Below are 144,179 nucleotides of genomic sequence, written 5' to 3'. Positions count from 1 at the left end.
AGGGTTGATTTCCTTTAGGAAATTAAATTCATGAGCCACAATCCTCAAAGATCTAATTCTTTTTTTTTTTAAGATTAAAAAAAATATTTATTGAATTTGTTACAGTATTGCTTCTCTTTTATGTTTTGGCTTTTTGGCTGTAAGACATGTGGGGTCTTAGCTCCCTGACCAGTGATCAAACCTGCAACCCCCTGTGTTGGAAGGCAAGGTCCTAACCACTGAGCCACAAGGGAAGTCCCTAAAGATCTAATTCTTACAAATGTTTTTTTGCCTCCAATCTGAGTTTGGAAAGAAAGGAACAGTGTGAAAATTTATGTTTCTCTTGACCAGGTACCACAGATAGAAATCTGGGAGAGCTAACTTTGGGAAGAATTCTCATCCTTTGCTGGCTTCTGCCAGTTTTCCTAGGATCCCATCTGCAGGCTCTAGAGTGAGTGGGATGTTCCAGCAGTTCTCATCCTGGCCATCAGAAACTGTGGAGGAGGAAAACTAATTTCACCTCTACCTTTTTATGCTTATTGCTTGTCTGAGACCGCTTTTATCTAGGGTACCTGAAAAACTTATGTAGATTTAAAGTTTTCCGTGGTTGCCACTATAATTCAAGATTATCCTTGGTAGGGTTAACCTGATCAGCCTTCAAACAAAATTTATTCACCTGAGGCTTCACACAGGGCTCAATCTAGTTTAAATTGAAACCAATCTGACCCCATACCTAGTCCAATTTTAAAATCAGACCTAGTCTAACTCTTGTCAGTTTCCAAACCCTGTCTGGAAGAGGAAATGCTCAAAAAAGTCTAAAAGTTCATTACACAGAAGCCAGGGAGCCAGGATGCTAATGTGTGGTATGTTACCCTCCACCTCCAGGCAGCAGGAAAGTAATGAACCCCAGGGTCTCAATGGGCACCTTTGCCTTTCCCTAGCTGCTCCTTGTGCTTGGAGGCCATCAGGAGTCTCCTTTGGTTCCCTTTTCTGACACTAGAACTGTTGAAAGATAAAGGAGGCATATTACAAACTTTTAAGATTTTATTTGAGCAAAAATTGTGAGTTGAGCAACATCCAATCTAGCAGATAGGAATTCTGAGGAGCTGTACCGAATGAAATTTTCAGATAGAAGGGAGTGAGAACAGGGGAAGTTATAGTAGGCAAAAAAAATTAGGTTGGTTATTGCAAGGTTACTTTTCTTTAGGGATGGAAGGGTCTACCAAGCATATTACCTAACTAGTGCTAATCAGGTGGTTCCTGATTGACTGGTTTAAGAGTTCATTTCTGAGAGAGCTGAAAATGTAATTAAGTTTATATAGATTTAAAACAAAAAATTATTATGTCAAAGTATAGTTATCAATATTTGAAATAACCTAATTTGTTTTGTGGGGCTTCCCAGGTGGTGAAGTGGTAAAGAATCTACCTACCAATGCAGGAGATGGGGGTTCAATCCCTGGGTCACAAAGATCCCCTGGAGAAGGAAATGGCAACCCACTCTGGTGTGCTTGCCTGGGAAATCCCATGGACTGAGGAGCCTGGCAGGTTTGGACATGACTTAGCCACTAAGCAACAACAGTTTATTCTATAGTGTTTTTGTAAGTTGGTCTTTTGTTGTTGTTGTTCAGTCGCTCAGCAGCCAGGTCTAATATTTTATAATAATTTTAAGTGATGTTAAGTATGAGTGATGTTTCCAGATTCCGTAATGACTCTATTGTGATATGAAAATTCATGATTTCCATTGACTGTTGAGCCACAGGTTGTGTTAATGCTACTGTGATTTGTCACTATTCACAATTGAAGAGATGACTAAACCTCATGTAGGAGCTAGTGAACATAAAGGTGTAATTTTTTTGCCATTCAAGTTCACAGACTTCCTAATTTCTGTCCATAGGTCCATTTGAGGGTCCATCAACCCCACGTTATGAACGCAGGCAGAGGGTGACAGAGCTTCCATGATGGATGCCTGGCTTCTTGCATAATTATAAGGAATAGAACCTAATGCCATCTCCCAGTCAACCTGTCCCCCTCCCTGCCACCTACTGTGCTTTTTTATTTTTATAGTGTTTTTGTGTCAGTACTATATTGAGAACAAAGACAATTAGAAGTGACCATATTGGGCAGCTTTGATTCGTTCCCATTGTTAATTTTAGTATTTCACTGTGCTGATTGAATGTATAATGTTTAATATTTGCTGTTTTTTAAGTGTCTTCTATTAGATTAAGGAAGCTTTCTTCTAAAAATCAGTTTGCTAAGTGTTTTTTTTTTTCTTGTCATTAATGGAAGTTGAGTAATTGTCAAAGGCTTTTTATGATTTATTGAGGTTATATAATTTTTCTCCTTCATCTTTTATATTTTTAAAGCTAAACCACACTACCTTGCTGGCTTACACCCAGCCGGGTCATAATATATATTGCATTTTTATATGTAACTCTGTTATACTGCCAATGAAAATACAAATACACAGAATCATTTTTGAAGGCAACATGATGGTAGTTTTTGTTTCTGTTTGAAATTACGTATACCTGTGTCCTAAGTTCAGTCAGTTCAGTCTGGGCACATCGCAGAGGACTTCTTAGGTCTACAAAGAATCGCGCACAGAAGTTTTTCAGTTGCTTGTATATCTTTATGTGTAGTTTTACAAAATTAGATGGGGTCTTTTAAAATCAGTGTCAAGTGAAGAAAATAGAAATATTACACATATTTCTATTTATATAAGTGACAAACATACACACAAAATGCCCTGTAAGGATACATGCATATTCAAAGACAATAAAAAAATCTTGCTTTTCTGACTTGGTTTATGACGTATCCAGCTTCCCACCTGGGGTGGCTTGTCCTGCACCCATCCAAACTCTATATAGTCACACGGTCCCAACTTAGGACCCATCTCCACAAAAACCTTTCCAGGATAACCTGAGACCACATTGATTTCTCCCATATTCTGAATTTCTGTGGCATAATCGTATGTTTTCCACCCAGACAATGTCACACATAGATGGCAGTATAATTCCACAGGCTCTGCTAACTGGGTGTTTTCCCAGAAATTCTTTGAGATTCCTGTTTCTCTCCTCATACATGACCAGACACCCTCGAGAATGGAAATCTTATTTCTAAGACAGCTAAGGTCCTTGTGGTCATAGTATAAAAATACTCCCAGTGGTTCTACTGTATGAGTAGACTTTCCTCTGAAAACCTGGGGTATTTTTTTTTTTTTTTTGGCTGCACCGTGGCATATAGGAGCTTAGTTCCCCAACTAGGGATTGAACCTCTGCCCCTGCAGTGGAAGCATGGAGTCTTAACCACTGGACTGCCAGGGAAGTCCCCTGAAAACCTGAGTCTTGAAACAATCCCAAATAAGAGGACATACTGTCTGTGGACACCATGCAGAAAGCTGATGGATGGTTGAGATAGCTCTACCAGTTTGAGAAGGACCGAATAAAAGGGGAAGGATTACGTGCTCTGTAGGTTAGTGAAGGGGGGTGGTGTGGTTCACTTTTCTGCTAAGTAGGCCTTTCCTACCTTAGTGCCTTCAGTTTTGTCATGAGACTATTACTTCAACTCTCTTTCTATGCCTGGGTGCCTAAACCATGAGCCACTTTCTAAGATTTGGTTTCAAAGATTACAAGTGACATTTATTTAGCAAACAGCCTATGTGTAAATCCTCTTAAACTACCTGTGGTGAAGGACAAATTATTTGTTTATTTCCAATCTGTCATCTACCATGACCTAAAAAAAAAAAGATTTATTTGTTTATAATTAATTAGGCTGTGTTGGGTCTTAGTTGCGGCAGGCAGCATCTGCGTTGCATCATGTGGGATCTTGCCACTGGGGCACGTGGACTCTTTACTTGTGGCTCGTGGGCTCCAGAGTGTGTGGATTCAGTAGTCGTGGCATGTGGGCTCTAGCTGTGGTCCACAGGCTTAGTTGCTTCATGGCATGTGGGATCTTAGTTCTCCAACCAGGGATCAAACTCACATCCCTCACATTGCAAGGCAGACTCTTAACCACTGGACCACTAGGGATGTCCCTTCCATGACTTTTAAAAACACAGTAAAAACCTGCATGAATGTTACGGCAATGTGAAACTGTCTAGAAAGTTTCAAATGTTTACTCTTAATTTCTGTATGTATCTTGAAGAGTGGTAGAAAGTAGGCCATGCTCCAGCACATGGTCTGTGTATGTATGTCAGTAGAACATCCTTTGAGAAGCACTGCTGTAGAGAAAAGGCTTTTTTAAGAAAAGAGGTAGTAGAAATACATTTCAGGAAAGGGACGACAGTAGAAACATGGGAAGTATGGACAAGTGCAGACATGAGAAGCCAGGGCAGCACTTATCTGGGTGCTTTGATAACCTTATATTCCTTTGCCTTTGGTACGGAGAGAACACAGCAATATTTTTGTATTGATGAATTTGATAATGATAATCAAGAGTTAAATTATTACACTGTACTATGTGCTGAATCAATTCACTCATTTATTCATCCAACATTTACTAAGTACCTATGATGTTTTAGGTGCTAGTGATTCAAGCATGAATGATAAAACACTATTCTTTTTTCTTGTATTTTTATTTAAAACTTTTTATTTTATATTGGAGTGACGATGTTGTGATAGTTTCAGGTGGACAGCAAAGGGACTCAGCCATATGTATACATGTATTCATTCTCCCCCAAACTCCTGTCCCATCTAGGCTGCCACATAACATTGAGCAGAGTTCCCTGTGCTGTGCAGTAGGATTTTGTTGGTTATCTGTTTTAAATATAGCAGTGTGTACATGTCCATCCCAAGCTCCCTAATTGTCACGTTCCCCATCTTTTCACCCTGGCAACCATAAGTGTGTGAAACACTATTGTTGCTCTTAAGAATCTCATAGTCTAGTGATGACCCCAAGGTTGTAATCTTTATAGTATTCACAAGCTTGTCTTAGGACATCCCATCTTACCCAGAGCCTCACCTGCCTCCAGGCCCTGTATTCTTGTGTCTAGACATTTCCCGAGGACAACGTACCCTTCTGGTGACTCATCTTTCAGACGCCAGATCCAGAATGGCAAACGTTCTAGTCTTGGTTCTTGATCCAGGATTAGGGTCTGAGTAGAAGACACTGTTAGAAGACAGAAAAATTAATGAGTCATTATGTTCTCCCAAGATTTCATCTTATGTTGAAATAGATATTCAGCATTGCTCTTGTTTATATTTACTAGTTTCCCACTCCTTGGCTTTCTGTCTTTCTGTGTCATTACGTTTCTGATGTATCTTTTGAACATCTTAGAAAAGAATTTTATTTTTTTAATTCTAATTTATAAACCAAAATTTAGCATGAGAAATTTGGTCCATTGAAAGTTGTGATTTTGATATATTTGAATTTATTTCCACCAATAAAAATAAATAAAAAATATTTACCTTACTCTTTTTTCCTTTTCTTTTCTGCCCTACTAGAATGATTGAAAAAGTAGAGCAGTTTTATATTCACAAAACTGAGCAGAAAGTACAGAGATTTTCCACATGCTTCATATCCACTCGTGTGCATAGCCTCCTCTACTGTCAACATCATGCACCAGAGTGGTACATTGTAACAAACGATAAGCCTGCATTGCCACATCGTTATCACCCAAAGTCCACAGTTTACATTAGTTTCCATCAGGGTATAGTGTATTCTCTGGGTTTTGACAATTATATAATGGCATATATCCATCATTATGATATCACACAAAATAGCTTCACTGCCCTAAAAATCCTTTGTGTTCCAACTATCCATTACCCACTTCTCCTTAACTCTTGATAACAACACACACACACACACACACACACACACACACACACATATATATATATATATATATATTTTTTTTTTTTTTTTTTACTGTCTCCCTAGTTGAGCCTTTTTCAGGATGTCACATAGTTGAAATCATATAGTCTTTTCAGATTGGCTTCTTTCACTTAGTACTTTGCATTTAAGTTTCCTCCATGTCTTGTCATAACTCATTTCTTTTTAACTCTGAATAATATTCTACTGTCTGAATGCACCACAGTTGATTTATCCACTCACCTACTGGTGGACATCTTGGTCGCTTTCAGATTTGAGCAATTATGAATAAAACTGCTATGAACATCCATGTGCAGATTTTTGTGTGGACATATGTTGTCAGATAATTTGGGTAAGTAGCAGGAGTGTAATTGCTGGACCATATGGTAAGAGTATGTTTAGTTTTTCAGGAAACTACCAAACTTTTCCATAGTGGCTATACCACTCTGTATTCCTCCCAGCAGGGAATGAGAGTTCCTGTCATTCCACATTTTCCTTAGCATTCAATGTTGTCAATGTTTTGCATTTTGGCCATTCTAATATGTATATTGTAGTGTCTCATTATTTCTTTAATTTTTGATTTCCTGATAACATACCATGTTGAGCATCTTTTCATATGTTAGTGAGGTGTATGTCCAGGTTTTCTGATCCATTTTAAAAATAGGAGTATTTTTCTTATTGTTAAACTTTAAGAATCAGTTGTATATTTTGGATAATAACCTTTTATCAGATAGTCTTTTGCAAATATTTTCTCTCAGTCTGTGGCTTATCTTCTTATTCTCTTGATGATTATGTTTTCATTGTCCTTTTATCTTCTTCATAGTTTTAGAGGTTTTTATTTTATATATATTTGTTATATATTATATATTTATTATATACATATACCATTAATGGAATATTATACATATTTATTTTACATATATGGTTAATGGAATTTTGAAATGTAATATCCACATTTAACGAAATTTAAAATCTGTGTCTTAAATTTTAACATAACTTAAAATTTGCTCTTTCTTCTATCTAAAAAACCACTTAGCTCCCATTTTATATATACTGCATTTTATTGTTTATCTGTAGTATTTACTTAACTTTGTTTTAAAGTCTCCTAATTATTCACTATTATTATAATTTTCTAACTGAGCTCTGAAGAATTGATGCTTTTGAACTGTGGTGTTGGAGAAGACTCTCGAGAGTCCCTTGGACTACAAGGACATCCAACCAGTTCGTTCTGAAGGAGATCAGCCCTGGGATTTCTTTGGAAGGAATGATGCTAAAGCTGAAACTCCAGTACTTTGGCCACCTCATGCGAAGAGTTGACTCACTGGAAAAGACTCTGATGCTGGGAGGGATTGGGGGCAGGAGGAGAAGGGGATGACAGAGGATGAGATGGCTGGATGGCATCACTGACTCGATGGACGTGAGTCTGAGTGAACTCCGGGAGTTGGTGATGGACAGGGAGGCCTGGCGTGCTGTGATTCGTGGGGTTGCAAAGAGTCGGACACGACTGAGCGACTGATCTGAACTTCATTTGATTAATCAAATGTTTTTTACAGACTTACCAGGTGCAGGCATTATTCACACATATGTGAAAGCAGTTTCTTTGTGTCCTAGTGTCATTCAGTTCAGTTAGTTCAGTTGCTCAGTTGTGTCTGACTCTTTGCAACCCCATGAATCGCAGCACGCCAGGCCTCCCTGTCTATCACAAACTCCCAGAGTTCACTCAGACTCACGTCCATTGAGTCGGTGATGCCATCCAGCCATCTCATCCTATGTTGTCCCCTTCTCCTCCTGCCCCCAATCCCTCCCAGCATCAGGGTCTTTTCCAATGAGTCAACTCTTTGCATGAGGTGTCCAAAGTACTGGAGTTTCAGCTTTAGCATCAGTCCTTCCAAAGAACACCCAGGGCTGATCTCCTTTAGGATGGACTGGTTAGATCTCCTTGCAGTCCAAGGGACTCTCAAGAGTCTTCTCCAACACCACAGTTCAAAAGCATCAATTCTTTGGTGCTCAGCTTTCTTCACAGTACAACTCTCACATGCATACATGACCACAGGGAAAACCATAGCCTTGACTAGACGGACCTTTGTCAGCAAAGTAATGTCTCTGCTTTTGAATATGCTATCTAGGTTGGTCATAACTTTCCTTCCAAGGAGTAAGCGTCTTTTAATTTCATGGCTGTAATTACCATCTGCAGTGATTTTGGAGACCCCCAAAATAAAGTCTGACACTGTTTCCACTGTTTCCCCATCTATTTGCCATGAAGTGATGGGACCAGATGCCATGATCTTAGTATTCTGAATGTTGAGATTTAAGCCAACTTTTTCACTCTCCTCTTTCACTTTCATCAGTAGTTTCTGGTTATATAACTCATAGGGTTGCTAAATGAATTAATACATGTACAATGTTTAGAACAATGCCTTGCACTTAGTTTAAGCTCTGATTCATAGGAAGTTGTAAAAATAGTACAGAGAGGGCCTCTGTGTCTTTCATCCAGTTTTCCCTAATAGTTACAGCTTATATAACTGTTACATAATAGTTACAGCTTACATAACAATATCAAAACTAGTAACCTGATATCAGTACACTGAGTGTACAGATGTATAGAGCTAAGTCATTTTATCACGTGTAACTACCTATATATGATTGTTCTTAGCAGCTTTATTTGCAACACCCCAAAACTGGAAAGAACCAAAATGATCCTCAATAGATGAATGGTTATACTGTGGTACATCCATATAGCAGAATGCTACTCAGCAATGCGAAGGAGCAAATTACTGATATATATGACAGCTTGGAGAGATACACAAAACTACACGTGTAGATTTGTGTAACTACCTCTACAACCAAGACATAGAGCTGTTCCATCGCCACAAAGATCTCCCTTGTGCTATGCCTTTATCATCCCACTCATCCTGCCACCACTCCTCACCTCTGGTGATCACAACTCCGTTTGCCATCTCTGTAATTTTGTCATTTCAAGCTTGCTATATATAAATGGAATCATATGCTATGTGCTGTTAGGAGATTGACTTTTTCACTCAACACGCTGTCCTTGAGATCTATCCAAGCTGTCATATATATCAGTAGTTTGCTCCATTGCACTGCTGAGTAGCATTCTGCTCTTTGGCTGTACCACAGTATAACCATTCATCTATTGAGGATCATTTTGGTTCTTTCCAGTTTTAGGGTGTTGCAAATAAAGCTGCAAAGAACAATCATATATAGGTTTTTGTGCAAATATAAAATTTCCTTTCTCGGGGGTAAATGCTCAGGAGGGCAGTTATTGGGTTGCTTAGTAAGTACATGGTTAGTTTTATATTTTAAATGCTCTCTCTTTAGAGGAAAAATTTATAACATGATCACTGATATGTACAAACTTACTTTTACCATCTTATTTTGTAAGTCTTAGTTTCTTCCCATTTAAAAAATTGATTGTCTTTCCTTTGTTACATTTTTCTCTTTTTTTGTTTTAAAATTAAATATTTCTTTATGGGCTGCTCTTAATTTCTTTTAGAGCAGTGTGTTTAAACTTATAATTTAAAAGGTACTGCTGGTGCTGTTGTTGCTAAGTCACTTCAGTCGTTTCCGACTCTGTGCGACCCCATAGACGGCAGCCCACCAGGCTCCCCCGTCCCTGGGATTCTCCAGGCAAGAACACTGGAGTGGGTTGCCATTTCCTTCTCCAATGCATAAAAGGGAAAAGTGAAACTGAAGTCACTCAGTCGTGTCCGACTCTTCGGGACCGCATGAACTGCAGCCTACCAGGCTCCTCTATCCATGGGATTTTCCAGGGAGGAGTACTGGAGTGGGGTGCCATTGCCTTCTCCCTAAAAGGTACACCTAGAACTTAATAGGACTTCCCTGGCAGTCCGTTAACACTCTGCACTTACACTGCAAGAGATACAGGTGTCAATCCCTGGTCAGGGAACTAAGATACCACATGCCACTCAGTACAGATGACACCACCCTTATCACAGAAAGCAGAGAAGAACTTAAACGGCCTCTTGATGAAGGTGAAAGAGACAAGCGAAAAAGCTAGCTTAAAACTCAGCATTTAAAAAATGAAGATCATGGCATCTGGTCCCATCACTTCATGGCAAATAGATGGGGAAACACTGGAAACAGTGACAGACTTTATTTTCTTGGGCTCTGAAATCACTGCAGATGGTGACTGCAGCCATGAAATTAAAAAAACATTTGCTCCTTGGAAGAAAAGCTATGACCAACCTAGACAGAGTATTAAAAAGTAGAGATACTACTTTGCTGACAAAGGTCCGAATAGTCAAAGCTATGGTTTTTCTAGTAGTCATGTATGGATGTGACAGTTGGACCATAAAGAAAGTTGAGCGCCACAGAATCGATGCTTTTGAACTGTGGTGCTGGAGAAGACTCTTGAGAGTCCCTTGGATTACAAGGAGATCCAACCAGTTCATCCTAAAGCAAATCAACCCTGAATATACATTGGAAGGACTGATGCTGAAGCTGAAGCTCCAATACGTCAGCCACCTGGTGTAAAAGACCTGAAGAGCTGACTCATTGGAAAAGCCCCTGATGCCAGGAAAGATTGAAGGCAGGAGGGAAAGGGGATGACAGAGGATGAGATGATTGGATGGCATCACCGACCCAATGGACATGAGTTTGAGCAAACTCCAAGAGATGGTGAAGGACAGGGAATCCTGGCGTGCTGCAGTCCACGGGGGTGCAAAGAGTCAGACACAACTGAGTGACTGAACAACAACAGAACTTAATAGCATGTACACTTTTCCTGTTGCTGCACTATTATCACTCAAATCTGTATTATTTTGCTAGAACTTCCATTACAAAATGCTATAGACTAAGTGGTGTAAACAACAGAAATATATTTTCTCACATTTCTGGAGGCTGGAAGTCCTAGAGCAAAATCTTGGTTTCTCTCTCTCCTTGGCTTGTAGATGCCTACCTCCTCATCATTTCCTCACATGGCATTCCTCTGTGTCTGTGCATCCCTGACGTCTCTTCCTTTCTTAGAAAGACAGCAGTTCTGTAGGATTACGGCCCCACCCAGAGGGTCTCATTTCAACTTAATCACCTCTTTAAAGTTCTATTTGGGACTTCCCTGGTGGCTCAGACAGTAAAAGTGTCTGCCTGCAATGCAGGAGACCAGGGTTCGATCCCTGGGTCGGGAAGATCCCCTGCAGAAGGTAATGGCAACCCACTCCAGTACTCTTGCCTGGAAAATTCCGTGGACTGAGGAGCCTTGTAGGCTGCAGTCCATGGGGTTGCAAAGAGTCGGACACGACTGAGTGACTTCACTTCACTTCACTTCCAAGTACTGTATTCTAAAGTTCTGGGAGTTGGGACTTCAACATATGAATTTTGGGGGGATACAGTTGAGTCCACAATACATGCTAATGTTATCTGGAGTTTCCATTTATAGATGTGCTATTTATAGTTTCACATATTGGCTCTCCCACCTACTAGCTCTGTGACAAATTGCTCAACTTCTCTGTGCTTTAGTATCATCAATTTCCGATTGCTCATAGGGTTGTTATAAGGATTAAATGAATACATTTACAACATTTAGAACAGTATCTTGTGCTTAAGCTCAGCAGTTATCACCGCCTACTACCTTCACCACTCATACTACGACTATATATAGTTAAGAGTAAGTTTCACATGTTCCTTCACTCACAACTACAGCAATATTCTTTGTTTTCCTGGTTTGTTTAACCTATATTGCTTCTAAAATCCACTCCTACATACTGGATTCATTTCTCATCTTGTCAGTTCTTTAGTAATTCTTTCAGAAAGGGACACGATAGACTGACTATGGTTCTGCTTTATCCCCACAAATAGTTAAGTTTATGTGGTATAGAATTTTAACGTGAAAAATATTTTTCTCCTAGCTTTGAAGACAATGTTCCAGTTTCTTCTTGTATCTAAAGTGGCTGATAAAATATTAGATATCAAAGTTAACATCATTCTGGAGCTCTTTAGGATTTTCTCTGTATCCTTGATCTTACAAAATGTATGTAGATCTTTTTATCTGCATCTTGCCTGATGCTTTTAAGGACTCATGACCCTTTAAAGCTGAGATCTAATATCTGTGAACTTTTTTTCATAGTTTTGATTTCATTTCTGTTTCATTCTATATTCTGGAGGAAATCTTGAGTTATTATTTCATCTCACTACTTTATTGTTTTCATTTTGATTTTCAGTGTGTCCCTCAAGTTTTTCCTTATTTCATCCATCCCATGTCTAGTTTAACAAACATCTGGTTAACTCTTAAGTATAGCTGCAACGTCTTCTCATGTCACTCTGGAAATTAATTATATTTATTTTAAATTCCTATTTGACTTGCTTTGTTTCCTAGGTGTATAGATTTCTTCTGATTGTTGTGCTTAATGCCTTTCTTTCAAGTATTAGCCATTTTCAAATGATTATTTATTTTTGGTTACGTGTTCATCTTTGAAATTGAGGTCCCCTGCTAGCCTCCCTGTAAATGTTCTGTTTAACTGAAGTTTGTTTCTGGGAGAGTTGTTAGAAATATTGTCTGATGCTGTGGGCTAACACCTCATCTTTCAAAGAGTCCAGGCTGCCTTTTCTTCTTAGATGTCATGCATGATGCTCCTTTGTCTTTCTGACTCAAGCACATACCTTCAGTGCTTTCGTATGAGATGTGAAGCAGGGTCAGACTTCTTTGCTTCTCAGTCATCCTCCTGACCCTGGCGTATGAAATTTCTGTGGCAGTCCAGTCCTGAATTCATCTTGTACTGTAATTGCATACTTTAATCTCTTCTAATTTCAGTCTTTTAAGATTTTCTCCCATTCTCTGTGGGTTTCCCAGGTGGCACAGTGGTAAAGAATACATCTGCCAGTGCAGGGGGTGTAAGAGATGCCGGTTTGATCCCTGGGGCAGGAAGATCCCCTGGAGTAGGAAATGGCAAGCCACTCCAGTATTCTTGCCTGGGAAATCCCATGGACAGAGGAACCTGGTGGGCTATAATCCATGGTGTCGCAAGAGTCGGACATGACTTAGCACACAAGCACATTCTCTGCTCTGGTGAAGGAAAGTTCTTCTCCTTTAGCACTGTAATGAAGTTTTATCAGTCTCTTTCCAGAAATTTCTGTGGGCTTATTTGAGAGGTGAGGCTCTACAGTTTTGAATAAATTCCATTGCCTTCCCTCCAACTTTCTACTTCCTACTGTTAATCTCTTGTTATCTCTTTGTACTGTTAATCACTTATTTATCTTTTATTACTAGAGTCTCTTTGATATTATTACCCAATGGCTGATAAACAACATTCTCAATACATTGGCTTTAGAATCTTAGACAAGATCTTAACTTTCTAAAGTGGAACTTGCCTGCGCGTGTCAGCCGGTAAGTCGTGTCCAGCTCTTTGGGAACCCATGGACTGTAGCCCTCCAGGCTCCTCTGTCCATGGGATTTCCAGGCAAGAGTACTGGAGAAGGTTGCCGTTTCCTTCTCCAGGGGATCTTCCAGATCCAGGGACTGAACCTGCGTCTTCTGCATCTCCTGAATTGGCAGCTGGGTTCTTTACCACTGAGCCACCTGGGAAGGCCAATGAGAATTTACTCATCTATAAAGTGGGATGTTTTAACAGTACAAACTTTTTAGGCCTTGGGAGGATTAAATGTAAAAACATATATGCAGGTGCTTAGTAGTTCCTTTCATCTGTTTTGTTAACTTTCTGTCAGAAGAAATCTGTGAAGTAAAATCACTCAGTCTCCTTATAAACTCTGTGTCCATCTTCACTCATTTCTGTAAGATTCATAGCAAAAGATACCAACACTCTCCTTTCAATTACTTCCCATCAGGGTATGCAGAAAGTTCTCTTCGGTGTCAAACGTGAATCCTGGGACTGTTTAATTCTGCTAATTTCCTATGTTGTGATGACTCACAACTGCATCTGCGATCTCTCATGTTTATTGCTCTCCACGGGCAAGCTGACTTCACAGAAACGCGTTATCCAAGACCCTTCCGGTTGTAGTTTCCAGTCCATGCTAGTCGTTTCCATGCCAACTCAAGGAAGAAAAACACTTAATGACTCATCTAGGGGTTCAAATAAGGGTAATCAAACTCTCTAAGCCTCTAGGCTCTACTGTTCTCTTCTCTTGGATCTGTTCTCAGACTGATCCTTTCCAAACTGTTTCCAAGAGGCTTAAGCCACACATGATCTTCAGTGTTCAAGCTCTCACAATGAGAGAGACACCCATATCTCTTCAAAATTTATATTAAGTCACACCAGAAACAACAAGTCTTAGACTCTACTAGGACCAATCACTTAGCAGCGTGAAGAGTCCTTTGGATGAGTACGGTCCAGAGGGGCAGAATCATGTGGTTGACAGTTTCACTCATAGGATATAAAGTTGGGAAGCTGCAATTGTCCTGGAAGAGAGGGGCTCTGTTATGAGGAGTATTGTTCAGGACAGAAATAGCAGATTTTCAGTACAAGAGACAACACAGATGAAGGCAAAAAGAGAGGGAATCATGTTTTCTGTCATTTATCCATTGTCTCTCTCTTTATCTTGATGAAAGATTTACCTGAAAATTTGCCTTCTCCCCATATGAGGCAAATAGGGTGCTTATTTATTCACTCATTTGTTTATTTAGCCCCACTTATGTATGATATGTCTGCAGTTGCAAACTTGGAAATAACTGGGAGTCCGCATATAGTCTGTCTGCTCTGAAGATCTGGGATTGTTCGTAGGTGATAAAGATATTATTCCCTGCCCTCGTAAAATATACAATTTAGTTTCAGTGTGGTCTGAACTGAAAATATACGATTTAGTTTCAGTATGTTATCAGACACAAGCAGAATTATTTCTAACAAAATCTAACATGGTAGCCCTATAAGAATGGTGCTATGAGTGTACAGAAGAGGGAATGATTGAGTGTAACTCTACGGATCTGGGACTTGAAAGATGACTGAGATCTCTTTGCTGGAGAAAGCTATGAAAGCTGTTCTTTCCATTAAAAGGAATAGTTTGTGCAATGAAGTGAAGGCAGGAATATATATTACAGTCAATATGATCCTTATGTAGTTCTGGAAGTGGGAAATCCATGAAAAAGGACCGCTTTTAGAGCTTGATTTACTGTGAGATATGGAAGGTTAGGCTATGCTGGCAGACCCTGATCTCATTTGTAAGTTAGTTCTATTATGAGTTCTTTCTGGTCAGGGATCAAATCTTATTATTTCCTGTTTCTCTAAGTGTGTTAAGCCTTTTACGGGAACCACTTATATTAATATCATTGTTTACATTCCAAAGGAGCAAATCTTCTCTGGCAACACAAAGAGTACAACTCATATGTCCATATTCTCTTTTCTCTTTTAAAGCTGAAGTCATCAGTAGATAAAGATGAAAAATACAATCTCAGTCCCTAAATTCTTCATTTCTGTGTCAGAGCATCAAAATATTTTGTGATGCACTAATCTTGTGAACTTTGGCAGATATGATGAATCCTGGAGGCTCTCTGTCATATCATGGATACTTTGTCCTAAAAGAAAACATGTCTTTATTACATGCCATATCATTTATGTGGTTATTTAGTTGCTATGTCATGTCTGACTCTTTTGTGATTCCATGGGCTGTAGCCTGCCAGGTCCTCTGTCCATGGCATTTTCCAGGCAAGAATACTGGAGTGGATTGCCATTCCCATCTCCAGGGGACCTTTTGGACCCAGAGATAGAACCCACATCTCTTATGTCTCCTGCATTGCAAGTGGATGCTTTACTGCTGAGCCACCGGGGAAGCCCATGTCATTTTACATATCTTTCTAATTCTAAATAGGTTAGCAGTGCAGAACACAAGCCCAACTCAGATGTGTTGTAACAGAGAAGAAGAGGTATTGAGAACATTTTCAAGAAGGTTTTATAGAAAGAGAAGAAGATATATGTGTCAGTCTCTGAAGAGATAAGTAATATCAGAGGATGTGTATAATTTCTACTTATCTTTTTTTTTTTTTTAAGATGCAAACTAGTATAGCTATTATTAGAGCATGGTCATGTTTTTTCCTAAGGAAATGGCCCAATAAAAAGGAGTGGGTTGATGACTGTGACAGTTAGCAATGTATTGCCTCTCAAGTCCAAATTCACCCCTCAATATATATATATTTTTATTGGTGTATAATTTCTTTACAATGTTGTGTTGATTTCTGCTGTACAATAAAGTCAACTAGCTACATGTGTACATATATCCCCTCCCTCTTGATCCTCTGTCCCACCTTCACCCCCCACCCCACCCCTCTAGGTCATCTCAGCCTTGGGGAGAGCCCCTTCCAAGTTGCTCCTTCAGCCTTGGGGAGAGCCCCTTCCAGGCCCCATCTGAGCTCGCTGTGCTATACAGCAGCTTCCCACTAGCTATCTATGTAACACATGATGAAGTGAAGTGAAGTAAATTTACTCAGTCGTGTCAGACTCTTTGCAATCCTATGGACTGTAGCCTACAAGGATCCTCCATCCATGGGACTTTCCAGGCAAGAGTACTGGAGTGGGTTGCCATTTCCTTCTCTAGGGGATCTTCCTGACCCAGGGATCGAACCCAGGTCTCCCACATTGTAGGCAGATGCTTTACCCTCTGAGCCACCAGGGAAGCCCCCATGATAGTGTATTGCAGTGACAGAATTCTTCTAAGCATCTCTCCTTACAGTGAGCACATCGTCGAGCTTTGTCAGTAGAGGGCAGTGGAGGGACATTGCGGGAGGAAGGTGCTATCCTCTTTTGGTGGCCGTGCAGAGAGTGGGTGTTGTGGATGTGGAGACTTCCGGTGGAGCACTTCCTGTATTGTTCCTAGAACCAGACAATTTCTTGGTGACCTTGTAGGCTTGTCCTGGCCCTGTGATAACCTTCCCTGGCCTTTGCTACATAGAGAATGATACCTTGTGGCTTCCTGTTGGTGGAAGTTTCCTGCTTGCACAGGCACTGGTTCCCTCTGCAGGTGACTGGGCAGCTTGGCTGTCTTGGTCCCACTCTGCATGTCCACACTCCTGCTTGCTGGTCACCTGTACCCCACTCATACCACAGAGGGTTGATTTCTGCTTGCCGAGGAATTGCAGACCATCTGTGACCTGGAAAACCAGTCATCTTCTGCTGCCCTTTGTGCTGAACTACACCTTCCCCAGCAAAGTCTGAACTCCAGCCTTGGGAAGAGCCCCTTCCAAGTTTCTCCTTTAGCCTTGGGGAGAGCCCCTTCCAAGTTGCTCCTTCCTTGGATACCCTCCTTCTTCCCTAAGGGAACCAGAAAAAAATTCCTTCTATCTTAGTCACTTGTTTATCTGAGTGTATTAATTTTTTATATCAGATTTTCTCTGCTTAGCCCACTATGTGGTTTCTATGTCCTATCTGAATCTATAGGATACAATGACATGAGAGATTATAACTTCAAGAATTCAGAGGCGGTCCTAAGATGGCGGAGGAATAGGATGGGAAGACCGCTTTCTCCCCCACAAATTCATCAAAAGAACATTTAAATGCTGAGTAAATTCCACAAAACAACTTCTGAATGCTGGCAGAGGACATCAGGCACCTAGAAAAGTAGCCATTGTCTTTGAAAGGAGGTAGGAAAAATATAAAAGACAAAAAAAGAGACAAAAGAGGTAGGGATGGAGCTCTGTCCAGGGAAGGGAGTCTTAAAAAGAGATAAGTTTCCAAACACCAGGAAACACTCTTACTGCCGAGTCTGTGCGAGCCTTGGAAGCACAGAGGGCAACATAATAGGGAGGAAAAATAAATAAGTAATTAAAACACACAGATTACAAGCCCAACGGTAACTCCCCCAGCGGAGAAGCAGCGCAGACGCCTGCACCCGCCACTAGGAAGCGGGGGCTGGGCAGGGAGGCGCGGGCTGCATTGCTTAGAGTAAGGACCAGGCCTGAATGCCCTGAGGGCAATCTGAGCGAACTAACTTGGGCTAGCAAACCAGATTGTGGGATAGCTACCATGCACAAAGCCCTAACCTAAGATACCGCCAGGCCTGAGCACAGAACAAAGGACTGAACAGAACTAGCCGGCTGCAGATCATCCCCCTCCGGTGACAGGCAGCCAGAGCTGGAAGGGGGCAATCACAGCCCCAGAGAGACATTATCTACCAAACTGCAAGCAGGCTTCTTTGCTAACTAAGACTTCTTGGGGTTCTGGACATCTGCCTGTGAAAGTGCGCTGGCTGTACACCTAGAAAACTGAGCAGCAGGGATGGGGGAGGAGATATCACAGCGGCGCTCGCCAAACACCTCATCACCTGAGATGCTTGGACCTGGGAAGGGCACAAAATGCAGGCCCAACCGAGTCTGTGCCTCTGAGGACTACCCGAGTGCCTGAACCTGAGCGGCTTAGACCTGGGAGGTGCATGCAGCCCAGGGCCAGCCTTGGATGGTTCCCAGCGAAGCAACCTAGAGCCTGAGCAGTGTGGGCAGGGAGGGCACACGCGCTGTGAGCGGGGGCAGGCCCAGAGTGGCTCAGACACTGCGAGCACACGCCAGTGTTATTTGTTTGCAGTGTCCCTCCCTCCCACAGCGTGACTAAACAAGTGAGCCTAATAAAGTGTCCACCACTGTCCCCTTGTGTCAGGGCAGAAATCAGACACAGAAGAGACCAGCAAACAGAAGAAGATAAAACAGAGGGAACCGCCTTGGAAGTGACAGGTGCAATAGATTAAAACCCTGTTGTTAGTACCGACTACATAGGAAGGGGCCTATAGATCTTGAGAAATATAAGCCAGACCAAGGAACTATCTAAAAATGAACTGACCCCACACTGCCCACAACACCACCAGGGAAAGTCCTAGATATATTTTTACTATTTTTATGATCATTTTTTAAAAAATTTTAAGTCCTCTATTACTCCTTTAGTTTTCATTTTTATAACCTACTATTACTTTGCAAAAAAAAAGACCCTATTTTTTAAAGCAAACTTCATATATATATATTTATAATTTTTATGACTTTGTTTTTTTTCTTCTTCTTTTCTTTAATATTGTATTTTTGAAAATCCAATCTCTACTCTAGATTTTTAATCTTTGCTTTTGGGTATTTGTTATCAATTTTGTACCTTTAAGAATCCAATCTTCAGTACCCATTTTTACTTGGGAGCAAGATTACTGGCTTGACTGCTCTCTCCCCCTTTGGACTCTCCTTTTTCTCCACCAGGTCGCCTCTGTCACTTCTTTTCCCCCTTCTCTTCTCTACCCAACTCTGTGAATCTCTGTGTGTTCCAGATGGTGGAGAACACTTAGGGAACTGATTACTGGCTGGATCTGTCTCTCTCCTTTTGATCCCCCCCTTTTATCCTCCTGGCCACATCTGTCTCCTTCCTCCCTCTTCTCTTCTCTATATAATTCCATGAACATCTATGAGTGGTCAAGACTGTGGAGTGCACATAAGGAAATGATTACTGGCTAGCTTGCTCTCTCCTCTTTTGATTCCACCTCATCTCATTCGGGTCACCTCTAACTCCCTCCTCCCTCTTCTCTTCTCCATGTAACTCTGTGAACCTCTCTGGGTGTCCCTCACTGTGGAGAAACTTTTCATCTTTAACCTAGATGTTTTATAAACGGTGCTGTATAGAAGGAGAAGTCTTGAGACTACTGTAAAAATAAGACTGAAAACCAGAAGCAGGAGGCTTAAGTCCAAATCCTGAGAACACCAGAGAACTGACTCCAGGGAACATTAATCGACAAGAGCTCATCAAACGCCTCCATACCTACACTGAAACAAAGCACCACCCAAGGGCTAACAAGTTCCAGAGCAAGACATACCACACAAGTTCTCCAGCAACACAGAAACACAGCCCTGAGCTTCAATATACAGGCTGCCCAAAGTTGCTCCAAACCCATTGACATCTCATAGCACATTACTGGACACTTCATTGCATTTCAGAGAGAAGAAATCCAGCTCCACCCACCAGAACACTGACACAAGCTTCCCTAACCAAGAAACCTTGACAAGCCACCTGTACAACCCCACCCACAGCGAGGAAACTCCACAATAAAGAGAACTCCACAAACTGCCAGAATACAGAAAGGCCACCCCAAACTCAGCAATATAAACAACAAGAAGAGACAGAGGAATACCCAGCAGGTAAAGGAACAGTATAAATGCCCACCAAACCAAACCAAAGAGGAAGACATAGGGAATCTACCTGATAAAGAATTACAAATAGTGATAGTCCAAATGATCCAAAACCTTGAAATCAAAATGGAATCACAGATAAATAGCCTGGAGACAAGGATTGAAAAGATGCAAGAAAGGTTTAACAAGGACCTAGAAGAAATAAAAAAGAGTCAATATATAATGAATAATGCAATAAATGAGATCAAAAACACTCTGGAGGCAACAAACAGTAGAATAACGGAGGCAGAAGATAGGATTAGTGAATTAGAAGATAGAATGGTAGAAATAAATGAATCAGAGAGGAAAAAGGAAAAACGAATTAAAAGAAATGAGGACGATCTCAGAGACCTCCAGGACAATATTAAACATTCCATTCGACTGTTAGGAGTCCCAGAAGAAGAAGACAAACAGAAAGACCATGAGAAAATACTTGAGGAGATAATAGTTGAAAACTTCCCTAAAATGGGGAAGGAAATAATCACCCAAGTCCAAGAAACCCAGAGAGTCCCAAACAGGCTAAACCCAAGGCAAAACACCCCAAGTCACATATTAATCAAATTAACAAAGACCAAACACAAAGAACAAATATTAAAAGCAGAGAGGGAAAAACAACAAATAACACACAAGGGGATTCCCATAAGGATAACAGCTGATTTTTTTAATAGAAACTCTTCAGGCCAGGAGGGACTGGCAAGACATACTTAAAGTGATGAAAGAAAATAACCTACAGCCCAGATTATTGTACCCAGCAAGGATCTCATTCAAATATGAAGGAGAAATCAAAAGCTTTACAGACAAACAAAAGCTGAGAGAATTCAGCACCACCAAACCAGCTCTCCAATAAATGCTAAAGGATATTCTCTATACAGGAAACACAAAAAGGGTGTATAAACTTGAACTCAAACAATAAAGTAAATGGCAATGGGACCATACTTATCCATAATTACCTTAAACATAAATGGGTTGAATGCCCCAACCAAAAGACGAAGACTGGCTGAATGGATACAAAAACAAGACCCCTGTATATGTTGTCTACAAGAGACCCACCTCAAAACAGGGGACATATACAGACTGAAAGTGAAGGGCTGGAAAAAGATTTTCCATGCAAATAGAGACCAAAAGAAAGCAGGAGTAGCAATACTCATATCAGATAAAATAGACTTTAAAACAAAAGCTGTGAAAAGAGACAAAGAAGGACACTACATCATGATCAAACAATCAATCCAAGAAGAAGATATAACAATTATAAGTATATATGCACCCAAAATAGGAGCACTGCAATATGTAAGGCAAATGCTAACAAGTATGAAAGGGGACATTAACAATAACACAATAATAGTGGGAGACTTTAATACCCCACTCACACCTATGGATAGATCAACTAAACAGAAAATTAACAAGGAAACACAAACTTTAAATGATACAATAGACCAGTAAGACCTAATTGATATCTATAGGATATTTCACCCCAAAACAATGAATTTCACCTTTTTCTCAAGTGCACATAGAACCTTCTCCAGGATAGACCACATCCTGGGCCATAAATCTAGCCTTGGTAAATTCAAAAAATTGAAATTATTCCAAGCATCTTTTCTGACCATAATGCAGTAAGATTAGATCTCAGTTACAGGTGAAAAACTATTAAAAATGCCAACATATGGAGGCTGAACAACACGCTGCTGAATAACCAACAAATCACAGAAGAAATCACAAAAGAAATCAAAATATGCATAGAAACGAATGAAAATGAAAACACAATAACCCAAAACCTGTGGGACACTGTAAAAGCAGTGCTAAGGGGAAAGTTCATAGCAATACAGGCATACCTCAAGAAAAAAGTCAAATAAATAACCTAACTCTACACCTAAAACAACTAGAAAAGGAAGAAATGAAGAACTCCAGGGTTAGTAGAAAGAAAGAAATCATAAAAATTAGGGCAGAAATAAATGCAAAAGAAACATAAGAGCCCATAGCAAAAATCAGCAAAGCCAAAAGCTGGTTCTTTGAAAGGATAAATAAAATTGACAAACCATTAGCCAGACTCATCAAGAAACAAAGGGAGAAAAATCAAATCAATAAAATTAGAAATGAAAATGGAGAGATCACAACAGACAACACAGAAATACAAAGGATCATAAGAGATTACTATCAGCAATTATATGCCAATAAAATGGACAATGTGGAAGAAATGGACAAATTCTTAGAAAAGTACAACTTTCCAAAACTGAACCAGGAAGAAATAGAAAATCTTAACAGACCCATCACAAGCACAGAAATTGAAACTGTAGTCAGTAATCTTCCAGCAAACAAAAGCCCAGGTCCAGACAGCTTCACAGCTGAATTCTACCAAAAATTTAGAGAAGAGCTAACACCTATCCTACTCAAACTCTTCCAGAAAATTGCAGAGGAAGGTAAACTTCCAAACTCATTCTATGAGGCCACCATCACCCTAATACCAAAACCTGACAAAGATCCCACAAAAAAGGAAAACTACAGGCCAATATCACTGATGAACATAGATGCAAAAATCCTTAACAAAATTCTAGCAATCCGAATCCAACAACACATTAAAAAGATCATACACCATGACCAAGTGGGCTTTATCCCAGGGATGCAAGGATTCTTCAATATCCACAAATCAATCAATGTAATATACCACATTAACAAGTTGAAAAGTAAAAACCATATGATTATCTCAATAGATGCAGAGAAAACCTTTGACAAAATTCAACATCCATTTATGATAAAAACCCTCCAGAAAGCAGGAATAGAAGGAACATACCTCAACATAATAAAAGCTATATATGACAAACTCACAGCAAACATTATCCTCAATGGTGAAAAATTGAAAGCATTTCCCCTAAAGTCAGGAACAAGACAAGGGTGCCCACTTTCACCACTACTACTCAACATAGTTTTGGAAGTTTTGGCCACAGCAATCAGAGCAGAAAAAGAAATAAAAGGAATCCAAATTGGAAAAGAAGAAGTAAAACTCTCACTGTTTGCAGATGACATGATCCTCTACATAGAAAACCCTAAAGATTCCACCAGAAAATTACTAGAGCTAATCAATGAATATAGTAAAGTTGCAGGATATAAAGTCAACACACAGAAATCCCTTGCATTCCTATACACTAATAATGAGAAAATAGAGAAATTAAGGAAACAATTCCATTCACCATTGCAACAAAAAGAATAAAATACTTAGGGATATATCTACCTAAAGAAACTAAAGACTTATATATAGAAAACTATAAAACACTGGTGAAAGAAATCAAAGAGGACACTAATAGATGGAGAAATATACCATGTTCATGGATCAGAAGAATCAATATAGTGAAAATGAGTATACTACCCAAAGCAATCGATAGATTCAATGCAATCCCTATCAAGCTACCGACGGTATTTTTCACAGAGCTAGAACAAATAATTTCACAATTTGTATGGAAATGCAAAAAGCCTCGAATAGCCAAAGCAATCTTGAGAAAGAAGAATGGAACTGGAGGAATCAACCTACCTGACTTCAGGCTCTACTACAAAGCCACAGTCATCAAGACAGTATGGTACTGGCAGAAAGACAGAAATATAGATCAATGGAACAAAACAGAAAGCCCAGAGATAAATCCATGCACCTATGGACACCTTATCTTTGACAAAGGAGGCAAGAATAAACAATGAGAAAAGACAATCTCTTTAACAAGTGGTGCTGGGAAAACTGGTCAACCACTTGTAGAAGAATGAAACTAGAACACTTTCTAATGCCGTACACAAAAATAAACTCAAAATGGATTAAGAATCTAAATGTAAAACCAGAAACTATAAAACTCCTAGAGGAGAACATAGCCAAAACACTCTCCGACATAAATCACAGCAGGATCCTCTATGACCCACCTCCCAGAATATTGGAAATAAAAGCAAAAATAAACAAATGGGACCTAATTAAAATTAAAAGCTTCTGCACAACAAAGGAAACTATAAGTAAGGTGAATAGACAGCCTTCAGAATGGGAGAAAATAATAGCAAATGAAGCAACTGACAAAGAACTAATCTCAAAAATATACAAGCAACTCCTACAGCTCAATTCCAGAAAAATAAATAACCCCATCAAAAAATGGGCCAAAGAACTAAATAGACATTTCTCCAAAGAAGACATACAGATGGCTAACAAACACATGAAAAGATGCTCAACATCACTCATAATCAGAGAAATGCAAATTAAAACCACAATGAGGTACCATTTCACGCCAGTCAGAATGGCTGCGATCCAAAAGTCTACAAGCAATAAATGCTGGAGAGAGTGTGGAGAAAAGGGAACCCTCTTACACTGTTGGTGGGAATGCAAACTAGTACAGCCACTATGGAGAATAGTGTGGAGATTCCTTAAAAATCTGGAAATAGAGCTGCCTTATCACCCAGAAATCCCACTGCTGGGCATACACACCGAGGAAACCAGAATTGAAAGACACGTGTACCCAAAGTTCATACAGCACTGTTTATAATAGCCAGGACATGGAAGCAACCTGGATGTCCATCAGCAGATGAATGGATATGAAAGCTGTGGTACATTTACACAATGGAGTATTACTCAGCCATTAAAAAGAATACATTTGAATCAGTTCTAATGAGGTGGATGAAACTGGAGCCTATTATACAGAGTGAAGTAAGCCAGAAAGAAAAACATCAATACAGTATACTAATGCATATATATGGAATTTAGAAAGATAGTAACGATAACCCTGTATACAAGACAGCAAAAGAGACACAGATATATAGAACAGTCTTTTGGACTCTGTGGGAGAGGGAGAGGGTGGGATGATTTGGGAGAATGGCATTGAAACATGTATAATATCATACAAGAAATGAATCGCCAGTCCAGGTTCAGGAAAAAAAAAAAAAAAATTCAGCACCCGTGGATACTTGGAATATACCACTTTTTGAAACCTCCTCCTTGGAAAGATCCTCATACATGTAATTCTTAATCGTCTCAGTTTCTTCTCAGTCTGCTCTTTAATATACTTGCTTCATGATAATAATTTCCCTTGGAAATATTTACCTCTTTGTTTCCTTTAGGAATATTTATCTATCTTGTCTATAAGAGTCCATTCTGTCCAAGAGGCTGTATGCCAGTCATTTTTACTTGTTTCTCCTGTTGGAAGATCAACTTGTGCTATAAACAGACTGAGTGATCATCTCAGACAGGAAATGACCATGACACATCAAGCAGACATGGCAATAGTTACTTCTGTGTTTATAATGATTCATTTTTGGAAGAACTGCTCACCCTTCATGGATTTCCCCAGGAAGTGCCAACTTCTGAGAGATGTCATTCCAAACACTTTATCCTGAGCTTACACTTCTTCTTAGGGTTCACACATTACAACGTATATTTCTCCTTTTTTATTTTCTAAAAAAAAAAAAAAATCTGTGGGTCACCTTCTTATTTTTGTCCTTCTAAAATGATAGTCCTCTGTGTTCTTTTTTTTAAAAAAATCTGCCCTTTTAGCAAGACCTTCAGTGACCCTTATCCAGCCTTACCCAGTTGGAGGGTGGTAATGGAAAGTCACTTTATTAATAGAAGAAAACAGATGCTGTTCCAAAGTTCCATAGTTTCACAACTCTTGTTCATTCTGACCTTGGCAACTATAGCAGTCTGTGGCGATGCCTGAGTTGCATTACCAGTCCCTCACTCCCTCCCCTCCTTCCTTTCTTTCCTTCTTCCCTCTCTCCCCGTATGTCTTGCTTTCCCCCTCCTTCCCTCCCTTTCCTTCTGTTTGTTCCTTTCTTCCTTCTTTTCTTCCTTTTCTCTTTCCCACCCTCTCTCTTATTTTCCTTCCTTCCTTTTCTCCTCCCATCAACTGCCTTCCCATTATAATTAGGCTTGCTCAGTCACGTCTGACTCTTTGTGGCCCCATGGACTGTAGCCTACCACGCTCCTCTGCCCATGCAATTTTTCAGGCACAAATACTCAAGTGGGGTGCCATTTCCTACTCTATGGGATCTTCCCAACCCAACCCAGGGATTGAACCTGCATCTCTTGAATCTCCTGCATGGGCAGGTGGATTCTTTACCACTAGGACCACCCAGGAAGCCCATTGTAATTAGGATAGAATTCGAACCCCTTGCCATAGGCTACAGAGGCCACATGTGACCTGGCCTGTGCCTTCCTCTCTAACTTCTTTTCCCTCCACTGACAATACTCCAGACATAATGGTCTTCTAATAAGCCAAGGTCTGTCATGTTTCAAGGGTTTGGCACTAGCCATTCTTTCTTAAAGATCACTGTTTCCACTTTGTCTCATGGATGCCACCTTTCCAGTATTTTGAAATGCCTTCTCCTCTGACTTCCCTCTTCTAACTGCTCTAACTAGTCATCTCCATCACCAGCATGCTGTCACTCTCTGTCATATTGCCCTGTTATATATTTTGTTATACTACTTTGTAGTATACCATATACTTTGTTCATACTACTATGGTATTATGGATTTTTTTATATCTTTTTTTTGTTTATCTTTTCCTTTATTACAATAAGGATTCTTTGATATCAGAGAATTCACATGCCTTTTGGCTAGTGTATCCCTAAAGATTGGAATAGTTCCTGGCACATGATAAGAGACTTAATATTTCTGACCATCTGTTTACTGTGCATTGAACTGTGAATTGTGGCTCATGGACAAACAAGTAAAAAAATTATTATCCCTTTCCTGGAGGAAACTGAATAAATGGATTTAAGATGTTCCTATTATAATTGTCTTTTCCTAGATGCAGCAAGAGTAGGTCAGGGGCCTAGTGATGGCTGGGGCATGGTTAAGAGGGAAAAATTAAGAAAGAATATAATACCAAGTTGCTTTGTAATAATTTTATTGCCATATTCAACTGAAATTCTCTGAGTGCTATTCAGCTGAATTCAATATCATTCTTTTTGGGTCAAATTTTGGAAAGGCCTATTAAAATGCAAGCGAGAGTGATTGAAATAGTAACCTATATGTATAGATTAGAGAAGTCAGTGTTGATTCTCTCCATAATGGTTTCCTAACATATTTTAAGCAGTGAAACTTTTTTCAAATCAAAGGCCACCCAGAAGCCCAATACAGAGCTTGATAAAAATGGCTGATGCTCCAACTGAAGTGGCTTGGAAAAACTGGTACCCTGCTCACCAAGCACTTCTCCTAACACCTGTCCTTCCAGCTAGCACCTGAAGACCACCTATGGAACCCAGAGCTCTAAGTACAGAGCAACTAAGCAACTCTAAGCAACTAAGTACAGAGCAAGGTTTGAAAATCACAAATCTCACAGTAACCCCTTCATTTGAGAAACTGAGCCCAGAGAGCTGAAGTGACTTACCCAAAGTTATAAACGTAATGTCAACGAAAGGACTGAAGCCCAGTTCCCTGAATCCTAGAGCACTGTGCCTTTGACTGTTTTATCCTATATTTCTGAAGGATAGATTCTATAGGCTAGATTAATTCCTAGCAGGGGAGTCCTTCTAGGGAGAGAAAAATCAGAGACTTTACTTCAAAATGTGCAGTTCCTCTGTTCCTCTGGAACATGGCCTCATAAGACTGCTCTTCTGCTCATTGTTATTTAGTCACTAAGTTCTGTCCGACTCCTTTTTGACACCATAGACTGTAGCCTGCCAGACTTCTCTTTCTATGGGATTTCCCAGGCAAGAATATTGGAGAAGTTGTCATCTCCTTCTCCAGGGGATCTTCCTGACCCAGGGCTTGAACCGTGTCTCCAGTGTCTCCTGCGTTGGCAGGTGTATTCTTTACTACTAAGCCACCAAAGAAATCACCCTTCTACTTGGAAGTAATTCTTTTTTTTTTTTTTTTTTTGCCATGCCTCACAGCTTGTGGGATCTTAGTTCCCCAACCAGGAACTGAACCCATGTCCCCTTCATTGGAAATGCAGAGCCTTAACCACTGGACTGCCAAGGAAGTCCCAGAAACCATCTTGAACTTGTTTTGGTGATGGTGGTGGTTTAGTTGCCAAGTCGTGTTCAACTCTTGTGACCCCATGGACTGTAACCTGCCAGGCTTCTCTGTCCATGGGATTTTCCAGGCAAGAATACTGGAGTGGGTTGCCATTTCCTTCTCCAGGGGAATCTTCCTGACTCAGGAATTGTACCTGGGTCTCCTGCACTGCAGACAGATTCTTTACCAACTGAGCTATGAGGGATAAGGAAATGAGACTGCTTTCTCCAAATATTTATCTTATAATGACTTTGTTGCTGTGAATTTCCATTAATCAGAGAGAGCTTTTAACCATTAGGTGTAAAGACTTCCTGTTTGTGAAAAGTGGCCTGACTCTAATCAAGAAGGGTAGCTCCTTTTCATAAGTGTTTTTGTGTTTATTTGTAAGTAGGAGCTCAAATTAGAAATAACAGATTTGGCTGAATTGCCGGTTAATAAATCAGCCATAGTGCAGATTTTCTCTTGCTAATTGAGAGTTCAGAGCCAACAGCATCTGGCATGATAGCAAACACTTAATAGATGTTTTTAATTAACTGAATAAATTTCAGAGATATGTGTTATCTAGCAAATAAAGTTTAACAATATATTAATCTGATTTCTGACTACAGACTGGGGTGGGTGGACGTTATTTGTACCATATGCAATTGTTATATCCCAAGCATCAATAATGCCCACATTGAGATCCTGGAAAATATCCTTCAAGGCAAGATACTGGATATAACCATGAAAGTCACTAAATCTCTCCACATCCACATTCATCTCCCTGATGTTTTCTGCCTTGATGATAACCACAGTCTCTGGGCTTCTCAGAAGAAGGCGTTGAACTGCATCATGGATGTTGAGGGCCCTTCGGATAAAAACGTCAATGGGAAAGGGTCTGAAGTGTTGGCCCAGAGAAATAACAATGATAGTATTTTTTTCTCCTCCAATTCTGTCAATAACCTGGGCGATGTATTCAATCTCTTTGACTGAGTAGGTCAATGATCCAATCAAGGGGTAACTATGTCTTTGCCACTGGATATTGATATTCTCGTTCAAGTCCACAGCAAGTTGCTTTTGAAGTTTTCCAGATTCGTGCAGATCCACTGACTTCAGGGCTGATGACAAACAGGAAATCCCAAAATGAAAGGAGAATAAAGTTACAAAGTTCATAAAAATAGGAGAAAATTTTTGATGTTTATAATTGAATGTTAATCCTGACTAATTTATTATAGGTTTAAATGAGAGACCAGTTTGAAAATTATTGAGCGACAAAAAGTGTTATGCAAGTAAATTATATCTGTCCCTCTGTAGAGCCATGTAGAACCAAATGGACTGCCGATAGCGAGCATCGACGTCACTTCACTGGAGGTTGATGGAGTCACTTTCATGGGTATTAGTTTTGACACTTTGTTAGCTATAGACTAAGCTCCTTTGAAGATAGAGAAAGGTGCCAGCTGATGTCTATAAATTTAAAAATACAAGTAAATCTACTTCCCCAAGTCCTTTGTAAGTTCACGTAAGACTGGAATTGTATTCTATACTTCTGTGTTTCTTTTACATATGCACGAAGTGGTACTGAATACATCATCTATAATAATATTATTGCTATTCATTCATGAAGGACTTAACAGTTTACAAAACATTTATTAGGACCGATATATTTATTTACTTCAAAGCACCATATATATGCATGGTGGTGGTGATTTAGTTGGCAAGTCCTGTCTGACTCTTGGCTACCCCATGAACTGTAGCCTGCCAGACTGCTCTGTCCATGGGATTTTCCAGGCAAGAATGGGTTGCCATTTCCTTTTCCAGGGGATATTCCCCATCCAGGGATCAAACCTGGGTCTCCTGCATTGCAGGCAGATTCTTTACCAACTGAGCTACCAGAGAAACCCTATGTATATAATTGCCATCTTCTGGAAAAGAAAACCAAGAGATGAAATGACCTGCCAAGATTACAAAACTAGTGAGTAACAGACTTTGTACCTTAAACTTGAAGTTTCTCCTAATTCTTATGAAATAATCTACCCAGTCTTAAACCTTTTTAAAAGTATAATATGAATGGAAGAAAATGAAGTCACTTTATTTTTCACTATATTAATTAGACTATCAAGGCCAGTTTCTTCATAGCTAGAACATCTGAGGAAAATGTGTGGGAAATGATTATTAATGCTATGTGACATGTACCAACTTAGAAGTAAAGGGCTACACTTAAAGTCTTAACCCAGTGAGGTTTGAAAATGGTGATGCTGGAGGGTTGGGTGGAAGAAAATGGCAGAATTTTTTCTTCATTCTGTTTCTAGCATATTTCAATTTCATTTTCTAAAGCACACAATGACCACACAATTTAACTTTTGACAATACATGTAACAGATGTTTTGTTATTACAGCTTCAAAGGTCAGTCAAGAAAGTAGGTAAGTCAATAATTGAATACTGTCAAAAACTAAGAGCCCACCCTGACCCCACCGTTGCAGAATGTGGTGCTAGAAGTTGTCGCTAGATCCTAAATTTTATAGATGAGGAAACTGAGATCTGGAGGAGAGTAGTCATTTACCAGGGGTCACAACTTAAACCTCTTTCCTTTGAGACTGGAATTGACATATATACACTGAGATGTATAAAACAGATAACTAATGAGAACCTACTGTATAGCACAGGGAACTATCTTATAGTTCCTACAAACACTGTGCTGTGTGGTGGACTAAGTGGGAAGGAAATCCAAAAAAGATGGGATACATACATAGCTGATTCACTTTGCTGCACAGCAGAAAGTAACACAATATTGTAAAGCTAGTATTCTCCAATAAAAAGAAAAAAGAAAAAACTCTCCCCTTGTGTTGCAGGAGGTTCAAGGTCCTACTGATGTTCCCTTTTTACTGGGTGAATCAGCTTACTCTCTAAGTTGGAGATCATAAGAGCAGCCTCATGTTAGGAAGGCCAGTGGGGAGCCACACTAAAGCTGCACTGTCCCCAGTGGTAAGAGCTAGGGCCCAGAATACAGAGGGCTGGCAGTGGCAGTTTTCCAGATAACAGTGCTAAGATCTACTAGTGGATTCTGAGTTATTTTTGATGCATTCTTTGCTTAGTTAAAGGAGCAACTGGACTAGGCTTCTAGCAAATGGGTTCTAGCCCCAATTCTAATATGAACCAATGATAATAAGGCAATAGCTATTGTTTTCTGGGCACTTAGTAAGTGCCTTGCTATGTGTCTCACTACGTGTTAAATATTTTATAACCATTACTTCATGTAATCTTCATAACCATCACCAGATGCTATTGTTATTTTTAGTTCACTGATGTGGAAAATAAGCTGTATGCCCAAGGTCATAGTCTAGGTTTGTTAAGCTCCAAAGCCCCCACGTTTAACCATTATGCCTACCTGATATGAAGCTATTACCTCAACTGTAGCATCTGTCCTTCTATGAAACAGTAATCTTGATGATGGCTCACACCAAAGAGAGCTAACTATGTAGCCAGCAGTATTCTAAATACGTTGTGTATAGTACTTCATTTTTACCGGATGGGTACTGTTTTCATCTCCATTTTACAGATGAGGAAACTAAGGACAAACTCCTAGTGATGTAACCTGCCCAAAGCTATCAGATAGGACAGTAGAGGCCCTATTTAGATCCCAGGACATTTGGATGTAGAAGCCACACCCATAAGCATCATGCCTTCTGTAGAAGGTAGGTAGTAAACTATCTTCTTATTGTCAGCTTTGTGCGTTATTTTCTGAGTATCCTGGGTAAATACTGAAGTGTGAATTCTGCAGAAATAGGAACGGAGTAAACGTTTTTCTATCCTGGCTCCCTTCTAGTCAATAAATGTATTCTTTTAAAGAGAAGATAATACCTTGTGAAAAGTGTTGGTGTGCTGTGATTAAGAAATATGAAAGAGGCATTCCCCATATTCCTTTCTCCCCTTGAAATGAAAAAGAAGTTTCTGAAAGGGATGTGAGTAAAAGCTCAGACAGAGACATACTGTTGATACTGCTTTTGAAGTATTCCATCCACTGGCGGATCGTGGAATCTCCCAGTAGATATATAAATTTTCCTCTCAGGCATTCTTTCATTTCGATTGCAGCCAAACTACAGGAGACAGGATTCCACGTGTCTTTCCAGACATGTCCACTGGGAATTGTGGATGCCATTCCAAACTTGCATTGCCTTTTCACTGGAACTGTCTTTTCTGCTAAAGAATCAACAAGATAGGGTCTTTTAAAGCATCACTTTGTCCATGAGTATTTAATAAGAGCCAACTTTCTTTTTTAGGTATCCTTTTAATAGAGTGTGAAGGTGGAGGAAAAACCTTATTGAAGCATCATTCTCTTAATGGAATAGTTTTCAGAAAAAAATTTTCTCTGATAAGAATTTTATAAGTGATACTCATTAATGTTCATTATAGATAACATGTTTTCTCCCAGAGAAAAAGGCCTTCTGGGTAAAATTTAAGTATTTGTTTGCCTTCTTATGAAAGAAAAGACATCAATTCTTACTTGGTAGTGAAAACTCAATTATCTTGTCATTTAGCCAAATTTACCTCAGAGTTTATCACACACTGTCACAGTGTCTTAAATGCCACCATCAAACTGTTAATCTTTAAGTGCAAGGAGATATAAAAAAATAACAATTAATTTGGTTTGAGTCCTGGCCAGTCCACATGGATATGGCTGTAGGCTGGAGCAGACTCATGGGAATCCGGGATAGGCTGGGTATTGACCATTAGTCACAGGTTTCTGAAGAATCTGGGAATATGATGGACTGAGGTGTTTATCCTTGGCAGTCTTGGGGCTGTGATTATTCACCACCCAAAGGAAGTGGTTTAATATTTTAATAATTACCATAAGTATCTTTGTGTATCCTGGGTGAAAAATGCCATTTCCATCTGTAGATACATAAACACACTTCAGCATCAATGAGTTTAGTAGCCATTAGCAAGCTGTTGATACTGAACTTAAAGGGACACAAAAGTTCCTACATTAAATCATTTTCGATAGGGATTTCCTAGTATGTTCCCTAGTGGCTAGATCGTAAAAGAATCCGCCTGAAGTACAGGAGACCCGAGTTTGATCCCTGGGTCAGGAAGATCTCCTAGAGCAGGAAATAGCAACCCACTCTAGCATTCTTGCCTGGGGAATTCTAAGGACAGAGGAACCTGGTGGGCTACAGCCCATGGGGTTGCAAAAAGTCGGACTCAACTGAGCAACTAACACTTTGAGCCAAAGAAATTGAAGAGAAATTAATAAAAGTGTGGAAGTGCTATTTTATATGTTCAAATGGTTTGAAAGGTGGCAAAGACAAAGAGGGGGAAATTGGAATGAACTGAATTATAGATCGTGGGTTAGAAACCTCTAGATGGTGATTATTGTGCTGTAGTGATGAGGGAAGTGCTAATGGTGGTGGTTGGGGAGGTAAGACCTAGGTGCAACCTGGGAGAGAGTTTTGACATTTGAATGTTGTTGCGTCTGATGGGCAAGTAATCCGCTGCCTGATAGATAATGATGAGATTGATGATGAGGGTTATAAATCAGGTTTAGGATTCCAGTCATTTATTCACTTAGGTAATTGGTGTCTTGGCCCACCACAGACAAGCCTGCTGAGCAGAGTAACATATGATTGGTAGTAGTGAACAAGTTCTGAGGAAGGAAAAAGCCTTTAAATGGGATGAGTGCTACGTGTGTGTGTGCTCAATCGCACAGGTGTGTCCGTCTCTTTGCAACCCCGTGGACTGTAGGCCACCAGGTTCCTCTGTTCATGGAATTCTCCGGGAAAGAATACTGGAGTGGGTTGCCATTTCCTACTCCAGGGGATCTCCTGACCCAGGGATTGAACCCATGTCTCCTGCATTGGCAGGTGGATTCTTTACTGCTGAGCCACCTGGGAAGCCCCAGCCATCAGTCACACAAAGGGAGGACTTACAGTGACATTTGGAGACAGTAATGGCATTGAACTTTGCCATCATCTCTACACCCACATTTGACCTTAAAGAGACAAATATAAAAATTAATTGGCAAGTGGCTCCAAGATCAGGAAACATAAGAAGTCACATTACCCATTGTTCCAGTTATTTCTTATGATAATAACTGACTACTTTGGCCACAGTTCCAGACTATTTATTAAATTTCCATTTCTTGGCCTATTAATTCCGGGAGTACAGATCCCCAGAAGGTGTACAAGGTAATTTTTTGAGATTCAGAAAGAATATATTAGCACCTAGGCATATTCACACATGTATATTTCTCCTTCTCTTTTAATTTTATTCTAGTCATATTTTTTGTTTGTTTGTTTCAATGGTAAGGGTTAGATATTCAAAATATTTAGGGATGACTAGAGAGTGGGCACTGTCCCCAGATGAATTCGTATATCTTTTCTAAAATGGCTCTTCATAGAGTCCCAAAGTTGATATATTAATACACAATTAATTAATAGCTATTTCCTTTGGATTAACAGATAGACCAAATCATTACTGTATATACCCAGATAGTCTCCAGAAATAATTATTTACCTCTCAAAGAGGCTTCTTTCTTGTTTGCTAAGATAAGATACGTCCTTGTTTTTGGAATGCATGTGGGTGAGTGCGGCACAGGGAACGTTCGGAGGCTTCACGCAGTAGAAGGCTTCTTGGTCTCGGGTATCCAGGTATTCACACAGTTCAGCACTTGAATTTAAAGCCAGGGCACAGTCAGTATTGACTTGGGAGGTGCCTCTGTTAAACTGGCCTGTGAAGATCACCCTGTCGTAGCCTTGGTTCCTGGCCCTCCAGAGAGCCGACACCCCTTCACTGGGGTGGATGAGCAGGACGGACAGGGACACCTGGCCCTCCCAGAACAGCGTGAAGCTCACAAGGTAGGTGCCGTTGTTGAAGTCTGTCACCTTTCCTGAAGCACCCGCCTTCAGGGCTGGGGAGGACATCCTGGCCCTGAGGAAATCCCCGCCATATTCCTTCCTGCGTCCCAGGTGGTCCCTCATCTCCAGCAGGACGTCCAGCCGGTCCCCCCTGCAGTACGTGTCCCGAGGGCTGAGGACGGTGGCTCTGCTGTGTGTGGCGCTGGTGGTGGAGCTCACGGTGGTGAAGGGTCTGGGTGGGACCAGCTGGTCTAGCTTCTCCATGATCCTCTTTATCCTCAGGGCAGTCTCTGTTGGTGAAACTATTGGATTCGGTGGTGGTTCAGGTTGTGTTTTCATGACGAAATTCCAGTGATGGAGGGAAAAGGGCAACCTGAGTGCAGTCCATAACTGAAATGACAAGGAATACAATAGAGAACTCAGAAAAGTGTGCCTACTTAATGTGATAATTAGGGTAGGTTAGTCAACATCTCTTTTATCAAATGATGAGTGGTAGAAAAATTAAAAATAAAATGATATTGAGATTACATTATCATCCATGTTTCATAGGAAAAATTATTTTCCTTAAATCGGTGGTGGAACTTCGCTTTTCACTGGCTAATCTATTTCGTTGTTTTGTTATACCATGCAGCTTGGGAGATTGTTCCCCAACCTGGGATTGGACTCCTGGGCTTTTGGCAGTGAAAGCACCAAGTCTTAACCACTGGACTGCCAGGGAATTCCCATCACTGGCTAATCTATTTTGGGTGAGCCACTCTACTGCAAAGAACCCTAGGATCTTCTTTCTTAAAGTGGTGATCATAAACTATACTTTCATTGGGCAATTGTGAAGACCAAATGAGAAAATGCTTTTAAACTGCATAGCAGAGAACAGATGTTTATTGTTCTATTATTTTTATCTTAAAATTAGAGTTCAGTCATTTAAATAAATCTTTAAGAAAATTTTCAAGAAGCATGGAGATTTTATGTAATATACAATTATCTATTTTTTCTATTTCAATTTTTACAGTTTGATTAAACAGTCTGTGGTATTTACTAGTAATTCTCAGATTACTGTTTTAGCTAACAGGACATAAGAGACATGGGCTACTTTCTATATTTATTTTCTAATCGTAAAATAACACTGACATTATTAAAAGTGAGAGAATGCCATAACTCTATAGAAAATAAAAATCAGTCATGATTACAGCAACCACTCTTAACAATTTTGGTGGTTTTTCTCTTATCCTGTGTAACCATTTCACGGGATTGTGAACACACTGAATATTTACCAATTAATTTTGATTAAAAATAGTGTCATTAAAAACTTTCCACCTTATGTCCAAATAATATTCCAGCCTATGGATATAGTTTAATATTTTACCTATTCCTATATTTTTAGATATTTTTGTATTCAGCTTTTCTCTGTTACTTATAATTCTGTAAAGGACACTTTTGGTATAAATCTTCCCAGTAATAGCTCTGAATTTCCAATAAAGGCAGAGTATCTTGTGTTGGACTGGGTTACTGTGGTTAACATTTTTACTTTTCATTATTTGACATGTTCTGATTTTTTAAAAATAAAAACATTTTTTATTTGTCAAATTACAGAGATGGTTTTAGCAACCAGGATATGCTAGGTACCATTCTAAATGCTTTTCATATGTTAGCTCATTAATCCTCACAATAATATATAAGGTATTTATTTTTATGACGCAATTTTCAGATGATGAAACTGGTTCACCTCAAAGTTAAGAAAGTTAGCCAAACGTGCACAGCTAGTCAACAACAGAGTCAAATTTTAATCCCCGGCAAATATCTCTATAAATGAGCTACCCAGGGACTTCTCTGGTGGTCTACTTGCTAAGATTCCATGCTCCCAATGCAAGGGGCCTGGGTTCGATCCCTGGTCCGGGAACTAGATCCCACATGCCATAACTAAGGAGTTCACATTCTGCAACTAAAAGATCTCACATTCTGCAACTAAGACCCAGCACAGCCCACTAAATAAATGAAAAAATTATATATATATAAATGTGTGTGTGTGTGTATATATATATACACACACATGCCTACATACATATGAGCTGCCCAGTATTGCAAGTATGCAACAAGGCTAGAATTCTCTTTCACTGCTGGTTTAGGTGCAAATTGGCACCGCATGTCTGGAAAACAGGTCTGCTGCTACTGCTGCTGCTAAGTCGCTTCAGTCGTGTCCGACTCTGTGCTACCCCAGAGACGGCAGCCCACCCATCCCTGTGATTCTCCAGGCAAGAACACTGGAGTAGGTTGCCATTTCCTTCTCCAATGCATGAAAGTGAAAAGTGAAAATGAAGTCACTCTGTCGTGTCTGACTCTTAGCGACTCCGTGGACTGCAGCCTACCAGGCTCCTCCATCCATGGGATTTTCCAGGCAAGAGTACTGGAGTGGGGTGCCATCGCCTTCTCCGAGGAAAACAGGTCTATAGCATATAATAAGACCTTTAACAATGTTCACTGCATCTACTAATAATTATTTCTGAGAACTCAGTGGATCACAGTAATACCTCTGAATTTCCAATAAAGGCAGAGTAGCTTGTATTGGACTAACTTTCCTGTAGATAACAATGATAAATTCTAGACACTCCCCTCCTCCCTGCAAATCTGTTTTAAAAGCACTGGAGAGTGACCACAAACTGACAGATGCCAGAGGAGAATTGAAATGTGAAAGAAGGAGCTATGCTGAATTTGTGTAATAAAAAAGTGCCAACTGAGTTTCTTCACCCTGAAGTGAAATGGTACCAAAAGTGACACATAGGTCTTCAGGAAGGAATGAAAAGCCCCAGAAATGGTAAATACATGGGTTAACATAAAATACTATGTGTTTATCCTCTAATTTCTTTAAAATGCATATAATTATTTAAAAACTACAATTTTGTAATATTATAACAACTATAGAGTAAATGAGTTGGGGAGTAAGTGGGAATAAATTATTAAAAATTTATTACAGATTATGTGAAGTAGCACAATATTAACTCTAAAACTTAAGAATATGCATTGTAATCTCTAGAGAAACCATTAAAAAAAAAACTTAGAGTTATAAAAATAACAGAGAAACTAAAAGGAAATACTAAAAAAAAATCAATCCAAAGGAAGGAAGGAAATGGGGAACAGAGCAATAAAAATCAGAATGGCCAAACAGAAAATAAATAGCAAAATGGTGGACCTAAATCCACTCATGTTAATCATTTCATTAAAAGTAAGTACACTAAACACTTCATTAAAGGGCAGAGATAATCATACTGCTTTGGAATAGTAGAGTTTGCAGATTTTTAAAAGACAGTATGTATGCATAAAATCATGTTTTGTTGTCAATGCATTCATTTGTATGTATTTTAGTATTTTGAAATATTTAAAATATTTTGGTGTTAAAAATTATAGTTTGGCATTAAAATTTATGGTATTATCAAATTTTGGAAGAATTTTTGTTTAGTAAATTTGTGATCAATGTTTCAGTATTTGAGATAATTCATTTATAAAATGGTGAAGCTATTATATTTCCAGCTATGTGACTAGTAATACATTCTAGAAAAAAAGTTTTACTAGAATGATTTCTAATAAGTGGAGTGTTAATTTTTTTTTTTTTAATGCAGACATAAAACAGCAAGACCCAACTACTTGCTATCTATGAGGAATGTAGGTTAAGTATTAAGAAACCTATCGGTTGAAAGTGCGGAGAAGGCAATGGCACCCCATTCCAGTACTCTTGCCTGGAGAATCCCATAGACAGAGGAGCCTGGTGGGCTGCCATCTATGGGGTTGCACAGAGTTGGACATGACTGAAACGATTTACCAGCAGCAGCAGCAGCAGCAGGTTGAAAGTGAATGAATTAAAAAAACAGTATATTATTGAAGCATAAAAAAGCTGATATTAATGTTAAAGTAGACTTCAAGGCAAAGAGTATCACCAGACATAAAGATGGACATCCTAGTGATAAGAGGGTCAATTTGTCTGAAAACATAACAACTTTAAATGTGTATATGCCTACCTATACATGTATTTGTATGTGAAACAAAAACTGTCAGAACTAAAGGGAGAAATAGAAAAAGCCACAATTATAATTAAAAATTAGAAAAATCTCTCTTAGTAGATGCTATAGGAACTAAATTAAAAAATGACTAAGTACCTAGAGGATCTGAAGAACATTATTATAGTAACATTTTTTTAACTATCACAGCACATTACCAGACATTTTTAAATTGCTACAACTTCATTGGAAAATATTTCAGTAGAGTAAAATAATATTCTCTGCGCAAACTCTTTTGGTAGAAAAACAACAGGAAAATTCGGATTTAAGGTGGAGGAATAAGCACATATTATACCCTCAACTGGGCTTCCCTGGTGGCTCAGATGGTAAAGAATATGCCTGCAATGCCAGAGACTGGGTTCAACACCTGGGTCGGGAAGACCCCCTGGAGAAGGACATTGTAACCCATGCCAGTATTCTTGCCTGGAGAATCCCATGGACAGAGGACCCTGGTGGGCTACAGTCCATAGGGTCGTAAAGAGTCAGATATGACTGAGTGACTAACACTTTACCTTTCTTTACTAGCCTCGATTTCCCACCATAAGATCATATAAATGGCAGAAAAAACCTTAACAATTTTCTAACTATCCTGGGAAATAGGAAAAAACACCTTATATGGACCAGAACTTACAAGCAATCTCCTGAAAACTGAAAGGCAGATGAGATTAGATCAAGGAAGAACCCATGGCTGCCAATGCATATGGGTGAGGCTTCAGTAAAGAAGGAAGTCACTCCAGGGACATTGCCAACGTGGAGGTTGGTAACTGGAGTAGGAGGGGTTGAGGGCAGGGCCATAAGAGGACAAACCACGCAGGCTGATACCTTCCTATTTCCCCACCTGTGCTGGGTCAGGCAGCTAGGAATGGGGAATTCTATACTCTCATGAGAATAAAAACTGTGGATATTTAAGTTGGGGAGAGCAGTAGGATCCAGTGTGTCTGGCAACACTTTAGATGAACAGGGAGCATTTATGCCACCAACATGCTGGAGGAAACAGATAATGGCACTCCAGACTGGCCACCACAGAACTTCAGGTGTAAAAATGCACACAACCAAGAATTAGCAAAAAGTTTCATCGAAGGTAACTCATGAGAGGGACTTCCCTGGTTGTCCAGTGGTTAAAACTCTGTACTTCCACTGCAGGGGGCACAGGTTCCAAATTCCTGGTTGTGGAACTAACAGCTTGGTCAAAAAATAAAAGTGACTCTGAGAGAGAGGTATTATCAAGTTCAGCAAAGGGAAGACATCCAAGGGAAGGAACAGAATTAATACAAAAATAAAAACCAAGCTTTAGAAGAAGCATACTTTCTGGCCTCAGAGAGATCTAGATGATACGGGATCTACGAAGTAATAAGTCTTTTGAGATCTTAGAAAGTAAGACCCTACTGTTCCTTATGCAAAATCAGTAGGATTCCTTTATTCCAGCAGCAAGCAATTAGAAAATGTGTTTAAAAGAACAGTCATTACAATAGCAACAACAAAAAAATTTATGACATACCAAGGTGTCGATTTAACAAAAGATGCCTAAGACCTGAATGCAAAAGTTATAAAATTTAGTGAAAGATCTTGAAGAAGACCTATGTAAGTGAAGAGAGATGACATGTTGATAAACAGCACAATAATAATATAAACATGTCAGTTTTCTCAATTTGATCTATATGGCTAATGTGATGCACATATAATTTAAGTAGAATTTTTCACTAAATTTGACAGACTGATTCCAAAACATGTAAGAGGGAAGGCCAAGACTGGCTGAAGACCTTCAAAAGTAGGTTGAGCAAGGATAACTTGACCCTCAAGTTTTCACAACTAATTATGAAGCTCTTAATTATAGCCATGCGTTATTGATACACGGAAGGCAAATCGATCAATGGAATAGAATGAAGAACCCACAGAGGGACCTGTACTTATTAAAAATTTTGATATACAATAAAAATGACCTGATATATCAGCTTGGAAAGAAAGGATTACAAAATGGAAAAAGCTGTAAAAAGTGGTTATCCATACAGAAATAGAAGAATCAGCCAAAAAAATCCAGGGTTCAGTGTCTAAATAAAGCAACCTTTAAAACTGTAAGTAGAACATTTAGATAAATAATTTGACACAGGTGTAGGGAAAGGTTTATTAGTACTTAAAAAGCATTAACAGTGAAAAAACACAAATAAATTTTACTATATACACCTGAAAATATTCTGTTGTTCAGAAGTTCCTTGTACCTGTACCCTCAGTTGTGTCCAGCTCTTTGCAACCTGGTGGACTGTAACCCACTAGGCTCCTCTCTTCATGGAATTTTCCAGGCAAGAATACTGAAGTGGGTTGCCATTTCCTCCTCCACAGAATTTCCTTAGAGAATGTGTAAAGACAAGCTAAACATTGGGAGGAGACAGTTGCAATAAGTGATGAAGAGTGTGAGTGTAGATCACACACACACACACACACACACACACACAAATATTATCCTCTCCCATATTGCATGATGATTATCAAGTGGTTCTTAAAAGTTGAAAACTCCCCTTCTAGACTCTATAGGTCTGCTTGTTTGGACTTTTCTAGAACAAGTGAAGTGTCACGTAAAAATATAGTTTTGTGAAACACAAAAAGAAAGCAATTCCTACCTTCGTGGAGTTTTGGATAACTGCAAAAGTGATCCAAGAGGCTAATATAAACAGCAATACCAACAGTGACTTGTGATTTGCTATTTTCATTGTCATGATCAGGATCCTAAAAGACACAATGCAAAAACCAGCCCAAATACACAGCACCAGAAAAGAAATGCAGAAATACTTGAAAAGTTCTTCTGATTCTTTTTTTCCTCAGATGTTACATCCAGAATGGAAACTCGGTCTTCCTGCTGCTCTGGCTGTGTCCCTGCTTCCTTTATTTATCGGCTTGTACCTTCAAGAGAAGCACTATTCTGAGAACGGAGCCCACCTTGGAGTCTAAAAATTGAGGAACTAAGAACCTGATGGACGCAAGTGTGCTCATTCTCAGGGGGAGTTTCCAGGTTATGCGTCATCTAACAGGCTTCCTGTTCTCTTCCCGTAAGATCAAAGAACAGACATAAAACATCCTAATAAATACTGACTGTGATAATCACATTATTTTGTGGCCATTTTAAAGTACTTGATTTTTTCTAGCTTCCTTTTTACTGAGGTGTTAGTAGGTTCCTGCCTTCTTGTCTTACTAGCCTTTTTAGCACCCCTCAAGCTTGAGAAGATGTATTTTAAAATTCAGATTTCTCTCTTAAGAAATGTTTCAAGCTTTCTCAATGTTTTCCTATGGTTACATCTTCATTTCTGTCCTTGCCCTGGAATTTCAAGTTGTCTTTTCATATCAGCTGGCTTAAACACCACCCTTTGAAAATATTCCATGTCTCAAAATTTTCTCTCCCCTTGAAGCAACTCCTACCCTAATACCCAGTTTAAACACAGAGGTTAGAAGTTTCTGCACCCAAGAATAAATGTTGCCCCTTTCCCTCACCTCCCCAATTTTGCAAATATTTTCATACCTCCAGTTTGAAGACTTTGCATAACTCCATACACAGGAACTACAGTTGTAAGGCTTTGTTCTGAAGCCACCGGTGTATTACTGGGGTACCTCTCTTCTGTGCCAAGACAAATCACAGGTATACATTGCAGTCTGCATGCTTTGACCTTAGATCCATAGCACTCTTCTCCGTTCAGGTAAGGTGATTTGCCAGCTCCACCTTAAGGAAGTATGTGCAGCACAACTGCAGTTCTCAGTTCGCACAGAGGTGGGGAGGAGAAATGAAATTCTCAGTATGCTTAGATGAGACAGTTTTCATGTTCTTAGACTTGTTTAGTCTAATCTTAGTAAGTGTACAATAAATATCCAACAAAAAGTGTGAATGAGTCTGGAAGTTTGAATGAATAGTCATCCCTGGGAAGCTGAACCGGTTAGTCTCCATCTGAGCCTTGTCATCAAGATCCAGCTGCCAGGATTCAAGTGTATATTATCTAGTACAGAATAGGTACTCAATAAAATTTGCTGAATAAATTTGAAAGAACCTCACACACAACACAGGCAAGACAATGATATTGACTCACTCTCAGACCAACAGAGTGACAGCCTACAGTCATGGGTTTGAATCCAACTGGGATTTGTATTCCTTTTTAAAATCTAATATTTATTTACTTGTCTGGCTGTGTTGGGTCTTGGTTGCAGCACACATGATCTTTTAGTTCTGGCATGCAAACTCTTCATTGCATGGTGGGATCTAGTTCACTGGCCAAAGACTGAGCCTGAGCCCCCTGCATTGGGAGTGCAGAGTCTTAGCCACTGGAAGTCCCTGGGATTTGTATTCTTGAACCAATAGAAATGGTGTCAGAAAGAGCAGGTGCCTAGGACAAATGCACTGGTGCTCATAGAAGCAGTAGCCGATTACACTGTGGATCCGTCTACGCTTTCATTTATGCTGTCACACCCAGGAAGTTAAACCTCTTTAAAAATCTACTCTATGCTTTCAGTCATTATGTATAAGCAAGAAATCAAGACCTGTTTCACAAGGATCTTCAGGATTTTGATAATCCTCCCAACATCCTTGATCACACTCTGTGAAACTGGCCTTAACAATGCTTCTTATGTCTTCACATAATGACGGTAGCAAACACTGTTTTAACCTAGTATGACTGGGTCCAGGTTGCTCACTTCTTTCCTAGAGATAAAGCCTTTAATAAGAGACAAATATTTACAGACAATCTGATTTGCCTTCTCCATAGGAGACTGGTGCCAGTAACCATCCAAGTTCCCAGCTTTCTCTGAGACATGTAGATATATGGATTTTAATTTGCTTTAGTCACATCAGTATTGATATTCAATGTTAACCTGAGGTTGGTATAATAGATACGTTTGACTTAAGGGGAGCTCAGTCAGGAGAGTTTAAATGATTTGTCTAGGTTATCTAATGAGCTTTGAAACAGAGTTGAGGCCAGGATTCCTGCCACATTAACCTCTGATTCAGAGCCCTTTCCAATACTCATCATGACTCCAATACATACAGTAGAACCAAGTTCAGTTAGATCCTGGGGTTCATATGAATATTTTCCATTATGCTTCAAAGAAATATCTCTCTCTTTTTTTTGTACCACCTTTTAATTTGCTCAAAAACCTGGTGTGAGCACAGTATATTGCTCTTTTTGCAGTGACTATGTAGTTTCCTCATCATCTTTGAATAGTTTCCTTTCCCTACATTTATGGGTCTAAATGAGGAGTCAGAATATGAGAACTTGGTCAGAGGTAGGAACATGGAGCTATAAGTTCGTACAATAAAGCATAGCCTAGGAAAGCATCAGTTTGTTGGAGGTGTGAGTAGGGTAAGAGTAGTTTTACCTTGACTGGGGTCTAAAGGAGCCCAAGCAAACTGGGTATTTGTCCAGGATTATGCAAAGCAAAGAGCAGATGTCCAGGGAACTTGTAGTGACTACTGAGCCACAAGTTAGAGAAGTGGCTGCTGTGGCCTCAGGAATCAAACAAGATGCACCTCATTGCTAAGGAGCCCACACTGAAAGGTTGGAAGTCTCATGTCCATGGGACCTGAGTACAAAGGGAGAGTCCTAGTGCCTGGAAGGATGATAAAAAATGCAATATCAAGAAGTCTCAAAGTTCCAGAAGTGAGTACTTGACATCGGGCTCCATGTCAAGTGTAATGGTGGAGGGCACAGACTGCAAGCCATGTTGATGGAGGGGAAAGGTTAACGCTGAGGCAGATATAGGGAAGACCATTCACCACGACCCCAGATTAACTAGTAACAGATGGTCTTCCATTTGGGAACAGACCTCTCTTCCATTTTCAGGTATTGTGGAAAATTATCTGAAGTTCAGAGTGACTGCTATGCACCTAACACTCTTTGAGAAAGGTGGTGACTCCCTGACTTCAGACTATACTGCAAAGCTACAGTAATCAAAACAGTATGGTACCAACACAAAACAGACACAGATCAATAGGATAGGATAATACAGCCCAGAAATAAACCCACACACTATAGTCAATTAATCTGTGACAAAGGAGGCAAGAATATATAGTGGAGAAAAGATAGTCTCTTCAGTAAGTGGTGCTGGGAAAACAGAACAGTCACATGTAAAAAAATTGAATTAGAAGATTCTCTAATACCATATACAAAAATAAACTCAAAATAGATTAAAGACCTAAATGTAAGACTAGATACTATAAAACTACTAGAGGAAAACACAGGCAGAACACTCTTGACATAAAGCAATGTTTTTTTGTGGCTCCTTCCCCTAAAATAAAGGAAATAAAAGCAAAAATAAACAAATGGGATCTAATTAAACTTAAAAGCTTTTGCACAGCAAAGAAAACCATTGATGAAATGAGAAGGCAACCTACTGAATGGGAGAAAATATTTGCAATTGATATGACCAATAAGTGATTAATATCCAACATATATAAGCAGCTCATGCAGCTCAACATCAAAGAAAACAAACAACTCTATTAAAAAATGGACAGAAGAACTGAATAAATATTTTTCCAAAGAGGAAATGCAGATGACCAATGAGTGCATGAAAAGATACTTAACATTACTAATCACTGCCACTAAGTCACTTCAGTCATGTCCGACTCTGTGTGACCCCATAGACAGCAGCCCACCAGGTTCCCCCGTCCCTGGGATTCTCTAGGCAAGAACACTGGAGTGGGTTGCCATTTCCATCTCCAATGGCATGAAAGTGAAAAGTGAAAGTGAAGTTGCTCAGTCATGTCTGACTCTTCGCGACCCCATGGACTGCAGCCTTCCAGGCTCCTCCATCCATGGGATTTGCCAGGCAAGAGTACTGGAGTGGGGTGCCATTGCCTTGGGAAATGTAAATCAAAATCACAATATCACCTCCAACTTGGCAGAATGGCTATCATCAAAAAGTCCTCAAATTATAAATGTTGGTGAGAATGTGGAAAAAAGGGAAGCTTCCTACATGGTTGGTAGGGATGTAAATTGGTATAATTGGATGTAAATTGTATATATATATATATATATATATATATATATATACATACAAACACACACACATACATGCACACAATGGAATACTACTCAACCATAAAAAACAAAATTTTGCCATTTGCTGCCACATGGATGGAATGGATGAACCTGGAGGACATTATACTAAGTAAAATAAATCAAAGATAAACACTGTATGATATCACTTATATGTGGAATCTAAAAAATACAATTCAACTAGTGAATGTAACATAAAAGAAGCAAACTTACAGATACAGAGAACAAGCAATTGGTTACCAGAGGCGGGGAGGGGCAATATAGGGGTAGAAGAGTGGGAGGTACACACTCTTGGGTATAAGATAGGCTCAAAGATGTATTGTACAACACAACGAATATTTTGGAAGAACTGTATGGTAAAACAGTATGGAAAGTATCCATTAAAAATTGTATAAAAATTAAAAAAAATTTTAAAAAGGTGGTGCATGCAAGCATGCTCAGTCACTCAGTTGTGTCTGACTCTGTGACCCCGTGGACTGCAGCCTGCCAGGTTCCTCTGCCCATGGGATTCTCCAGGCAAGGATACTGGAGTGGGTTGGCATTTCCTTCTCCAAAAAGGTGGTGAAATAGTGGCATAAAGCTGTTTCATTGTGCCTAAGTCATTGCTACCTGGCCACTTGTGTCATAGATGGGTACTTGTTTCAAAAGCAACAGGTTGAGATCCTGGCATGAGAACCCTGCCAAATATGAGTGCTCCCTTTTGATGGTCACTGCCTGCATGCAGATCTTCTATTTGCTGCAGTTTGAAAGAGACACATATGTGGGGAAGGAAGCAGTTGGTGGGTTAGCTTTGAGAGACCCATGGATCAAATAATGGCTAACATTTATCTGAAGAATTGTTAGCTACCAGGCACTTTTCTAGTGCTCTTTATGCACTAACATGCATGTGTGCTCAGTCTTGTCCGATTCCTTGTGTTCCCACAGACTTAACCACCAGACTCTTCTATCCATGGGATTTTCCAGGCAAGAAGCTGGAGTGGGTTGCCATTTCCTCCTGCAGGGGATTCTTCCTGACTCCGGAATCAAACCGCATTGCAAGCAGATTCTTTACCTGCTGAGCCATTGGGGAAGCCTGTCTTTATGCAGTAATCCACTTAACTCTCAGAGTTTCACTATGAAGATGTCACCATTTTTAGATGAGGACACTGGGGCACAGGATGCTTACACATTAGCTAAGATGGCAAAATCAGTCTATGGAAGAGGCAGGCCATGAAGCCAGATCTCCGGAGCTGCTTTTTTTATTCACTCCAAGGTCCAGTCAACAGTCATGAAATAGAAGACGTGAGACAGCAGAATCCATGCAGCAGAGAGAGAAAGGAGAGGGTAGCTAGATGTTCACAGCAGCAAGAAAAGCAGAGACAGAAAGTCACTACTTGGTGCCGCACAAGGAGACCCTGTTCCTGCTGGTGAGGCTGCTCCCAGCCCGCTCCTAGGGCCCGCATTGTGTCCTGAAGCAGGCTCACCAGCGTCCAGGATCTAGTGCCTGATGACCTGAGGAGGAGCTAATGCAATAATAATAGAAATAAAGAATAATAAATAAATGATAGAATAATAAATAGAAATAAAAAATTGTACACAATAAGTGTAATGTGCTAGAATCAGCCGCAAACTCTCCTCCCTCTCCCCTGTTCCCTTGGTCCCTGGAAAAATTGTCTTCTATTAAACTGGTCCCTGGTGCTAAAAAGATTGGGGACCACTGTCCTAAAGATCCTTCCAGGTAGGTCCTCAGCAATGCTTTCCATCCCTGTGAGGAGCTGGAGCGTGTTGGGAGGCTGGGCAGAAGACTTTCATCTCACTTTCCAGATTCTCAGACAGGATTCAATTCTGAAAGGTGGGAAACTGTCCAAATGACAAGAAACCAGCTACCCATATTGCGAATGTAAGTTGTTAGCTTTTTATTCACTGGCAACAGAAAGCATGTTTTTCATGCAGATGAAAAAATAAAGCACAAGAAAGCCATGAATATCTTTTTCAAATGCCCTCGACTCTGATAGTTTTGGTGATCCTAGCAGCATGTGTCCAGGGGTTTTTGCAGATGACTAAGTGAATATGCTTGTTCAAAGAGTGATGTGACCAGTTTCTGGAAAAACTTGGATGGATCTGCATAGCCGGAACAGGATATGGGTATCTGGCCATCTAGTCAGTTTTGCCCGATTAACATCTTAACTCCAAGACAGAATGAAGAGGAACTTATTTTAAAAATCTACATGCAGTCTTGCCCTTCAGGGTTGACTGGAACCCAAGATCTTTTTTTAGTTATATGATTGTAAAACAAGTGTATGTATTTTTTCTTACGAAAATGTGAATGAAGTAGAGTGACTTAAACACACACATTTCAGAATGAAAAGTACTCAATTTTCTACTATAAATAGGGCTTCCCAGGTGGTACAGTGGTAAAGAATCCATCTGCCAAGGAAGGAGATGCAAGAGAGATGGGTTCAATCCCAGGGTCAGGAAGAGTTCCTGAAGTAGGAGATGGCACCCCACTCCAGTATTCTTGCCTGGGAAATTCCATGGACAGAGGAGCCTGGTGAGCTACAGTCCACGGGGTTGCAAAAGAGTCAGACACGACTGAAGGACTGAGTGTGCGCGCACACAATAAATAGATCCATTGTTAAGATAAATCATTTCTCTGTGTGAGAACACTGTAGTAATCATTGCACTAGTCAAGATTTGCTGATGAATCCCAAAATCACTGGGTGGAAGTTTGAGGAGAAACAAGAATAGCTTTCCATCAATACATTTATTAATTTCAAAGTGAAAAATAGTAACTTTGTGTTGAAAACCAGCAGACACTGGCTTATGCAAGTGGTCAAGATTAATATCAGCTGTAATAAGACAAATCTTCTGTCATGATATTGTACTGAGAAGGACATACCACTTCTATATTATTCTTGAGGAAAATGCATGACCCCAATCTAATTATGAGAAAATATTGGATAGCTTAAAATGGAGGGACAATTGACAAAATAACTCACAAATACTCTTCAGAAGGGTCATGATCATGAAAAATAATGTGAAATTAAGCAGCTTTCAGAGATTGGAAGACACTAAGGAGACATGACTACTGAATGCAACGTGGGATTCTTAAATTGGGTTCTGAAACAGATAAAGGACTTTTCTGGAAACACCAGTGAAATTCAAATAAAGTGCCTAGTTTAGCCACTCATGTACCAATGTTAATTTCTTGATTTTGAACATTTTATAATGATTATACTAGATGTTATCACTGAGAGAAGCTGGCTGAAGGGTATATGAGAAAAAAAAAAAAACTCTATTATTTTTAAACTTTTCTGTAATTATAAAATTATTTCAAAATTAAAAGTCTAAAAACTTTTTCAAGTGGAGAAAATAATATATTCTTCCATGAAATGGTTCATTCTGTCCCGTGTCATCTACTAAATGACTTACCAAATAGTCTATCTATCATGTTCACACAGAGTGTTGCTGCCACTGCTACCATTTCACATTGCCACCTATACCTGGTATATTTCTGGGCTTTTCATCCTGTTTGGTCTCTTTTTCATCTGTAAATGTTATTCTTTGAGGGTTTATTTTGCTTTTTTTTTCCTTGTAGAAAAACATGGCTCTAAACAAATATAAAGATACATACATCTTATCTGCTGGGATAACTCTCCTTTTGTTGCTCTTATTTTTCAAAATTAGGTTTCTAGGCACTCCTCCCCTCCGCCCGCACATTGTTAATAATCAGGGTTCCTGGGAGGTAGGAAGATGGGATACCAATAGAGAATGTTGAGTCTCACTTGATTCAGCACTGGAGATGCCATAGAAGTAAAAGGAGCTGGTCTATTTCAGATATTAATGAAAACTGAGATATTCCTAGGATTTGAGTTCTGGTGTGCCTGATGGAGGTGAAGGTCTAGGGAGAGGAAGCAAACCTAGGGCAGAAAAGAGCTGGAAGCTAAGGGCAGGGTAAAGATTCACGTGAGGGTTCTGACTCCTTTTAATTTCCTTACAAGGCCCTGCTTAGAACATAGATTGCCGTCTTGTTACTGCTGCTGCTGCTGCTAAGTCGCTTCAGTCGTGTCTGACTCTCTGCGACCCCATGGACTGCAGCCTACCAGGCTACCCCGTCCCTGGGATTCTCCAGGCAAGAACACTGGAGTGGGTTGCCATTTCCTTCTCCAATGCATGAAAGTGGAAAGTGAAAGTGAAGTCGCTCAGTCGTGTCTGACTCTTTGCGACCCCATGGACTGCAGCCTACCAGGCTCCTCCATCCATGAGATTTTCCGGGCAACAGTACTGGAGTGGGGTGCGATTGCCTTCTCCGCTTGTTACTGCTGGGAAGAGTAATAGCAACTTCTCCCAGCACCCAGTGGGGAGGCAATGTAGTAACATACGGCACCACTAGGGGGCCCTGAGGTCTGCAGAGAGGTGAAACCTGCTTGTGCAAATGAAACTAGCTTGTGAGCTAGTCCTGAACTTTAACCTCTTCCCGTTGCTATGGGGGCACGCCTGTCATTTTGTTTCAGATAGTACTTCATTGTATGGGATTTTCCTATATATTATAATAATGCATGCTTAGTATCCCCAGTCCCTTGCCTTAAATACCTGTGGTAACAAGTGTCATTAGAGCAACCCCTGAATTTGCCTCACATGTTTCCAAATACCTGACTAAATCACAAGAGGATTACAGCACTTGGGAAAGCAGCACTTGGGTGGAGTTACAGAAAGGCCATTGAGGGTTGGATGTGTGAGTAACAGAAAGGGAAATTGTTGAGGACAGATCAAAACAAGCTCTTAGCACTAAAGAACGCTTCTGAGAACCCTGCAAATTCTCTGCCAATGGCACAAGTTAAGGCGTGGAATTTGGTCTATTCTCCTGGGAAGACATGATTGTCGATACCAGTAATCCCAGGGAAATGTGACCTCACAGGAAAAAATAATGAGACATCTGAAAAGCACAATTCCTATATAAAACAGGAAAAAAATAATGGGCCACATAGACCAAGAATTAGAATTAAGCATAGTAAATATCATTCGAGATAGAGAAAGAAGAGATACCAGTAGCCTGACTGTAGAGCAGAAATGAGCAGTCATTAAGAAGAACGAGAGGAAGAGTCTTGATCTAAAATATATTGACATTTTTGTTAAAATATATAATAACCAAACTAATAATTGAGTGAAAGAGCAGAATGTATACAAAAATCAAATTAGTAACCTGGCACATCAGTTTGAAGATCAGGTTGAAGAACTCTCCAGAAATCATCAAGAAGGAATTGAAAGAATGTGAAAGACAAGTTGAAAGATATGGAGCAAAGAAGTAAAAATGTCAATATCCATACTTAATAAGAATCTCAGAAAGGTAGGGTAAAAACTAAGGAAACAGAGACACTACATTATTTTTAAGTACATATGAAAATCAAAATTACTGGTCACAAGGGAAATCTCAATAATGTTTAAATTCCTCATTTATATATAAAGCACAATGAAATCACAAAATATTTGACAGTGAATAACAATGAAGATACTTTATATCAAACATTATAGAAAGCCTCCAAGTTGTACTAAGGGGGAAATATCCAACTATAGATGCAGCTATTAAATAGCAATAAGAATTAACTTATTTAATGAGTTAGAGGTCCAAGTTAAGAACAGAAAAAAAGAACATAGTAAACCTGAAAAAAGTAGAAGTAAGGAAACCATAAATATAGAAGCAGATACGATAGGAAATGAAACAAATGATAGAAATGATCAACAGAATAAAAAGCTAATTCTTAGAACAAAACTAAAAACAAGCAACTTTCTAGTAAATTTGATCAAGAGAAAAAGATACAGAAAACTATATAGGACTCTCCAGCTACTGAACATGCGAGGACAGAGGAACAATTTTTTCCTTCCTGACAACCACATTAACATTTAGATAAATGAAATGTGATCATTTCAACTGACCTTAAAGAGAAAAGCCAACAAAACGCAGCACTCATTCATAACTTAAAAACAATATAAAAGCAACTTCACAGCAAACTAGGAATTGAAGGAAACAATTAGTGTAACACAGGATATTTATTAAAGCCCTGCATCAAGTACATTACATTCATCTGTGAAATCTTAGAGGAATTCATACTAAAGTTAGGAACAAATTAAAGTTGCTTGTCATCACAACTTTTGTTCCCTATTGTCCTGGAGTTGTAATGAAAGTAAGAAGACCTGAGGTGGGGGGTGGATATTCAGGGGGGAAATGACAGAAGAGACAGAAGATGAGAAAATTTTCTGTTTGATGACATACAAGACCACATAGACAAGCTGCCAACTATTAGAAATAATAAGAAAGTTTGATCAAGTTGTTTGATATAAGTATGTGAGTTGAATAGTGCCCACCCAAAATTTCAAGTCCCCCTGGCACCTCAGATTGTGACCTTATCTGGAAGGACAGTCTTTGTAGATGTAACTACGTAAGGACCTCAAGATGGAGTCATGCTCAGTTTAGGTTAGACCCTAAATTCAGTGACTGATGTCCTTGTGAAAATAAAGAGGACACAGAGGCAAAAATGTCAGGTGGAGATGGAGGCAGAGACTGGAGTTACGCTGGCACAAGCCAAGCAATGCCTGGGCTCACTAGAAACAGAGACAGGCGAGCCAGGATTCTCTCCTGGAGTCTTCAGAAGGGGTGTCATTGTGCTGACACCTTGATTTCAGACTCCCTGCCTCTGTGACAGAATAAATACATGTGGTTTTGGCCATATAGTTTATTACAGTTTGTTATGGCAGCCCCGAGGAAACTAATCAACATAAAAAATCAATTTCTTTCTAAGCGATAATAATGACCAATTAAATATATAATAATAAAAATTTCTATTTGCAGTAACATCTAAAATTAACATGGGACATAAAACATTTTTATGGTAACACTATAAAATACCGAAGGACATCAAAGAAGATCTGAATAAATGAAATATATGTCATGTTTATGAATACAAAAGTTTAACATCATGTCAATTGCAACTCTCCCTCAAGTTCTATCAGATCTCTATCAGCTGACTCAAATTATTATATGGAAGAGCAACAGCCCAAAAGTAAGTAACCAAATCTGCAGAAGCAGCTCAAAATAAAGGGCCTACCTTACCAGATATCAGTTTATTAAAAAGCAGTTGAAATTAAGATAGTCTTGTACTTGCACCAGATGGCCAACACCAAAATCAGATTGATTATATTCTTTGCAGCCAAAGATGGAGAAGCTATATACAGTCATCAAAAACAAGACTGGGAGCAGACTGTGGCTCAGATCATGAACACCTTATTGCCAAATTCAGACTTAAACTGAAGAAACTGAGGAAACCACTAAACCATTCAGGTATGACCTAAATCAAATCCCTTATGATTATACAGTGGAAGTGAGAAATAGACTCAAAGGATTAGATCTGATAGACAGAGTGCCTGAAGAACTATGGACAGAGGTTTGTGACATTGTACTGGAGGCAGGGATCAAGACCATCCCCAAGAAAAGAAATGCAAAAAAGCAAAATGGCTGTCTGAGAAGGCCTTACAAGTAGCTGTGAAAAGAAGAGAAGTGAAAAGCAAAGGAGAAAAGGAAAGATATATTCATTTGAATGCAGAGTTCCAAAGAATAGCAAGGAGAGATAAGAAAGCCTTCCTCAGTGATCAATGAAAGAAATAGAGGAAAACAATAGAATGGGAAAGACTAGAGATCTCTTCAATAAAATTAGAGATACCAAGGGAACATCATGCAAAGATGGGCTCGATAAAGGACAGAAATGGTATGGACCTAACAGAAGCAGAAGATATTAAGAAGAGATAGCAAGAATACACAGAAGAACTGTACAAAAGAGATCTTCACGACCCAGATAATCATGATGTGATCACTCACCTAGAGCCAGACACCCTGGAATGTGAAGTCAAGTGGGCCTCAGGAAGCATCACTACGAACAAAGCTAGTGGAGGTGATGGAATTCCAGTTGAGCTATTTCAAATCCTGAAAGATGATGCTGTGAAAGTGCTGCACTCAATATATCAGCAAATTTGGAAAACTCAGCAGTGGCCACAGGACTGGAAAATGTCAGTTTTCATTCCAATCCCAAAGAAAGGCAATGCCAAAGAACGCTCAAACTACTGCACAATTGCACTCATCTCCCATGCTAGTAAAGTAATGCTCAAAACTCTCCAAGCAAGGCTTCAGCAATATGTGAACTGTGAACTTCCAGATGTTCAAGCTGGTTTTAGAAAAGGCAGAGGAACCAGAGATCAAATTGCCAACATCCGCTGGATCATGGAAAAAGCAAGAGAGTTCCAGAAAAACATCTATTTCTGCTTTATTGACTATGCCAAAGCCTTTGACTGTGTGGATCACAATAATTGTGGAAAATTCTTTAAGGGATGGGAATACCAGACCACCTTGCCTGCCTCTTGAGCAACCTGTATGCAGGTCAGGAAGCAACAGTTAGAACTGAACATGGCACAACGGACCGGTTCCAAATAGGAAAAGGAGTATGTCAAGGCTGTATATTGTCACCCTGTTTATGTAACTTATATGCAGAATATATCATGAGAAACGCTGGGCTGGATGAAACACAAGCTGGAATCAAGATTGCCGGGAGGAATATCAATAACCTCAGATATGCAGATGACACCACCCTTATGGCAGAAAGTGAAGAACTAAAGAGCCTCTTGATGAAAGTGAAAGAGGAGAGTGAAAAAGTTGGCTTAAAGCTCAACATTCAGAAAACTAAGATCATGGCATCCGGTCCCATCACTTCCATGGCAAATAGATGCGGGAACAGTGGAAACAGTGTCAGACTTTACTTTGGGGGCTCCAAAATCACTGCAGATGGTGATTGCAGCCATGAAATTAAAAGACGCTTACTCCTTGGAAGGAAAGTTATGACCAACCTAGACAGCATATTAAAAAGCAGAGACATTTCTTTGTCAACAAAGGTCCATCTAGTCAAGGCTATGGTTTTTCCAGTGGTTATGTATGGATGTGAGAGTTGGACTATAAAGAAAGCTGAGTGCTGAAAAATTGATGCTTTTGAACTGTGGTGTTGGAGAAGACTCTTGAGAGTCCCTTGGACTGCAAGGAGATCCAACCAGTCCATCCTAAAGGAGATCAGTCCTGGGAGTTCATTGGAAGGACTGATGTTGAAGCTGAAACTCCAATACTTTGGCCAACTGATGCGAAGAGCTGACTCATTGGAAAGGACTCTGATGCTGGGAAAGATTGAGGGTAGGAGGAGAAGGGGACGACAGAGGATGAGATGGTTGGGATGGCATCACTGACTCAATGGACATGAGTTTGGGTAGGCGCTGGGAGTTGGTGATGGACAGGGAGGCCTGGCGTGCTGCAGTTCATGGGGTCGCAAAGAGTTGGACACAACTGAGAGACTGAACTGAACTGAACTGAACTGGTATTTGCACATCTATAAACATATCGATAACTGAGATAGAATAAAAAGCCCATAAATCAACCTGCTAAGAAACCTTTATAAATAGCAGAGTTGTCATTACAAGTTGATGAACAAGATACACAATTTAATGAACAACTTCTTGTCCTAAAAACAAAATAATTCGTTATAAAATAAGTTTCCTACCCTACATTGTGCATATTCCAGATAACCATGTAAACAATCTAATGGTTACCAGGGGATATGAGGGGGAGGGATAAATAGGGAGATTGGGATTGACACACACATACTACTATGCTGCTGCTAAGTCGCTTCAGTCATGTCCAACTCTGTGCGACCCCATAGACGGCAGCCCACCAGGCTCCCCCGTCCCTGGGATTCTCCAGGCAAGAACACCGGAGTGGGTTGCCATTTCCTTCTCCAATGCATGAAAGTGAAAAGTGAAAGTGAAGTCGCTCAGTTGTGTCCGACTCTACGCGACCCCATGGACCGCAGCCCAGCAGGCTCCTCCGTCCATGGGATTTTCCAGGCAAGAGTACTGGAGTGGGGTGCCACTGCCTTCTCCACATACTACTCTAGATAAAATAGATAACTAATAAGAACAGGCTACATAGCATAGAAGCTATTCAGTACTCTGTAATGGCCTACATGGGAAAAGAATCTGGAAAATAGAGGATGTATATGCATATAACTGATTTACTTTGCTGTACACCTGAAAGTAGCACAGATCGTAATCAACTATACTCCAATCAAATTTTTTTTAAAGTGAAAACTCCCTTCTATTTCTCATTTTCTGGAGTTTTAAAAATAAATATCTATTATAAATGAATCTAAATAACTTTATCAAATACTTTTGTGCACCTATGGAAATAAACATTAATTTTTCTTCTTAATGGGATTTCATTAATTACATTTACAGATTTTCTATTTTTAAAAGATAATGGCATTCCTGAGATAAATCTAATTTGGTCATGAGGATAAGATTACTTCACCTTATAAGAGGAATATACCTGTTTTTGAAAAACCTGAGTTATAAAAGTGAATTCTTATGAAGTCAAATATGATTACTATTAATTTCAATAGGAAAATATTTTAAGTAATCTCAGCATCACAATAACATCTATTTCTCTTATAACAACCCCAAATATCATTAAAATAAGCACAATTACTTCAAAGACAATTAATTTAAAATGATTTTTGAGAACACAACCTGCCAAAGCATTTTTCTTTGTTAATCACATTGTATGATAAGTCTTATCTTCTCTCATTAAGGAGTTTTCTTTTTAAGCAATGACACATCTTACTCTAAGACTATGCTTACAAAGATGTGTTATATATGATACTTGTGTGATTCAGTCTTTAGGTTAAAGAGAACAAAATTCAGGAAGAAAAAAATAGACAAAAGAACTTGATGGAAACAAAGCAAATTTATACCACACTCATTGCAACAGTTGATAAAAAAGGGACATTGAATCTCAGATCATTAGTGTTGTAAACCAGCTCATGTTCCCTGAGAGGAAAGGCAGCAATTGCACTCCTGCACAGGTAGGCTATATGGTGGGTCTCATTTCATAGGGCGCACCTGCTGGCAAGGTGCCCTAAGTCAAAAACGACCCTTACAAAACAAACATGAGGCCATGTAAGTTGAAGTACTGATATTAAATAAACTCTCATTTTAATTGGATTCTCTTAATCCAAATGGTTACTGATCACTAAGATGGGTATTTTATTTACCTTACACACAGTTAGACTTTGGTAACTGTTCCACTTAGGACTTTCATATCTATATTCCTGAGTTAAATGAGCCTGGTAATTTCTTCTGATTGCGTTATCTTTATCAGCTTTGGCATAAGATTTAATAGAATGAATTGCAAGCTATCCCTTTATTTTCTGGAAAAACTTATATAACATAGGGTATCTCTCCCATAAAAGTTCAGCCACCGACTCTTGTAAAACCATCTAAATCCAGTGCTTATTTCAAGAAGTCTTTAATGACCATTTCTGTTTCCTTAATGCTTACCACTCTGAGTTTCCTTTTTTTTTTATTAAACTAATTTGGCATTTTATTTTTTCAGAAATGCTTCATTTCTTTTAGTTTTTGAATTTGTTTGTTCATCGGCTTTATATCATTCTTTCTGTTAGCTTCTGGAGTATATATACTTATTCTCATTCTCTATTTTGTTCATTAAGATTCTCTCAATCAGTCTTTAAGAGACTTGTCTTTCTTTTTAGTCTTTTCAAAGACTAGATTTTAGCTGTGTCAATGCTCCTTGTGGTGTAATAAAAAGTGTATTTGGCTTTTGTTCCTGGGTTTTGACACAAAGCTCTTAAAACTCTTACATTATTTTTGAGTGATAAGAGTGTCTTTTGTTATTCATAATGAGCCCCTTTAGACCTCAGCTGAGTTTAAGCTAATGAGGTGACTTGATTTGACTGGGGTCTGGTCACCAGAAAGACCAAACACATGATTAAAAGGTGGGAACTTTTAGTCCTATCTCCCAACCCCTGGGGAGGCAAGTGTGGCTGGAGCTTTGCCAACAAGATCTGAAGACCTTCTGGGCTGGTGAACACATCAGGGTGCTGGGAGGATGACGTGCCCAGAACAGATACGGAAAGTCTGTGCCTCCCCCCACCCATATCTTGTCTTATGCATCTCTATCAGTTGACTGCTTCTTAGATGTATCCTTTATAATAAATAGGCAGTACTAAATAAAACACTCTCCTGCATTCTGTGAGTCATTCTAGTAAGTGATCAAGCCTGAAGAAAGGGTTGTGGGAATCCATATTTCTAGCTGGTTGATCAGAAGTACAAGTGGCCCCTGGGACTTTCAACTAGTGTGTGATATGGGGGCTGTCTTGTGAGACTGAACTTTTAACCTGTGGGGTCTGTGCTACCTCTGCACAATTAATGATAGAATTGAGCTGAATTGTTGGACAACTAGTTGGTGCTGGAGAATAGATTGGTATGTGGATAAATGACATGTGTTTGGTGTCAGGATGAAACCACACACTTCCTACTGCTGTTTGAGTCTCAAAATTTTTGATTGCTTTGTTGATTTGTTTGTTGAGATTGTCTCTTTTTGTTTAAGATCGAGAGTTACCTAATTAAAGCTTTATTGTTTTAATAAATGCATTCAAAGTGAATTTCTTCCCAAATTCTATTCAGATTATGTTACATCTAAATTTTGACATGTAATAAGGTTGCTTTCATCTATACTAAGCAATATTTTTTTAAACTTTTTATTTCATATTGGAGTATAGCCACTTAATGTTGTGATAGTTTCAGGTGGACAGCACAGGGACTCAGCCGTCCATATACATATATCCAATTCTCCCCCAAACGTCCCTCCCATCGAGCTGCCACATTACATTGAGTAGAGTTCCATGTGTTAAACAGTAGGTCCTTGTTGGTTATTCATTTTAAATATAGGAGTGTGTACATGTCCATCCCAAACTCCCTAACTATCCCTTCCCCTCATCCTTCCCCCGGCAACCATAATTTCATTCTGTAAGTCTGTGAGTCTGTTTCTGTTTTGTACGTAAGGTCATTTGTATCATTTATTTTTGGATTTCACACATAAGGGATGTCATATGATATTTCTCCTCTGTCTGACTATACTAAGCAATATTAACACCATTTAATGGAGCAAGATAGAATGCATTCACTCTAAAATCAGGAGCAAGTCAAGGATATCTGCTCTTATCATACTTACTTACATTACACTTGAGGTTTCAGAGTAAGGCTAAGAGAATTCTTTTGAGATAAGCAGTATCTGAGGTGAAAGGCTGTGTACGGCTGAAGCTGGGGACAGGGCAAGAGAGCTGTGCCACGTGACTCTGAAGCAGTCTGAGTTTTCACTGTTTATTGAAGTGGCCAGCCAGAGGGGAGAAAACAGGGGAGACCTAAGAGAAATCTTTCCAAAGCACTTTGGGCTGCCTTCATCTGGTGTACTGCAGCACTTTCCAAAGGTTAGAGACAAGGAATCTACTGAGGTGGAGAGTGAGACTGGAAAGCAAATAAAAATCCCTCAAGACCCAAAAAAGCTATCATCATGAGTTGGAAAGCTGGTGCCTGGCCTCTTAAGCGTAAAAGGATCTATGGAGTCTTATGTCTGATCAGACTTAAGCTCTACTGGAGGGAATCTCTGATCCTGCCTTCCAAAATTTTTTTAAGTTTTTATTTTATATTGGAACATAGTTGATTCGGGTCTCCAGGTGGTGCTAGTGGTAAAGAGCCTGCCTGCCAAGGCAGGAGACATAAGGGATGTGAGTTCGATGCATGGGTTGGGAAGATCCCCTGGAGGAGGGCATGGCAACCCACTTCAGTACTCTTGGCTGGAGAATCCCATGGACAGAGGAGCTTGGGGTACTACAGTCCATAGGGTCACACAAGTTGGTCACGACTGAAGCGACCTAGCACATAGCTGATTAATGATGCTGTTAGTTTCAGGTGTACTGCAAAGTGATTCAATTGTCTACATATATCTGCTTTTTTTCATATTCTTTCCTCATCTGAGTTATTACAGAATATTGAGCAGTGTTCCCTGTGTTATACAGTAAGTGCTTGTTGGTTATCTATTTTAAATATAGCAATGTGTATATATCAATCTCAATCACCCAATTTATCCCTCCCTCTACCCTTACCCCGGTAACCATAAGTTCGTTCTCTAAGTCTGTGAGTCTATTTCTGTTTTGTAAGTAAGTTCATTTGTATCAGCTTTTTTGATTCTGCATATAAGTGATGTCATGATATTTGCCTTTCTCTGATCCATCTCCAGTTCCATCCATGTTGCTGCAAATCTGCCTTCAAAAATTTTAAAGCCAGTGACAAACTGAATCAAGCTAAAACTGTACAAAGTCCAGACACATCTCAGTGAGAGATTAAGTTGACTCAATCCTGCATTCTAGTATCTTGAAAGAAGGAGTATGCCCTTTTGGGGGAGGGTAATATTTCCTTCAATGTCTACTACTTGTTTATATAGAATGTCTGACACAGAGTCAAAAATTATGTCACATAAGGAAGACTCAAAGATGGTCCTGTTGTTGGAGTTACTAGATAGAGACTTTAACATAACTTTGGCAAACATATTAAAGGCTCTAGTGGAAAAACTGGACAATGTAATAGAGGAATTTTACCAGAGATAAAAATTATTTAAAAAACTCAAAGAGCTCTTTTGATGGAGCTTAAGATGAAAATGTTAAAAATGAAAAAAAGAATAATGCAGAACTGAAAAATTTATTTGTATTATGACAGACTTGGACTCAGAAGAAGAAAGGAACAACAAACTGGAAGACAGGCTAATACCATTTGTACGAAATGAAGAACCAAAGGAAAAAAGCAAAAATCCAAGACCAGAATATCTATAATATGTGAGACAATATCAACTGGACCAATATATGAGTAATTAGAGACCTAAAAGGAAAAGAGAGATAACGGGGTAGTAGATATATCTGAAGAGGTAATGACTAATCATTCCCAAACTGAGGAAAGATATCAGCTCACAGATTTAAGATGCTTGACTTTCGGAGGGAAGAAAATGTTCTATTATCTTTGGAGGATGAAAATATTCTACACTTTGTAGTGTAGTTAAATAGCTATTTCTAACTGCCAAAATGTATGGAATTGTACATTAAAATGGGTATTCTGTTTTATATATATTAAAAAAAAGAAGCTTAATGAATCCTTAGTGCAATAGAACAGACTTCCTCAGCTATTCATATCTTGATTACACTGACAAGAATCAAAGATGAGAACTCTTGTAAGAAACCCAAGAAAGAGACACTTGACATAAAAGATGTATTAGTCAAGATTCTCCAGAGGAACATAACCTATAGGTTATATATCTATATCTATCATACAGTGCTGAGTTTGTAGCAGAGATAGAAATAAAACTATAAGATAACAAGAGTACAAAAAGTAGCAGAGAGTAAGTAGAATTATACTGTTGTATGGTTCCTATTGGAGAGGACAATGGCACCCCACTCCAGTACTCTTGCCTGGAAAATCCCATGGACAGAGGAGCCTGGTAGGCTGCAGTCCATGGGGTCGCTAAGAGTCGGACACGACTGAGTGACTTCACTTTCACGCGTTGGAGAAGGAAATGGCAACCCACTCCAGTGTTCTTGCCTGGAGAATCCCAGGGATGGGGGAGCCTGGTGGGCTGCCGTCTATGGGGTCACATAGAGTCAGACACGACTGAAGCAACTTAGCAGCAGCATGGTTCCTATATTAGTTTTGGAGTAGTGTATTATTTGAATCATAAGTTAAATATGTACATTATAAACTCGAGAGCAGGTTGAGCAATTTTTTTTCCCCAACAGAGGGCCATATGGTAAATATTTAAGGCTTTATAGGCTAGAGTGTCCTTGTCAAAGGTACTCAACTCTGCTGTTGTGGTGCAATGTAAAACTGGCCATAAACCACATGTAAACCTATGAAGGGCTGTGTTCCAAAAATTTTTGTTTAGAAATTACAAGCTATGGATCACTTTGGGCCCAACCATAGCTTACTAGAGCTGAGCAATCACTGATAATAAAACGAAGAGGTATAGCTAAAAAATTCAATGAACTACACAGAGATTTGCACATAAATATTCATAGTGGCTCCCAAATTGCAGACACGTGAATGTCTTTTAACTGGTGAATATGATATAGACAAAATGAGGTATAGCTATACAATGAAATAGAATTTAGCAGTAAAAAGGAATGAACTATTAACACGTGCCAGGGTCCACATGAACCTCAAAACTAGTATGCTCAATAAAAGACTCAGACACAAGAGACCACATATTTCATGATTCTATTTGCAATATGAAATTTGAAATGTTCAAAAAAAGCAAGGTTGTAGAGACAGAAACTAGATCCATAGTTGCTCGGGGTTGGGATGAAGATGAGACAAAAGTAGGGAGTAAATTGGCATGAAGGATCATCTTGGGGTGATGTGTGAAAGTCTCTCAGTCATATCCGACACTTTATGACCCCCATGGACTATAGTCCATGGAATTCTCCAGGCTAGAATACCAGAGTAGGTAGCCTTTCCCTTCTCCAGAGGATCTTCCCAATCCAGGGATCAAACCCAGGTCTCCTGCATTGAAGAAAGATTCTTCACCAGCTGAGCCACCAGGGAAGCCCAAGAATACTGGAGTGGGGAGCCTATCCCTTCTCCAGCAGATCTTCCCAACCCAGGAATTGAACAGGGATCTCCTGCATTGCAGGTGGATTCTTTACCAACTGAGCCATCAGGAAAGCCCGTCTTGGGCTGATGGATATGTTCTAAAACTGATTTATGATGATGGTTGCACACAGCTATGAAATGCAAAATAGGTTGAAATAGAGGCAGGGAAGCAGCTAGGAGGAAACAATTAGAGGGTCCCAAGGGAGGGACAAAGTAAAGCGAAGAAGAATTAAGAGCCTCTTGATGAAGGTGAAAGAGGAGAGTGAAAAAGTTGGCTTAAAACTCAACATTCAGAAAACTAAGATCATGGCATCCGGTCCCATCACTTCATGGCAAATAGATAGAGAAACAATGGAAACGTGACAGACTTTATTTTCTTGGGCTCCAAAATCACTGCAGATGGTGACTGCAGCCATGAAATTAAAAGATGCTTGCTCCTTGGAAGAAAAGCTATGACCAACCTAGACATCATATTAAAAAGAAGAGACATTACTTAACTGACAAAGGTCCTTCTAGTCAAGCTATGGTTTTTCCCAGTAGTCATGTATGGATGTGAGAGTTGGACTAAAAGGAAAGTTGAGCACCGAAGAACTGATGCTTTTGAACTGTGGTGTTGGAGAAGACTCTTGAGAGTCCTTTGGACAGCAAGGAGATCAAACCAGTCAATCCTAAAGGAAATCAGTCCTGAATTTTCATTGGAAGGACTGATGCTGAACCTGAAGCTCCAATACTTTGGCCACCTAATGCAAAGAACTGACTCCTTGGAAAAGACCCTGATGCTGGGAAAAATTGAAGGCAGGAGGAGAAGGGGATGACTAAGGATGAGATGGTTGGATGGCATCACCGACTCGATGGATGTGAGTTTGAGCAAGCTCCTGGAGTTGGTGATGGACAGGGAAGCCTGACATGCTGTAGTCCTTGGGGTCACAAAGAGTTGAACATGACTGAGTGACTGAACTGACTGAAGGGAAAGGTGAATCCAGGTGCACACAACACCTTTTGTCTCTGGCTAATGTTTACCAAGTCATGTTCATGTTCTCACACACTCCTGCAGGTTACAACACTGTCTCAGTTACAGCAACTGAGGTGGGGCAGTGAATAGGCATGTGCATTTGGAAAGAGGATTCAACTGTGCACTCGAAATGAGTGAACTACATTATATGTAATGTTTTCATGTCTCAATAAAATACTATTTTTAAAAGTCAACAAAGACATCTGTTTCTACAGAAAATGTTGCAAGCTGCAGAAAACACACTCTTATCCTCACAATGGGAAAAGGTCAGATAATCTACAAAAGTGTGATTTTCTTGAGTACATAAGAGAACTCAAGTAGCAAGATAACCAAATGATCCAACTTCCAAGGAGGGGCAATCTCCTTCAAGAAGAGATGAGATACACAAACCCTTTCATATTTGGTTTCATACAGGAAAAAGAGAAGAGAGCATTAGTAAAAGGAAAGAAGAGACCAGCAAAAGTGTAAACAAAATGTTACAGGCCAAGTGTGGGTTTGGGCTTCACAGGTGGCTCAGTGCTGAAGAATCCGCCTGCCAATGCAGGAGATGCAGGAGAGGTGGGTTCGACCCCTGAGTTGGGAAGATCGCCTGGAGGAGGAATTGGCAATCTGCTTCAGTACTCTTGCCTGGAAAACTCCACGGACAGAGGAGACTGGCAGGATAGTCCATAGGGTTGCAAAGAGTCAATGACTGAGCGACTGAGCACACACAAGTGAGGGCTTATGTGCTGGTTTGAAATAGATGAGCATTCCAGAAAACAGTGGGGACAGTCACCTATAAACTATTCCTTGTGGCTCATCACTAGTACTCACGAGGATGACTGGGGACAAGGCAGGAGATTGAGAGAGTATCCTTACTTGGAGCAGGCATGAAGGAAGGGATTGGCAGCCACTAAGGGATTGGCATTAAACCCTGCAGACTTCCCCAGGCTCTTCAGCAAAATTTCAGTCACTTGAGGAGAAGCTGCAAACAGGTTAGAAATTCAAGCTGTTCTGCCTTGAGAGTAGAATATGTGACGTTCACATTCCCAGAACACAAGCAAAGATCCAATTGTGCAAAGACAGGAGATAAGAGAATAAGACCCCTTCATCTAGGGAAGATAAAGGAAGCCATCATGGACTCAGGATTTATACTGACAGTAGGCAGAAGTTTGCTACCACCCAGAACAGGGAAGGAACCTCTGTGAGACCAATCATGGTTACAAGGCAGAGAGTGGTTGCTATAGGAAAGAAGAGGAGGAACTCTGAGAAAGGCTCTCTCAAAGACCCAGGCACAGAGGACCTGCCTAAGACAGAGGCTAGAGCAGGAAAACAGAGACTCTCTACTGTGCTTAGTCCACCCCAGGCTTAGTTCCCAGGAACAAGGGCACAGTAGCGTCTACAACCAGTGGAGGGGGAGCACGGTCACCTTGGCCTCAGAGATTGCTGACAGCAGAGAGGGCGGAAGGGACACTGAGGAAAGACCCTCCTGCACCTCGGCCCCCAGCCTAAGTGTAGGCAACAAAGAATCTGAAGTCTGTGGTACACTGCAGATTAATTACAACAGTAAGGAAAAGTTATTAGGGTGTTGTCAGACAGCAATGGCACTCCATCGTTCTGTCGGTTGGAATGGAACTTGGAACTGGCTTGGGCCTCAAAATGTTTGTTACCCAGCTGAAAAAGCTATTGACTCTTCCCAGCATCTACACCAATATTTCAAATTGTCCTTTTGTTTACTCTCTGGAGTGTTTTATACTCTGGGGCCATGCACCCTCATAAGATTGAGGATGGGTGAGAGATAGTCAGTGAGAGAAAGGTGATGGTCAAGGAGAATGCTGAGAAATCACTTGAGTTACCAGGAAGACCCATTTTCAGTTCAGTTCAGCTTCAGTCACTCAGTCGTGTCTGACTCTTTGTGACCCCATGGATTGCAGCATGCCAGGCTTCCCTGTGTTTCACCAACTCCTGGAGCTTGCTCAAACTCAGTGTCCATCAAGTCGGTGATGCCATCCAACCATCTCATACTCTGTCCTCCCCGTCTCCTTCTGCCTTCAATCTTTCCCAGCATCAGGGTTTTTTCAAATGAGTCAGTTCTTTGCATCAGGTGGCCAAAGTATTGGAGTTTCAGCTTCAGCATCAGTCCTTCTAATGAATATTCAGGACTGATTTCCTTTAGGATAGACTGGTTTGATCTTGCAATCCAAAGGACTCTCAAGAGTCTTCTCCAACACCACAGTTCAAAAGCATCAGTTCTTCGGTGCTCAGCTTTCTTTATAGTCCAACTCTCACATCCATACAGGACTACTGGAAAACCCAAAACTTTGACTAGATGGACCTTTGTTGGCAAAGTAATGTCTCTGCTTTTTAGTATGCTGTCTAGGTTGGTCATAGCTTTTCTTCCGAAGAGACCTATTTTAGGAAAGAATATTTACGGCAGTTGAGGATCTGGAATGGCAAATGATCCCTTTAAAGCATTCTGTTTCTTTCTACATCTTGGAAAAGCTTCAAGGTACCAGGAGGCTTTGTACCCAAGCTTGAAGCTATTTTCATGGTTTACAGTATTTGTAAAGTCTTCTCAAGCACCACGATTTGAAGGCATCAATTCTTCCTACGTGACTACTGGAAAAACCATAGGTTTGACTATATGGACCTTTGTTGGCAAAATAATATTTCTTCTTTTTAATATACTGTCTAGGTTTGTTAGCTATTATTATTATAATTCTCATCAGGTGGGTAATAAAGTCCTTGATGTAGAATGAAAAGGAAGACTGGAAGCGAAGGATATTGTAGAGACAGAATTCACTTGTTTCCTCATTAAATGTGATGGATGAGAGACAGGGCAATGTCAAGAATGGCGCTCCATTTTGAGACCCCCAAGGTTGGCAGTATGGTAGTGCCCGTGGTACACTGCAAACCATGTGCCTCGTCTGTAAAAGGCCGACCATTCAGCTCCAGCCTCTTCCATTTAGGACTGCAAGCCTAGTGGTGTCAATTCACCAATTTTTCAGCTGAAGCCAGAAATCCAGATGATTATGTGAAATCTTCTGAATTTTTATATTGTTAAAAATCTAGAGCAAATAAAGCATCACCATAAGGTACAAATTTGCTACTTCCGTGTAGGATCTCAATCTCAGAGGTTCCTCTGTTGTAGAACTCATCAATGCCTGTCCCATGAGTGTCCTGCGTATTTTTAGGTTCTCATTAAGTGCTGGTGAAATGAATGCATTTTTGATAGAAGATTTTCTAGGAAGCATGTATACCAATACTTCCTGGTTTTATAAATTTTGAATTTATAAAAGGGTTGAGAGAAATGGATGCTAAAATAGAACACTGCTGTTCAAGACTTAACATTTACAGATTAGAGACGCAAAAGGAATCTTAAGCAAACATTATAAACATATTAGGTAGGGCTGACTCCAGACAGGGTTGTTCAAAGAAATGGTTTTCTCTTCGGTCAGCATATGCTACTTTTATGTCCCTGCAAGCTCAACAATCTTTTTACACAGACAATAAACCATCTAATTTTCCTCTTGATTCTTCATTTGATGTCACGTTTTTTTTCTGACCTAGAAAGTGTCTTTAAACATGTTTCACCCTTTGCTGCTCATGACACCGTATTGCATTCTCTTTTCTTGTTAGGGCTCCCCTTATCTGGTTCCCTTTCCACCTGCCTCTAGAAAGCTTATGATTCTAGCTTTCTTTAATAAGGATGATATCTATGTCTGTGAACTAGAGAGGAGATCCCCATGAAGTCTTGAAAGATGAGTCCTAGTTATCCAGGAGACAAAGGCATACCCAGAAAGAGGGCATACCAGGCAGAGGGGAGAGCATGGACAAAGCAAAAAGATGGGAAGGTTAAATTATGTTCAGGCACGGTGGTGGTACAAGGGGACTAAGGTGCCCGTGAAGAGGCAGAAGATGAAGCTTGAAAGGAGAGGCCACTCTTCAGCCCCCACTGGCTTTGAGGGCACAGTCACTCTCCTTAGTTTGGCATTCAAGACTTTTTACCCCAGAGAATTTGAAGACTGAAATGCTTCCCTCTCACACAGATGAAGGCACATCCAAAGCCCCTCATGAGCTTTGAATAAAATAGATCTGGGTTTATCTACATGCTTTGCAATATACAAGCTACTTGATCTTTGGAAAGTTGTTTAAAATCTCTGGACCCAAATCTCCTCCCCTTTAAAAGGAAAATTAAGTATGTTTATCTCAAAGAGATGTTTTGAGGACCTAAGTACATGAACAGTGTTTCTAACATACCTAATACAGTTTGTATTTGGCACCTAAAGAGTCTTCAGTAAGTGGTAACTAGGCGTAGTCATAGGGTTGTGTCCCGAAATACTCATTTACTTTCAGTTCTCTGAATGTAGTGCATTCCTCCTCATCTACGTGCTTTTGAAGATACTGTGATCTCTACCTGGAGTTTCCCAAAAGCCTTCTCTGACTTTCCTCCCTCTATCTTTGATTGTTTTTGATGGGTTTCTGTTTCCAGCACAGATGTTTCTTAATCCAAGAGTCCCCTTGGGGGATCTATAGATGGAAATCAGAGGCATCTGCGAATTTAGATAGGAATCAGTTACATCTTTATTTTCACTAACATCTCACTGAAAGTCTGCATTTAAAGAATTTTGTATGGAGATAATAAAGCTCAGTAGTATGAGTAATATCTGATATTGAAGCCATTAAAAGTCAAAAATATTTCATATTGTGTCCCAGTTGTTGCAGATTTCACAAAACAGCATTTACTTACACTACTACTTTTAAATTATTATCAATTGTTGTTTAATAGTGGTAACTTTGAAGGGCATAAATTTCTGTATCATTTTTTAAATGCTCTGAACACTAAAATTCAGTGTAATTAATTTCTTTTTAATCCTGTATATTTTAATTCATGCACTTAACATTGTTTTGAGAAAAGGTTCATAGATTATAAAAGCTTTCTGTGGCATTAAACAAATAAGCTTATGAACACCTGTCCTTATACTTTCTATAGTATATTTTCCCACTAATTTAGATAAATATGTGCTTCCCTGGTGGCTCAGATGGTGAAGAATCTGCCTGCAATGCAGGAGACTAGCTTTAATCCCTGAGTCTGGAAGATCCCCTGGAGAAGAATGGCAATGCACTCTAGTATTCTTGCCTGGAAAATTCCATGGATTAAGGAGCCTGGCAGGCCACAGTCCATAGGGTCACAAACAGTTGGACACGACTGAGTGACTCACACCTAGATAAATAAACTATTATCAGTTAAAATACCATCTCAAATTTGCATTCTGGGCAAAACTTCTTAGTCTCTTTTAATATCATCTTTCTCAATCAAAAGGGAATATAACACACGATTACTTTTAGCTGTGGAAAGTTAATGTCCAATCAGCACACTGAACACAAGCTTTCCTTAAATTAAGGTTTTCTTCTCTGGGATCTTTGTCTTCCTAAAGCCATTTTTTTCCTTTGAAATAAATCCCAGGAGACTTAGAACATCAGCTTACAGTGGAGTTGGCCACCAGGAACATCATCACTCCCACTGCTGCTGCAAAGTCGCTTCAGTCGTGTCCGACTCTGTGCGACCCCAGAGACGGCAGCCCACCAGGCTCCACTGTCCCTGGGATTCTCCAGGCAAGAACACTAGAGTGGTCTCCGCATCTCTCCCACAGTGATAGGAAATTCCAGATCATCTACAGAAAGATGACTTTTGCATAACTCTCAGAAACCAGGGCCACAGGCCAGTTATCTAACTTAAAAATCTAAGAAAAGCAAAGTAGTCCAAGAACAGAAGGGACACAAACAGTGATTCACTTTTGGTGGTTGGGTGGTGGGGTGAAGGATGGGTAAGAATTAAAAATTATTTTTAAACAAATTTCTGAAAGCTGAGTATGAGCTAGTGTAAGGGTAGAGAACTTCTGGGGCTGAAGACACATGAGAGTTTGTACCTACCTGCCAGCTCTTCTCTGTGGGCCTCCACCAAGCACTCATGAGAAAGATGAGGGTCAGGGCAGGAGGTTGGATAAAGTCTCTCTTGGTGGTGCAGGCCTGGAGGAGAAGGCAGCCCCTTGATAGGAAAGGCACCAAGCCTCCCCTGCGTTCTCCTCTCCTAAGAACAAAAGCCTGTGTCCTTGGGGGAGGACAGTGAATCCTTCCCAGAGCACATGTGAAGACTGACTCTGGCTGGGGAAGTGCAGAAGAAAGAAAACTGTAGACTCCTGTGGGGAGTGTGGAAGGGAGGACATAGGCCATTAGAGATTTCCTAATGCTGTGATCTTCCCAGGAGGCACTAGTGGTAAAGAACCTGCCTGCCAATACAAGAGACATAATAGACACAGGTTCGATCCCTGGGTTGGGAAGATCTCATGGAGAAGGGAATGGCAACCCACTCCAGTATTCTTGCCTGGAGAGTCCCATGGACAGAGGAACCTGGCGGGCTAGAGTCCATAGGGTCACACAGAGTTGGACACAACTGAAGTGACTTAGCATACATGCAAGGGATGCTGTGGGGATGGGCCAGGATCACTGAGAATGGTGCCCTCCAACCCCTGGACCAGTTCAGGAGCACAGGGCCTGCCTAAGATAGAGGCTGAGCCAGACCAACAGAAAGTGCCATTTCTTCTCCCCACCAGGCCGGGCAGGGCCAACTGAGAGGCAACCACGGTGGGCCACAGGAGAAGGGGCCAGGTGAAGAGTGTGGCTTGGAGACACAGGCGCAAAGGGAAGGGCAAAGCTAAGAGTGAAGTAGCAACACCAAGAAAAGGGAAGGGCGAAAGAGTGAAATAGCGACATCAAGAAAAGTCCTCTGTCTAAGCAATACCCAATTCATCCCGCCATGAACTGGGCGATTGGGATTGACATATATACACTGTACTGTGTATAAAATAGATAAATAATGAGAACCTGCTGTATAGCTCAGGGGGGCTTCCCTGGTGGCTCAACAGTAAAGAATCAGCCAGCAATGCAGGAGCCATATTTGCACAGGTTCCTTCCCTGAGTCAAGAAGATACCCTGGAAGAGAAAATAGCAACCCCTTCCAGTATTCTTGCTCAGATAATCCCATGAACAGAAGACCCTGGTGAGCCACAGTCCATGGGGTCTCAAAGAGTTGGACACAGCTGAGTGACTGAGCATGCGCATCTAGCTCAAGGAACACTAATCAGTGCTCTGTGGCGACCTAAATGGGAAGGACATCCAAAATGAGTGGATATATGTATATGTACAGCTGGTTTGCTTTGCTGTACAGCAGAAGATAACACAACATTTTAAAGCAACCATATTCCAATAAAAATTAATTAAAGTCATAATGTTTAACTGAGTAACAAAATAAAATAAATGATACCCACCACCCTAACTTTCTAGGGAAATTTGAAGCTGATGGTGAACCCAAGGTCACCACAGCAACAAAAAGCCAAAACTCAGCTCAACTACTGACTAAACCTAACCCAACCCTGGCCTCCAACACAGCCTAAGGGCCTAGAAGAGGTATATCATTTCTATGCACAAATACTATTTGTTTCGGTCTATACTCTTCTAAATGTTGTTCATGGCAATGAATAAAATATGAGGGAAATACAGAAAAAGTGAGAATAAATAATCCATGGTAAAGAGCAAAGCAATCAACAGAATCAGGTTCATAGATAACCCAGATATTGGAGTTAAATGACAGGGGTAGTTACAGAGATGAAGTATATCTTTGATGGCTATGATGGTTAATTTTGTGTTAATTTGACTGAGCTAAAGGATGCCCAGATAACTGGTAAAATATTATTTCTGGATGTATTTTGTGAGGATTTTTCCAGAAGAGATTACTGATTCAAGGCAGGCTGAGTAAAGAAGATTGCCCTCATCCCTAACCAGTGTGGGTGGGCATCACCTAATCCACTGAGGACTGGAAGAGAATAAAAAAATGAAGGGAGGGTGAATTTAGTCTTTCTAATTTAGACAGGATACCTATATTTTTCTACCCATAGACATCAGTGCTTCTTGTTCTCCAGCCTTTGGACTTGGACCAGAACTTATATATATATCAACATTTATATCCCGGGTCTCCCGCATTGCAGGCAGAAGAAAATAAACAACTCAATTAAAAATTGGCAAAAGTTTAAACATTTCATCAAAGAACATATACAGAGAATAAATGAACATATAAAAAGATGCTCAGCATCACCAAATATTAGGAAGTGAAAGTTAAAATTATTGGGTTGGCCAAAAAGTTCACTCGGGTTTTTCTATACCCTCTTATGGAAAACCCAAACAAACTTGTTGGCCAATCCCAGTATAATGGTATATGACTATACATCTATTAGAATGTCTAAAAAACACCCTGCGAGTACCAAGTGCTGACAAGACTGTGGAGCAGCTGAAACTTTCATACATTGCTAATAGGGTATTCAAAAATGGTGAAGTCACTGTGAAAACCAGTTTGGAAATGTCTTATAATGTTAAAATAGACCTCTCATATTACTCAGAATGACCACTATCCGAGAGAAATGAAAACTGATACTCACACAAAAACCTGTATATGAATGTATATAGAAAGTTTATTTACAACTGCCAAAAAACTGGAAATAATTCAAATGTCCTTCAATTGTGTTAGCAAGCTGAGATACATCCATATAATGGAATACTACTCAACAGAGAAAAGGAACAGACTTCTGAGAGATACACAGCATATGAATCTAAAATGTACTATGCTAAGAAAAAGAACCTAGACTAAAAAGGCTTATAGGATATTCTGGAAAATGATGGGAGTAGAAAATAGGTTAGGGGTGTGCAATGCAGGAGACTGGAGTTCGATTCTTAAGTCAGGAAAATCCCCTGGAGAAGGAAACGGCAACCCACTCCAGTATTCTTGCCTGAAAATCCCATGGATAGAGGGGCCTGGTGGGCTACAGTCCATGGGGTTGCCAAGAGTCAGACATGACTTAGTGACTAAACCACCACCACCACCAGGGGTTGGAGCAAGGATTGGCCACAAAGGGACATGAGATAATGTTTTGGGTAATGGAATTGTTCCATATCTTGATTGTGGTCATGGCCATTTGACTGTCAAAACTCACAGAATTGCATACTAAAATTGGTGAATTTTACTGTATATAAATTATATCTCAATAAATTGAATTGAAAAAATCTGGATGGGAGTGTCATTTTCCACATTTGATCTTGTCAGACTGCACGCCATGAAGAAAGGGGCTCCTTGAAGGTACATATTCTTTAAAGGGACAGGCACAACAGACAACACAGAAATACAAAGGATCATAAGAGACTACTATCAACAATTATATGCCAATAAAATGGACAACGTGGAAGAAATGGACAAATTCTTAGAAAAGTACAACTTTCCAAAACTCGACCAGGAAGAAATAGAAAATCTTAACAGACCTATCACAAGCACGGAAATTGAAACTGTAATCAAAAATCTTTCAGCAAACAAAAGCCCCAGTCCAGATGGCTTCACAGCTGAATTCTACCAAAAATTTAGAGAAGAGCTAACACCTATCCTGCTCAAACTCTTCTAGAAAATTGCAGAGGAAGGTAAACTTCCAAACTCATTCTATGAGGCCACCATCACCCTAATACCAAAACCTGACAAAGATCCCACAAAAAAAGAAAACTACAGGCCAATATCACTGATGAACATAGATGCAAAAATCCTTAACAAAATTCTAGCAATCCGAATCCAACAACACATTAAAAAGATCATACACCATGACCAAGTGGGCTTTATCCCAGGGATGCAAGGATTCTTCAATATCCATAAATCAATCAATGTAATACACCACATTAACAAATTGAAAAATAAAAACCATATGATTATCTCAATAGATGCAGAGAAAGCCTTTGACAAAATTCAACACCCATTTATGATAAAACTCTCCAGAAAGCAGGAATAGAAGGAACATACCTCAACATAATAAAAGCTATATATGACAAACCCACAGCAAACATTATCCTCAATGGTGAAAAATTGAAAGCATTTCCTCTAAAGTCAGGAACAAGACAAGGGTGCCCACTTTCACCATTACTATTCAACATAGTTTTGGAAGTTTTGGCCACAGCAATCAGAGCAGAAAAAGAAATAAAAGGAATCCAAATTGGAAAAGAAGAAGTAAAACTCTCACTATTTGCAGATGACATGATCCTCTACATAGAAAACCCTAAAGACTCCACTAGAAAATTACTAGAACTAATCAATGATTATAGTAAAGTTGCAGGATATAAAATCAACACACAGAAATCCCTTGCATTCCTATACACTAATAATGAGAAAACAGAAAGAGAAATTAAAGAAACAATTCCATTCACCATTGCAACGGAAAGAATAAAATACTTAGGAATATATCTACCTAAAGAAACTAAAGACCTATATATAGAAAACTATAAAACACTGGTGAAAGAAATCAAAGAGGACACTAATAGATGGAGAAATATACCATGTTCATGGATTGGAAGAATCAATATAGTGAAAATGAGTATACTACCCAAAGCAATTTATAGATTCAATGCAATCCCTATCAAGTTAACAACGGTATTCTTCACAGAGCTAGAACAAATAATTTCACAATTTGTATGGAAAGACAAAAAACCTCGAATAGCCAAAGCAATCTTGAAAAAGAAGAATGGAACTGGAGGAATCAACCTACCTGACTTCAGGCTCTACTACAAAGCCACAGTTATCAAGACAGTATGGTACTGGCACAAAGACAGAAATATAGGTCAATGGAACAAAATAGAAAGCCCAGAGATAAATCCACGCACATATGGACACCTTATCTTTGACAAAGGAGGCAAGAATATACAATGGATTAAAGACAATCTCTTTAACAAGTGGTGCTGGGAAATCTGGTCAACCACTTGTAGAAGAATGAAACTAGAACACTTTCTAACACCATACACAAAAATAAACTCAAAATGGATTAAAGATCTCAACGTAAGACCAGAAACTATAAAACTCCTAGAGGAGAACATAGCCAAAACGCTCTCCGACATACATCACAGCAGGATCCTCTATGATCCACCTTCCAGAATATTGGAAATAAAAGCAAAAATAAACAAATGGGACCTAATTAAACTTAAAAGCTTCTGCACAACAAAGGGAACTATTAGCAAGGTGAAAAGGCAGCCTTCAGAATGGGAGAAAATAATAGCAAATGAAGCAACTGACAAACAACTAATCTCAAAAATATACAAGCAACTCCTACAGCTCAATTCCAGAAAAATAAATAACCCCATCAAAAAATGGGCCAAAGAACTAAATAGACATTTCTCCAAAGAAGACATACAGATGGCTAACAAACACATGAAAAGATGCTCAACATCACTCATTATCAGAGAAATGCAAATCAAAGCCACTATGAGGTACCATTTCACGCTAGTCAGAATGGCTGCCATCCAAAAGTCTACAAGCAATAAATGCTGGAGAGGGTGTGGAGAAAAGGGAACCCTCTTACACTGTTGGTGGGAATGCAAACTAGTACAGCCACTATGGAGAACAGTGTGGAGATTCCTTAAAAAACTGGAAATAGAACTGCCTTATGATCCAGCAATCCCACTGCTGGGCATACACACTGAGGAAACCAGAAGGGAAAGAGACACGTGTACCCCAATGTTCATCGCAGCACTGTTTATAATAGCCAGGACATGGAAGCAACCTAGATGTCCATCAGCAGATGAATGGATAAGAAAGCTGTGGTACATATACACAATGGAGTATTACTCAGCCATTAAAAAGAATACATTTGAATCAGTTCTAATGAGGTGGATGAAACTGGAGCCTATTATACAGAGTGAAGTAAGCCAGAAGGAAAAACACCAATACAGTATACTAACGCATATATATGGAATTTAGAAAGATGGTAACAATAACCCTGTGTACGAGACAACAAAAGAGACACTGATGTATAGAACAGTCTTATGGACTCTATGGGAGAGGGAGAGGGTGGGAAGATTTGGGAGAATGGCATTGAAACATGCAAAATATCATGTATGAAATGAGATGCCAGTCCAGGTTCGATGCACGATACTGGATGCTTGGGGCTAGTGCACTGGGACGACCCAGAGGGATGGTATGGGGAGGGAGGAGGGAGGAGGGTTCAGGATGGGGAACACATGTATACCTGTGGTGGATTCATTTTGATATTTGGCAAAACTAATACAATTATGTAAAGTTTAAAAATAAAATAAAATTAAAAAAAAAACCACAATATTGAACACTAAAAAAATAAATAAATAAAGGGATAGGCATATAATTTTGTATACACTTAGATACATGATATCATATATTATCTTATTTGTTAGCTTTCATTTTCCAATGAAAACACAGAGTTTCATTATGGATATGTAATGTCATTCTCATTTTCTTTATGATAATGCTATTATCTTGGTAAAACACAGCATATCTGTTTAAGATTAGATCAAAAAGTTTTTCTCATCAGTTATATGACAACTAATTTGAAAGGCTGATTTTTTTCCCTCCAACAAGCTCTGCAATTAGCATGCTGTCAGTGTATCACATCTTGATGATTTATTAACAAAAAATGTATGGCTTGAACTTGTTCAAAGTTTGAAGAATTTATGGGCATAGTATATGATTTTGGTCCCTTTGGTAGTCATAATTTACTGGGGATTATGGTAGTATTTGGGTTTCCAGGTAGCTCAGTGATGAAGAATCCACTTGCCAATGCAGGAGATGTGGGTTTGATCCCTGGGTCAGGAAGATCCCCTGGAAGAGGAAATAGTAGCCCACTCCAGTATTCTTGCCTGGAGAATCCCTTGGACAGAGGAGCCTGGCAGACTATAGTCCATGGGGTCACAAAGAATCAGACACAACTGAGTATGTGCACATGGTAGAACTTAATATGTTAATTCTAAAAATATAAGGGTTTGTAAAGTCTGAAGGTCTCAAAGCATGAGAAAAGACTTGTAGCTTTTAAAATACTTCAACATCTTCTCTGAAGCCCACGTAGTTAACATTGAGAGTTACTGGGCTGGCCATGGACAGCAAGAGCCCATTGCTGAGTCAGTGTAGGTGGGAAATAGTTTGGCATGTTAGAAAGAATTTATAATTTGGAGTTAGAAAGGCTGAGTGTGTAGGTGGCAAAGTCAAGCTCAAGATCTAGGGATTCAGAGAAGGGCTGACCATCAAGATTTGAAGCTCCTCCTTGTAATTTCCCTTCCTACGCCACCTCATTCTAAGTAAAGCTACTATTTTTGAACACGGACACTGCATTAGGACCTTTTCTTGCACTGAAACATTAATAATCTTCATGACAAACCTGTGTGCCATTATTATCATTCTCATTTTACAGGAAAAGAGACTGCACTTGTAGCAAAGTCAGGAATATCTTTTTGATTCCAACGTCCCTACCCTACTTGATGTTCCACACTATCCCGCATCTTACAAGGAACTGCCCAGCATTCAGCCTTTCTGGCCCTCCAGCACATTTTCCAGATTTGTGAAGTCTCTTTCCACATCTCCGAACAATCAAGCCACTCTTTCCACTGATACTATCTCCTTTCTTTATGATTTATGGCACCTTCTAGACATCAGAGAGGACTACTCCCAACCCAGGCCTTGTCTCACAGGCTCCTACCCTTTGCTTTTTTGAAAGGAACACACATTCTCTCTCCTGTAGAAGGTTCATACTTTTTTTTTTATTAAGATCACCTTTCTCATTTTAAGCATCACCATTTTCAGTTTTATAACATTTCTTGCTAGCCTGGAGCCAATGTCAAGGTCTTCTTCACAGTGAAAACCTCATAGCATCATAATTATCCTTAATCAAGGGATAGGGAAAAATCTTCCCCCTAAAAAAATCCAATTTGATGATTATTATCGATTTAAAAGGTACATCCCCAGGTCAGTTCTGATTTGTTTTAAAATGTTTTCTCTGAACTCTCAAACAAAAGACAGGTTTTGTTTTGTTTCTTTCCAGAAATGGTAACAGTATAACTGAGATCCACTGTGTGAATGCCTGTGTGCTCAGCTGTGTTGATGAACTGGTAATTAAGAGACTTGTTCTATCCGAAATCCATAGTTGAAACAGCTATATGGCCTTGAGTAAATCATATAATTGATTTCAACTTTGGCTTCTTCATGTGAAAAATCAGGTATAGTTTTGCCAAACAGTTTCTAAATAGGTCTTAGAGACTCCAACCTCACTCTAGATTGTCAAAGTATGCATGTGATAAACTTTTACTAGCTAGTAAACAGCTTGTCTTGGAATGTTCTCTTCATGTAATTGTGTTTTCTTTGTATTTATAGCCTTTGTTTGAACAGAATTCTTGTTCTGTCATGATGGACAAAATGACCAAAGGAAAAACAAACACCTCATTTAGAATATACACACCTCTATAGGAAACATACGTAAAACACACGCCTACACACATCCAGTTTTACTTGCGGAGGTAAGCCCTTTAAAGATGGTGTGTTGAATAAACACGTTGCCCGCACAAAGCCAGATAAAGAACCAGGCCACCTCCCCCAACTTAGGCCCCTTTGTTTTAAAGATCTTGGTTGATTATGAAAACTGACCATTTGGGCCTTTTTGGGTTTTTTTGTCTTCTCACATTTTACATTCCTACTTTTATGTTTTAAATTTAACAATAAAGGGGGAGCCTGAAAGACACTAGGCCCCCACCCTTGACCTCAATAAAAGCAGAACTCCAGGACCACACCCTCTGCCTATAATCTCCTGACTGCAGATGTACTGTGTAAGTTTCAGGTCCTGAAAGTAATAAACCTTTATTTTTCCAAAGTTTCCTGACAGTTACTGCTGAAGGGTGACTTGCGCTCACAGTAAGAACCACAAGGGCTTGTCTACAACACTGGTTATTAATGGGCTGAGACAGGCACAGAAAACACCCTGTATGTACGTGCCTCAGACACACAAATGCAGCACTGGAAGTGGCAACTAAAAATTGTCACTCCCCATCTGCGTCTGCAGAGATAAATTCACTAGCCATTGTAAGTGCTGACCTTCAATGCATCTAAAAGGAGTTTAGGGCACGGATCAGGAATGGGCACTCGAGGCTCTGGGAAAAACTGGCAGAAGAGGCTTTAAGAAAGTTAGATATTTTTCAGGAAAAGATTTTATGCATCCTATCTTTTACTAGAAAAGTAAAATCATTATAACTAGAAAAGTACTAAAATCATTAACAGAGACATCTGCTTCTCTTGACTAGCAGGAACCTTCTGTGGAGATGTGTGCTTGACTGCCCGTACCCCTTCACCAAAATCGTACGTATATTGACACTCCCCTACCTCTTTGGAGCAGGTCCTCACAGTTATCTGGTAGTCTGTCTCCCAGGCTATAGTCCTCATATTTTTCCCCAAATAAAACTTAACTCACAACTCTCATGCTGTGGATTATTTTTCAACTGGCAAATATTGAAGAACACCTAAGCTCTCCATCTCTGAACTTAGGCACCTACTTTCCTTAGCTCATTTGAGCTGCTATAACAAATTACCATGGACTGGGAAGGCTTTAAACATTCATTTTTTAATGTATTTATTAAAAATATATAAACGTATTTTTTCAGTTCTGGAGGGCTGGGAGTGTGCTATCAGGGTGCCAGCATGGTTGGGTTCTGGTGAGAGCCCTCAGTTGGGCTATAGACTGACTTCTGGCTGAGTCCTCATGTGGCAGAAAGAAGGCCAGAGAGCTCTCTGGAGTCTCTTTCACGAGGGCAGTCATTCCATCATAAGGATTCCACTTTCATGACCTTATCAACTCGCAAAGGCCCCATCTACTAATACCCTCACATTGAGGGTTAGAATTTCAACATGTAAATTTGAGAGGAGGGAACACACACATTCAGTCCATAAAAATGGTCATTCTTTCATTTATTCAACAAAATTTTATTAACCATCTACTACTACATTCTGGGTGCTGTTCTACTGTGTTATGAGAGTCCTATGGGCTAGTGAGTTATCTAAGTATCCACAGGTATTTTTATGAAGATCAAGATTCTGCTCAACAGAGAGCAATTGAGCTGGTTATTTTCTTCTAGAACTGAAAGGAATATGTCTGGATTTTTCTAATTCTCCACCCCCCCCTCCCGCCCCCCCTCCCCCCGCAGTTTACAAGTCAGAAGACTGAGAAACAGAGTAGCAGAGTGAAGATAAAAGGAGAAAGGGCTTCTTTATTAATCTAATTATAATAGCAACTAGGCAAGTCTCTCTTAAAACACTGATTTGAAGCGACACTCTGAAGTAACAGACTTCTAAGTGTTTATTTAGTGGGAGGCCATTCATTTGTCAATTAAAAGAAAACACACTATACACTATACATCATGATTCACTCTGCTGTATAGCAGAAACCAACACAATATTGTAAAGCAATTATCCTCCAATAAAAATAATAAAATCTTTAAAAAAGGAACTACCCTTATTGCCCTCTTCTCTAACTTTCAACATCCATAAAGGAATTCCCCCTTTAGTCTCTTGAGCCCTACTTCACCGGGACCCTCTGTGAAGCTTATGGGGTTTGATAATCCCACCTCTTTCCTAGGCTCCCCCAGCCCTAGGGTGATGACTGCTTTCTGCAGTTACTGTCTCATGTACCTCACTGTTCCTCCCCTTGGTTTTTTTGAATCCACCAATATCTGTTTCACTTTTTCTCTAATTTAACTTCTCTCTGTTGAAATACCTAGTGTATGGTTTCTGTTTTCTTGAATGGTCCCAGATTGATACAGGTAGGGAGTAACCAGGTGAGAGAGTGAAGGGTATCCCAGACAGAAGGAAGAGAAACAACAAAGCAATGAGGGCATGAGTGTGCACAAGGTAATTTAGAACCTGGGCAGACAAGTGGGGAAAGGGACAACATAGGAAGAAAATGGGAGAGGATAGGGGTTGTGACTTGTTTTTATATTGTCTTTACAAAATGTCAGTAATTAGTTTGTCAGTCTTTTAATGGACACTACAGGTATAAAATGGGACTACTGGGACATGACTGATGGGTTAGTGGAACTGGAACCTTGGAAAATCCTTCCCCCCAAAACCAACTGGACAAAATTATTAAAAACAACTATTTCTGAACTCAGAAGTTAACCAAATGCATACAACAAACAGAGAAGCATGTATTTGAGAAAAACAACTGGATCTTGATAAGAAGAGTGGAATCTCTGACATTTTAACTCAAAGATGCTCATTCCACTCCCAGCACCATGGAGCAGTAGCCATGAGGAATGGCAGCTGGACAGGGCTAAGCTGATTTCGAGATTCACAGAAAAGCTCTACCATCAGGGATGATTTTGAAAACAGAACGATCCAGAGACAACTTCTGAAACAGTGGTTTGAGGGGCGATGTGTGGACCTTCTTCCCAGTGAAACAACTGTAACTCGTGAAAATAATGAAACACAGATTTAATGTCTCTGGAAGTTATCCTAAGGGAATACAGTAAAGGAATAAACATTTAAAAAAGAAAATATGCTGAATCTTGGTTAGAACAGCAAGACTTTATGGCATTTGAAACATGAAATGCTTCTTTTCTCCACCCGCCCCGCCCCGTACCTGCCCCTTGGCCAGATGAGAATGACGGAAACTCTGTTCTGGTGGGCACAACCAAGAACACAGGGCTTCCCTTTCCCCAGCTTCCAGTAGAGGGTATCTTCCCCAGAAGGGTCAAACACCAGCATTTCTCACCCCCTCCAGCTCTATGTTGCAGAAATTCTATTCCAGGCAGAATGACTGAGAAATTGAAGACTCCCTTCCTCCTCCTAGCCTCTACTTGTAGGGCATGAATTTGTATTCCAGGTGTGGTAGACTAATAATTCTGGGCCCAAATATCACTCCCATCCAACTTCCTTGTTGGGAGAGACAAGCTGAGAAGATCTGTGTGCAAAGCTAGCACGTCACTCTGGGGAAAGTGGGCCACTGTCCCTGTCCTCAGTTCTGGAGCAAATTGCAGAGGTTTCAGAAAGGCAGAACATAGAACAGAGTGCTCCAAAGTTCTCACTGAGAGAACTGAGTTTATTTGGGAAGTTCAAGGCTAAGGACACTCTCCAAAACAGTGGCTACTGGTGGTAGGCAATTAGGAAGAGGCTGGTAGTTACATGAAACAAATTAAACCACAGACTGACTAGTTTACCAGAGAAAACCCATAGAAAGAGGAAACTAAGAGCCCTCTGGAATTGGAACAAATTGCAACGACTAGTCTCAAAGACTGCCCATGCAAAGGGGCCTACATTTAATTGACTGGTCAAAAATAATGAAGTAATCAGTCAGCAATTACTCGAGCTGTTAGGGTGCTGTGTCAATAGATGCAGACAGCTTAACAGATCAGGATAAGAGATAGTCAAAGAGCCAAGAAATTTTCCTAAAATCACTGTCAATTCAGGGTGATTGTGTGCATGCCCAGGATTACACCTTCTGAGGAGTAAAAGCTGCATTCTCCCTGAGAAATAATCTTTACTAAAATAGTCAAGTAAACAACTAAACAAACAAGTAAACAGCATCGGTATCCAGCTCCACAGAGGGAGATCAGTGCATAGAGTTACTACAGTATATTACCTCAAATGTTCAGCTTTCAACAAAAACAACAGCAGCAACAAAAAGAGACATGCAAAGAAACAGGAAAGCATGACCCTAAAACAGGAAAAAAGAAAAAGGGCAAGCAACAGAAACTGCCCTAGATAGGACCAAGTTATCAGATTTAGTAGGGGTATGCCTCGATGTTCAAAGAACTAAAGGAAATTCTGCTAAAAGACATTAAAGAAAGATATTATGGCAATATCTCATCAAAGAGATCATCCATAAAGAAAAATTATTTTTAAAATAGCAAAACACAAATTTTGGAGTTGAAAAGTACACTGCTGCTAAGTCGCGTCAGTCGTGTCTGACTCTGTGTGACCCCGTAGACGGCAGCCTAACAGGCTCCCCCGTCCCTGGGATTCTCCAGGCAAGAACACTGGAGTGGGTTGCCATTTCCTTCTCCAATGCATGAAAGTGAAAAGTGAACGTGAAGTCGCTCAGGTGTGTCTGACTCCTAGCGACCCCATGGACTGCAGCCTATCAGGCTCCTCCATCCATAGGATTTCCCAGGCAAGAGTACTAGAATGGAGTGCCATTGCCTTCTCTGGAAAAGTACACTAGTTGACTTGAAGTGAAAAGCTCAATAGTATATTTGAATTGGAAAATTATATTTGTAGATACATTGATAGAGATTATAGAGGAATAGAGAGAAAGATCATGAGAAAAATAGATATGTTCTCATAGGTATGTGGCACAATTTTAAGTACGTGAACATACACATCATAGGCAAACCGCAGGAGAGGGGAAAGAAAAAAATAGAAAACTATTAGAAGAAATAACTTGAAACTTTCTCAAATTTAATGAAAAACACTAATCTGCATATCCAAGAAGCTCAGCCAGCTCCAACTAGGATAGTATAAAATAATACACTTCCAGACTATTAGAAAAAGTAAATAAGTTCAGCAAAGCTACAGAGTATAAGGTCAATATACCAAAACCAATAATATTTCTATAAATTACCAATGAAAAATCTGAAAATGAAATTAATAAAAGATTCTGAAACCATTTACCTCAGATTGGGAATTGAACCCATGTGTTGGGACTTGAACCCAGCCAAAACCCAGTTTGGGACTTGAACCCACATGGCTGGGGCTTGAACCCAGTCAAAATCCTGCTTGGGACTCTAACCCACGTGGCTGGGACTCAAATCTAGCCAAAACCCATGGTCTTCCAACTGAGATTTGGTTTTAGGACCTAATGAAGTTCAGGTTCTTAATGTTTCATCACAGAATGAATTCAGTGAGAGACAAAATGATATGTAATAAGTATATTTATTAAGACAGAAACATACTCCACAGACAGAGTGTGTGTCATCGCAAAGGGCAAGTACAACAGCCTTTAAATGTGGCATGGTTAGTTTTTATGGGCTGAGTAATTTCATAGGTTAATGACCCTGTGGATCACAACAAACTGTGGAAAATTCTTAACGAGATGGGAATACCAGAACACCTTACCTGCCTCCTGCAAAACTGAATGCAGGTCAAGAAGCAGCAATAGTTAGAACTGGACATGGAACAACAGACTGGTTCAAAATTAGGAAAGAAGTATGTCAAGGCTATATATTGTCATGCTGCTTATTTAACTTATATTCAGAGTACATCATGTGCAATGCTGGGCTGGATGAAGCACAAGCTGGAATCAAGATTGCCAGGAGAAATAACAATAACCTCAGATATGTAGATGAAAACCACCTTTATGGCAGAAAGCGAAGAGGAACTAAAGAGCCTCTTGATGAAAGTGAAAAAGGAGAGTGAAAAAGTTTGCTTAAAACTCAAATTCCCAAAACTGAGATCATACCATCTGGTCCCATCACTTCCTGGCAAATAGATGGAGAAATAATGGAAAAAGTGAGAGACTTTATTTTCTTGGATTACAAAAATCACTGCAGATGGTGACTGCAGCCATGAAATTAAAAGATGCCTCCTCCTTGGAAGAAAAACTATGACCAATCTAGACAGTATATTAAAGAGCAGAGACATAGTTTGCATAGCTTATTTGACAAATGGTGCTCAGTTCAGTTCACTTCAGTTCAGTCGCTCAGTCGTGTCCGACTCTTTGCGACCCCATGAATCGCAGCACGCCAGGCCTCCCTGTCCATCGCCAACTCCCAGAGTTCACTCAAACTCACCTCCATCAAGTCAGTGATGCCATCCAACCATCTCATCCTCTGTCGTCCCCTTCTCTTCCTGCCCCCAATCCCTCCCAGCATCAGAGTCTTTTCCAGTAAGTCAAATCTTCTCATGAGGTGGCCAAAGTACTGGAGTTTCAGCTTTAGCATCATTCCTTCCAAAGAACACCCAGGGTTGATATCCTTTAGAATGAACTGGTTGGATCTCCTTGCAGGCCAAGGGACTCTCAAGAGTTTTCTCCAACACCACAGTGCAAAAGCATCAATTCTTCGGTGCTCAGCTTTCTTCACAGTCCAACTCACATCCATACGTGACTACTGGAAAAACCATAGCCTTGACTAGACAGACCTTTGTTGGCAAAGTAATGTCTCTGCTTTTGAATATGCTATCTAGGTTGGTCATAACTTTCCTTCCAAGGAGTAAGTGTCTTTTATTTTCATGGCTGCAATCACCATCTGCAGTGATTTTGGAGCCCCCAAAAATAAAGTCTGACACTGTTTCCACTGTTTCCCCATCTATTTGCCATGAAGTGATGGGACCGGATGCCATGAGCTTCGTTTTCTGAATGTTGTAGATGGTAGTATGTATATTCATCCTAAGCTCCTGATTTATCCCTCCTCACCTGTTTCCCTTTGGGAACCATAAGCTTGTTTTTTACATCTGTAAGTCTGATTCTGTTTTATAAATAAGTTCATTTGTATAATTTAAAAAATTATATTCCACATATGAGTGATATAATTTGATATTTGTCTTTTTCTGCCTTACTTCTCTCAGTATGATAATATCTAGATCTATCCATGTGGCTGTAAATTCATTATTTATAGCCGAGTAATATTCCACTATAGGGCTTCCCTGGTGGCTCAGTGGTAAAGAATCTTCCTGTAGGTGTCGCTTCAAAATTATAGCACTATTTACAATAGCCAAGATATGCAAGCAGCCTTTAACAGCAATTCAAATAAAAATGCCTAGAAATTTATAAGGTTTCCCTGATAACTTAGCAGGTAAAGAGTCCACCTGCAATGCAGGAGACACAGGAGACATGGGTTCGATTCCTGGATCAGGAAGATCCCCTGGAGGAGGTCATGGCAACCCACTCCAGTATTCTTGCCTGGAGAATCCCATGGACAAAAGAGTCTGGTGGGCTGCAGTCCAAAGGATTGCAAACAGTTGGATACAACTGAGTGACTACACACACACATACAGAAATTTGTTAGTGATACAAAAGGACATGTCAGCCAGTAGATCACTATGATCTGTGATGGCCTTAGGTGATTACTGGGTACTAGATATATCAGTGTAAGTGGCAAGGAGCCAGTAGAAAGCGAGGGCTGCCATCAACAGAGCTGCTTTCAAACAATTAAATCTCCATTTTCTTCTGTAGAATTCCCCCTCATTTTTGAGGATCATTCTCTTCTGCTAACACCCATCACACCCTCCTTTATTTGCCATGTATCAATCTTTCCCTTACATTGTAATTGACTTTAGTATTGAGTTCATGACCTTCTTTCCACCCTAAATTTTGCTTTCATTCCACGTGTTTTCAATAGTCATCTGGATGACACATCTGACATCTAAACCCTCATAGTTTCTTGCCTTTTCAATCCAGTGATCTTCTTCCCCTTTTCACCACTTTAGAGAATCAGACCCATGGGCATACATTACAGCTTGTCATTAGCTGTAATTTCTCTGCCACCTCACCGCTCCTCTTAGTGAGTACACCCTCCTTTTCTTCCTGTAGCCTCCTGGATTTTTCACGCTTACTAATCTAATAAGTTATTAGACTGCTTAGACCCAATATCGAAGGCAAATTTTCCTGTCAATGGCCAGATAGCAAAAAATTTTAGCCTTTTGGATCACATGCTCTCTATCACAATTATTCAAATCTGCTGTTTCAGGGGAAAAGCAGTCCTAGACAATATGTAAGCAAATAGGAATGGCTGTCTTCCAAGGAACACTTTACTTACAAAAACAGGCCACAGATCAGATATGATCCATGACCACAGTTTATACTCCTCCCTCGAGTTTAGACTCAGACCTAGACATGGGCTTGTGCAAGAAAATGCAAGTTATTTAATTTTTCTGAGCCTTGTTTCTCTGTCTATGTATTGGGGATGATGCTTTCTAACTCTCCAAGTTTATAAGAATGAAATGAAGGAACTTTGCTGGTGGTGCAGTGGCTAAAACTCCATTCTCCCAGTTCAGGGGATCTGGGTTTGATCTCTGATCAGGGAACGAGATCCCACATGCCTCAAATGAGAGTTCACATGCCACAGCTAAAGATCCCTCATGCCACAACTAAAAAAGATCTCATATACTGCCACAAAGATGGAAGACCTGGTGTGCCTCAGTGAAAACTCTGTGCAGCCAAGGAAATAAATAAATATTAAAAAAAAGAATTAACTGAGAAGATGTATCAGCATCATGTAATTGACGGCACACAGTTGAGGAATTAGAAAAAAGCAAATGGAAAACATTGCCCCACCCCCAAATTCACTGTTACTTATAAGAAATCTGGCATTGGAGAAGGTGGCTTATATCTGTAGGTAAGTGGCCTTTCTAATACTGAACCCCAGAATCAGAGAAGCTTACCTACGTTGTCTAGGCAGCACCACACCAAGCCAGGCCTTCTCGAACAGGAAGAAGTTGAGGAGACTGGGTACCTTTTTATAAAAAATCATTAAGGTCTGTCGAAATGGATGGAAATATCAGGAATGGGTTCTTAATGTTCTGGTGAGGGCAAATGTTCATCCCCTTCTCCCACTGTTGCCAGACTGGATGTTTATGTTTATGAGGTCAAGGCCGCCTCTCCCACCAGAGTGCTGGCAACACGCTGACACATTGTCATAGTTTCCTGAGTGTGTGCCAGGGGAGTTTTTCTGCATTTAGCTCAAATTTCTCTGTGAATGTATTCCAAAAGCAGACTAGAAGGGAATTTAAGCTTCCAGGACTTCTGGATGTGAGTGAAAAAGACCCACTAAGGGGGTAGGATTCCTTGGCCATCTTTTCTGTTTATGCCAGTGTTGCATTTCCCTTGGGGTATGCTAAAGTTTAAATTGACAAAATTGTCTAAGTTATTTTCCAATTAAATATTTTTAATCCCCCCTCACCCACCAAATCATTGAGTAAAATTAACACTATAGGTAAAGTGTACTTTTGAAGTATATAAGTACCCTCTTCCCCTCGAATGTGGCTTCATACCATCCCTGCCATTGAGCAAAGTAATTTTAATTTGAGAAGCAAAAGCCAAGGCTTTGTTATATCAACCAAAAATAGTTCTCCTTCATTACACTTCTTTCCTTTCAAATTGGTCTCTGTGATGTGGAGACACACGCTGAACCCACCACACCCATTCCTGTGGAGTGCGGGCTTGCACAAGTCCAGGGCTGGGAGCTCTAGCCTCAGCTCAGAGGCTAGCCTCAGCTAGCCTCACCTCAGCTCTAACTGCAGCTCAGTTGCTGATGTGGTGACCTCAGGCCAGTTTTGTAGATCCTCTCTGTGTCTCAGGGTGGTAGTAACTATCCCAACTAGCTCAGCAACTCTTATATAAACAAAATGAGTTAATTACATATTTTAGGGGTACAAAGCATTTGTCTGTTTACTATGCTATTATCTAAGGGACTGTGGGAATTATGCTGTGGCTCAGAGCATACATTTATCATCAAAAATTTAGGGAGCCAAGTGTTTTCACTTATTTCTACATGAGAGAAGGCTGTTAGGGTTTACTTTAAGAATCCTGGATGCACTATTATCATTGTCAGAATTTGAGTAGTACAAGGCAATAGACAGAAATATGCCTTAGAAGGGGCAGGGAAGGATTGGCAGGATCTAGATCTCTTTTCTTTCAATATATTCCTTTAGAAATTATCTACTCAATCTCTGTGCCAGTCTCCTACATGCTGTGATCACAGTCCTGATAGCCATACAGTTATATGTATAGATTAATACAGATGCAAACACACAAATGTTATGTGTACATCATAGTATGTATGTGAAATAAACATATGTCTATCTATATATGGGCTTCCCTGGTGGTTCACTGGTAAAGAATCCACCTGCAAACGCAGGAGACCTGGGTTCAGCCCCTGGCTTGGGAAGATCTTTTGGAGAAGGAAATGGCAAGCCACTCTAGTATTCTTGTCCAGGAAATCCATGGACAGAGGATCCTGATGGGCTACAGTCCATAGGGTTGCAGAGTCAGACATGACTTAGTGCCTAAAGAACAACACCTATATACACATCTCTACCTAGATATTCATCTCTATAGTTATCATTATGCAAGTGTGCATGCATACTCAGTCGCTCAGACGTGTCTGAATCTTTGCCAATAGAATTTTAGCATGGAGTCCATTCTATGGGCTCTGTCCATAGAATTTTCTCTTTTGGATGCTCCCCTGTCCTGTTACAGAGGCAGGCTACGGTGTGATTAAGACCTATGCCTCCTCCTTTTACAGCCTGAGATTTAATCTAGATCATCATTGTTGGATTGCTCAATCGATGTAGTTGCTTAGAGCAAGGGGAAGACTTTACAAAGAATACAACCTGAATGTTGAGAAGAACCAGTCAAATCAAATCTTAGTCATTCAGCAACTGTGGTCAAAGGCTATTTTCCTTCTTTCCAGTTTTTCAGATACTTCTGCTATTGTGTAAGTAACTAATTCCACGTGACAGGGAAATGAGGGCATAAGCAAGGGAAATTCATTATGTAAATACGTAAGAAGTGTAAGACTGCAGTAAGAGGTGACCATGGGCTGGGATTAGATGTGTCTGTTTTCTAAAATGAATTTCTTCCTCCTCCTGGCTTCTTTCTCTGGCTCTGTGAAGTGAGCAGGGGCAGGGCTGTGATCCTATGAGTCACACTTGAGCCACCAATGGCATTTCAGCTTTTGATCAATGAAGCTTATAGGCAAAGTCCAGTCCCGAAATAAATGCAAAGACTGCTTTATCTGAAGAAAGTCTGGACGGCTGTAATTCCTGTGAGAGAATATGAGAATATGATGGAGAAGACATTCATTCATAGGTACTGTCCAACTCTTATTTGTAGGTATAATGGCAGAAACAGGAGGGAGAACCATAGACCCATCAGGGATTTTCAAAGGGTGCCACCCCGTAGGGGATGAAAATGAGTTTTATTGGGGCATGAAAAAAATCCTTTTAAAATGAAATAGTCACGGCGAGCTGAAGTGGTGTCCCTCCGCCCGGCCGAGGGTACTCCTTTTCGTGTCCTTCCACCGTTCCCGGGCGGCGTCCGAGCGGTTCACGAGGGGCGGCGACGCGTCTGCGGCGCGGACAGCGAGGCTCCGGGGCTATAAAAAAAATAAATAAATAAAATGAAATAGTCACATAGAATAAATATAATAACTAGAAAATATCATAGTACAATGGATGCAGTACAAATAAGCATTGTTTATGAAACTTGTGATATGTGTGTGTATACATGTGTGTGTGTGCCCTGAAATGAGATTTAATATGATCTTACTGTGTGTCTCAGGCAAAAGAAGTTTGGGAAATGTTGCCATAATTTAGCTCTTTGCCACATACTTTTGGCATTCTATGTTTGCAAAACAAACTAAAATTCTGGCCACTCAACAGTGACCTTCTCTAAAGAATATACTCTTGCCCTTTATGGCAATGTTTCTAAACTACTTCAACATGAGGCAATTAAAAACCTGAGGTGGAATAAGCTGCCTAAGAAAGCAAAAGGGAGATTTAGAAGGAAGCCTCACCTGCTTCAGGGAGACAGGATACCAGATAATGCATATATGCGTGTGTGTGCGTGCCTGCGTGTGTGTGTGTGTGTCTGAGAGAGATTTAGAGACCAGAATTCATTAGAGGGCATCAGAAAAAAAAACCTGTTTCTTAGGGTAAACAGCTGTAAAACCTCACTACACCTGTTGCTGCCGCTGCAACAACTGCTAAGCCATTAATGCGAGATCCCTGATATGACTCAAATGAAAAATTCATCTGAGAGTTAGGAACCAGGAGTTCTATCCTGCTTCACCTAGTTCAGTTCTTTTCTTTGGGGAGGACAGTTGTTTCTGATTTCTAATAGAACCTACGATGGAACATCTTGGAAACCCAGAAAAGGGCAGCTGTCTAGAACATAAGCTATTCTGGAAAAGTACTGAGGAGGAAGCTAGGTATGCAGAGCAATGTCATGTTTATTTGATTCAACATGTGACTATTTTTCCTGTCCTCTCTTATAGGCTCCTCGCTTTGTTTCCAAATGCCATAGCTCATAAATTACTGCTGATGTGGATGTTCGTATTAGCTTTCTGGGTCATTTCCTTCTCTCTCAAAGACCATACAAAGGTAGGTATTGTTTCCTTTTTCAGCATTTCAGAAAAGGTCACAATGGAATGTTGGAATGTTCACTGGGATTAACGCAAGAATTAAATGTTAAAAGCATGTAATCTTAGCAATAGATGTGGGTGAGAGGATCCTTTTTTTTTTTCTTTTTTACTTTACAATATTGTATTGGTTCTGCCACACATCAACGTGAATCCACCACGGGCGTACACGTGTTCCCCATCCTGAACCCACCCCCCGCCACCTCCCTCCCTGTACCATCTCAAGGTCATCCTTTGTTAAGCAGTAATTCCTTTAACAATATGCATTCTATTATTCTTATTTTTTGAGTGACAGGTAGATTGCAGCCTCTATGTAGTGTTTGGCACTGCTAACCATTCTGCCTAAGCGTTTTCTCCAACCTTGGCCTCTGAGCCTCCAATCCAATTATCTCCATGTCAGTCCTTGCCTTTTTCAGTTTTTTTTTTTTCCCAATTCTTTACATCAGTTCAGTTCAGTCACTCAGTTGTGTCCGACTCTTTCCAATACCATGAATCACAGCACGCCAGACCTCCTTGTCCATCACCAACTCCCAGAATTCATCCAAACTCATGTGCATCGAGTCGGTGATGCCATCCAGCCATCTCATCCTCTGTCGTCCCCTTTTCCTCCTGCCCACAATCCCTCCCAGCCTCAGGGTCTTTTCCAATGAGTCAACTCTTCGCATGAGGTGGCCAAAGTACTGGAGTTTCAGCTTTAGCATCATTCCTTCCAAAGAACACCCAGGACTGATCTCCTTTAGAATGGACTGGTTGGATCTCCTTGCAGTCCAAGGGACTCAAAAGTCTTCTCCAACACCACAGTTCAAAAGCATCAATTCTTCAGCGCTCAGCTTTCTTCACAGTCCAACTGTCATATCCATACGTGACTACTGGAAAAACCGTAGCCTTGCCTAGATGGACCTTTGTTAGCAAAGTAATGTCTCTGCTTTTGAATATGACATCTAGGTTGGTCATAACTTTCCTTCCAAGGAGTAAGTGTCTTTTAATTTCATGGCTGCAGTCACCATCTGCAGAGATTTTGGAGCCCCAAAAATAAAATCTGACATTATTTCCACTGTTTCCCTATCTATTTCCCATGAAGAGATGGGACCAGATGCCATGATTTTAGTTTTCTGAATGTTGAGCTTTAAGCCAATTTTTTCACTCTCCTCTTTCACTTTCTTCAAGAGGCTTTTGAGTTCCTCTTCACTTTCTGCCATAAGGGTGGTGTCATCTGCATATCTGAGGTTATTGATATTTCTCCTGGCAATCTTGATTCCAGCTTGTGCTTCATCCAGCCCAGCGTTTCTCATGATGTACTCTGCATATAAGTTAAATAAGCAGGGTGATAATATACAGCTTTGATGTACTCTTTTTCCTATTTAAAACCAGTCTGTTGTTCCAAGTCCAGTTCTAACTGTTGCTTCCTGACCTGCATATAGGTTTCTCAAGAGGAAGGTCAGGTGGTCTGGTATTCCCATCTCTCTCAGAATTTTCCACAGTTTATTATGATCCACACAGTCAAAGGCTTTGGCATAGTCAATAAAGCAGAAATAGATGTTTTTTGGAACTCTCTTGCTTTTTCGATGATCCAGTGGATGTTGGCAATTTGATCTCTGGTCCCTCTGCCTTATCTAAATTCCAGCTTGAACATCTGGAAGTTCACGGTTCACATATTGCTGAAGCCTGGCTTGGAGAATTTTGAGCATTACTTTACTAGCGTGTGAGATGAGTGCAATTGTGCGGTAGTTTGAACATTGTTTGGCATTGCTTTTCTTTGGGATTGGAATGAAAACTGACCTTTTCTAGTCCTGTGGCCACTGCTGAGTTTTCCAAATTTGCTGGCATATTGAGTGTAGCACTTTCACATCATTTTTCAGGATTTGAAATAGCTCAACTGGAATTCCTTACCTCCACTAGCTTTGTTCATAGTGATGCTTTTAAGGCCACTTGACTTCACATTCCAGGATGTCTGGCTCTAGGTGAGTGATCACATCGTTGTGATTATCTGGGTCGTGAAGATCTTTTTTGTACAGTTCTTCTATGTATTCTTGCCATCTCTTCTTAATATCTTCTGCTTCTGTTAGGTCCATACCATTTCTGTCCTTTATTGAGCCTATCTTTGCATGAAATGTTCCCTTGGTATCTCTAATTTTCTTGAAGAGGTCTCTAGTCTTTCCCATTCTATTGTTTTCCTCTATTTCTTTGCGCTGATTGCTGAGGAAGGCTTTCTTATCTATCCTTGCTATTCTTTGGAACTCTGCATTCAGATGCTTATATTTTTTCTTTTCTCCTTTGCTTTTCACTTCTCTTCTTTTCACAGCTATTTGTAAGGCCTCCTCAGACAGCCATTTTCTTTTTTGCATTTGTTTTCCATGGGGATGGTCTTGATCCCTGTCTTCTGTACAATGTCACGAACCTCTGTCCGTAGTTCTTCAGGTACTCTGTCTATCAGATCTAGTCCCTTAAACCTATTTCTCACTTCCACTGTATAATCATAAGAGATTTGATTTAGGTCATACCTGAATGACCTACTTTACTTTTCCCTACTTTCTTCAATTTCAGTCTGAATTTGGCAATAAGGAGTTCATGATCTGAGCCACAGTCAGCTCCCAGTCTTGTTTTTGCTGACTGTATAGAGCTTCTCCATCTTTGGCTGCAAAGAACATAATCAATCTGATTTCGGTGTTGACCATCTGGTGATATCCATATGTAGAGTCTTCTCTTGTGTTGTTGGAAGTGGGTGTTTACTATGACCAGTGCGTTCTCTTGGCAAAAGTCTGTTATCCTTTGCCCTGCTTCATTCCGTACTCCAAGGCCAAATTTGCCTGTTACTCCAGGTGTTTCTTGACTTCCTACTTTTGCATTCCAGTCCCCTATAATGAAAAGGACATCTTTTTTGGGTGTTAGTTCTAAAAGGTCTTGTAGGTCTTCACAGAACCGTTCAACTTCAGCTTTTTCAGCCTTACTGCTTGGGGCATAGGCTTGGATCATCATGATATTGAATGGTTTGCCTTGGAAATGAACAGAGATCATTCTGTTGTTTTTGAGATTGCATCCAAATACTGCATTTCGGACTCTTTTGTTGAGCATGATGGCCACTCCATTTCTTCTGAGGGATTCCTGCCTGCAGTAGTAGATATAATGGTCATCTGAGTTAAATTCACCCATTCCAGTCCATTTTAGCCACTGATTCCTAGAATGTCGACATTCACTCTTGTCATCTCTTGTTTGACCACTCCAATTTGCCTTGACTCATGGACCTAACATTCCAGGTTCCTATGCAATATTGCTCTTTACAGCATTGGACCTTGCTTCTATCACCAGTCACATTCACAACTGGGTATTGTTTTTGCTTTGGCTCCATCCCTTCATTCTTTCTGGAGTTATTTCTCCATTGATCTCCAGTAGCATACTGGGCACCTACTGACCTGGGGAGTTCCTCTTTCAGTATCCTATCATTTTGCCTTTTCATACTGTTCATGGGGTTCTCAAGGCAAGAATACTGAAGTGGTTTGCCATTCCCTTCTCCAGTGGACCACATTCTGTCAGACCTCTCCACTATGACCCCTCCGTCTTGAGTGGCCCCAGACGGCATGGCTGGGTTTCATTGAGTTAGACAAGGCTGTGGTCTGTGTGATCAGATTGGCTAGTTTTCTGTGAGTATGGTTTCAGGTCTGCCCTCTGATGCCCTCTTGCAAAACCTACCGTCTTACTTGGGTTTCTCTTACCTTGGACGTGGGGTGTCTCTTCATAGCTGCTCTTTACTTTGGATGATGTTGCCCCTCCTGACCTTGAACGTGGAGTAGTTCCTCTCGGCCCTCCTGCACGCACACAGCCTGGCACTCTCGGTCGCCACCCCTGACCTTGGGCGTGGGGTAGCTCCTCTCCGCGGCACTTCTGCGTGGTCTGTCACAATTCTTTACATAGTTCAGTTCATGTTTCTTGATTTTCCTTTTCCTCAGTCTTTTTAAGAACTGATTTTGCTTTACTTTTTCCTCTTCTCAACCATTCAGTACAAATCTGATCTTTCAAAAATTCTGTTTTCATCATCTTCTTGTCCTGATCAAAAACTTTCACCAATGGCTTTCAGAAGGCAGTGCTGAAGAGATCAACTCCTTAACCATTCAAGTGTCTTCTAAATTTGAGCCGAGCTTCTTTTCAAAGTTATCTATTCCACCTTGGTCTAATACAGACCCTCACCTCCAAATGAGAAGGACCACAAATCTAGGACGTTCAGACAATGATGGAAACTGGTAAACTGTAGAGCTCTCAAACCACAGCTCAGAAACTTCCTCTCTGTGAACCCTCTCTGTAAATTTGTGTCTTCTAGATTTCTTCCATCTCTCTGTGAACCCTCTCTGTAAATATGTGTCTTCTAGATTTCTTCCATCAATCTTCTTCTTGTTCATGCTTGTACTCTTTAATTCATATGCTCAGGTCCCATCCACAAATATTTGTGTTTCTTAAAGTGAGGCCTGGACAATCTGCACTGAAATGCCCATGTTTGTGCATGTGTGTGTAAAATGCAGATTCCTGAGCCCTACTCCAAAGCTGCTAAAAACAAATCTCTGGACTTGAGCCTAAAATGAAGTTTTGAAAAATCTAATCAGAAAAGATACAAGTACACCAATGTTCATAACAGCACTGTTTACAACAGCCAAGACATGGAAGCAACCTAAGTGTCCATCAACAGAGGAATGGATAAAGAAGATGTGGAATACATACTCAGTGGGATATTACTCAGCCATATAAAAGAATGAAATAATGCCATTTGCAGCAACATGGATGGAGCTAGAGTTTATCATACTAAGTTCACTTCAGCAAGTCAGAGAAAGACAAATGTTGTATGATATCACTTATTTGTGGAATATAATAAATGATACAAGTGAGGTTATTTTCAGAACAGAAATAGACTCACAGACTTGGAAAACAATCTTATGGTTACTAAAGGGAAAGTAGGGATGGGGGAGGGGTAAATTAGGAGTTTAGGATTAACAGATACACACTACTGTATACAAAATAGAGGGACCTTGGTGATCCAGTGGTTCAGACTCTGATTCCACAACAGGGAACTGATTTCTGCTTGGGGAGCTAAAGATACCACATGCTGTGCAGCACAGCCCCCCCGCCAAATAGAAAAACAGCAGGACCTAGTATATAGAACAGGGAATTTTATTCAATATCTTGTAATAACCTATAATGAAAAAGAATCTGAAAAAGAATATATGTATGTATATGTATATATAAATGAATAACTTTACTTTAGACCAGAAGACAACTGTACCCCAATAAAAATGAACAGAATGATAAAGTTTCAACAAGTCCCCCAGCTGATTCTCACACTCACTGAAGTTTGAGAATCACTGCCTTTGTATTTCCAGATCTGAGATCTTTTCTGTGCCTCACTCTTGAATTCATTCCTTGGTTATCTGCACCTCAGTTTCACTAGTGTTACCAACACAGAGAAAAGCACACAGAGGTTATCTTCTTCCTTGCCTCCCTCCTTGGCAAAACAGAATCATATGGAAACAAATTCTCTGTGCTTTCTCCTATGTCTCCTGTGTTGCCTCAGCCCATTAGTCAACTAAACCAATTCTCTCTGCACAAGCAATCAGTCACGAATCTCCTAAATTCTACCTCCTGTTTCTCTCGTATCTATCCTTTTATCTCCATCCCCAGAGTCTTGATTTAGTCAAGTCCTTTGTCATTTCTCATCTATGGTGTTGAAATAGTCCCCTCATTAATTTCCCTGCCTCCAGTCTCAGCCTGATCCAATCATTCATTCAACAAACCTTTGTTGGGTATAGATTGTGTGTCAGGGCTGAACTGGGTATTAGGGATACAGAAATATAGGACATAATCTCTGTGTTCAAGATCCTGAGATTGTATTTCTAAAAGAAAAATGCCATGCTCCCAACTTCAGGGGAAACATGGCGGGGTTCAGACTTCCTGGCTCAGTGTCTTAGTCAGGGTTTTTTATGAAAGGATTTAGGACCTTTCATAAAAAAGGATCTAGGTATTCTTGCACTGGCCAATTCCTCTGCTTATTCTTCCTCCAAGTTTTCATGTAGCTAGTGCTCTGCCTTCAGGTCTTTGCTCAAATGTCATCTTTATTTAGCACTAGAAATGACCCCCACCCCACCACTTAGCATTTCCCTTACTCTGACTTTAAAAAATAACGATAATACTTTTCACTTTCTAAAATACTATATAATTTATTTATTTACTCTGTTCATTGATTATTGTCTCTCTTGGCCTGCTGTAAGGTGACCTCCATAAGAGAAGGATTTTTATCATTATTTATTTGTTGGTATATCCCAAGTGCCCAGAACAGTGGTTGGCACATAGTAGGTGCTTAACAAATAAATTTCTTTAAATTACAAAATAAGGACTGCTCAGTGGTCTTGGTGAGATATAATGGTGACCTGAAATAAGGTATAACAATGAGGATGGAAAAAGTCAAGGAATTTGAGTTAGAATTGACAGGAATAAATTGACTGTGGGGCAAGGGTGAGGATGTGGAATTAAGTAGGAATTATTCCAGATAACAACTGCCCAGCTGGTGATGCCATTCGTTGAAGTATAGACTAGAGTAAGAGAAATAGTTTTGGAAGAAAAAAGACAAGTTTAGATATGAACAGTCTATGTTGGAGGTGCTTTTAGGTCATCTAAAGGGAGAAGTTGCTTCAGTAGACTTGAATATACAAAGCTGAAGCTAAGAAAGATATTGTTTAGAAAAATGGATTTAGTGGCACCCCACTCCAGTACTCTTGCCTGGCAAATCCCATGGATGGAGGAGCCTGGTAGGCTGCAGTCCATGGGGTCGCTAAGAATCAGACACGACTGAGCAACTTCACTTTCACTTTTCACTTTCATGCTTTGGAGAAGGAAATGGCAACCCACTGCAGTGTTCTTGCCTGGAGAATCCCAGGGACGGGGGAGCCTGATGGGCTGCTGTCTATGGGGTCGCACAGAGTTGGACACGATTGAAGCGACTTAGCAGCAGCAGCAGAATATAAATGGCAGCTTAGCTTATTGATGTGGGTGACAATTCCTTGGGTGAGCTACAGAGTGAAAAGGAAAGGGCCTACTATACAGCACAAGAAACTCTACTCAGTACTCTGTAATGGTCTATATGGGAAAAGAACCTAAGAAACAGTTCAGTTCAGTTCAGTCGCTCAGTCATGTCCGACTCTTTGCAACCCCGTGAACCGCAGCATGCCAGGCCTCCGTGTCCATCACCCACTCCTGGAGTTTACCCAAACTCATGTCCATTGAGTCGGTGATGCCATCCAGCCATCTCATCCTTTGTCGTCCCCTTCTCCTCCCGCCCTCAATCTTTCCCAGCATCAGGGTCTTTTCAAATGAGTCAGCTCTGGATATATGTATATGTATAACTGATTCACTTTGCTGTACACCTGAAACTAACACAATGTAAATCTACTATACCGCAATACAAATTTAAGAAAAGAAAAAAAAATGTTGCTAAAGCTATTGCCCCAAGGAACAAAAAGAGCACTGGTCTGTGAAGTGAGTGGGAGGAGAGAAAGAGACTGACAAGAACTCCCGAGAAGTTTAACTGGGTAGGTTTAGGGAATAAGCAAAAGTTTTAGTATAGCAGTTCTTTGTATAATATGGGAGATACGTGAATACATTTAAATTCCTATGGAAAGAAGTTAATAGAAGTAAATAGGAAGTAGAGGAAAAAAATGTGGGGAAAAAAAATTAAGTAGGGAAGGGTAACAGAAAGTTGAATTGCTATATGACTACTTAAAAAAATTTATTTGGATTAAAATTTTTTTTAATTAATTAATTTATTTTTGGCTGTACTGGGTTTTTGTTACTGTGTGGGCTTTTCTCTGTCTGAGGTGAGCGGTGGCTGCTCTCTAGTTGCAGTACATGGGCTTCTCATCATGGTGGCTTCTCTTCTTGCTGAGCATGGGCTCTGGGACATGTGGATTTCAGGGCTCAGTAGCTGCAGGTCCCTGGGCTCTAGGGCACAGGCTTAGTTGTGGCGCATGGGCTAAGCTGCCCTGCGGCATGTGGGATCTTCCTGGAACAGGGATCAAACATGTCTCCTGCATTGGCGGGTGGATTCTTTACCACTGAACCACCAGGGAAGCACTGGATCTTTTTTTAAAAATAAGAATTAAAAAAAAAAATTATTTATTTGGCTGTACCAAGTCTTTGTTGTGGCATGCAGGATCTTGGATTTAGTTCCCTGACCAGGAATCGAATCCACGCCCCTGCATTGGGAGAAAGGAGTCTTAGCCTCTAGACCACCAGGAAGTCCCTGACGACTTTTTTAGATTTTTAAAGTTTAGGAACAAAAAAATTCAGTTATTGGAGGAGTTGCCTCCTGGATGTTGAGGGCTGCTTGGAGGTTATCAGGATTTTTAATGATGAAGACTATATAAGCCAATTTCTTCAAAATTTTCAGTCAATGAGTTGAATAGAAGCTACCAATCATTAGAACATGATGGATGATAGGAGGATTATGTAGTGATATTAGTGAAATTTGGTTAGACATATCTTAGAAGACTCTAAAATCTTTCAGAAGATCTTAGAGTCTTCTGAAAAATACAGTATGTATTAGGGCCTATATATGGGAAATATAAATGCATTTAAATTAACTATTTATATTTAATATGCATTTGTATTTACTCTATATTTATCTCTAATATACACTTGAAAAAAATATATATCCCTAATATTTATATTTGAAATAAGTGTCTTTGAAACAGGTTGTCAAAGGAATGAGGCAACTGGGTAGGAGAAATTGAGTGCTGAATCCTGATCCCCACCCTACTACTACTATCTATCTTAAAGAGACATTCCCCTTTCTATGACTCATTTTAAGGGTCAGGCACAAAATTGTTTTCCCTAGCTCATATTTATGGCTCATATATTATGTGATTTCACTACACAATATTCTTCAAACAATGGAGGAAGGGAGAATAAAGGATAATGGATTAAGAAGGGGTGGGAATGGGAGGGACTAAGTGTGACTAAAAAGGGCTATATGAAGGAGGCAGAGGGTGATGGAAATATTCTGTATCTTGATTATCTGAGTGTTAGTCTCTCAGTCATGTCCTACTCTTTGTGACCCTATGACTGTAGCCTGACAGGCTCCTCTGTCCATCAATTCTCCAGGCAAGAATACTGGAGTTGTTAGCCATTCCCTTCTCCAGGGGATCTTCCTGACCTGGGATCCAACCTAGGTCTCCTGTATTGCAGGCAGGTTCTTTAATATCTGAGCCACCAGGGGAGCCCCATCTTGATTATATTCAGTGTCAATATGCTGGTTGTGACATTTTACTACAGTTTTACAAGGTGCTATTGTTGAAACTGGGTAAAGGATACATGAGGTCTCTCTGTTATTCTTATTTTTTTTGTATTTACTTTATTCTATTATTTTTATATATGTGTGAATTTACAGTTGTCTAAAAATAGTTTTTGTTCGCTCACTGCTATACTACTGTTCAGATTAAACATCTCATTGCAACCTGAATCTTGCCCGAAGTGCATATCCCTTAAGAGTAGATCCTCATGAGGTACTTAGATTGCCTTTATCAGTTGTTGTTGTTGTTTAGTAGCTAAGATGTGCCCAGTTCTTTGTGAGTCCATGGACGGTAGCCCCCCAAGGCTCCTTTGTCCGTGGGATTTCCCAGGCAAAAATGCTGGAGTGCCATTTTCCTACTCCAGGAGATGTCCCAGACTCAGGGATCAAATCCACGTCTCCTGCCTGTCAGGCAGATTCTTTACCACTGAGCCACCCGGACCTTGTTCAAATGCTCCTGCCTGATTCAGGTGCTACAGGAGTTATAGGGAAACATGTTAAGTTTCTCATGCAGGCTACGAAACCTTCTTCTTGCCCCATTTGCCTGGCTGAAGGGCCAAAAGTAGGGATTCCATAGAGTGGGCAGAGAAGACAAAGCTCAAAAGGGTTATCCCCCAAAGCGGAGGTTAGCCCGTGTCACTCTTACCCTAAATAGTATGCTAAAGGCTTGGGGGAATTGAACTACAGGCTGGATATTGCCCAGGTCCCAGGGTGGCCACTGGATGTTAGATGCATGGGACAGATTCAAACAGTACAGGCAAAGGCTTACAGAACTGAACGGACCTTGAAACTAGGGCTTGTAAAAAGTAGGTTGGAAGTTATGGGTTTACCCTAACTAGGTTTGATTGCCTGGTTAAAAAAAAAATCAACATTATCTTTAGGGTTTAACAAGACCCGAACCTCATAGCACAATAGTTAAAATATCCAGTATCTGAGCCAAAATGATTTAGCATATGAGGAACCCGGAAAACTGTAACTTTCAGGAGAATAAGCAAAGTTACTAACTCTTAGACACATAGCTGTTGAAGTCATCAAAAACTTTAAGACAGTAGTTATAACTGTATTATAACCACTGCTGTGACATATTATCACCAACTTGGTGGCTTACACCATACAAATGTATTTTATGTTAGGTTTCTTGAGGTCAAAATTCCAGAATGAGGTTCAACTGGGCTAAAGTCAAGGTGTTGACAGTATGTACACCTTTCTGGACACTCTGTGGGAGAGTACATGCCCTTGCCTTTTCTAGCTTCTAGAATTTGTCTGCTTTTCTTGGCTCCTCCATCAGTGAAAGCCAGCAACTTTGGGCCAAGTTCTTCTTAGCTGGCTGTCTGGTCCTCCCTCCTTTGCCTTCCTCCTTTATTTTTTTTTTTTTTCCCCTGTTTTACTTTTGAGGACCCTTGTTACATTTGGCCCACCTAGGTAATTCAATATAATTCAGTATTCCCTATTTTAACATCAGCTGATTAGCAACTTTAATTGCATCTTTGATTTTAATCTTGAGATGCAATCATCCTGGGTGGACCCTAAAGCCCATGACAAGTGTCCTTTTAAAAGAGAAGAAGGGAGAGGATGCACAAGGGGAAGGTGAATCTGATGGCAGAGATGGCAGTGATGCTTCTGTAGGCCAAGAATACCAAGGACTGCCAGCATCCACCAGAAGCTAGGAGAGAGGCATGGAGTATACGCTCCTTCAGAACCCCCAGAAGGAATCGTATCTGTTGACATCTTGATTTTAGAATTCTGGCCTTCATAACTGTGAGAGAATACATTTATGTTGTTTTAAGCCACCAAATTAGTGACAATTTGTAATGGCAGCCCTAGGAATCTAAAACAGTCAGCAAAAATATAGAAGAACTAAAGAATACAATTAACTGAATCTGTTTGACATTTATAGAACATTTCACCCAGCAATAGCAGAATATATATTTTCAGTGCACATAAAACATTCACCAAGATAGAACATATCTAAAGTCATAAAATAAACCTTAATAGACTTTAAAGTGACTGAAATTACACAAAGTTTGTTCTCTGACCATAATGAAATTATACTGGAAATCAGTAACAGAACAATAACTGGTAAATCTCTCAGCATTTGGAAATTAAGTGACACAATTCTCCATAATCCATGAATCAAAGAATAAGCTTCAAGGGACATGAGAGAACATTTTGAACTAAACAAAAATGGCAATATAACATTAATATTTGTTGTGTTTCCAGTACAGCTAAGGTAGTAGAGTGAAATTTATAAGTGAAAGAAGAGCAATGCAGGAGTCAACAACTATACTTTTGAATTTGTTCTTTTTTTCTTTCATGTATAACTCATTTATAAATTAAGTGGTTATTTTAAAAAAGAAGAAAGGTACAAAATCAATAATCTAATTTCCACCTTACAGAACAAGAAAGAGAAAGCAGAAATAAGGAAATAATGAATATTACAGTAGAAATCATTAAAATTGGAAACAAATACAATGGAGAAAATCAATAGAACAAAAGTTGGTTCTTTAAAATGATTAATAGAATTGATCAAACTTTAGCCAAACTGATATTGAAAAAAGAAAGAGTAGGTATAAATAACCAATATTAGCATTGGCAAAAGAGACATTATTAAGGAAATTACAGACATTAAAGATAATAATGGAAAACCACAAGCTACTCTATGAATGTAAATTTGGCAACTTAGATAAAATGGATGAATACCTTAATGACATAAACTACCAAAAGTCACCAAGAATAAATAGATGTTCTGAATAGTTAAAACTCTTCCAAAATAGAAATATCTAGGCCCAGATAGTCATTTTACATGGTAAAATTCTATCACATACTTAAAAAATAAAGAACACTAATTTTACGCAGTCTCTTTTTCTAAAGGATAGAAGAGAAAGGAAAATCCCTAAATTATGTTATTAGGCCAACATTATACTGATGCCCAAACCAAAGAGTACAAGGAAATAAAATAACAGACCAATATGCTTTATGAACACAGGCGCAAACATCCTCAACAAAATATTAACAAATCAAACCTAGCAATATAGAACAAGACTAATAGACCATAACTAACTGGATTTTATCCCAGGAATACAATTGCTGGTTTAGTGTTTTTAAAAATCAATCAAAATATTCAACCATGTCAACAGTCTACAGAAGAAAAAAATACTTGATCATATCAATTTATACAGAAAACATTTGATAAGATTCACATGTCATTTATGACAAAACCTTTAGCAAGCTAGGAATGAAAGAGAACCTCTTTAACCCATTAAAGTACATCCATAGCAAATATAGAGCTAACATAATTCTTAATGGTGAAAAGGATTCTTAATCCCCGAGACTGTAAAGAAGGCAAGGATGTCCATTTTCACCACTTCTGTTTAACATCATACTGGAAGGGCTGGCCATTGTAGCAAGAGAAGAAAGAGGAAGTAAAGCACATACACTGGAAATGAGGGGATAAAACCGAACCTATTTGCTCTATTTGTCCCAGGTGACTTGATCGGCCACATAGAAAATCCTGAAGAGCCGACAAAAATGCTCCCAGAACTATTATGTAATTTTATCAAGGTCATAGGCTATAAGGGTAACACAAAATTCAGTTTTTTTCTATACACCATAATTTTAGCAGTGAAAAATCAGATATAAAAACCCACATAATGCTATTTCAGTTCAGTTCAGTCGCTCAGTCGTGTCAGACTCTCTGTGACCCCATGAACCGCAGCACGCCAGGCCTCCCTGTCCATCGCCAACTCCTGGAGTCCACCCAAACCACGTCCATTGAGTCGGGATGCCATCCAACCATCTCATCCTCTGTCGTCCCTTTCTCCTCCTGCCTTCAATCTTTCCCAGCATCAGGGTCTTTTCAAATGAGTCAACTCTTTGCATCAGGTGGCCAAAGTATTAGTTTCAGCTTCAGCATCAGTCCCTCCAATGAATATTCCGGACTGATCTCCTTTAGGATGGACTGGTTGGATCTCCTTGCAGTCCAAGGGACTCTCAAGAGTCTTCTCCAACACCACAGTTCAAAAGCATCAATCTACATAATGCCATTTACAAGAGATTAAAAAATGAAATCCTGAGATAAAATCCCAACCAAATAAGGCAGAATTTATAGTCTGAAACTTTAAAATACTGAAAAAAATATTATATACATAAAAATGTTCATACAGTGTTGAACACATACAGTGTTCATGGATTGGAAGACTCAATATAACTGTCATCAAACTATAGATTTAACATGATTTGAAACAAAATCTTCACAGGAATTTTTGTTGATCTAGATAAGATAATTCTAACATTTATATGGAAAAGCAAAGGAAGTAGCACAGACAAAGCAAGTTTTAAAAAGAATAGAGTTGGAAGCCACACTAAAATAATTCAAGACTCATTATAAAGATACAGTAGTTGACACAGTACAGAATTAATGAAGGAATAGACACAAAGGTGAGTAAAACAGAATAGAAAGTCCAGGAATATAGCCACACAAATAAGGTGACCTGACTTTTGAGGAATGTAGAAAGGAAGTTCAATGGAAAAATGATAGTTTTATAATGTGGTTAGAATCATCAGCCATCTGTATGGTAATAAAATGAATATCAACCTAAACCTCACAAATTATACAAAAATTAACTCAAGTGGATCATAAAGTGTTAAACCCATAAAAGTTTTAAGGAAGCAAATTATCTTAACCTCCTGTGGTTAGTCAGATTTCTTAGATACAATGCTAAAAACATGATCCATAAAATTAAAAAAATAATAATATGGGACTTCATCAAAGTTAAAACATTTTTCTTTCCAAAAGATACTGTTGAGAGAATGAAATGACAAGGAACGGAATGGGAGAAAATATTTGCAAATTATACATTCAACAAAGCACTTGTATCTATAAAATACAGTGAACACTTGATTAACATGAGTTTGAACAGCACAGGTCCACTTACATGTGGATTGTTTTCAACAATAAACATGCCAGTTCTACAGGATCTGCCGCTGATTGAATCCATGGATGTGGAATCAAGTGTATGGAGGAGTTGCATTTACTGTTTGTAAATGACTATGAGTTATACTTCTAGTATACCTGACACATAGTGTAAGTAGAGCTGACTGTAAGTTATACTCGGATTTTTGACTGTGTGGAGAGTTGGTCCCCCAACCTCCACATTGTCCATGGGACAACTGTATAAAAAGAACTCTCAAAATTCAACAGTAAGAAAGCAAATAATTCAATTAAAAATTAGGCCCCCAAACTTGAATAGATCCTTCACCAAAAAGATATAATGGATGGCAAGTAAGCAAAATAAAAATATATAATCCATGTGATTTGGCACTAAAGACATCCAAATTAAAACTCTGATGAGCTGATCCTATGTACCTACTAGAATGGCAAAAAAAAAAAAAAAAAAAAACAAAAAATGAAAACTCTGCAATTTCAACTGCTGGTAAAGACATGGCACTTTCATTGCTGGTGAGAATGTCAAAAATACACATGTTCTAGAAAACAATTTGGTTGTTTCTGGTAAAGTTGAAGATGCACTTACCATACACCTTTATAATTCCTACTCTTAGGTATTTTTTTGTGGGGCAGGTCTCTCAATTGTAGAACTCTCAACTGGGCCAGTAATTATTTGTTGTTGGGGGCTGTCCTGTGCATTGTCAGAAGATACACCTTGACCTCTACCCACTAGATGTTAGCAGCAACATTTCAGCCTCCTCACCCCCCAACACTGCTTCAGTTGTGACAATGTCCCTCAGAGACAGTCAGAAAAGCACCATGAAAAAGATGCTCAGCATCACTAATTAGCTGAGAAATGCAAATCAAAACTACGAGTTATTACCCCACACTGATCAGAAAGGCCATCACCAATAAAACCATGAATAAACACACCTTGACCCTGAGTAATCAATGGAAAGTCCACTCTGGAAGTCCCAAGAAGAGTTAGTTCCAATTCTTCAAAATCTTCCACAATACCTTTATCATTTATTAGCCTAGACTCTTCTTTTATTTAGTTGTTATTGGGATCTTTATATCATAAGAACTATTGGATATTTGTTTTTGTAAAGAAATCAGGAAGCATGATTGCATAGTTAAAATTAATGAAGACCATTGATGAAAGTGATAGAGGAGAGTGAAAAAGTTGGCTTAAAGCTCAATATTCAGAAAATGAAGATCATGGCATCTGGTCCCATCACTTCATGGGAAATAGATGGGGAAACAGTGTCAGACTTTATTTCTTTTTGGCTCCAAAATCACTGCAGATGGTGACTGCAGCCATGAAATTAAAAGATGCTTACTCCTTGGAAGGAAAGTTATGACCAACCTAGATATCATATTGAAAAGCAGAGACATTACTTTGCCAACAAAGGTCCGTCTAGTCAAGGCTATGGTTTTTCCTGTGGTCATGTATGGATGTGAGAGTTGGACTGTGAAGAAGGCTGAGCACCGAAGAATTGATGCTTTTGAACTGTGGTTGTTGGAGAAGACTCTTGAGAGTCCCTTGGACTGCAAGGAGATCCAACCAGTCCATTCTGAAGATCAGCCCTGGGATTTCTTTGGAAAGAATGATGCTAAAGCTGAAACCAGTACTTTGGCCACCTCATGCGAAGAGTTGACTCATTGGAAAAGACTCTGATGCTGGGAGGGATTGGGGGCAGGAGGAGAAGGGGACGACAGAGGATGAGATGGCTGGATGGCATCACTGACTCGATGGACGTGAGTCTCAGTGAACTCCAGGAGTTGGTGATGTACAGGGAGGCCTGGCGTGCTGCGATTCATGGGGGTGCAAAGAGTTGGACATGACTGAGCGACTGAACTGAACTGATTGTCAGAAAGAAGGAAACCAAGATGGCTGATTCTCCTTATTAGTTTGTTCCCCTGAGCTCCTCCAAGTCCTTTAAATATTTAGGTTAGACTTTTTGTTCTTTTTTCTTTTCTTTTTTGACACTAATTGCCTTCTTGACTCAAAGAATTGTTCTTGATGAAAGGTTAATGGTTCTGGACTTATGGCCACAGTTTAGAGACAGGTAGTAAAGACAGTCCTTTTCTGCAAAGATAAAAATCTCAGTGCAAGAAATAACTCTCCTTAAAAAGCCTTTTTCTTTTCTCTATCTGGTAATCTTCCTCTTATCTTTTGGGAACTATATGTCATCAGCTCTGTGAAGCCATTCATTCTTCAAGAGGGCAAAAAATTTTATTGGGGTATAACTCGTATAACATACTACTCACTCATTTAAAATATATAATTCAATACTTTGGGGTTACAATTGGTTTTATAATTATTAATTGTAAAAACTGTGATCAAATATAACATAAAATTTTATTTTAACAATTTTAATGTTATAACACAATGACATTAATAATATTTATAATATTGTGTAACCATCACCACTGTCTATTTCTAAAACATTTTTATTACTCCAAATAGAAACTCTGTGACCACTAAACCCCAATTCCCATTTCCCCCTCAGGAAGCCATTTTTAGCAGTCTGGGGCCAAGTTTGCAACAATCTCTTTGAAATGCCCTTGCAGTTCTACTTACATGTCTTTCAAATTATTCTTTTTTTAATAATAAGTTTGTATATTCATTCTTTTCACTAGGTTGGTTTTTCTGGATATACAATCATATCCTCTCATAATTAGTCAGAAATAATTAATTAAATTAAAATTATTATTACTGAGATCAGTAAAGGCTAAGAATATCTATACCATAAGAACCAGTAGACAGAAATCAACACAATATTGTATAGAAATTATCTTCCAATTGAAAAAAAGAGCCAGTGGAGTAGATCTTTCTATCCACTTATTTGAATTCTAGATAGACAAAAGAATTTAAAAATCCAGTCATACAAAATATGAAAAAACTGATTCTAAAGTTTGTGTGGAGAGGCAAAACCCCCAGGGTAACCAAATCAAGAGTAAAGAACAGAGTCAGAAGACTGACTTCAAGACTTACTATAAAGCTTACTATACTTACTATAGTACAGTAATCAAGACAGAATGATATTAGTGAAAGAATGATGAACAAATCAGTGGAGCAGAGTTAGAGACTCCAGAAACAGACCCACATATATAAAGTCAACTAATGGTTGACAATGGAGGAAAGACAGTCTTTTCAATAAATGGTACTGGAACATGTTTAAAAAAAAAAAAAAAAAAAAAAACCTAGACAACTTTTCTAAAAATGAATCACTGACCTAAATGTAAAATGTAAAACTATAAAATTTCAAGAGATAACAGGAGAAAATGATACTGACTTTGGGTATGGAGATGACATTTTAGATATCATACCAAAGGCACAATCTATAAAGGAAATAATTCATAAACTGAACCTCTTTAAAAGTAAACTTGTGCCCTATGAAAGGCAAGAGAATGAGAAGACAAGCTGCAGACAGAAAATATTTGCATAAGACACATCTGATAAATAAATGTTATCAAAAATATACAAAGAACCCTTTTTTCCCCTCTAGGATTATTTGGCACATTTACACGTGAAAAAATTAGAAACCACTTGAAACATATATAATACACACACAGAGTATCTGAAGCGTCATCTTTAGAATTTGAAATATGAACCTTAGATAAAGCTGTAGCTGTAGATAGCACATCCGTTTCCAAACTGAAAGATCCTCTTATTTATCTCAAAATTGCCACAGGAGATGCTAGTTGTGCAATATTAAACATCTTCTCCTAAGGGAACACTCTACCATTGCTTAAACATGAAATTTATCTTCACTACACTTATATCCTTTGCCAAACCCATTTGAAAAGCCATTTATTTGGAACATTTATTTGATCAATCTAGTTTGTAGCCAAAATATCTTCTAGTCCTGTAATCAAAATTTGGAGTGTATTTTAAAACAGAACCAGATTCTATATCCTAAAAGATAAACGTGAACTAAAACTTAGTAAGACAACTCACAGTAACCACATCAAGATGAAATGTTCACTGCTAAAGTAGGTCAAAATTGTTTATAAAAAGCACAAAATACATATATATTAAAAAGGACTTCATGGTAAAAAATAAACCAACTAAGCTTTTAAATTTATTCCCTTATTGTCGACCAAAGAACTTCTTCAGTGTGTAGTACAATTTAGTTGTTAAGACTACAGGTTCTAGAGTCTGCCTTCCTGCATTTGAATCATACTTCCCATCACTTACTAGCTCTGCATCTCTGGCCAAGTTATTTAACTTTCTCAGGGCTTCAGTTTCACTTTCTGTAGAAGAGGGGAAGCAGTTCTACTAGCGTCAAAGGATTGTCATGGGGCTACATTAGAAAATCCAATTAAAACAATTAGAACAGCATCGACCCATAGAAAATGCTTGCTTATTATTATTATTATTAATGTTATTTAATACTGTTGTAATTTCTTACTTTGTTTTCTAATTTTCCATCTAAGTCTTCCAACTTAAAAATTCAGGGGAGATCAGGTGCATCTTGCTTATGTTTCCACATGTCTCCATAGTTAACCCAAGGTTGGGTGCATAGCATGGACTCACTATGTATTTTATGGAAGAAGGAAGGGGAGAGAAGGAAAAAAGAGAAATGAAGTAGGGAGGAAGAGAAGGAAGGAAAAGGAGGAGGAGAGGAGAGGAGAGAAGAGATGTGGGAGAAGAGAGGAAAGGAGAGAAAATAAGGAGTAAAAGAAGTGAAAATGTTTAGTCAGGAGCAGAAAACCAATAATAGTACAGCATGGTTTCATGATTTGGAGTAAAACTCTCTTAATAATTTCACAGGTAACTTGATTGTTCTTTATCTAAATCTATTTTTTAATACTTTTGATATATATGTACAGTCACAGTTGTTTGAATACATTATAGATTTGTTTTCACCTGTGGCTCATTTATGTTGATGTGTGGCAGAGGCCAACTCAATATTGTAGAGCAATTGTCCTCCAATAAATAAACAAAAAATGTATCCAAATATTTTAAAACATTTAATCCATTTGGTTTGTACACATACACTGAAAGGTATGAGGGAAAACACAGAATGAAGCATAAATTCATGTACACAGGCTAATTCGAAGTTTAGCTTTTAGACTTATTTACCTTGAGACCCATCTTCAGCTTTCAGGTTGGTTGGGGTGGTAGGCCCAAGGCAGCTTCTGGAATTTCTGAGTGGCTCTAGTCAGTACCAGATAGTTCCGGTAGTCTTGAGTTATATGTATAGTCTACTGAGGCTGTCAGACATCTCACTACTGGATCCTCCAAGCTGGCTCAATGACCGTATTACTGGGTCTGCCTTTGAGCACTTTGTCAACAGTCAACTTCATGACTGCTCTGACCATATCTGCTTCATCAGCCCTGAAGTCACTCAGTTCATCAAGGACACTGGCAACCCAGGTATTAAAAAGTTTTTTTCTATGGGTAGATATTGCCCAAGCCATTAGATGTTAAATTTGTTAATTTGAAAGTGCTATATGTTACCTGGCAGCTTGGAGGGGAGGGCTGTTTGGGGAGAGTGGATACATGTTTATTCATGGCTGAGTTCTTTTGTTCTTCACCGAAACGATCACAACATTAATTGACTAGACCCCAGTACAAAATAAAAAAAATTTCTTTTTTTTTAAAGTGCTATAATTGAGACTTCCTTGGTGGTCCAGTGGCTGAGACTACAGCTCCCAATGCAGGAGACACGAGTTCAATCCCTGGCCAGGAAACTAGATCCTGTGTGCTGCAACTAAGACCCAATGCAGCCAAATAAATAACTAAACAAAGTAAATATTTAAAAAGTGCTGTAATCTTAATAAGAAGTAATAAAGTTGTTATCCAATTTAAGATTAAAAATTGGGGAGAGTGATTATTTACCAGATAGTGAAATTACGATCATATATGGTAATAAAAAGGAATGAAAATAATGCAATAAAGTGAATAAATTCAAAACAGGTAATAATCCTGCTAATTTAACTAAATCTAATTAGAATGATTATGGGTAGTCTAAATGATCTAGTTTGGCTGACTAGGTTTTTCCTTAATAAAATAGTTGATTTTTTTCTTTGACTTAGTACCTGATAGACTTAGTACAAAGGTACTTGTTTATAATTTGAAATGACATATTTTTCATGATTTTCCAATAGTGCTAATTCCTATAGAACAAATACTTTCTCAAAATTTTGCTCTCTACTGAGCGGGTATTTTTATTCACTAAATAAACATTTTATTTTGTTTAAAAAATAGAATTGAATATTTAGAAAATGAAAGTGTGGAGAACAGTCTAAGATTAGAAGCAATAGAAGTATATCACAAAGGGATTTTTCAGCACTTTTACAGTAAACATTAAATACTTCTAAAAATGTCAAGAAGTGACATTTGCAGGTAAAAAGTTTTTTCTGCAAAACTGAGAGACGAAATGTTAAAATGTTTGTTATATAAAGTACTGATGTACCAAGAAATTAAAAAGCATTGAAATCAATGAAATCAGAATAAAAAATTGAACAAATGAAATAAACTATATGGAAGAGAAGAAAACACTATTTCTTATACAATATTTGAGAGAAAATAAAGTTGAAACATACTAGTATTAAAATAAATGTAATTTAAAACAATAGTAAGTCTCCATTTTTACCTGTCAACTTTGCAAATAGTTTTAATGACAACGTTTTGTAATTTCACCAACAGTATTTAAAATGATGAATTTTGTAAGGGAAACTTAATTAACTGAGATATCCAACTCCTTTCTCTCGGTGAGCAGAAAGCTATCCAAACTTCTCAGTCAGAAGACAGATTTTATATGACTCTCTTAGTCAGCCCACAGTCCAATTATTAGAATATGAAATGGATGCATGTGTGCTAAGCTGCTTCATTTGTGTTTGACTTTTTGCAACCCCATGGGCTGTAGTCCACCAGACTCCTCTGTCCATGGGATTCTCCAGTATTCTTGCCAGGAGAATGGAGTTGCCATGCCCTCATTTAGGAGATCTTCCCAACCCAGGGATTAAACCCACATCTCTTATGCCTCCTGCTTTGGCAGGCAGGTTCTTTATCACTAGTGCCAACTGGGAGGCAGAATATGATATATGTGATGTTATATATTGTTTTGGCATAACTAAATATCTTGTTCTAGAAAAATCTTTGACTATAGTTGCAGTGCTGCTTAGTCGCTCAATCATGTCTGATTCTTTGCAACCCCATGGACTGTAGCCTGACAGGCTCCTCCGTGGGGTTTTCTAAGCAAGAATACTGGAGCAGGTTGCCATTTCTTACTCCAAGGGGTTTTCCTGACCCCGCAATCGAACCCACGTCTCTTGCATATCCTGCATTGCATCTTTATGACAGAGGAAATAAGACATCTGAGCTTCAAGCCTTTCTGTATAAGTATTAAACAGCAGTTGACTTAAAAAGCAAAACAAAGTAGAACAAACCACAAACACGACAATTAAGAAACAAACAGGAGTTGTTTCCAACCCTGGCTTTACTCATGTCATTTTAGGCTACAGCTAAATGTACTTCCTTGAGGCCTGAGAGATTCCTGGGACCTGAACAGACTTTAAACTGGTGGTGATGTTTCCTCCAATTACCTCATTGTCCCGCAGAAAACATGCATTCCTTGTCAGCTAAACAAACTTCTGAGTTGATTAAAGATGTCTTTCAGTACCCTTGTAATGGAGCATTGTACTTAACTCATACTTTGCTGCAGTGTGGCACGCCAGCTAGTCTTACATATTGCTGGTGGCAATGAAAACTCTTATCTTGAGGATATATATTTGACAGTTAAGGATAGAAATGTTTATATTCTTTAGTTGACAGATAATTCAATAATATATGATCTGATATGCCCATCCCTAGGAATCCTTCAAAGAAGTATCTTATGTTTGGAAAGTTGGAAACTATCCAAATGTAATGTCAGATGGAAGTGAATAACTATAATCCAATTGTCTAGTGTCACTGGCCACAGAATTCATTTTACATCCTCTTGACAGAGTATCATGCAACCATTAAAACTGATCATGAAAATTATCTAACAATATTAAAATGTTTAAAATCCATGGTATTATCTGCAAATATGTGTTAGTACTATATATTTAGTATGGTTACAACTAAATGAATTATATGCATGGAAGGAAAAAGAAGGAGTGGACATAACAATTCAAAAACACCATAAAGAGCAAAGCTTAGGTAAGATCATATTTTTAAAACATGGTGTTTTCCCTATTGCCTATAATATGGCTATATGATTTTCATAAAGAAAAGTAAGCCAAGTGAAGAGTTGGTGAAGGAAAACACTTAACCAGCCAATCATTTGGTAGTATAAAATTATTTCATATATTTAATTTTTAAGCCAATGACTTCTAACAGAAATCATCAGCTGGTAACTAAGGAAGTTACATTTCATGGAAATTAGTCCTGTGATTCCAAAACTGAAAACTAGTTAGAATCCATTTTTTATCTGTGTGATTATATCAATCGAGATGTATATAACTAACCCATAATAGTTTATTTTGAAAAGCAAGCCATATTATTTGCTGATAATATATCCTTTTTTCCTCAATACTTCAGTTCTTGTTCAGCTTGAGAAATTCTATTTCTCTGAATCATTGGAACATGTTCAGAAATTCCACCTACCTGGAAGCCCCACCAAATCCAGAAATTTCACCAACTGAGACTGAGCTGAGGATAAAGAGGATCATGGAGAAGCTAGACCAGCTGGTCCCACCCAGACCCTTCACCACCGTGAGCTCTACCACCAGCGCCACACACAGCAGAGCCACCGTCCTCAGCCCTCGGGACACGTACTGCAGGGGGGACCGGCTGGACGTCCTGCTGGAGATGAGGGACCACCTGGGACGCAGGAAGGAATATGGCGGGGATTTCCTCAGGGCCAGGATATTTTCCCCAGGCCTGAAGGCGGGTGCTTCAGGAAAAGTGACAGACTTCAACAACGGCACCTACCTTGTGAGCTTCACCCTGTTCTGGGAGGGCCAGGTGTCCCTGTCCGTCCTGCTCATCCACCCCAGTGAAGGGGTGTCGGCTCTCTGGAGGGCCAGGAACCAAGGCTACGACAGGGTGAACTTTACAGGCCAGTTTGCTAACGGCCCCTCCCGGGTCTTGTCTAAATGTGGCCTGACCCTTCACACCAGTGCTGAACTGTGCGAGTACCTGGATGATCGCGACCAGGAAGCCTTCTACTGCTTGAAGCCTCCCCGTGTTCCCTGTGAGGCGCTGACCCACGTGACCACCAGGAGTGCAAATATTTCCTATATTAGACAGAAAGAATGGGCCCTTTTCCACAGGTAAATAGGCCTTCAAATACTATTATTGATACAAAGAGGGAGACTTAGGTTCAGACCAACTCTGCTTAATAACTTTTCATAATCAAGCTCCCTTAAGTCAATAATGTTGACTAGGTTATAATTAGAGTCAGTTGGGATGGTAATATATTAGCAGAGCCCCATACAGGTCCCCTTCTCAACTGTGCTTTTAGTCATCCTGACTATTTGTAAAATGAGTATAATCCATGAAGCAATTTCTATAGGTTGAAGGAGATCAGCCCTGGGATTTTTTTGGAAGGAATGATGCTAAAGCTGAAACTCCAGTACTTTGGCCACCTCATGCGAAGAGTTGACTCATTGGAAAAGACTCTGATGCTGGGAGGGGTTGGGGGCAGGAGGAGAAGGGGACGACAGAGGATGAGATGGTTGGATGGCATCACTGACTCGATGGACGTGAGTCTGAGTGAACTCCGGGAGTTGGTAATGGATAGGGAGGCCTGGTGTGCTGTGATTCATGGGGTCGCAAAGAGTCGGACACGACTGAGCGACTGATCTGGTCTGATCTGATAGTTTTCCATGGCTTGTCACACTTTTAGATTCAGTAATTTTCTGGAGACCAACATTTTCTATAATATATTCCATGGGATGCCAATCCTACAGAGTGTTAATAGATGCTATGCAAAAACAAAAACAGAACAACAATGACAAAAAAAACAACAAACAAAGCAACAAAAAACCCACAGGGAGTGAATGTTGTCATTATTTGGTCTACCTCACCCTTGACATCAGATGACTCACCAAATCCCATGAATTGTACCTTTCAAATATTTCCTGAACCCAGCCATTTCATTCCATGGCTGTTCCCTCTGTCCTTGTATAAACTATCATCTTGCCTCAGATTATTGCAACGATCTCCAGAGATGTTTCCTTGCTCACAGCCTGGTTTCCTTCCTATCCATAGTGCATTCAGACCAGTGTTTTACTTTTCCTTGCCTAAAATCCTTAATATGATCCCATTCCTCTAAGGATGACATCTAAACTCTTTAGTATGTTTACAAGGGCTTGTCTCTCTCTGAAGCCCCTTATCTCACCTTTCAGCTACCTTGCTCTCTGTCACTCAAATTGAACTCCTTTAATTATACAAAAGGACCATGCTCTCTCTCAGCTCTGGCATTTCACAAGCCTGCATCTAAACATCATTTCCGCTTTGTTTGGTAAACTGCTCGTCCCGTAGTCTTCCATTGTATTCTATTCTCCCCCAATCAAAATACTCATTACACTATTAAATTTCAGATAAACATTTTATATCCTCTGCCAAGCTGTAAGCTCTGTGACCCAATAACTGTGACGATTGGGTTGGCTAAAACGTTCTTTTGGGTTTTTCTATAACATCTTGTGGAAAAACCCAAACGAACCTTTTGGCCAATCAAATTTTTTTCAACATTCATTCATTCAATTTGTAAATAGTTCTCACTTTCTATATTCCAGACACAGCTCTAGGTGTTGAGAATTTAACATTCTGGGCTGGGGTAGAAAGACAACAAAGAGATTTGTAACATAGAGTCATCAGAATAAGATCGGAATGTGATAGTGAATGTTATTTTGTTTATTTATTTATTTTTCATATGCATGTTCCTGTGCTCTTGGAGTCATCTATGATATTCTTTTTCTCTCTTTTTTTAATATTTTATTTTATTTTTAAACTTTACAATATTGTATTAGTTTTGCCAAATATCGAAATGAAAAGCATGGTCAGGTAAATATCTTGAGCAGCAAACTGAGAATGGGTTACTTGAACAGCAACCTGAATGAAGTGAGGAAGTGAGCCACGTGCATTTAAGGGGAACACTATTTCAAGAAGGGGACTAGAACCTGAAGCAACAGCATACTGGAATCTTCCAGGAACATGAAGGGGACCATTGAGGCTGGAATGCAGTGAATGAAGGAAAAAGGAGATCCAGCAAGTAGGTAGAGCATTGGAATATCTATTAACTTTAGTATCTATTCCTTCAAGTCAGATAGAACACAAAACACTTCCCAAAATTATTTGACTATGGGCCACCCATTTAATGGATTATTTTAAGGGGTTGTGGTTCTATAGTAAATGCTGCTGCAGAATGGCCTTGGTTTTCTAAAACAGGTTCAGAAAAGCAAGTTGGATAGCATAATATCCTGGAAGTTCAAGTTCAAATCCAATTCAAACATTATGATGACACAAGGGGAGGGGGCAGGATACAACAGACCCTACCTGGCTATAAGATTTCCCTTCCACGCCTAGGTTGCCTTTATTTCTTTTTGTTTTCCTGGTCAAGGTGTGAAAAAATCCATTGATCTTATAGCTCAGCCATAAAAGGCAGGACTTTTTCAAATATTTTGCTAATAACTAAAGGATACATAATCATGGAGACATAAAGGCCTAAATAATCACAAAAGCATAAAGACCTTCTTGTCTTGAAGGTCTCAAAACCACATCTCAACTCTATGCACAAAGATTACCTGTGCTGATTCCATATTTCCTGTTCACTACATCTGCTCCCTCTTGAGAAAATGGTCCTCCTTGCAGTTTGGGATGGAGGAGCACTCCTTGCACATTCTCCTGTCTGCTCTCAGGAATGCTAAGTTCTGGGTCTGGCAGGTCTGCAGATCTCTATTTTGGGTCTAATTATACTTCTCATCTCACACGCTAGTAAAGTAATGCTCAAAATTCTCCAAGCCAGGCTTCAGCAATATGTGAACCGTGAACTTCCTGATGTTCAAGCTGGTTTTAGAAAAGGCAGAGGAAACAGAGATCAAATTGCCAACATCTGCTGGATCATGGAAAAAGCAAGAGAGTTCCAGAAAAGCATCTATTTCTGCTTTATTGACTATGCCAAAGCCTTTGACTGTGTGGATCACAATAAACTATGGAAAATTCTGAAAGAGATGGGAATACCAGACCACCTGACCTGCCTCTTGAGAAATTTGTATGCAGGTCAGGAAGCAACAGTTAGAACTGGACATGGAACAACAGACTGGTTCCAAATAGGAAAAGGAGTTCGTCAAGGCTGTATATTGTCACCCTGTTTATTTAACTTATATGCAGAGTACATCATGAGAAACGCTGGGCTGGAAGAAACACAAGCTGGAATCAAGATTGCCGGGAGAAATATCAATAACCTCAGATATGCAGATGACACCACCCTTATGGCAGAAAGTGAAGAGGAACTCAAAAGCCTCTTGATGAAAGTGAAAGTGGAGAGCGAAAAAGTTGGCTTAAAGCTCAACATTCAGAAAACGAAGATCATGGCATCCGGTCCCATCACTTCATGAGAAATAGATGGGGAAATAGTGGAAACAGTGTCAGACTTTATTTTTCTGGGCTCCAAAATCACTGCAGATGGTGACTGCAGCCATGAAATTAAAAGACACTTACTCCTTGGAAGGAAAGTTATGACCAACCTAGATAGCATATTCAAAAGCAGAGACGTTACTTTGCCAACAAAGGTTCATCTAGTCAAGGCTGTGGTTTTTCCTGTGGTCATGTATGGATGTGAGAGTTGGACTGTGAAGAAGGCTGAGCACCGAAGAATTGATGCTTTTGAAGTGTGGTGTTGGAGAAGACTCTTGAGAGTCCCTTGGACTGCAAGGAGATCCAACCAGTCCATTCTGAAGGAGATCAGCCCTGGGATTTCTTTGGAAGGAATGATGCTAAAGCTGAAACTCCAGTACTTTGGCCACCTCATGCAAAGAGTTGACTCACTGGAAAAGACTCTGATGCTTGGAGGGATTGGGGGCAGGAGGAGAAGGGGACGACAGAGGATGAGATGGCTGGATGGCATCACTGACTCGATGGATGTGAGTCTAAGTGAACTCCGGGAGTTGTTGATGGACAGGGAGGCCTGGCGTGCTGCGATTCATGGGGTTGCAAAGAGTCGGACACGACTGAGTGACTGATCTGATCTGATGCTTCTCAAGTGAGCTATGTTCATGACAATAATCTGCCTGACTCCATTTTACTTCCCCAAAGACACATTTACTTCCTCCATACCCTGCTCTATTCAAACCATTTATCCCTCCCTCCCTTACCCCACACCCCTCCCCCCTCCCCTGTCCATCAATGCATGGAAGTAGAGATATGAGTAGTAGAGTTCACACTGCTGCTGCTAAGTCGCTTCAGTCATGTCTGACTCTGTGCGACCCCATAGACTATAGCCCACCAGGCTCCTCTGTCCATGGTTTCCCAGGCAAGAATACTGGGCTGCCATTTCCTTCTCCATATCTGGCTTATTTTATTTAGCAAAATGGTCTCTAGAATCATCCATATTGTTGCAAATGGCAGGACTTTCTTAAGGCTGAGAAATATTCCATTGTACATATAAACCATATTTTTCTTTATCTATTTACCCATTGATAGACACTTAGGTTGTTCCCATATCATGGCTATTGCCAATAATGCTGCTATGACCACAGAACTACAGATATCTCTTCAAGTTTGCAGAACTCTTACATCAGAAGCTCTGAAGATGAAGCCCAGTGATCTGAGTTATAACAAGCACTCTAGATGATTCTGATGCAAACTCGAATTAGAGAAGTACTCGCCTAGGAAAATATCCATGAAGGACTAAATTACTATGCGTGCTAAATGTGGTAGAATGTGGTCAAAAATAATTTGGATGGTAAAATCAAGAGATTTATACTTGATTAATTGCACATACAAGGTGAGTGACTCTCTGGATCTCTGGATTCCTATCATTAGCAGGAGAACAGTTTTACAGAATCCTGGCCTGTTTCTTTTCTGTATAATATCTAAAATATATCAAAATAAAGAAAAAACATATTTACAGAGAGTTGAGAGTGGTTTGATTGTTCTAAGTCCCCCATGATTTATTCTTACTTTAATGTCTCAACAGTTATCAGGCTAATTTATTTTCTCATTTCTTGGAGGTCCAACGTGGGGGTTGAAATGATGAAGAACTTTGCCTCCATCAAGGTCTTAGCATGTGGCAGTAAGTCTATTGTGTTCAAAATTTATCCATTTAATGGACATCCTTACTTTAAGAGATATTTATTGAATATTAACCATTTCAATTTTTCATTTCCTGGGATAAATAGTATTAATTATCTTGGGCTTTGCAGAAGGGGTTTTATTCTTGGAAATTATTTTCTTGTAAATTTAAACCAATTTTCATCTTGAGTCCGCTATAAAAGGCTAGGCAACCCTTCATTTCAGCTGCCTTCTCTCAAAATGTACAGGTTATTTGTATTTGTATTTCAACTTGGGATTTGTTCCTGAAAAACCAATAATTGGTTACTGGTGAAAATGTCTCAAATGAACTACAGAGCTTGGAAATTTCTTTGATGGTTTCTAATCTCTCTTTCAGCCAAACCATCTCAGTTAAAGTTCTATAAATGAAAATTCCTGTGGATTTCTTTCAGTTTTATCACATAAACTTCAGTGGTCAATTCAAAGCCATCTCAGTTATCAAAGTGATGTTTCTGCTATACTGAAATTAAAGTGAACTTCAAAGAAGCAAATTACTTCCATTTTAAGAGTCAATAGGGTATACATCTACCCACTGCCCTTTTCTCATGTATTCAGAAATGTTTATTGAGGACCTACTATAGGCAAAGAACTTTGCTAAACCCTGTGGGGATATAAATAAACCAGAAACCCAGATCTAAAGCTCACAGGCTATGGGTGAAAGATAGATTCCTTCCCTGCCATGGCAACCACAATGAAAGTTCCTTGACTCTTGAGGCCAATTAATGTGTAACACCCCTCCTTGGTTTCCCTCTTGCCTAGATAGTAATTTCTAGTAAAGTCTTATAAGATGGTGTGTTCCTGAACATATATCCCAAATCTGAGCGATGTAGGTAGATAACAAAAAGATGTGGCTTTAAAAAAATTGTGTATTTATTTATTTATTGGCTGCACTGGTCTTCGTTGCTGCGCATGGGCTTTCTCCAGTTGTGATGAATAGGGGCTACTCTTCCTTGTAGTTCATGGGCTTCTCACTGCGGTGGCTTCTCTTGTTGCAGAGTACAGTCTATAGGCTCAAGAAATCAGTAGCTGTGGCTCTTGGGCTTAGTTGCTCCGTGGCACGTGGCATCTTCTCGGGCCAGAGACTGAACTACCGTCACCTCATTGGCAGGTGGATTCTTAACCACTGGACCACCAGAGAAGTCCCAAGATTTTTTCTTTTTAACTTATTTATTTATTTTAGTTGGAGGATAATTACAATATTGTGATGTGGCTGATTCATGTTGATGTATGCCAAGATTGGTTTTAAAGTGGCAAAAGATAAAAATGGCTGAGTTACACATGGATGGAAAGATTTTGATATGAGTCAGTGAGTTCAGCTTAGGCCACTTTTAAAGTGGAATAGTCAGGCTTCTCTGGTGGCTCAGATGATAAAGAATCCACCAGCAATGCAGGAGACCTGGGTTCGATCTCTGGGTTGGGAAAATACCCTGGAGGAGGGCATGGCAACCCACACCAGTATCCTTGCCTGGAGAATCTCCATGGACAGAGGAGCCTGACAGAGGACAGAGTCGGACATGACTGAGCGACTAAGCACTGCAAAGCAGAATATTCAGAAAAAGCAGATATTGTTCTTCTCTTTTTCTGCGCTAATCAGACCACACAGCATATTAAGTTCAGTTTTGGGCACAAGGAAGAAACACTGAAGGAGTTTTCCTGTGAACTAGAAAACATGGCTCTGATATATACAGAATAAGAAGCAGCAGTCATTTCGTAAATGTGTTCAAACTTTCTCCATGAGTAAGTAGTTTGAGGAAGAGATGTCCAGTCCTGCCTGGCCAGGGTCATGGAAATGATATTCAGTTGGGCTACTGATTGCTGCTTTTTACCACCACGCATTTCTCCCTCAATTTTGGCTAGCTGTCTCACAACTGCATGGCCTTAGGAATAACATGAAGCCCTGGGAAACACTGAAAATTCACAAGGGAAAAATCTAACCCCCCTCTGTGTGTGTGCATGCTCAGTCATCCAGTCATGTCTAATTCTTTGCGACCCTATGGATTGTAGCCCTCAAGGCTCCGCTGTCCATTAGCTATTCCAGGCAAGAATACTGAAGTGGATTGCCATTTTCTACTCAAGAGGATCTTCCAAACCCAGGGGTCAAACCTGTGTGTCTTGTATCTCCTGCACTGGCAGGCAGATTCTTTACCACTGTGCCACCTGGGGAGCCTCAACCCCATTCTAGGGAATACCATTCATTACTGAGATTATTCAAAAGTGATAAGTTTTAAGTCATCCCTTTAACATGATCTTGTTAAGTAAATATTTAGGAAGAAGACAAAGCAATAGAGAAGGGTGGAGGGAAAAGGGGAAAAAGAGGAAGAAAATGAGGAAACTGTCTTTGAAATAATTTGTGATAATAAAAATTGCTGATTGTGGGAATTCTTATCACCAGAGAGTAAGAACATAGAAGCAAAATGTCGGCTCGGCATGAAGAGTCCTTTCCCCAGTGGTTATACTGTGAAAAGAAAGTGGATTGCAGCATTTTGTAAACAGATAGAATTAAATGAAACAAAAACTATAAATGACTGCTTGAAGAGAAAACTTATTTACCTAATGGGAGATTCAACACTGCGTCAGTGGATTCAATATTTACCAAAAATGGTAAAAAGTACGTGTCTTATTTTTATTTTGAAATTATAGTTGCCTTCAGAGGCTATTTTTATAATAGAAGTCTTCATTTTCCTTTTCTAATGTTAATTATTTTTTAAAACGCATCAAACATTTAGATTTGGGCTTTTAATCAAAAGTTAAATTTTATCTTTTTCGTTCTCAAATATCAACATTTTATTCCTCTGTCTCTATGCTGGTAATAATTTCACAATTTTGTTAAGATTTTAATGCATTTGGTAAAGTTCTATTCTTCCCATAGGCAGCAATGTTTTTATAGTTAGAAGTGATCTTGGTCAGAATTTTATAAATATGTACATCTAAAAATTATATCATTATTTTCCTTTTGTTAAAAGAGTTATTGATTTTTTTTTTACCCATCAGCCTTAAAAGATTTTGATCTTCATGGAGTTGGGCCCTTTAAAACACATATGCTTCTGGATGCTGAAAGACATACTTTGATTCAGTGGAAAAAGCATGGTCATCCATTTGTTACTCAAAGTCTGTTCTCGGTAAAGGATGATAATTATATCCCACGGGAAATTGACCGGATAGCAGGAGACAAGGACACCGCCATTGTTATCACTCTTGGTCAGCACTTGAGACCCTTCCCCATAAAAATTTTTATCCGTAGGGCCATCAATGTTCAAAAGGCCATAGAACGGCTATTCTTGCGAAGCCCAGAAACCAAGGTGATCCTGAAAACTGAAAACACTAGGAGGATGTTTGATAATGCAGAGATGTTTAGTGATTTTCATGGTTATATTCAGAATCTTATCATGAGGGATATTTTCATGGATCTCAATGTGGGTATTATTGATGCCTGGGACATGACTATTGCTGATAGCACCAATAATATCCATCCACCTGATTATGTGATTGAAAATCAGATTAACATGTTCTTAAACTACATTTGCTAGAGGAAAAATACAGCAATAACAAAAATACCCTGTGCTAGCCATTCTATATAGATGACCTCACTTATACTGCAAGGGTGGTTTAATACAATCCAAGGTAGGAGGAAACAAAATTGAAAAGTTACTGTTAAAATAAACATAATATAAAATTTAAAACCTAAGCCATTTTATGTGTACAATTCCATGGCATTAATTACATTCACCATATTGTGCAACCACCATCATGATCTCCAGATATTTTTTATCATCCCGAACAGAAACTTGTATCCATTGACTAATAATTCCCCAACTGCTCTTACCCCTAGATAACAACCATTCTACTTTCTGTCTCTATGAATTAAACCATTCTAGGTAGCTCATATCAGAGAAGGAAATGGCACCTCACTCCAATACTCTTGCCTGGAAAATCCCATGGGCAGAGGAGCCTGGTAGGTTGCAGTCCATGGGGTCTCAAAGAGTTGGACACAACTGAGCAACTTCACTTTCACTTTTCACTTTCATGCATTGAAGAAAGAAATGGCAACCCACTCCAGTGCTCTTGCCTGGAGAATCCCAGGGACGGGGGAGCCTGGTGGGCTGCTGTCTGTGTGGGGGTTGCACAGAGTCGGACACGACTGAAGCAACTTAGCAGAGGCGGGTGTTCATACAAGTGGAATTATACAGTATTTTTCCATTGTTCTGGCTTATTTTTCTCAGTATAATGTCTTTTGAGTTTCAGACATGTTGTAGCATGTGTCAGAATTTCCTTCCATTTTTGCAGATGAAAAATTCCATTGTATTATGTCTATACACATTTTGTCTTTCCAGGCATCTATTGATGGGGATATTTGGGTTGTTTCCATCTTTTGGATATTGTGAATAATACTGCTATGAAGAGGAAATAAAACTTAAAGGATTGTTTCCAGTGCTGAGTGTGATGACAGAACAGCAAAAGGTCATCATTCATAGTTTAATTTTAGGAAATATAAGGCCTGGAAATGAGCAGTCTAAATGATTAAAGTTTAGAGAAGTTTAGAGAAAATGTGAAATATAGAAGAAAACCTAGTGGAATCATAATAGCAGTCTTTGTACTTAAGATAATTATTTGAAATTTGTTAACCAGTTGTTCTCTAGATTTCAGTAAGAATCAGGAATCACAGCCCAAACCTGCAAACATGTTGAGAAAACCAGCTACTATTATTATGTCAGTGTACAGACCCTACAATCCTGGTTCTTGCTGATCCTAAAAGTATGAGAGGAGGTCTCCTTGAGACGACTTCAAATGACTTTATAAGATTTTCTCTAGATTGTCCTCTCAAAATAAAATTATCCTCCCTTTCTATTAATATACTTGAGGTTCAGTCAGTTCAGCCACTCAGTTGTGGGCTTAGTGGACCCCATGGACTGCAGCACGCCAGGCCTCCCTGTCCATCACCAACTCCTGGAGTTTACTCAAACTCATGTTCATAGAGTTGGTGATGCCATCCAAACATTTCATCCTCTGTCATCCCACCATCTCATCCTCTGTCATCTCCTTCTCCTCCTGCCTTCAATCTTTCCCAGCATCAGGGTCTTTTCCAATGAGTCATCAGTTCTTCACATCAGGTGGCCAAAGTATTGGAGTCTCAGCTTCAGTCCTTCCAATGAATTTTCAGGACTGATTTTCTTTAGGATGGACTGGTTGGATCTCCTTGCAGTCCAAGGGACTCTCCAAGAGTCTCCTCCAACACCACAGTTCAAAAGCATCAATTCTTCGGCACTCAGCTTTCTTTATGGTCCGGCACTAACATCCATATATGACTACTGGAAAAATCATAGCTTTGACTAGATGGACCTTTGTCAGCAAAGTAATGTCTCTGCTTTTAATATGCTGTCTAGGTTGGTCACAGCTTTTCTTCCAAGGAGCAGGTGTCTTTTAATTTCATGGCTGCAGTCAACATCTGCAGTGATTTTGGAGCCCAAGAAAATAAAGTCTGTCACTGTTTCCAGTCTTTCTCCACCTACTTGTCATGGAGTGATGGGACCAGATGCTATGATCTTAGTTTTTTTAATGTTGAATTTTAAGCCAACTTTTTCACTCTCCTCTCTCACTTTCATCAAGAGGCTCTTTAGTTCTACACTTTCTGCCGTAAGGGTGGTGTCATCTGCATATCTGAGGTTATTGATATTTCTCCCAGCAATCTTGATTTCAGCTTGAACTTCATCCAGCCTGGCATTTCACATGATGTACTCTGCATAGAAGTTAAATAAGCAGATTGACAATATACAGCCTTGACATACTACTTTCCTGATTTTGAGCCAGTCTGTTGTTCCATGTCCGGTTCTAACTGTTGCTTCTTGGCCTGCATTCAGATTTCTCAGGAAGCAGGTAAGATGGTCTGGTATTCCCATCTCTTTAAGAATTTTCCACAGTTTGTTGTGATCTACACAGTCAAAGCCTTTGGTATGATCAACAAAGCAGAAGTAGATGTTTTTCTGGACCTCTCTTCCTTTTTTAATGATCCAACAGATGTTGGCAATTTGATCTCTGGTTCCTCTGCCTTTTCTAAAACCAGCTTGAACATCTGGAAGTTCTTGGTTCACATACTGTTGAAGCCTGGCTTGGAGAATTTTGAGCATTACTTTGCGAGCATGTGAAATGAATGTAATCGTGTGATAGTTTTAACATTCTTTGGCATTGTCCTTCTTTGGGATTGGAATGAAAACTGACTTTTCCAGTCCTGTGACCACTGCTGAGTTTTCCAGGATTGCTGGCATATTGAGTGCAGCACTTTCACAGCATCATCTTTCAGGATTTGGAATAGCTCAACTGGAATTCCATTACCTCCACTAGCTTTGTTCGTAGTGATGCTTCCTAAAGCCCACTTGACTTCACATTCTAGAATGTCTGGCTCTAGGTTGGTGATCACATCATCGTGATTATCTGGGTTGTAAAGATCTTTTTTGTACAGTTCTTCTGTGTATTCTTGCCACCTCTTCTTAATATCTTATGCTTCTGTTAGGTCCATGCCATTTCTGTCCTTTATTGTGCCCATCTTTGCATGAAACGTTCCCTTTAATCTCTAATTTTCTTGAAGATATCTCTAGTCTTTCCCATTCTACTGTTATCCTCTATTTCTTTCATTGATCACTGAGGAAGGCTTTCTTATCTCTCCTTGCTATTCTTTGGAACTCTGCATTAAAATGGGTATGTCTTTCCTCTTCTCCTTTGCCTTAAGCATCTCTTCTTTTTTCAGCTATTTGTAAGGCCTTGTCAGACAACCATTTTGCCTTTTTGCATTTCTTTTTCTTGGGGATGGTCTTGATCCCTGTCTCCTGTACAATGTCACGAACCTCCATCCATAGATCTTCAGGCACTCTGTCTATCAGATTTAATCCCTTGAGTCTATTTGTCACTGCCACTGAATAATCATAAGGGATTTGATTTAGGTCATACCTGAATGACCTAGTGGTTTTCCCTACTTTCTTCAATTTCAGTCTGAATTTGGAAATAAGGAGTTCATGGTCTGAGCCACAGTCAGCTCCTGGTCTTGTTTTTGCTGACTGTATAGAGCTTCTCCATCTTTGGCTGCAAAGAATATAATCAATCTGATTTCAGTGTTGACCATCTGGTGATGTCCATGTGTAGAGTCTTCTCTTGTGTTGTTGGAAGAGGGTGTTTCTATGATCAGTGTGTGCTCTCTTAGGAAAACTCTATTAGCCTTTGCCCTGCTCCATTTTGTACTCCAAGGCCAAATTTGCCTGTTAGTCCAGATATCTCTTGACTTCCTACTTTTGCATTCTATTTCCCTATGATGAAAAGGACATCATTCACAGAAGACTGAGTCAGACCTGTGTTTGAGTCTCCTGTGGAGGTATGGGTCAGCAGTGGCCTGCCACAGGGGCAGGGGCTCTGGGTGCAGCTGCCTGGTCACATAGCCTGTGGCATAAGCCCTCTTGGAGGTCGCCATTAACCCCACCACAGAGATGCAGAGCAGATGACCCACAAACTGCAGAACAACTATACCAAAGAAATTATTGCACTGTTAAGAAAGTTCTAGGACCCACAACAGATTTCCCAACCTTGGGATCTGGCAAAGGGACTGAGAACCCCCAGGGCATTTAACTTTGGAGGCCAGTGGGATTTGATTATAGAACTTACACAGGACTGGGGAAATGGACTCTTGCAGGGCACAAACAAAACCTGTGTGCACTGGGACCAAGGGGAAAGGAGCAGTGACCCCCACAAGAGACTGACCCAGACTTGCCTGTGAGTGTCCGGAGTCTCCAGCAGAGGCATGGGCTGGTGGTCACCTGCTGCAGGGTCCAGGGCACTGAGTGCAGCAGTGCATGCATGGGGCCTTTTGAAGGAGGTCGCCATTATCTTCATTACCTCCACCATAGTTTGGTCTCAGGTCAAACAGCAGGGAGGGAACACAACCCCACCCATCAACAGAAAATTGGATTAAAGAGTTACTGAGCATGGCCCCACCCATCAGAACAAGACCCAGTTTCCCCGACAGTCAGTCTCTCCCATCAGGAAGCTTCCATAAGCCTCTTATTCTTATCCTTCAGAGGGAAGACAGAATGAAAACCACAATCATAGAAAACTAACCAAACTGATCACATGGACCACAGCCTTGTCTAGCTCAATGAAACCATGAGCCATGCCATGTAGGGCCACCCAAGCTGGACGGGTCATGGTGGAGAGTTCTGACAAAATGTGGTCCACTGGAGAAGGGGATGGCAAAACATTTCAGTAGTCTTGCCTTGAGAATCCCATGAACAGTATGAAAAATCAAAAAGATAGGACACTGAAAGATGAACTCCCCAGGCTGGTAGGTGCCCAATATGCTACTGGAAAAGATTGGAGAAATAACTCCAGAAGGAACGAAGAGATGGAGCCAAAGCAAAAACAACACCCAGGTGTGGATGTGACAGGTGATGGAAGTAAAGTCTGATGCTGTAAAAGAGCAATATTGCATAGGAACCCGGAATGTTAGGTCCATGAATGAAGGTAAATTAGAAGTGGTCAAACAGGAGATGGCACAAGTAAACATTGACATTTTAGGAATCAGTGAACTAAAATGGACTGGAATGGTTGAATTTAATTCAGATGACCATTATATCTACTCCTGTGGGCAAGAATCCCTTAGAATAAATGGAGTAGCCCTCATAGTCAACAAAAGAGTATGAAATGCAGTATTTGGGTGCAATCTCAAAAATGACAGAATGATCTCTGTTCGTTTCCAAGGCAAACCATTCAGTATCACAGCAATCCAAGTCTATGCCCCAACCAGTAATGCTGAAGAAACTGGAATTGAATGGTTCTATGAAGATCACTTGAAGTTACAAGAGTGGAAATGTTGTTACTCCAGGGTGATTTCTTTTTTGTACTGTCTTTCTTAGGGAGAGGAAGTGAAATTATAGTGCTGTAACATCAGTATGAATGTCAATCCATACAACTTAGAATCAGGCTTCTCTAAATAAGAGAAACATATTAGAAGTCTTTTCCTTTGGTTCTAAATCATCACATAGAAAGCTTTCAAAATAAATCTATCTGTTCTTCCAATCATTGCACTCTTAAATGCTTATATGAGTTATCATTGTCCTACCAACAAAGTTATCTTAAGTCCCTCTAACCTAATTCTGAGGTGATAGAGTTTACACTTTTATTATGATTACTCTTCTCTGATTGCACTGAGCTGTGTCTGTGTCATTCTACAACATGTGTTCTACCCCATCTCTCACTTCAACAAAGTCAATGCTCTAATTTAAATGTGATTAATCAGCATTGAATAGTAAGGGTCTGTTCATTTGTTCTAAAGCTGCACTGTAAGTATTATAGCTGTGAGTCACATGTCACTGTTTAAATTAAAATTAAATTAAATGAAAAATCATTTACTTGGTTGCACTAATCACGTTTTGTGTTCAGTGGCCACATGTGGCTAGTGGCACTGTGCTGACAGTACAATACTTCAATACTTACTTCCATTTGAAAAGCCCACACATTTTAGTCAACATAGAAAGACTAAAAACTTAGCTTCTAGAATCAGGAACAAGGCAAAGATTCAACATAGTACTGGATATTCTAGCCAATGCAATTAGATAAGAAAAATAAACAAAAGGCATGGAAATTGAAAAAGAAGAAATAAAATTATTTCCGTTTCCAGGTGACATGATCTTATATTTAGAATCCTAAGGATGTTACAAAAATACCTGTTTGAACTATTAAATTCAGCAAATTTGCAGAAACAAAATCAACGTTTAAAATCAGTTGCACTTTTAAATAAAAAACACAATGAGGTGTCACCTCACAATGGTCAGAATAGCTATTATTAAAGAAATCTACATATAATAATTAACAAAGATCAAACACAAAGAACAAATATTAAAAGCAGCAAGGGAAAAACAACAAATAACACACAAGGGAATTCCCATAAGGATAACAGCTGATCTTTCAATAGAAACTCTTCAAGCCAGGAGGGAATGGCAAGACATACTTAAAATGATGAAAGAAAATAACCTACAGCCCAGATTATTGTACCCAGCAAGGATCTCATTCAAGTATGAAGGAGAAATCAAAAGCTTTTCAGACAAGCAAAAGCTGAGAGAATTCTGCACCACCAAACCAGCTCTCCAACAAATACTAAAGGATATTCTCTAGACAGGAAACACAAAAATGGTGTATAAACTCAACCCAAAACAATAAAGTAAATGGCAACGGGATCATACTTATCAGTAATTACCTTAAACGTAAATGGGTTGAATGCCCCAACCAAAAGACAAAGACTGGCTGAATGGATAAAAAAACAAGACCCCTGTATATGTTGTCTACAAGAGACCCACCTCAAAACAGGGGACACATACAGACTGAAAGTGAAGGGCTGGAAAAAGATTTTCCATGCAAATTGGGACCAAAAGAAAGCAGGAGTCACAATACTCGTATCAGATAAATTAGACTTTAAAACAAAGGCTGTGAAAAGAGACAAAGAAGGTCACTACATAATGATCAAAGGATCAATCCAAGAAGAAGATATAACAATTATAAATATATATCCACCCAACATGGGAGCACCGCAGTATGTAAGACAAATCCTAACAAGTATGAAAGGAGAAATTAACAATAACACAATAATAGTGGGAGACTTTAATACCCCACTCACACTTATGGATAGATCAATTAAACAGAAAATTAACAAGGAAAAAAAAAAAAAAAAACATGTATCTATAAAGTTCACTAAAGCAAAGCACAGTAAAATGAGGTATGGCAATAAAAGGCGTTAAATTTATCAAATAAAAAAATATCTTTCTTATGTATTAAAAAAAAAAAAGAAATCTACATATAATAAATGCTGCAGTGGGTGTGGAGAAATGGGAACCTTTGTACACTGCTGATAGGTATGAAAATTGGTTCAGCTACTATGGAAAACAGTATAGATATTCCTTAAAAAACTAAAAATAGACCTACTTTATGATCTGGCAACCCCACTCCTAGATACATACTCAGGAAAAAAAGCTTCTAATTCAAAAAGATACATGCATCCCAAAGTTTATAGCCACATTATTTATAGTCAAGACATGGAAACAACAGATAATTGGATTAAGAAGATGTGGTACATATACAATGGACTGTTCAGATCAGATCAGATCAGTCGCTCAGTCGTGTCTGACTCTTTGCCACCCCATGAATCGCAGCACGCCAGGCCTCCCTGTCCATCACCAACTCCCAGAGTTCACTCAGACTCACGTCCATCGAGTCAGTGATGCCACCCAGCCATCTCATCCTCTGTCGTCCCCTTCTCCTCCTGCCCCCAATCCCTCCCAACATCAGAGTCTTTTCCAATGAGTCAACTCTTCGCATGAGGTGGCCAAAGTACTGGAGTTTCAGCTTTAGCATCATTCCTTCCAAAGAACACCCAAGGCTGATCTCCTTTAAGATGGACTGGTTGGATCTCCTTGCAGTCCAAGGGACTCTCAAGAGTCTTCTCCAACACCACACTTGCAAAGCATCAATTCTTCGGTGCTCAGCCTTCTTCACAGTCCAACTCTCACATCCATACATGACCACAGGAAAAACTATAGCCTTGACTAGACGAACCTTTGTTGGCAAAGTAACGTCTCTGCTTTTGAATATGCTATCTAGGTTGGTCATAACTTTCCTTCCAAGGAGTAAGCGTCTTTTAATTTCATGGCTGCAATCACCATCTGTAGTGATTTTGGAGCCCAGAAAAATAAAGTCAGACACTGTTTCCACTGTTTCCCCATCTATTTCCCATGAAGTGATGGGACCGGATGCCATGATCTTCATTTTCTGAATGTTGAGCTTTAAGCCAACTTTTTCACTCTCCGCTTTCACTTTCATCAAGAGGATTTTGAGTTCCTCTTCACTTTCTGCCATAAGGGTGGTGTCATCTGCATATCTGAGGTTATTGATATTTCTCCTGGCAATCTTGATTCCAGCTTGTGTTTCTTCCAGTCCAGCATTTCTCATGATGTACTCTGCATATAAGTTAAATAAACAGGGTGACAATATACAGCTTTGACAAACTCCTTTTCCTATTTGGAACCAGTCTGTTGTTCCATGTCCAGTTCTAACTGTTGCTTCCTGACCTGCATACAAATTTCTCAAGAGGCAGATCAGGTGGTCTGGTATTCCGACCTCTTTCAGAATTTTCCATAGTTTATTGTGATCCACACAGTCAAAGGCTTTGGCATAGTCAATAAAGCAGAAATAGATGTTTTTCTGGAACTCTCTTGCTTTTTCCATGATCCAGCGGATGTTGGCAATTTCATCTCTGGTTCTGGCCTTTTCTAAAACCAGCTTGAACATCAGGAAGTTTACGGTTCACATGTTGCTGAAGCCTGGCTTGGAGAATTTTGAGCATTACTTTACTAGCGTGTGAGATGAGTGCAATTGTGCAGTAGTTTGAGCATTCTTTGGCATTGTCTTTCTTTGGGATTGGAATGAAAACTGACCTTTTCCAGTCCTGTGGCCACTGCTGAGTTTTCCAAATTTTCTGGCATATTGAGTGCAGCACTTTCACAGCATCATCTTTCAGGATTTGAAATAGCTCAACTGGAATTCCATCACCTCCACTAGCTTTGTTCGTAGTGATGCTTTCTAAGGCCCACTTGACTTCACATTCCAGGATGTCTGGCTCTAGGTCAGTGATCACACCACTGTGTTTATCTGGGTTGTGAAGATCTTTTTTGTACAGTTCTTCTGTATATTCTTGCCACCTCTTCTTAATATCTTCTGCTTCTGTTAGTTCCATACCATTTCTGTCCTTTATCGAGCCCATCTTTGCATGAAATGTTCCTTTGGTATCTCTGATTTTCTTGAAGAGATCCCTAGTCTTTCCCATTCTGTTGTTTTCCTGTATTTCTTTGCATCGATTGCCAAGGAAGGCTTTCTTATCTCTCCTTGCTATTCTTTGGAACTCTGCATTCAGATGTTTATATCTTTCCTTTTCTCTTTTGCTCTTCGCTTCTCTTCTTTTCACAGCTATTTGTAAGGCCTCCCCAGACAGCCATTTTGCCCTTTTGCATTTCTTTTCCATGGGGATGGTCTTCATCCCTGTCTCTGGTATAATGTCACGAACCTCATTCCATAGTTCATCAGGCACTCTGTCTATCAGATCTAGGCCCTTAAATCTATTTCTCACTTCCACTGTGTAATCATAAGGGATTTAATTTAGGTCATACCTGAATGGCCTAGTGGTTTTCCCTACTTTCTTCAATTTCAGTCTGAATTTGGAAATAAGGAGTTCATGGTCTGAGCCACAGTCAGTTCCTGGTCTTGTTTTTGCTGACTGTATAGAGCTTCTCCATCTTTGGCTGCAAAGAATATAATCAATCTGATTTCAGTGTTGACCATTTGGTGATGTCCATGTATAGAGTCTTCTCTTGTGTTGTTGGAAGAGGGTGTTTGTTATGACCAGTGCATTTTCTTGGCAAAACTCAGTCTTTGCCCTGCTTCATTGCATATTCCAAGGCCAAACTTGCCTGTTACTGCAGGTGTTTCTTGACTTCCTACTTTTGTATCCCAGTCCCCTATAATGAAAAAGACATCTTTTTTGGTTGTTAGTTCTAAAAGGTCTTGTAGGTCTTCATAGAATCGTTCAACTTCAGCTTCTTCAGCGTTACTGGTTGGGGCATAGACTTGGATTACTGTGATATTGAATGGTTTGCCTTGGAAATGAACAGAGATCATTCTGTCATTTTTGAGATTGCATTTCAGACTCTTTTGTTGACCATGATGGCTACTCCATTTCTTCTGAGGGATTCCTGCCCACAGTAGTAGATATAATGGTCATCTGAGTTAAATTCACCCATCCAGAACATTTCAGTTCGCTGATTCCTAGAATGTCAACATTCACCCTTGCCATCTCTTGTTTGACCACTTCCAATTTGCCTTGATTCATGGACCTGACATTCCAGGTTCCAATGCAATATTGCTCTTTACAGCATCGGACCTTGCTTCTATCACCAGTCACATCCACAGCTGGGTATTGTTTTTGCTTTGGCTCCATCCCTTCATTCTTTCTGGAGTTATTTCTCCACTGATCTCCAGTAGCATATTGGGCACCTACTGACCTGGGGAGTTTCTCTTTCAGTGTCCTATCATTTTGCCTTTTCATACTGTTCATGGGGTTCTCAAGGCAAGAATACTGAAGTGGTTTGCCATTCCCTTCTCCAGTGGGCCACATTCTGTCAGACCTCTCCACCATGACCAGCCCATCTTGGGTTGCCCCACAGGCATGGCTTAGTTTCATTGAGTTAGACAAGGCTGTGGTCCTTGTGTGATTAGATTGACTAGTTTTCTGTGAGTATGGTTTCAGTGTGTTTGCCCTCTGATGCCCTCTTACAACACCTACTGTCTTACTTGGGTTTCTCTTACCTTGGGTGTGGGGTATCTCTTCACGGCTGCTCCAGCAAAGCGCAACCGTTGCTCCTTACCTTGGATGAGGGGTATCTCCTCACCGCCGCCCTTCCTGACCTTCAACATGGGATAGCTCCTCTAGGCCCTGTTACTCAGCAGTAAAAATGGAATGAAATAATGCCATTTGCAATAGCATTGATAAACCTAGAGAATACTATACTTAGTGAAGTAAGTCAGGCAGAGAAAGACAAATACTCTGTGATTTTACTTAAATGTGGAATCTAAAATATAATACAAATAAATTTGTATACAAAACAGAAACAGACAGAAAACAAACTTATGGTTACCAAAGGGGAGAGGGAGGAAGGGAAGAAGGGAAAAATTAGGAGTGTGGGATTAACAGATAAAAACCACTGTACATAAATAGGTAGGCAACTAGACTTTATTGTATAGCACAGAGAATTCTATTCTACATCTTGTAATAAACTATAGGGAATATAATCAGAAAAAATAACTGAATCACTATGCTGCACATGTGAAACTTACACAGTATTGAACATCAACTGTACTTTGATTTAAAAAAATTCAGTTGCGTTTTTATACACTTACAATGACCAACCCGAAAAAGAAATTAAGAAGGCAGTCCTATTTACTATGCCTCAAAAAGGATAAAATATTTTGGAATAAACTTAATGAAGTAGATTATAGACTTGTACACTAAATGATACAAAAAATACTTTTAAAATCAAAGAGGTTACAAATAAATGGAAAGACATTCACGTACTTGTAGACTGGAAGACTTAATATTATCAGAATGTTCATACATACCAAATAAAGCAATCTGCGGACTCAATGCAATACTTATAAAAATTCCAGTGGATTTTTTGTGTGTGTGTGTGTGTGTGAAAATAGAAAAAAAATTCTAAAATTCATATGAACTCTCAAGGGTTCTGAATATCTGAATATCCAAAACAATCTTGAAGAAGAACAAAGTTGGAAGACTCAGACTTGCTGATTTCAAAATGACACTACAAAGTAACAGTGATGAAGGTAGTGTTCTTGTTGTTTAGTCAGGCAGGTGTCTGCAACTCTGCAACCCCTTGGACTGTCGCCTGCCAGATTCCTCTGCCCGTGGGATTTTCCAGGCAAGAATACTGGAATGTGTTGCCATTTCCTTCTCCAGGGGATCTTCGCTACCCAGGGATTGAACCCAGGTTTCCTGCATCTCCTACATTTCCTGCATTGGCAGGTGGATTCTTTATCACTGAGCCGCCTAGGAAGCCCAAGTAATGTGATATGGTACAGGCATAAAGATATATAGGCCAATGGAACAGGATAGTGAGTATAGAAATAACCCCTTGCATATATGGTCAAATGATTTTTTTAACAAGGGTGCTAAGCCTAATCAATGGGGAAAGAACAGTCTTTTCAACAAATGGTGTCAGGAAAACTGGGTATGCACATACAACACAATGAAGCTGAACCCTTACCTTATACTGTATATAAGAATTCACTCAAAATTTATGAAATAACTAAACAGAAGACCTAAAACTGCTAAACTTCTAGAAGAAAACATAGGGGAAACTCTTTAAGACAGTAGATTTGTCAATGACTTCTTTGATATGACACCAAAAGCACAAGTAACAAAATAAACACAAATGGGACTGTACCATGAACTCAAAAACTTGCATGTCAAAGGGAAAAATGCATGAAAAGACAGCCTACAGAATGGGATGAAATAATTTTAAATTGTACATCTGGCAAAGCTTAATATCCACAATATATAAGGAAGAGCTACAACTCAACAATAGTAATACAACAACCTGATTGAAACTATGGGCAAAGGATTGAGGCTGGAGTCAATAGTGGAATTCTCAAGGCAAGAACAGTGGGTAGCCATTCCCTTCTCCAGGGGATTTTCCTGACCCATGGATCAAACCCAGGTCTCTTGCATTGCAGGTAGATTCTTTCCCATCTGAGCCACCTGAGTATCAGCTATTGGTTTAGTGTGCTAGAGTCCTTGAAGAGTAACTGCTGACCTTAATCACTGGCTTTGGCGTAGTCAGTCACCAGGCTAGTGACATGCAACAGAGGAAAAAACTGAGCAAAGGAATCGATTAGGTTTTCTCCAAAGAATATATACAAATGGCCAATAAGCATATGAAAAGATGTTCATCATCACTGATCGTTAGGGAAAAGTAAATCAAAACCAAAATAAGACATCACTTCATGCCTATCAGACGGGCCACAATCAAAACAACGTTCGTGAGGATGTAGAGAAGTTGGGACTCTTGTGCACTGTTAGTGGGAATGTAAAATGGTGCTGTTATTGTGGAAAAAAGTATGGAGGTTACTCAAAAAGTTAAAAATAAAATTACCATGGAACCCACTGGTTCTGCTTCTAGGTATATTCAGAAGAACTAAAATCAGGATCTCAAAGAGTTACGTGCACTACCATGTTCATTGCAGCAAGATTGACAATAACCAAGATACGGAAACAACCCAAATGCCCACTGAAAAATGGATGAATGAATGAAGAAAATGTGGTATATACATGTAATGGAACATAATGGAAGTCTTAGGGAAAAAAGGAAACCCTGTCACATGTTATAACATGATGAACCTCAAGGAAATTATGCTAAGCAAAATAAGTCAGTCATAAAAGGACAAACAGTGTTATGATTCCACTAATATGAAGTATCTAAAGTAGTTAAAATCATAGAAACAAGAAGTACAAATGTGGTTATCAATGTGGGGGAAGGGCAACAAGTATTGAGTGGGTGTGGAGTTTTGCTGTTGCAAGACAAAAGTTCTAGAGACCTGTTGGAGAGCAATGTGAATATACTTAATGCTACTGAAATGAGCATTAAAAATAGTTAAGGTGGTAAATGCAATATTATGTGTTTTTTACATGGTGTATGTTCTTTCCATATTATAGCAAATAAACATTAGTGTTGAAATCCAAAGCAGTTCATTTCTTTGCTCAACATGTTAAAATGAAACAGCCACAGTTGCACAGTAGCTGTTAGTGTCTTGAATTCTTAATTTTCTTTCATAATGAGTCAACATTAGGAGGCATATTGTTGTTTTTAAAAAAAAACCCTGACTGTTCTCTGTTAGTAAGCAGCATGTGAATTGGCTTCAGGTATAAGTCTTGCTGCACACATAGCTGCTGTCCTAATGGGAGTAATCCCAACACTCCTTTCCATTCTACACCATAGCACACTAAGTAACTTATATGAAAATTCTTCCTCTACAGCATGAGTTTTCAGTGACAACCAGAAGCAAAAAATCAAGTGCTTCAGCTTCTTATAAATGCTGCACAGATGCCAAGAGCTTATTTATACCCTCATATCAATCACTTCAACCTATTGTAAAGCAAAATGTAGTCTAGCACACACCTTTCAATCCACATCCTATGTTATTGACGTTGTGTTTGCACAACAGTATCATTTGATAAAGGAATTTTACCAGCAGTTCCTTCTGATTTAGCAGTAACCATATTTGTCATTAACTTGTGGTTGGCTTTGTGGTTTGACATGTACCTTTTTTCATTATCAGGAGTGCAATGCTGAATGATATCTTAGTAATTCTAATCTTTCTTTTGGCTTTACTGATAGAACTCATCAAGTTTGTACTAGAAGGAAATCTTTTGTTCCTGCTCTGAAAAAAAAGTAGATTGCTTTAGCAGAGAGGTTACGGTGCTCTCTCTGACAATTACATAAAATCTTTGACGGCTTTAGTCCTCTGCATTAGATGAGACTTTTTTTAGCAGGTGATAGAAATCAACATCAAACTAACCTAAGAAGGGGTACGGTGAAATGCATTTCATTTCAACTCTTTGAAATGTAAGTACAAAATATTTACATGTTTTTCCTTGAGAACTACCCAAATACCCCCTGACTCCTTGATAAACTATTGTAGGTCACACTCTGAGGGTTAGTGCTTTCTCCTAAAAGGGTATTTTCTTTTCTAAAAAAATTTTTTTTAATTTATTTTTAATTGGAGGATGATTGCAATACAGTATTGCTTTACAGTATTTACAGTATGATGTGATGGCTTCTGCCACACATCATTATGAATCACTCATAGGTATACATATGTCCTCTCCCTCCTAAACCTCCCTCCCACCTCCAACTCCATCCCATTCCCCTAGGCTGTCACAGAGTACTTGTTTTCCAGGCCACAGGACTGGAAAATGTCAGTTTCCATTCCAATCCCAAAGACAAGCAATGTTAAAGAATGTTCAAACTACTGCACAATTGCACTCATTTCACATGCTAGCAGGGTAATATTCAAAATCCTTTAAGCTAGGCTTCCACAGTATGTGAACCAAGAACTTCCAGATGTACAAGCTGGAGCAAGAAGAGGCAGAGGAACCAGAGATCAAATTGCCAACATCCGTTGGATGATAGAAAAAGCAAGAGAATTCCAGAAAAAAACATCTACTTCTGCTTCATTGAGTATGCTAAAGCCTTTGACTGTGTGGATCATAATAAACTGTGGAAAATTCTTAAAGAGATGGGAATACCAGACCTTCTGTATGCAGGTCAAGAAGCAACAGTTAGAACCAGACATGGAATAATGAATTGGTTCCAAACTGGCAAAGGAATACATCAAGGCTGTATATCATCACCCTACTTATTTCACTTATATGCAGAGTACATCATGCAAAATGCCAGGCTGGGTGAAGTTCAAGCTGGAATCAAGATTGCTGGGACAAATATCAATAACCTCAGATATGCAGATGACACCACCCTAATGGCAGAAAGTGACGAGGAACTAAAGAGCCTCTTGATGAAAGTGAAAGAGAAGAGTGACGAAGCTGGCTTAAAACTCAACATTCAAAAAACTAAGATCATATATATGTGTTAGTATACTGTATTGGTGTTTTTCTTTCTGGCTTACTTCACTCTGTATAATGTTGATGTATGGCAAAACCAATACAATATTGTAAAGTAAAAAAAAAAAAAAAAAACTAAGATCATGGCATCTGATCCCTTCACTTCACTTCAAATAGATGGGGAAAAAATGAAAACAGTGACAGATTTTATTTTCTTGGGCTCCAAAATCATTGTGGACAGTGACTGCAGCCTTGCAATTAAAAGATGCTTGCTCCTTGGAAGAAAAGCTATAACAAACCTAGACAGCATATTAAAAAGCAGAGACATCACTTTGCCAACAAAGGTCTGTATTGTCATAGCTATGGTTTTTTTTCAGTAGTTATGTACGGATGTGAGAGTTGGACCATAATAACGCTGAGTGCTGAAGAACTGATGCTTTCAAATTGTGGTGCTGGAGAAGACTCTTGAGAGTCCCTTGAACAGCAAGGACATCAAACCAGTCAGTGCTAAAGGAAATAAATCCTGAATATTTATTGGAATAACTGATGCTGAAACTGAAGCTCCAATACTTTGGCCACCTGATGCAAAGAGTTGACTCATTAGAAAAGACCCTGATGCTGGGAAAGACTGGGGACAAAAGCAGAAACAGACAACAGAGGATGAGATGGTTGGAAGGCCGCACCGATTCAATGGACCTGACTTTGAGCAAACTCTGAGAGAGAGTGAAGGGCAGGGAAGCCTGGCATGCTGCAGTCTATGGGGTTTCAAAAAGTCGGACACGGCTGAGCAACTGAACAATACCAACCAGTTTGAACTCCCTGAGTCATACAGCAAATTCTCACTGACTATCTATTTTACACACGCTAAGGTATATGTTTCCATGCTACTCTCAGTTTGTCCCACCCTCTCGTTCCCCCGCTATTTCCACAAGTCCATTGTCTGTGTCTGCAAGCATATGTTCAAAGTCAGCTCCTCCAAGAGCTTGGGTACCACAACTACCTCTGAAGCTTATAAAAGATGTTGATTGACATGTCCAACTTCTGGCCAGCCAAATAAGACCTTCCTTGTGTAATGCTCAGAAATCTCTATTTTAAATGGTCTTCCAGTGTAACTCTAACATACCCATTCTGGCATCTTGCAATAAGATCAATTTAGGAATCATATTCTACAGTATTCTCTCTCTACTCTATTTCCTGAGGTCAAGCAGCTTACACTTGTCCATTTTCCCTGTTTATATCCCTCCTCAGTTCTTATTGGAGAAGGCAATGGCACCCCACTCCAGCACTCTTGCCCGGAAAAATCCCATGAATGGAGGAGCCTGGAAGGCTGCAGTCCATGGGGTTGCTAAGATCGGACACAACTGAATGACTTCACTCACTTTTCACTTTCATGCATTGGAGAAGGAAATGGCAACCCACTCCAGTGTTCTTGCCTGGAGAATCTCAGGGACAGGGAAGCCTGGTGGGCTGCCGTCTATGGGGTCGCACAGAGTCGGACACGACTGAAGTGACTCAGCAGCAGAAGCAGCAACAGTTCTCATCTAAACCTATCACATGGCTGAGTCCTCACCACGGATACTATGGGAAACAGCTCCCAAGACAGGTAACTCATAATCCTTGTGGAAGTTTCATCAGCAGGTAGGACAAGAAAAGCAGCCTTCATGGGACCTGCTTACCAGCAGTTTGTCTCTATCCTCACCTGCTCTGGATCCAATAAAGCTCAGTGTCTACATCTCCACTTCTACTCTACTTCATGAAAAAAGGAATTCCAGTGCTCAAGGAAGGTCACTCCATTTATGGCATAGAAGTTACCCTAGGAATAGGGGAGGCATGATGAGGGATGAAATAAAAATGCTCTGAAATGCAGGTGAGTATGTTTCTTGTCTCTTCTATTTATCTCTGTCTCCATTATCTGGGTCTTGGATGTATTACACAATATGTCCTTCCTGCAAAGTATGACCTGGGCAGAGAAATAAGTGTGTGGCTCTTTTTAAGGATTTGGCCAGCATATATTGAGATGCAAGCCGAGGACAAAGCAGTGAATGATCAGTGCTGCTTATATTGTCTTGAGTAATTCAGCTCTGATCCCCAGGCTGCATATCCCACTAAGCCAAATGAGAGCTCTGTGATTGAAAAGACCTGCCCTACTCAGAAAGTTATTTGGTATCAGGCCATTGTCACTTAGATATACACTGTAGGGAGGAGGCAGGTGGCGTTTCAGTATTCCATACTTGAAGCAGTTGATGAAAGTGTTCATTCCACTTGCAAAGAGCACTTTCTCTAAGGAGAATGGAAATAAATAAATAGGTTCTGCCTTTCTGCAGATCTGCTGCTAGTTTAGGAGTCAACAAATGAATGGCTACCAGACAAACCCAGATGGCAGCCTGCCTTTATGCAGCCTGAGGGGTGGGGCCTAAGTATAGTTTTCGTCTTTTTAGGTTTGTAAAAATAAAACAAAGAAGAATATGTGACCAGCAAACCTAAGATAGTTACCATCTGGCCTTTTACAGAAAAATTTGCTGATATTTGGCTTAGAGTCCTTTTAGACTCATGTACCTGGTAACTTCCTGTCTGGTTCTCCTCTTAATTGGACTCTTTCTGGCTGCATCATGAAGACCAACTAAGAGTTGTTTCTGACCGAGTTCATGTACCTGTTCTCGGTTCACCCAGTCTCATTTGTGTTTGGGTAAGTGTTCAACAACCATCTGGAGAAGGCGATGACACCCCACTCCAGTACTCCTGCCTGGAAAATCCCATGGACGAGGGAGCTGCAGTCCATGGGGTCGCTAAGACTGAGCGACTTCACTTTCACTTTTCACTTTCTTGCACTGGAGAAGGAAATGGCAACCCACCCCAGTGTTCTTGCCTGGAGAATCCCAGGGATGGGGCAGCCTGGTGGGCTGCCGTCTATGGGGTCACACAGAGTCGGACACGACTGAAGTAACTTAGCAGCAGCAGTAGCAGCAGTCAACAACCAGCAATTGGAACAAACAAGCCCTGCTTTGTAGCATCTGCCAATTTCTGTGGTGTAAATACTCCCCTCCACAGCTGATTTCAAGCTGTCAACAATTTCAAGCTGTAACAATGATGTTACTGAACACAAAATTGGGGGGCAATGCACACAATCAGATCTTGCTAGATGGTAGGAGTTAACTCCTGCAACCACTGCCCAATCTTGAGAAGTGTGAGACAGCTGGCATAGTGGAAAGAGAATCATTTGCCAGTTAAATATTCTTAAATTCAAATTAAATCATTACTTCTCCGGATGTTGCTGTTGTACAGTCACTCAGTCATGTCTGACTCTTTGTGACCCATGAACTGCAGGCTTCCCTGTCCTTCACTATCCCACAGAGTTGGCCCAAACTCATGTCTATTGAGTCTATGGTGCCATCCAACCACCTCATCCACTATCACCCCCTTTTCCTCCTGCCGTCAATCTTTCTCAGCATCAGGGTCTTTTCTAATGAGCTAGCTCTTTACATCACATGGCTGAAGTATTGGAGCTTCAGCTTCAGTATCAGTTCTTCCAATAAATATTTAGGGTTGACTTCCTTTAGGATTGACTGGTCTGATCTCCTTGCTGTTCAAGGTACTCTCAAGAGTCTTCTCCAGCACCACAGTTCCAAAGCACCAATTCTTCAGTGCTCAGCCTTCTTTATGGTTCAACTCTCATTTGTTTCAACTCTCATTTGTAGTCTCAATGACTACTGGAAAAACCATAGCTTTGGCTATATGGACCTGTGAGGGTAACAGGCAGGAAGGCCAGGGGTCTCCAAACGGAGGAAATAGCCTGCAAGTGTCAGACATTTTTATCTCTCTTAAGTGGCAGGAGGAAACAAACTAGCGATATTTTTTTTTCCTTCTCTATACAAATTTAAAAGGAGGTTTCTCTTAAAATACCGTGTTGCCATAATGACACCTGGGTTCACCTGAAGTTAACTATTCTCAAGCCTAGAGATAACCAATGCCTTTTCCTTATGGAAATGTTTGTCTTAAGCTCTGTAATGTACTATGCATTTACCCCAGACTCTGTCTTCAAGTCGGTTCCACCTCTTGGCTCAGAACCTACTTGACAAACCAGTGTGTTATACTCAGATATTGTTCCTCTAATCTATGGAAATGAAATTATTTGTATGGTGATCTGCCCTTCTTCAAGATTCAAGTTAATCATTTTATGGCCCAGGATGAACCATTTGGTGCCAAGATTATCCCAAAATGCATCTTATGGGTGAGGGGCCTGGTGCCATTCAGAGTTTTAAGACATTCCTTTCTTTCATTAACAGACTGCTAGTGACTATAGAACATCCAGCTGAAGACTAGCAGGGGGTATTCTTTCTGCCCCCTTCTGATGCCTATGTCAGAAGCTTTCTTTATCTCCTTTATACTTTAATAAAATTTTATTACACAAAAGCTCTGAGTGATCAGGCCTTGTCTCTGGCCCTGGATTGAATTCTTCTCCTCCAGGGGCCAAGAATCCCAGTGTCTTTGCGTGATTCAACGACAACCTTTCAGACCTTTGTTGGCAAAGTGACGTCTCTGCTTTTTAATATGCTGTTTAGGTTTATCATAGCTTTTCTTTCAAGGAGAAAGTGTCTTTTAATTTCAGCACTGCAGCCATTGTCCACAGTGATTTTGGAGTTCAAGAAAATAAAATCTGTCACTGTTTCCATTCTTTCCCCATCTATTTGCCAGGAAGTGATGGGACTGGGTGCCATAATTAGTTTTTTGAATGTTGAGTTTTAAGCCAACTTTTTCACTCTCCTCTTTTGCCTTCATCAAGAAGCTCTTTAGTTCCTCTTCACTTTATGCCATTAGGGTGGTATCATCTGCATATCTGAGGTTATTGATATATTTCCCAGCAATCTTGATTCCAGCCTGAACTTCATCCAGCCTGGCATTTCACATGATGTACTCTTTGAAATAAGTGAAATAAGTAATGTAAGTGAAATAAGCAGAGTGACAATGTACAGCCTTGACGTACTCCTTTCCCAATTTGGAACCAGTCCATTGTTCCATGTTTGGTATTCCCATCTCGTTAAAAATCCCTCCCCCACCAAAAAAATAAAATAAAATAAAAATTTCCCGTTTGTTGTGATCCACATAATCAAAGGCTTTAGCATAATCAGTGAAGCAGATGTAGATATTTTTCTGGAACTCCCTTGCTTTTTCTATCCAACGGATGTTGGCAATTTGATCTCTGGTTCCTCTGTCTCTTCTAACTCCAGCTTATACATCCAGAAGTTCTTGGTTCAGGTACCATTGAAGCCTAGCTTTAAAAATTTTGAGCATTACCTTGCTAGCATGTGAAATGAGTTCAATTGTTCAGTAGTTTGAACATTCTTTGACATTACCCTTCTTTGGGATTGGAATGAAAACTGACCTTTTCCAGTCCTGGGGTCACTGCTGGATTTTCCAAATTTACTAACATATTGAATGCAGCACTTAATGTCAATGATCTTGGTTTTCCATGTATAAATTTGAAATAATGGTACATTATTATCTCAATATTCCAGTGGTCATGTATGGATGTGAGAGTTGGACTATAAAGAAAGCTGAGTGCTGAAGAATTGATGCTTTTGAACTGTGATGTTGGAGAAGACTCTTGAGAGTCCCTTGGACTGCAAGGAGATCCAACCAGTCCATCCTAAAGGAGATCAGTCCTGGGTGTTCATCGGAAGGACTGATGCTGAAGCTGAAACTCTAATACTTTGGCTACCTGATGCGAAGAGCTGACTCATTTGAAAAGACCCTGATGCTGGGAAAGATTGAGGGCAGGAGGAGAAGGGGATGACAGAGGATGAGATGGCTGGATGGCATCACTGACTCGATGGACACGGGTTTGGGTGAACTCTGGGAGTTGGTGATGGACAAGGAGGCCTGGTGTGCTGCGGTTCATGGGGTCGCAAAGAGTCAGACACAGCTGAGTGACTGAACTGAACTGATTATCTCAAGAAAAGGATCTGGGAAGACTGAGATCAGATAGAAGCAAACAAACCACACAGTGCTTAGGACACCCCTTCCCTACTTTTTCTCTGCTGGCCCCATGGCAGGCAGGGTGCAGGCTTCCTCTTTTCTCCTCCATCTTCTCTGCTGCCCTCTCTGCTTAGGTCAGGACTGGATGGG

General features: G+C 39.7%; 2 protein-coding genes across 4 annotated transcripts; one reads left to right on the top strand and one right to left on the bottom strand.

Annotated features, from left to right (window-relative positions):
• Positions 1 to 27,700: 27,700 nt before the first annotated feature.
• Positions 27,701 to 86,662, bottom strand: LOC102279342 (NXPE family member 4). 3 transcript variants are annotated; one of them, XM_070384175.1, is made up of 7 exons: positions 86,547 to 86,662; positions 42,246 to 42,475; positions 41,353 to 41,458; positions 34,351 to 35,081; positions 33,765 to 33,826; positions 31,828 to 32,037; positions 27,701 to 28,957 (listed from the first exon to the last, which is right to left on the bottom strand). In XM_070384175.1, exons 3-7 carry the CDS (start codon positions 41,446 to 41,448, stop codon positions 28,422 to 28,424), a joined length of 1,635 nt encoding a protein of 544 aa, XP_070240276.1. In that variant the 5' UTR covers positions 41,449 to 41,458; positions 42,246 to 42,475; positions 86,547 to 86,662; the 3' UTR covers positions 27,701 to 28,421. The 3 variants fall into 3 exon arrangements, with proteins under 3 accessions (XP_070240276.1, XP_070240277.1, XP_014332529.2); XM_070384176.1 differs by lacking the exons at positions 33,765 to 33,826; positions 42,246 to 42,475; positions 86,547 to 86,662 and adding an exon at positions 32,687 to 32,730 and having other exon boundaries at positions 41,353 to 41,750; XM_014477043.2 differs by lacking the exons at positions 42,246 to 42,475; positions 86,547 to 86,662 and having other exon boundaries at positions 41,353 to 41,748.
• Positions 86,663 to 88,948: 2,286 nt separating this feature from the next.
• NXPE2 (neurexophilin and PC-esterase domain family member 2) lies at positions 88,949 to 122,373 on the top strand. The gene is made up of 6 exons (XM_070383212.1): positions 88,949 to 88,974; positions 90,161 to 90,266; positions 113,111 to 113,844; positions 118,747 to 118,808; positions 121,239 to 121,454; positions 121,838 to 122,373. The coding sequence occupies exons 1-6, from the start codon at positions 88,949 to 88,951 to the stop codon at positions 122,371 to 122,373; spliced, it is 1,680 nt and encodes a 559-aa protein (XP_070239313.1).
• Positions 122,374 to 144,179: the final 21,806 nt, after the last annotated feature.

The sequence above is a fragment of the Bos mutus genome, chromosome 15 (assembly GCF_027580195.1).
Source record: "Bos mutus isolate GX-2022 chromosome 15, NWIPB_WYAK_1.1, whole genome shotgun sequence".
In the NCBI taxonomy this organism is placed as follows: domain Eukaryota; kingdom Metazoa; phylum Chordata; class Mammalia; order Artiodactyla; family Bovidae; genus Bos; species Bos mutus.
The sequence above is the reverse complement of the archived record's forward strand: the minus strand, read 5'-3'. Positions and strand labels throughout refer to the sequence as shown.

Coding starts and splice junctions, on each gene's coding strand:
- LOC102279342 (XM_070384175.1), bottom strand. CDS start 41,448: ATGACAATGAAAATAGCAAATCACAAGTCACTGTTGGTATTGCTGTTT. Junction 32,038..33,764: donor TACTGTCTCCAAATGTCACT/GTAAGTCCTCCC, acceptor TTGATTCTTTAG/CAGAAAAGACAGTTCCAGTG. Junction 28,958..31,827: donor CTTCAAAAGCAGTATCAACA/GTATGTCTCTGT, acceptor GTTTGTCATCAG/CCCTGAAGTCAGTGGATCTG.
- NXPE2 (XM_070383212.1), top strand. CDS start 88,949: ATGATGGAGAAGACATTCATTCATAG. Junction 90,267..113,110: donor CTCTCAAAGACCATACAAAG/GTAGGTATTGTT, acceptor TCAATACTTCAG/TTCTTGTTCAGCTTGAGAAA. Junction 118,809..121,238: donor CAAGGTCTTAGCATGTGGCA/GTAAGTCTATTG, acceptor TCTTATCACCAG/AGAGTAAGAACATAGAAGCA.